At 37.8% G+C, this 139,216-nt stretch overlaps 1 protein-coding gene and 1 long non-coding RNA gene across 2 annotated transcripts; one reads left to right on the top strand and one right to left on the bottom strand.

Moving 5' to 3' along the window:
• Window positions 1-34,724: 34,724 nt before the first annotated feature.
• On the bottom strand, window positions 34,725-36,987 carry LOC121388148. The gene is made up of 2 exons (XR_005959940.1): window positions 36,934-36,987; window positions 34,725-35,649 (listed from the first exon to the last, which is right to left on the bottom strand). It is a non-coding gene; the product is annotated as an uncharacterized LOC121388148 (long non-coding RNA).
• On the top strand, window positions 34,761-137,038 carry LOC121388147. Its single transcript, XM_041519384.1, has 16 exons — window positions 34,761-35,331; window positions 75,298-75,362; window positions 100,318-100,424; window positions 102,626-103,951; window positions 105,068-105,210; window positions 107,069-107,179; window positions 119,489-119,590; window positions 124,189-124,294; window positions 125,150-125,357; window positions 126,288-126,428; window positions 127,056-127,146; window positions 128,165-128,336; window positions 129,696-129,786; window positions 130,417-130,521; window positions 132,693-132,894; window positions 133,391-137,038. Exons 3-16 carry the CDS (start codon window positions 100,334-100,336, stop codon window positions 133,649-133,651), a joined length of 3,150 nt encoding a protein of 1,049 aa, XP_041375318.1. The 5' UTR covers window positions 34,761-35,331; window positions 75,298-75,362; window positions 100,318-100,333; the 3' UTR covers window positions 133,652-137,038.
• The last annotated feature ends 2,178 nt before the right edge of the window (window positions 137,039-139,216 follow it).

Raw genomic sequence — 139,216 nt, 5'->3', positions numbered from 1 at the left:
ATTCTAAGTAGTGCCGTTTGTCGTGTCGCGCACTGTAGGCAAAAACGAAATTGCGTAACTATTGTTATTAGTGATCGTTTGGATGCACAATGCGAGCTACATTTAGTTGTATTTCATAATAATATGTTTATAGTGTATGAAATTATGTTTGTAAATAGTTTCCGTAATTTATTTATGGGATATTAGTATATTACGATCACTAAATGTGTTAATTTAATGTTTGATGTCCACGTTTTGGTCTTGCGGTCTTCGACTTTATTTAATTCCCAAATTCCTGTGCATATAAAAACTATGACACAACGTGACATTAATATTATTGATGTAAATATTTCCATAACATTCCATGGGCTCATAAATAAACCTGGGATAAATTTCTGTTTGATCGACTGTTTTGACATGGCTGCCGGGATTGACCTTGCCCTTCAGTAAAGTTTATTTTTCTCCAAAACTTGTACGATCGATTAGCTATTTTCTTAGTTAAACGTATCCTAATATTGTTTGTACATTATGGCAAATCATTTTATTAATTAAGTGAGGTAATAACTGTAAAACTGATTACTGTAATATTAGTGCTTTTAGGAACTACATCCTTGTACGCTGAGAACCTGTTTACACATACTGGTTGCTAAGGTCTGATATATCGGTACACAATGTTTGTAAACAACAGTATAAAAATGCTGTTTTTATAATATTCCCAAAGGCTTTTTCATTAAAACTATTTTATATTGAAATTAGACCAAAAAAGCAATCGTGTAGTGATAGTCTTGCACATTAGAATTTGTTTGTATTATTAGCTTGAATTCCCAATGTATTTGCAATGCACTTTAGCGTGTCTTTGTGCCTAGTGAATAATGTCGTTTTCACAATAATCCCAAAGGCTTTTTCATTAAAACTATTTTATATTGAAATTAGACCAGAAAAGCAATTGTGTAATAATAGTCACATATTTATGCACATTAGAATTTGTTTGTATAATTAGCTTGAATTCCCAATGTATTTGCTATGCAAAATGAGCGTGTTTTGTGCCTGGTTAATAATGTCGTTTTTATAAATACACTGTATTCTAAAAGCTTTTTCTGTAAAATTGTTTTACACAAATTTTAGACTAAAAAAGCAATTAAGAAATGTTAGTTTTATCTTTATGCACTTTAGAAATTTGCAGAATTAATTATTTCAAGTTGGTAATGCTTTTGCTATGGGCTAAACTGACGTATAAATTTACAAAAGTTGAAGTTTCTTAGGATTTAGAGTGTGCATTTACAAACTGTAAACTGCAAACGGAAGCTGGACCAAAAAGCAATTACTTTATTTATTGAGCAATTGTGTGCATAACGTAATTATTAAATGAAATGATATTTATTTTGTAAAGGTAGATCTCTTCCTAGCGTGACGTAATTTCTGATTGGCTGTTATGACGTCACGTGGTACTTAAGAAAAAGTATAAAAGGCTGACGTCAATGGACGGAGGAGAAATATCCAAACACTCTAAACTAGTTAAATATGCCAGGCTGTCAGATAATCTATCAGTCTATACAGCAGAACTGACAGCCATCTATGAAGTGCTAATCTGGATTAAAAATAAACAATACCCTAAAAGCGTTATCTTAGTCTTAGCTCCATCCAATCACTTCAAACTAATAAATCTACCAGGCCAGATATCCTCGCAGCTATCCATAATAAACTTCAAGAAATAAACCAGCTTAATCTAACAGAAGTATTCGAATGGGTCCCAGCCCATGTAGGTATAATTGGCAATGAAATAGCTGACAATGGAGCCAAAACTGCACTTTCAATCACTAGTACAATTACAGCACTACCTTTAGGAATATCAGAACTAATGTCAAAAGCAAGAAAACACTACATTAATCAATGGCAGGCAAACTGGGACCTATCAACTAATACATGGCACTATAACATCAAGTCACTAGTCAACTATATCCGACCTAAACACCCAAACACTTATGTGGATAAACTAATCACTAAACTACGCATAGGTAAATCTTCACAGCTCAACAGCTGCTCTTTCACCAAACTAAATCCTGACTGTGAATGTGGCACCCGGGAGGATATGAAACACAACAGCCAGAGAAAACTAATGATAGAAACAATAACCGAAGCCAACCACAATAAAACAATTACTCCTAATTTTTTACTTAACCCTGATAAATTCCTCAAAGCCAAAACCTTCACAGCAGTATACCAATTCGTTCAGTCCACCAAACCAAAATTATAAAAGCCATGTGCCACCCGCCGTGCCAGCGTTCGATCGGCGCGAACCACCGATTCGACCGATCGCAGGCAGGATGGGAAGCCATAGCGCACCCACTGGGCTCCTGGCAAGTCATTTAGTCAAAAGCTAAAAAATTAGAAAAAGATCGCAACCACCCGCCTGTACGTCTCCTGGAGGGAAAAGCGACCTTCTGCACTCGACCGACACGCACTCCAATCTGGGAGACCAACGGAGGGAAGGTGGCGATCTATAACTAAGATAAATAATTAGTATACTACTTAACTCGTGACACCTGTGACTCCCTGGAAGGAACATCCACCCTACGCACTCGAACAGACTAGGTATTCCAACCTGGGGAGAGAACGGTGAAACGACAAAAGTACAACCATATACCTAAACAAGTTAGCTGATAAATGCATCTATAAATTAACAATTGCTCAAAACCTCCCGCCTGTACATCTCTTGGATGGAAGAGCGACCTTAAGCACTCGACCAACAAGCACTCCAACCAGAGAGATCAATGGCGGGACGGTAGCGAGTGATTAATAACTACTAGATATGACAATACTTAAATCGTAACACCTGTGACCCCTTGGCGGAACATCCACCCTTTACACTCAACCAGACTATGTATTCCATCCGAGGGGAGAACGGTGAAATGACACAAGTAGAAGCATATACTTAAACTAGATAGCTGGCATAAAATAAAAATATTGATCAACAATTATTCAAAACCACCCGCCTGTACAACTCCGGGAGGGAAGAGCGACCGTAAGCACACGACCGACAAGCACTCCAACCCCGGGGTTCAACGGCGGGACGATAGCGAATAATTAATAACCATTGTTAACCTTACTGTAAATATTTATTCAGGTTCTGAAACTCGTGTGTTGCAATTGGTGTATACCACTCCCAAATGTTTTGGTGGCCCTTAAAAACAAACAAGATAGGACACCACTAATTACCATTTTTTCTTGCAGCATTCTCATTGGTCCAATCCAGCCAATCACAAACAAGGAACCTCACATGTAAATAAACTGCACAATTGTGTCTTTAGCACTTGCACCATGTTCTTTATTACTGATGCATGAAATCCTGGCTGACTAAGGTAAGTCAACTAGGACAACAGAGGAAATAGCAAGCAGGAAAACAAGATAGACCTAAAGACAAACCAAGTAAGCCTAATAAATTATTCTATACTACAAACGATTGCCAACATATAGATATTGTTCATTTCGTCTCAGTCATTTCATTTCTTCATAAAATAATCTAATCAGGGGGCGGGAATCAAAAATCTTATACTATACTTAGCTGTCAACTATACTCCTGTACAATTGCTACTAGATACTATTAACCTCGTTTTTATTCATTGGTAATAAAGTTAAGTATGTCAAGCATTAGGCTTTTTAAACCAATACCTACACTATAAGGGTTTCACCCTTCAAATTAGATAGCTACATTAGTCTAACTCCCCCTCTGTCATTGTATTCAATGCTATACAAAGATGGAGGGGGATGGGTGGTCATGAATGACCATTAACTCACTAGAATAGGGACTTAAGACAATAGGTACAACCTTAACACAAAACTAGGATTCACACACAGACTACACGCTCACTGCATCAGTACACCGGTTGCATTGACTAATTATAACAATGCACCCGCCCCCATTTAATGGCCCAGCACGCACTCTAATAAGGAACCGGACAAAAGAATACCGGTTCCGAGTACACAATTGCATTGCACCCGGGGGAAGCTGAACAAAAGAATATTGGCCTCCCCCACCCAAACCCCCAATACTTGCTGCTGGTAATAACTTGGTACTTGATGATGCCTCGACCAGAAGCGGTCAGGCCCTTTATAAGGGCCCTATGGGCAACCTAGGGAGACACCACAGCATCGTAGAGGTCTAAAATTAACGAGCTACTCTCGATTCACTAATATCAAAACCTATATTAGCTCGGCCATTTACCTTTCGACCGACCGTTCAAAATTGCGCCAAATTCCCTCGATCAAAATTGCGCACCCTTTTCTCTTTGGCATTTAACTGCTCCATTCAAATTCCATAGCACCACCACCACCCCCACCCGCCTGCTACCGATTTGATCGGGCTGCTGGTGCTCCCTTGCACCTGCCAGTGCAGGCGGTCCCTCCTCTCCCCTCCCCCCACCTTTCCTGTCATGGCGTGCGCTACAACAGCTTGTTCTGAATGTGCACGTAAAACCCTATGACATGACATGACATGACGGAGGAGCTTTCCTGTTATGAACGGAAGAGCCGGCCAAGGCCGGCTCTTGCGCCCACGACAGGCGTGCGCTACAACAGCTTGCTCTGAATGTGCACGTAAAACCCTATGACATGACATGACGGAGGAGCCGGCCAAGGCCGGCTCTTGTGCCCACGACAGGCGTGCGCTACAACAGCTTGTTCTGAATGTGCACGTAAAACCCTATCACCTGACCTGACCTGATGTCAACGGTTGTTCTCTCACTCGTTCGCGGTCTGACAAGCAAACATTAAAGACATGTCCCCTTGTCCAACTTTCCAACTTTATTACATTGCAAACATTTAAATTGACACTGAAACAACTGTAACTTATATTTTTAAAGTCAAATTTTATTAACTTACCATCTCTATTTAATTAACTTGTTTTATGGAAGCAATATTTATAAGCAACTGCAAGCTGTTTATATTTATTGGAGATACAGTCTAGATCTGAAAGGAAGAGATCTATCTATCTATATGTTGGAAACTTACCTGTGAACATTAACTTTATTTCCATTTACTCATCACCATTAAATAAATTGATAATTCTAAAAACTGGAACACTTCGTCTTTGTCATCTGTGAATGTTATTTGTATTCTCTGGACTTTGTTAATATCCTTGGGACGCGGCCACAACAATATAGACAAAACTACATATATGTGGTTTTCTGATTTCTGTATTCTACGAGTATTTCCTGCAGGAAACCCCAATGCCACATTAAAATAAAAACTAGTCTACTAACCTTGACCCCTGTCAAATTCCTATAACAAGCAAACAATGCTGTTTACAGGTTGGTGGGGGGGGGGGGGGGTTTCTTCACAATTCTGGACAAAATATTAATTTTAGGTTTTAAAAGATGAAAGAAATAAAAAGTACCTTTTGTCAAATATATCATATCACAAAATTACTGTTGGATATGTTTTATTTATTGCGTACACAGCCAAAACAAGATTGTGTACACGTCCAAAATTTAATTAAACAAGTCGAGCAATGGATAAAAGAATCGGCAGACATTATAGTTAGCTTCTCTTGTACCAGTTTTCTTCTTGGCCACTCAAAGAACAATATCATAATTGACATTATTGCTCTTTTGACAAAGCAATTTATATATAGTTCAAAATTTCTGAAGAAATCACTAGATATTAAAATATTAAAAATTTATATACATTCTTATTATATATTAGAAAAAAAAAGTATTCCAATATAATCAAATATAATGAATTTATTAAAAGATGGAGTGTATACCATAAGTTTGAATAAATATCTCTAGGTCATCCACCACTGACAGTATCTTAAGTATTTATTATCATATATATACATGTATTAAAAAAATGTGAGTGTTTAGTACTGAGTGAGGTTCAATGACGTGTTGGCAAGAGGTTTGTTGTTTTATTTCATAGTATATTAATTTTGATCTGTGTATCTTTGTATAAAAAAATATATATATGTACTGTGTGAAAATGTGACCAAAAATGAAAATAAAATATTCAAATGAAAAAAAAAAAAAAGAGTCCAGAAAGTGACTGTCGTCGACCTTAATCGTGGATTAAAAGCTCATTGGTGAGTAGTGTTCCTATCTCTAGTTTTGGTATTGTGCTCATTAAATTGTAAATATTCGTCACCATTTTTGTCTGTTTTCAGTTCAAATGTCCCACAAAATAGAATTTTAAACATGCATAACAGTTAACTGCTTTAATAGGCAATTCAAAACAAGCACCAACTTTGTTTACATATCGCTAAGGGCATATTCCTGGTAACCATGTGCTATAAATAGTAGCATTGAATATGGCATAGTTACGCAGTTGAGTTGAATACGGAAAAGTATATTTCATTTTTGTATTCAGGACTATTTGTATAGTATGATTAAATGGGTATGTAATAAAAAATAATTTAATACGACTGTAGTTGCATTGAAATATTTTTAAAAATTCTATGCTACTAAAGCTGATGCTTATGAAAATTTATAATTTTATGTTTATGAAACAAATGAGTCAAATGTTTTCTGTAAATCTTTGTAAGTTGTATAACATATGTGTAATCTAAGTCATCAATGGAAACATATGAATGAAAGTGAACTTCTGACCGTGGCAACCAATCAATGGCTGTAGAAGCAATCTGCACACTGTGCAGAGATCGAAAAAATATTACACCATATATTTGAGCCCATATGGGTAATACAAATCTGTCCAGTCCTCCAGGGCTAAACAATTTCTAAATATGCCTAACATCATAACTCATGTGTCAGGATGATTGACGTCATAACCAGTGGTGGATCCAGAAAATCTATTTACATGAGGTGTCATGACATGAGGTGGAATGCCAAGGGTACTTTGGGGGAGGTTTGGAGGGGGATCGTAAAAAAATTTAAATCAATATATACTCTTCAAAAAAAGTAAGGGAACTCTAATAAGAATTTACAATTGCCAAAATTGTGAGGTAGCTGTGGGGAATGGTTATATGATAATAGTGAATTAATTGGACAAACATTGCAACCAGTAGTTTAGTAGTACAGTAGGTTTTATGACCACCAAAGATCTTGAAGGACAATTGGTGTCAGAAGTGAAATTTTGAAAGTTTTTTTATCAGTAAATTGCAAAGTCAAAAATTAAAAATGACTAAAAACAAAACAATAACAACTGTATGATCAACAGAATAAAAACGATTGTCAGAAATAATGTTCCACAATGATTAATGGACCTTCCTGGAAATTGTCAAAATCGAGAATGATACCCCACGCATGTGTATGGGGCAACTGCGTGATGCATGTGCAAACTATGGAATGTGTTTCGGTGTGTTGATAAACAGACCTGAACGTTCTTTACTAGGATGTCTGTGGTCAAAACGTATGTTCGGTCTAATAGTTGATATTAACATTAATATTTCAGGTTCCCCTACTTTTTTTGAAGAGTATATAATAAAATTATAACTGTAACGTAACCATTCAGTCAACAACATGTAAGTGTAACTTGGGACTTGTAGTAATAAATTTGTTTTACGATTTATTTCATCTCAGTTAATATTAACCTATGAATTGTAAATCAACTTATTAGTGGAAAATAATGTTTGTTAATCTGCATTTAATACATTTACAGCAATACATGTATTTTAAATTCCAGTTATTTTACAAGTTAAGATTACCATATGGTATCAAACTATCAATGTTCATTTTATTTTAAGTAGTGGTTCATGTGCACATGTGTTTTATTTGTTAATATTGGTTTTCTGGGTCTTTTTTTTATCCCACTGCCCCCTTTTTTTTCTGTCCTTTGACTTCCATCTCATTTCTTTCTGATCTGGCAACTCCTATCTTTCATCTTCTTTTGCTGTCCACCTCCACATCCCAGTCCTTGTCTCTCTATCAGTGACAGGTGTTTGTCTCTTGTGGCCATCAGTGCCACACATCTGCCATTTCCCATCCACTTTAGCTATGGGCTTAGTCTGACCACTTCGAGGTTTTAAGAGGTATCTGGTTTATAGAGGTTCAGATATTTAAAAAGCGACCATGAAAAACATCCAGTTTTGAGCGAATTCCGGTTTACAGAGGGTCGGGTTTTGAGAGGTTTCACTGCATATAACAATTATAATTTAAAAATTTATATTTATGGTTAAGTTGTTATATTTTTATGTCATGGCATAATGTAGACTATATTTTTCTGTGTACAATTAAATGAGGTTGTACAATAAACAAACCATAGCTTACAAAATTAATAATTTGTTATTGTAATTAATTGGAGAAGAAAAAGAATCAGTCATCGTTGTGAGGTGTATATAAGGCAATTCCAACCCGAGGGACAAAATGATTGTGTAAGGGCCTTAGTAAATCTTTGCCCTCTAAAAAAACCATTTTGTCGCTTGGGTTAATTGGAATTGCTTTATCTATACCTCACACCGGTGATAGATTCTATTATTCCAGCCTGAATCAGTGTAATTAAATGATGGTACAACTGCTGATAGAATTTTAAAAAACCAGAATGTGTAATATACTTAATCTTAATGAACAGCATTAAATATTGTATTTTTAAATGTAGTAATCCTATATTGTTAAATGTAAGAATAAGTATACCAGTGAAATATAAGAATCATTCTAATACAATATTCTAAATTAAAAAAATAAAATTGAAACTACATGTACATGTACATTCAAACCTGTCCTAGCGACCACCTGTAATAAGCTGTCACTTGCCTTAGCCGGACACTTTTTCCCCTCCCAAGCAATTTATGATGTAAATGCACTCGTAATAAGTGGTCACCTGTCTTACACGGCCACCTAACTCGGATCCTAAATTGCTAAAATACCTGTATTAAGCGGCCACAGTAAATGGTTACTATTACATGTATATGAAAGGGATATTTTTACCAACAGCGACAAGGTCGTCGCCAATCTTTACACCTTCAGGAATACTAATACTCATTTAGTCCCGACATCTCTACCATGTATTAATTAAGAAAGAATGACTCTGGAATGCTCTGGATAGGCTAAGCTTGATATTTGTAGATTCACTTACTACAACATTACACCGGCATGAAGGACTAAAGTAATTAAATGATTAAATCAAAAAAATATATATATTGTTGCAGTCTCATTTCTCTACTCCCTTGTGTGACCACTTAAGACAGGTTTGACTGTATTTGCATAATTTAAACCTACTGATTATGACTTCCTGGAAAACAATATAGGTCATACTACAATATATTCCGCTAGAAAGGTGGAAAAGAACATTAGTTTGAAACACACTATAGAATGATGCTTTTGTTATGCAAATAGCCTTAGTTATTTATAGGAGAATGAACCTGTATTCAAAACATACAGAGATTTTTGTAAAATGGAAATAATTCAACTTCGTGCATTTTAGATGATGAATTGTATATAAAACCTGTCGGGGGTTTGGATTTGTTTTCATGCAAATGTAAAGAAAACAAGGATTGAATAGGAATTAAACTTAACATTTGCAAAACACTTAGGGTCTAAACAATTGAACAGGACTATAGTGGTTAATTCAGTACCTAAATCAAAACCTGTGAAACTAAACAGGCGATATTAAAAATAAATATAGAAAATTCTGAACTTTGGTGAAATCGCCTGTTACACATGCATTATTTAGGTGCATTTTAGGGGAGTACATCCAACTAAACCACGACAAGTAATGTATGAATATGTAAATAGGCTCTGGGGAATCACCCAAATTTTCGACAGGTTATGCTCGTTTTACTGCCACAAATGGATTTGATTAGCCAATCAAATTTCTCGTTATATGCAGAGTGAATTAGAATGCAGGTTAACATGGTATTTTGAACATTGTATTACAAATGTTTAACTGTTTAATTATTTATGTTTTAATTAACCCCATGCCATAGAATGTGTCCTCGTTTTTTTTTTTTTTTTGTTGGTGGTGGTGGTTTTTTGAGTTTTTGGTGTGTTTTTTTGCTACCATACATGCTTTAATTCATTTTTAATTGCATTTTATTATTCTTTCCACTTTCTACTGCAGTGCATTGGCCATTGATAATATGTACTGTGGTATCCGCATGGATGCATAGTAAGGCCTAAAACAAATGTGTTTCTGAGAACATGCCAAATAAAATTAGGTAGATAGGTCGGCTTTTAAAAAAAATCCAGAACACTCACCATTTTAGTCTTTTCATCTATATATATGCAGTTGAATCCCATTGGCTCGAACCCCATCGGTGCTCGAGAAGTGTTCAACCTAACCATTCAGTCAACAACGTGTTAGTGTAACTCAAGACTTCATTTTTGGTTCGAGTGTTGCAGTGTATTCAACCCTTCCGAGTTTGACCCAACTAGATTCTACTGTATGTATTAATAATAATGTTAAGTGTTTGACACTTGTGGCTATCGGTGCCACACATCTGCCATTTCCCATCAACTTTAGCTGTGGGTGTAGTAGTTACTTCTGGCATTGTTAAGAGGCACTTGTAACCACCTACTATATACTCCCCTACTTCTGGTGGTCGTTAGTTAGTGCCATGGGTCAGACCAGCTTTATTAGTGGCAGAGGATGAGGATGCCAGGTGGGTGTAGGGAAGTACACAGAGACTGAACCCATGGAGGAAACTGAGATAGGTAGGCAATGAAGTGGACAGCTCAGAAGACAGAGTTAGAGGAAACAGACAAACAGCTAGGATCGAAACAGATTGAAATTGTGGGAGAAATTAGAATGTTTTTTTCTATATTAAGATAATGAGAATGATAGGCAGAGGGTGATAGATAAGAAAGATGAATGGAAGTGTTAGGCAGCTTTAATGGGATTTGAACCACTGTCATCAGCTTGAGTGTCCAGCAGCTTATCCACTAGACCACGGAGCTCATTTTGTTACAAAAATTTAGTCAGTTGTTAATTTTTTTATTTATGATTAATGTTACTTGTATTAGTTGAGATAATTATTTAAATTCCTGTTATTATTTAGAACCTCATATTATCCTTGTTAGCTTGTCAGTGGTATTTTATGTGTATTGTGTTTATTAGCTTAATTCCCAAACAATTGAGGAATGTCGGGCTAAAAGCTCTAGTTGACAAATGGTATGTACAGTACATGCATCTTCAGATTCACCATCAAACAAAGGAACATTGTGATTAGTATCGCATGGCAATTCACTACACCATTTTAAAACATCAAATAGTTGTTGCTACTTTATTTATAACTGGTTAGTAACTGTCGCTAATCAGAATCTTAAAAATAAACTGTTCCATGCAAACGTGTCAATTTCTCCATGAAATAACTAATTATCAGTGGCAGATCCAGAAAATCCATTGGGGGGGTGGGGGGACAGTGACATGAGGTGGAATGCCAAGGGAACTTTGGGGGGAGGGGGATCGTAAAAAAAATTAAAATTAATATATAATAACATATAACTATCGCAAAATTTAAGGGGGGGGGGGGGCTGGGCTCCAGGCCCTCCCCCTAGATCCGCCTCTGATTATGGTACCATGTTTCTATATCTTTGGAGTAAATTCTGAAATGTAAAACAGTGTAACAGTATAGCTTTGCTCTATGTATTAGAATCTCTCTCTGTTAGATTATGCCCCACAGAATTCATGTATCAAGTTTTAGAACCACTTGGTGAAAACTCTAGAAGGTGAACTTTCAAATGTTCATTGTCAAAAATTAATTGTAACTTTTAAAAGTTTAATAATACTATTCATTTGGTAATAGAAGAGAAAATGTATTACATACCAAGTTAAGACACAGGTGTAGTGATTTAAAAGCAGACTTATATCGAGTTGGTCTTAGCACCGGTTCCTCGTGCAGTTGTGGGTGTAATTTTGAAAACAATTATAATTTTTTCTGTGAATGCATTTTATATGAAAGCCAAAGACACACTCTCTGGAATTCATTGCAAAGATTTCAGCCAATAGATTTACAACTAGTTTTAAATGGTAAAAATACTCTAAGTGAAGAAGACAATAAAGAAATATTTTTTCATGTACCGGTACATACATTGTAAGTATATAAATGAAACAAAATGTTTCCCTTAAGTAGTAAATAAAGTATGGATCTTTAAAATTATTACTATTTATTTATTTTATTGCTATTATTATTATTTGTGTAGCCATTATGTAATCATTGCGATGCCTTGTTTGTGTTTTGTGTTTTCTTTTATCAAACCTGCTGTCTAATCATCGAACACACAGAAAACTTTTTTTTCTGTTTCCTTTATTCTTTCTTTTCTCAATAATATTTATTTCTGTTCATATTTAAATTGCAAATATATATTACTGTCATAATATGTACATGTATGTATTTTGGAGAAGGCCTAGTAAGTTGTGTAACTTGTGCCTTATCCATTTGTTCTTTAAAAAGCAATAAAATATGTTTCAATCAATAAAAAAATTGTAATCTTTGAAACATGTATCTATTAATTTGTAGAGACTGCCAAGTGTACCATGTTTCAGAATGATCTAATCAAATTCTAGGAGGAGATCAACTTCAAAGCAAAAGAAGATGAACCAACGGTTGGATGTTGAACAACTTGGTATCAGAAAACCTTTGATGACTGACTTTTCAAGGATGCTGTTGTCTTTAATGGATATGCCTCATTCCAGCCAAAGCACCATCAGTAGTATATCCTGGCTTTGGGATGGTGCATATAAAAGATCTCTTGCTACCAATGGAAAAATGTAGTGGGTTTCCTTTCTAAGACGATATGTCAAAATTACCAAATGTTTGAGATCCAATAGCTGATCTAGCCAGTGCACCATGACTGGTACATCAAAGGCCATGGTATGTGTTATCCTGTCCATGGGATGGTGCATATAACAGATCCCTTGCTACCAATGGAAAAATGTAGTGGCTTTCCTTTCTAAGATGATATGTCAAAATTACCAAATGTTTGAGATCCAATAGCTGATCCAGCCAGTGCACCACGGCTGGTACATCAAAGGCCATGGTATGTGTTATCCTGTCCATGGGATGGTGCATATAAAAGATCTCTTGCTGCTAATCGAAAAGAGTAGCCCATGAAGTGGTGACTGCGGGTTTCCTCCCTCAATATCTGTGTGGTCCTTAACCATATATCCGACGCGTATACGGCATATAACCATAAATAAAATGTGTTGAGTGCATCGTTCAATAAACCATTTCCTTCCTTCCAATAGCCGATGATTAATAAATCAATGTCCTCTAGTGGTGTCGTTAAACAAAACAAACTTTAACTTTAATGGATATGCATGTAAAGTGTGTGTGTGTGTGTGTGTGTGTGTGTGTGTGTGTGTGTGTGTGTGTGTGTGTGTGTGTGTGTGTGTGTGTTTGCTTACTATGATTTTCACACTTTCTGGGGGTATATCTTGGTTGGCTATTCCAATTTCTCTCAGAAATGATGACTAAAACCTGCAGGTTAGGAAAGGACACTAGCATGGATTAAGGAGGGAGTTTCCCTGCTGACGACTGGCAAAAGGTTTATACTGAATTTATGACATTATCATCAAGTAATTCAAATACTAGTATCATGAATACGTTTCTATAAGTTTGTAAGGGGCGGGATATAACCCAGTGGTACAGCGCTCGCTCGCTGTGCGGTCAATCTGGGATCGATCCCCGTCACATAAGGCGACGAATCGAGCGTGTGCTTTTGCCGATCTCTGTTCATAGTGAACACACATGAGTTTTTAAAAGTGCATTTGAGCTTGTATTTAATATTTGTACATGATATTATCATATGGTAACCAAAGACTAACTTTAACGACACCACTAGAGCACATTGATTAATTAATCATCAGCTAATGGATGTCAAACATTTGGTAATTCTGACACGTAGTCTTCATAGGAAACCTGCTACATTTTTCATAATGCAACGAGGGATCTTTTATATGCACTTTCCTACAAACAGGAAAGCACATACCACAGCCTTTGAACAGTTGTAGTGCACTGGTTGGAACAAGAAAAAACCCAATCAGCTGAATGGATCCACCGAGGTGGTTCGATCCTGCAATGCAAGCACCTCAAGCGAGCACTCGACTGAATGAGCTAAATTCCCCCCTCTGCCATTAACAGGTACCACTCTGTTATGACCGGTGTCGTGGTTAGGCCATCGGTCTACAGGCTGGTAGGTACTGGGTTCGGATCCCAGTCAAGGCATGGGATTTTTAATCCAGATACCAACTCCAAACCCTGAATGAGTGCTCCGCAAGGCTCAATGGGTAGGTGTAAACCACTTGCACCGACCAGTGATCCATAACTGGTTCAGCAAAGGCCATGGTTTGTGCTATCCTGCCTGTGGGAAGCGCAAATAAAAGATACCTTGCTGCTAATCGGAAAGAGTAGCCCATGTAGTGGCAACAACAGGTTTCCTCTCAAAATGTGTGTGGTCCTTAACCATATGTCTGATGCCATATAACCGTAAATAAAATGTGTTGAGTGCATCGTTAAATAAAATATTTCTTTCTTTCACTCTTATCTCCATTTTCAGAATATCTGCAGTAATTGATTTGTCCCTCTGAGCTGTCAAAAGAAAGTGATCCTGCTGATCTTGGTGGTGATCCGAGTATTTTCAGGCCTTCTTGATTATCAGGCCTCCACTTTCTTCAGTTAATACCCAAGCGTTGGTGGTGTTGTATTCATAGCTTGGTTGGTACATTGCATAGGCCGCTTAAGTTAACATTGTTGCCTGTGGGATTCTGTTTTCAGTAGTCCAACCTAAAACGTTTTTAAGACTACTAGCTCTGTGTAGAAATTTACGATTTTGAATATGTTAATGGTTTTGTTGTTCAGAGTGGGTGTAAACAAGACTGAAATGGTCTCGGATAGCGTTCACGAACAAACAAATCCACGATAATTCTGTTTTGAAAATTCTGAAGAAGTGCTTGTGATCTTTGTAATGACGTTACTATACCACCACTATGCTGGTGCTTCGTTCAGATTTCGAGTCGGTATTTCAAGCCCGTAGTCAACATTTCTAGTGGGAGGGTTTGACGAAGTATTTGCCGGGGCCTTTTGGATATGAAGTTGTTTGAGGGCGACAAGCGGCCGAACTTTGTATGGGGTTCCAGGGGCATGCCTCCCCGGAAAATTTAAATCTCTGAAAACCTAAAACGCGTTTTCTTGGCATCTGGAAGTTAAAAATTTATATTTTAAAACAACTATTTTCGACTATTTTGTAGATTGTATTTTTCTTATTAATGGTATTTTTTAAAAACCCAAAACAATTAAGATAATGAAATTCTAGCACACAACAGGAGTTAAAGATATTGAACCGAGGTATATGTTAAATATTTTCGACAATTGCTTATTATAACCTTAGTAACAAAAAAGGTACGTGTACCTCAAAACTCTGATCAGTTCCTTTAATAATCAATATATTTTTGAAAAACGAAACACATTACGTTCGTAAAAACTGTATCATCACCAATCACAGCGAACACATGCAGCCCCTGTTAAGAGTACAGGTGTAGTCCTCAAACGTTTTCAGCAAAAGGTATTGCATAAAGTATTGCTTCCCATTTCATTTTTGTCACTGATGCGTCATATCATCAAAATGGCATCTACATGTTGGCCATAAAACATTTTGAAATACTTGGAAATTACTTTCAAGAAAGTAACCGGCCTCAGTGGCATCGTGATCAGGCCATCGGTCTACAGGCTGGTAGGTACTGGGTTCAGATCCCAGTCGAGGCATGGGATTTTTAATCCAGATACCGCCTCCAAACCCTGAGTGAGTGCTCCGCAAGGCTCAATGGGTAGGTGTAAACCACTTGCACCGACCAGTGATCCATAACTGTTTCAACAAAGGCCATGGTTTGTGCTATTCTGCCTGTGGGAAGCGCAAATAAAAGATCCCTTGCTGCTAATCGGAAAGAGTAGCCCATGTAGTGGCGACAGCGGGTTTCCTCTCAAACTCTGTGTGGTCCTTAACCATATGTCTGACGCCATATAACCGTAAATAAAATGTGTTGAGTGCGTCATTTAATAAAACATTTTTTTATTTTTTTCAAGAAAGTAAGCAACATTTTCTAATTGGCCTTAATCCTATATATTTGCAAATTCAAGAACAGCAAAGCCAACCCTCGCCCGCTACCGACTCTCCCACCCAATTCAAACCTTTTCCTGTCCTGTGCCCCGTTCCACGAAGCGATCTTAGCCTTAAGATTACCTTAAGCGCATAGCTACCATATGCACTTAAGTTGATCTTACGGCTAAGATCGCTTCGTGGAACGGGGCCCTGGAAGGAGGAGCCGGCGAATGTCGACACCTGTGCCCATGACATGCGTGTGCTACAACAGCTTGTTCTCAATATGCACGTTAAAACCCATGACCTGACCTGACCTAACAGGATTACTTTCTGTTTTTAACCTTTTATTTCTAACTTTGGTTGATAAATCATTGGAAGGTGAACTGCTGTCATTGCCATATGATTATCGAATGCTACGAAAGAAAAGAAAGAAATGTTTTATTTAACGACGCACTCAACACATTTTAATTACGGTTATATGGCGTCAGACATATGGTTAAGGACCACACAGATATTGAGGAAACCCGCTGTCGCCACTTCATGGGCTACTCTTTCCGATTAGCAGCAAGGGATCTTTTATATGCACCATCCCACAGACAGGATAGCACATACCACGACCTTTGATATACCAGTTGTGGTGCACTGGCTGTGGCGATAAATAGCCCAATGGGCCCACCGACGGGGATCGATCCCAGACCGACCGCGCATCGAGCGAGCGCTGTACCACTGAGCTACGTCTCGCCCCGAATGCTACGAGGTCATCAATATAGCAGAAAGTACAATTAAAATTGTTTACTACATGTAGGTTCCTTTTTCCCCCTTTCTTTTTTGCCAGATTAGTTAGAAATTCTAAATCATGTACATTGCAGCTTTGGTAACGGAGGTGCAAATATTGTTTTATTGGAGAGTTGCACAAGTTACAGTCAATAATTTCTGCAATATTATTTTTTTTAAAGTGGACCTCAGCTTTTGCTGGAGGGTTCGGACGAACCCCCCCCCCCAACCCCCTTAAATACGGGCCTGTATTTAGTGCTCGCCTGGTCTATTTCTCATTCCAACCAGTGCACCATTTTCTGTAGGATGGTGCATATAATAGATACTTTGCTACTAATCTCTAAGAATATATGTCATAACATTACCAAATGTTTGACATCCAATTGCCGATGATTATCATTAACAAATCAACGTGCTGTAGTCCCGCCCCAGGAAAGATAATACCCGCCAGTATTGAATCTTATATTGATGTTACAGCCATACAATTTGTTTTTTTCGCAATTGGCGACTTTGGCGAACGACAGCGCGAGCCCTGCAAAGGCGTACGGGCTCCCATTCTTGTAGAGGGAAGGCTGGTTTTTGTCCCAATTAAACTAAAATGCCCAAATCTGGATAACAACATTTATTCATATTAGCATTAGTGCCAAACAGTTTTATAGAGTTGCAAACGAATGGCTACGCATTTTCTTGATGGATTACAACTAATTTTGAGGGTATAATGATGGAAATATATGTTAAAAAGGTATCAGATTAGCACATTTTGCACGAATATCTGTATTGTTTTAGCCCGAATTTGAAATTTTGCTCCCCATGCCGCCCCGCCCCCCACCCCCCTTCGTACGCTTATGGTTACAGTTATAGGCACATGAGCTTGGTACTGACTTCAAGGCACAAGAAGTACACCTTAAGGAATGATTATTACGCAGTAAAACGCACGCATATCTGTGGAATTGTGTCACACAGGGAATGGGCATTATATAACTTAAGTACACAAATCGATGAAATTTATTTCACTTGCACATCATTTAGAAATACTTTGTTTCATGGATAAAATAGTACTGGCAGGCCAGTAGGAACCGGGGGTGAAGGGAGGGGGCAAAAATGTACGTATGTGTTTTGTTTTGTTTGTTGTTCTGCTCTATATAAATAAAGATAAAAGGCACGGACCAATTTCAGAAGACATCTTAAACCTAGTTTTACATATAAACGTAAATCTGTGACTAAATCACAATTGTTATTATGGTACAACTAATTTCATATAATTTCCAGAGCACATATTTTATTTTATTTCTTGCTTGCTTACAATGTTCCATCTTCCGTAGGGCGAGATGTAGCCCAGTGGTAAAGCGCTCGCTTGATGCGCGGTCGGTTTGGGGTCAATACCTGTCAGTGGGCCCATTGGGCTATTTCTCGCTCCAGCCAGTGCATCACGACTAGTACATCAAAGGCCGTGGTATGTGCTATTCTGTCTATGGGATGGTGCATATAAAGGATCCCTTGCTGCTAATCAAAAAGAGTAGCCCATGAAGTGGCGACAGCGGGTTTCCTCTCTCAATATATGTGTGGTCCTTAGCCATATGTCTGACGCCATATAACCGTAAATAAAATGTGTTGAGTGCGTCGTTAAATAAAACATTTCTTTCAACGTGAAAAACAAAAAGGCCAAACATACGGATAGCTATTTTGAAGTGGAAACAACATTATTTTCTTATTTCTAATATTTCTTATTTTATTCCTCTTCTTCTGCTACTACTACTACTACTACTACTACTACTACTACTACTACTACTACTACTATTACTACGTCTTCTCCTACTACTAATACTTCTACTACTACTACTACTACTACGTCTACTTCTACTACGTCTACTTCTACTAAGTCTACTTCTACTACTACTACGTCTACTTCTACTACTACGTCTACTTCTACTACTACGTCTACGTCTACTTATACTACTACTACTACGTCTACCTCTACTACTAGGCCTACTTCTTATTCGTCATCGTCTTCTTTTTATCTGCGTATAGTGCCTAAACTTAATAAATAGAATCGATTGAATGAATATTTAACGATACACCAGCATGAAAAAGAGATCGGCTGTTGGTTCTCAAACAATGGTTAATAAATGAAAAAAACAAGAAAAAGAAAAAAGTTGATCGATAATGATTTTCAACGTCAATAAGCTAGAACTACTAGCATTCAAGGGACGTAACTCGTATAGGCCTATCATTCTCACAGCACGGTCAACCAATGGGCACAACTTAAAATTGTGCGACACGATCAGGTTTTAAATGCAATCCCCTACCTCACCCTCCAACCTCAGCCACCAAATTGGAATACCGCATGTATTAGATACATCCTTTACACAGTAAATACTTTACAGTTGTCTTACCCCCCCCCCCCCCCCCACGCCGAGTGTTGGAAACACTGGGCCGGAATTCAACGTTTTAACAGCGATGGCTTGAGAGCAGTTGCCCACGCCCCCTGCATACACTTATGAAAGCCAGTTATATATTATAAATTCCTTTAGATCTTCTATCGGTGTGTGTGTTTGTGTGTGTGTGTGTGTGTGTGTGTGTGTGTGTGTGTGTGTGTGTGTGTGCGCGCGCGCGTGATATTCAATATATAGTTATATAGGTTTATGTTTGTATCGAGACTTTATACAATAATTCAAACGCGCAACAGGATGATCTATTTGCAATGCTTAAATATACTAAACATTTATTTTGGGGGACTGTTAAAATTATTAGTGTCTTGCGAAAATTTTAGGCCCACTTTGAAAGACTGTATACCGAAATGACTGTATGTTTAAGTTAAAAAAAAATGTTTAATGACATCACTAGAGTACATTGATTAATCATCGCTATTGGATGTCAAACATTTAATAATTTTGACACATCAGAGGAAACCGGCTACATGTTTTTTCTAATGCGGCAAGGGATCTTTTATATGCACTTTCCCACAGACAGGAAAGCACATACCACGGCCTTTGTCTAGTTGTGGTGCACTGGTTGGAACAAGAAAAAAACCAATCAGCTGAATGGATCCACCGAGGTGGTTCGATCCTGCGACGTAAGCACCTCAAGTGAGCACTCAATCGACTGATCTAAATCCCGTCCCCAAAATCTTCGCGTTTGTTCTGTTGTTCAGTATATTAAAATATATATCACAATATGGTCGTTTGTTTTGTTGTTCAGTATATTAAAATATATATATCAAAATATTCGCGTTTGTTCTGTTCAGTATATTAAAATATACATCAAAATATTCTCGTTTGTTCTGTTGTTCAGTATTAAAATATATATCAAAATATTCGCGTTTGTTCTGTTGTTCAGTATTAAAAAATATATATAAAAAATTCGCGTTTGTTCTGTTGTTCGGTATATTAAAAATATATAGAGAGAGATATAAATATTCGCGTTTGTTCTGTTGTTCAGTATTAAGATATATATAAAAATATTCGCGTTTGTTCTGTTGTTCGGTATATTAAAAATATTAAGAGAGATATAAATATTCGCGTCTGTTCTGTTGTTAAGTATATTAAAATATATATCAAAATATTCGCGTTTGTTCTGTTGTTCAGTATATTAAAATATATATCAAAATATTCGCGTTTGTTCTGCTGTTCAGTATATTAAAATATATATCAAAATATTCGCGTTTGTTTTGTTGTTCAGTATATTAAAATATATATCAAAATATTCGCGTAAACTTGTTCTGTTCAGTATATTAAAAAGATATATTAAAATATTCGCATTTGTTCTGTTGTTCAGTTTATTAAAAATATAACTGTGATTGAAGCTTAATCAAAGCGCAGGGTTGACTGTATCAATATTGTCATATGTAACAAAGATCACGATTACAAAAGTCATCAGTAGTAGATAACTTAAAGTGCTAATATCACAAACGTTGACCCATCTGATACCTTATTAATGAACTGCAACCTAATGTACTGTACATGTCCTTGGAGAGTACTAGTACTTGTACTTTACTCGTAAATAATCACAATGAGGGTGTTGTTTCAGCAATCAGAGGCCAATACCCGGTTACCGCACAAATAAAAAAGTATGTCTCGATTGCTTATTGGTTAAGCCCTTGAACTTATAAAGTCTGTAGGTACTGGGTTCGCATCCCAGTACCGGTTACCAAACAGATCGAGTTTTAAAAGCTTAAAGGGACTATCCTGAGTATGCAACCATTTTAACTTCTTCTTTTTTTTCAAATAATAAATCCTTTTTAACAACTATAGTTACATCTTGAATACAGTTTACGGTATTGTTTAGAATATCAGTTTCTGAATATCGAATGTGTTTCAGGTCGTCCTAATGTTTATAGCAGCTCAAATTTCAGTTTGATTTTTCATGTAAGTATTTTTGTACATACGATTTTTTTTGTTGTTGTTGATAAATACAGTTTGGGGTATTACAAACATTAAGGTGACAAGAACAACAAACATATATTATGTATACGGATACTGACAATTTAAAACAATAAAGTTTATTTAATATGTAATTTTAGTAATTAAAAATGCTATATGTTAATTCTTCTTCGTCGTCGTAGTACGCTCAGACAGGTACCCCAGTGGCTCGAACAAAAGCTGCTGTATTCCGTAGGTTCTCCAAGGGGCCAAAGAGTTTCTCCTTCAGTGGTTCATCTGAAGATATGTTAATTGAAAATGTGTTACAGTGACAGCCAACTCAGGACAGTCTCTTTAATTGGGGAAGGAAGGGAATGCTTTATTTAACGACGCACTCAACACATTTTATTAACAGTTATGTGGCGTCGGACATATGGTTAAGGACCACACAGATATTGAGAGAGGAAGCCCGCTGTCGCCACTTCATGGGCTACTATTTTTCGATTAGCAGCAAATGATCTTTTATATGCACCATCCCACAGACAGGATAGCACATATCACGGCCTTTCATATACCAGTCGTGGTGCACTGGTTGGAACAAGAAATAGCCCAATGGGCCCACCGACGGGGATCAATCCTAGACCGACCGCGCATCAAGCGAACGCTTTACCACTGGGCTACGTCCCGCCCCCGCCCCCTCCCCCCTCCCCCCGCCCCCGCCCCCCCCCCTCCAAATGTAAATGTGTCCCGAGCTCGTAAATGAGCTAATACCTGGTTAGGGACGGGACGTAGCCCAGTGGGACAGCGCTTGCGTGATGCGCGGTCGCTCTAGGATCGATCCCAGTTAGTGGGCCCCAAGTGCACCATGATTGGTATATCAAACGCCGTGGTATGTGCTGTCCTGTCTGTGGGATGATGCATTTAAAAGATCTCTTGCTACCAATGGAAACAATATGGCGTGTTTCCTCTCTAAGAATATATGTCAGAATTACCAAATGTCTGACATCCAATAGCCGATGATTAATACATCAATGTGCTCTAGTAGTGCTGTTGAACAAAACAAACTGTTTTCTACAAACAGAATATCGTGTGTGTGTGTGTGTGCGTGTGCGTGCGTGTGTGTGCGTGTGTGTGCGTGCGTGCGTGCGTGCGTGCGTGCGTATGTGTGTGTGTGTGTGCAGGGGCGTGGCGTAGCCCAGTGATAAAGCGCTCGCCTGATGCGCGATCGGTCTAGGATCGATCCCCGTCGGTGGGCCTATTGGACTATTTCTCGTTCCAGCCAGTGTATGTGTGTGATTCATAAATAGAAACTATAAAAGTGAATAATCGTGAAACAAACAATTTTATATAGAAAGTGAAACACGGGTTGTAAAGTATTCCTGGATTTAATATGATAACCAGAGATAAGATTTCTTAACTATTTTCTTGCTACAAGTCTTGTTACACTTTTTTTGTTCATTTAACCGTTTACTTTTCGCCTGCATCCCGAGTGCTTAAAACCGCACACCCTAGTTCCATCCAGCGAAAATAAATTATAATTTGGTTAATCTACAAACCTGTAACACACTTAGATCACGTTTTTATCAAATGGAGTGAAAAAGCAGGTTTTATATCGATAAATACCATGGGAATCCCCATGTCCCAATTGCTTGAAATAATTTTAAAAGTTTGTATTCTGATGTCACCGGTAGATGTCGCTCGAAGCACAACAATGCCTACGTCACGACAAATTTCACAGACTTGGGGTGCGTTCTTTTCACCTCTCCTGGACATGTTCCAACTGTTCTGTCCTGGTTGTATCCCCTCTCCAGATATCGTAGGACTTAGCAAAATTATTGGTTTTAAGGGTTTGTAACGTTTTGTATTGAGATACTTACTTGTCTGAACTTTATTGTTACTGAAAATGTTCACGAACTGTGAAGAAAAATCTCACAAATGAACAACAACAAATCGGATGTTGATTGCGCGAACCGTGCACGAGAAAACAAACCGAACCAAAATGATAACGGTCACGTGGTATACCAACGTCTGTGACATTGAAATGGAAATATCCCGTCTAAAAATAGATTAGACCTTGTCTGCTCAACGGTTTTTTCTCAAACGTGCGTCCGTTTTGCAGAAATACGAAAAATGCATTTTGTGGTATTACAAACACCAGGATTACCAGGATTACCAGAAAACACTTAAGTTGAATGGAAATGTATATTCTAAATAATAAACGGTAAGTAAAGTGCAATTTTATTTGTGAAAAATGGGTTTAATAGCGAAAAACAACGCCGTAATGGTTAACAACTAGCCGTAACTAGGGTGTGTCCTTTTAACTGTTTTCATGGTTTTAATGATTGCATAAATTCCGGCAATAAATGTACCGTATATGGATGCCGAATTGGGTAATCTCAATTATGTAAGGAAATTATAGTGTTTAACGGGAAATCTGTAATCCCGTGATCCATCTGTATATACACGATTGTAATCACGTATCCTGTCTTAGAATTTCCATGACGTCCTGTCTTGTGCGGGTGATTAAAACAAAACGCCACTAGTTGAAGTTGGATGGCGGGAAAAGTATGCAATGCAGAACAGTGGAACTTTGGGCAAACAACTTTATCAATCAATCAATCAATCAATCAACCACTTGACACGTGCTTATATATGTAAACAACTATGTGTTATCAAAAATAACACATGGTGTTCATAAATTCCGTATAGCACTCCCGCTCATAAATTCCGTATAGCACTCCCGCTCATGCAATAAACAATGTGTTATCAAAAATAACACATGGTGTTCATAAATTCCGTATAGCACTCCCGCTCATGCAATAACATATATATATATTATTGCATGAGCGGGAGTGCTATACGGAATTTATGAACACCATGTGTTATTTTTGATTACACATAGTTGGTTACATATGTACGTGTGTTAACAATTACACTGTGACGTATAGTCAACCTGGCAATCATGTGTCTGTGACGCGTAAGGCAGCTAAAAGTACAAAGGGTTGTAAATATCTTTTAATCAAAAAAAAAAAGCAAAAATTTGCTTAAAACCTGTTTTTTGAGGATATGTAAGAAATGGAATAATACATTCGTGTCTGTTAGATACCATTTATCTCACAACTCGTTGTTTAAAAACGTATCAAACTCGCTTTCGCTCATTAGATACATTTTAAAACAACTCGTTGTGAGATATTCTTTATTTATTCCCCGAGCGAGAGCATGGGGTGTAAAACAATTCTCTAACGAGTTTCATAAATTTCGTATGGAACTCCAGCGAATATTATAATTTATTTATCATCCACAAACTATGATTCTGAACAAACGTTAAATATGATTGTAATCGCTTCGCAATCGGCGTGAACAGCATTACGCCATGTCAATTACAGTGACGTGGAATGAAGTCAGTTTCAGAAACCGCGACTATAGCAAGCTTGCAGATGCACAGGCGACTCGTGACATCAGTAGTGTGCTATAACAATTTTCAAGGTATTGTTATCACCCAGGCAATAAAAATATCGTGTGTGTGTGTGTGTGGGGGGGGGGGGGGGGGGGAGATACGACATTTATGTAACCGTTTACTGGAGATCATATAGGTAATAAATATATTTCTTACACACCCGTTAGATACGTTTTTAAACAACTCGTAAGGTAAACGGTATTTAACGGTCGCTAATGCAGTATTCTCTGTATACATACATGTGTATACGTGTATAATGTATATAAGGTCAAACGTCTCTAATGGATTAGTGTTCGTATGATTAAAGTAATCAAACTAAGCCTTATGGCCACATGAACTTCGACTTCAAATTCAAAATGGCCGTCAAAACCCAAAATGACCGCCATCTTAAATTGATTTGACTTGTAATTTAATGTCTAGTCATGCGTTTTCGATGTCAAGGAAGTCATTTATGAAACTATTAAGGGTAGCCCATTGTGTGGCGACAGCGGGTATTCCCTCGCATTATCCCCTGCGTGTGCTATAACCTCACCGTGGTGCAGGGGTGTAACATTCTCTTTGAGAATGGCCAATACAGCACAAAATTGAAGTTTTGAGTAAAATTCAGTATCCGTAAAATTCTGTGATATTTGTGTTTTTGCACAGTTCTTTACTCTGTTTTTGTTTAAGTCTTGAATTTTTATATTGATGTTGATCATCACTTTATTTGCATTACCATAGTTTGACACCCAATAGCCGATGTATTTTTCGTGCTGGGGTGTCGTTAAACATTCATTCATTCATTCCCTCGCATTATATATATCGTCCTTAACCATATGTTCGACGCCATAAAAGTTTTGAATGTGTAGTTAAATAAAAACCCCAAAACATTTGTTTTACGACTATTGCGGTTGTCAATGAGAACCAGTCTATGTTTGACCCGATGTCGAATAGCTTGTTATGCTGTATGTAAAAAAGAGAAAAAAAGAGACACCACATGGGTTTCCAGTAATTACCTTTGCAATTTCCATCAAAGTTTAAAGGCGCAGACCCTAGTTTCAACTCGTGAAAATGGACACTGAGTTTAGTTAATCTACAAACCTGTAACACTTTTGGATAGAGTTATAACAGAGCGAAAGAAGAGTCTGCAACGTTAAAACCGGAAAAAATATCCTTAAAAAAATAGACTAGAACTCGAATCAATAACCGCTACTTCTCAGACGCAAATTTAAAAAATATGATAAATGCATTTTGTGATAATATTAGAAACAACAGGATGACCAAAAACACTTCGGTTCTACGGAAATGGATTATCTAAACAATAAAATCAAAGTAATGTTTGATTTCAGTGATCATGAACAGCTCTAATAGTGAAACATATGTTGTAGTATTTAAAACTAGGGTCTGTCCCTCTAAGTAACTCGTTCTAACATACCACGAACGACAGACGATACAAAAAGATGTACATTCTTTTTCTAAATATATCAAAAGTACATGTACAATGTATTCAGATTTGCAGATTATAAAAACATTTTATACTGAATATCAAAAAAAAATTGGAATAGCTCATCTAGATTAATCTTCTTTCGTGTGTTTGTTTGTTTTTTTGTACTTTCGTTATATTGGCTAACAAACAACCAAAAATGTTCTCATTTCTAAACCTCAAAGTGGTTTAGTCTTTAACAAATAGCAATTAACTCACAACCCACATCCATAAAGTACGTATACACAAAATATTCTCTTTTTTTTTTTTTTTACATCCCCCGTCCCCATGTACACCTTTTGATCATTACCCCCACCCCCCACCCACCCCACCCCCATGTATGGGCATACATCTATCTTTCACGTTGAAAAGTATATGTGATACAATTAGAAGCTTGGATTGATTACATTTTACACCATTAACTTTGAGAAATTCAAGCGTTTAACAGCGTAAATGTGAAACGCGTTGCTAAATTAAAAAAACATGTTTAATTTAATATGTTAACCATTCAGTGAATCAATGGTTTGTAACACTGCTGCAGTTTTCAAATGAACACACTGGCGTATGTACTCTCCTCTCCCGTACATTCTTCGTATTTAAACACCCCCCCCCCCCCCCCCCCCCCCCCCCCGAGTGTACGTAAATATGGATGGCAACTAGTGTGGTATTCACATAAGGCGATGTTCGTCCTTTGGTCGATGTTATCTGCAGTTACAAATATGACTTGTACACCCCACACACACACACACACACATACACACAAACCCTCAAGGCTGTGAATTCCTCACTAGAGATTGTGTACTACACTCCAGATATTGTTCCAACGGGCCTGACCTGTACTCGATATCTCTGTAAAGTTAAAATCTGTGTATTTGTATTATTTTTGTGCTTATATCCAATTACGGTTCAAGCACGCTTTCCTGGACACACACACACACACACACACACACACACACACACACTTCAGCTATATGGACTGTCTGTCCAAGACAGTGGGTTAGTGGTTAGTGAGAAAGAAGTCGGTGTAGTGGCCTTACACCCACCCACTCGCTCCGGAACCAGGACGCGAACACAGTACCTACCAACCTTAACCCTGACGGTTTAAACCTGCCTCGGTGGCGCAGTGGTTAAGCTATCGGACTACAGGCTGGTAGGTATATGGTTCGCAGCCCAGTACCGGCTCCAACCCAGAGCGAGTTCTTAAGGGCTCAAATGGGTAGGTGTAAGGCCGCTACACCCTCTTCTCACACTAACCACTAACCAACTAACAACTAACCCACTGTCCTGGACAGACAGCCCAGATAGCTGAGGTGTGTGCCCAGGACAGCGTGCTTGAAAATAAGTTGAAATGAATGAAAATGAATGACGGCTTAAACCTTAACCACTACACCACCCAGGCCATTTATGTTCAGAATCTATAAATGAAATCCATAATGAACCAGCTGCGGTGTATTAAATAACAATCCATAATGTTATATATATACACATAATTATCTATTCATGCCCACAGCTGTTACATGTCGACACAGACCGAATAATGATTTAACACTAACAACAGATTTACTAGACTTAATCAACAAAACGTTTTGTCGATGGCGCAATGCTGTTTCCATTAATTTAAAGGCTTTACTGTTGGCGGATCCAAGGGAGGTGGGGGGGGGGGGGCAGGGGAGGACTAGAGAACACTCGAGCTATTCCTAGCCCTTAAGTACAATTTAACGGTTAGTCGAAACTATTTTACACCGCATTTGCTAAACTTGATACGAAGAGAGGAAAGGGAAATGATATTTTTTGACGGGACCTTTGCACTTGCTAAACTACGGCTATTCGGTTTCAAGACTTGGTCGATTATTAAACATAAAGAGAAGAAACCTGCTTCTCCACATAGGCTACTCCTGCCATGAAAGAAGCAAAGGATATTTTATATGCACCACGACCCCAGTCCTGGAGACAATCCTCAAATTCGGGCAAAAACAATAGAGAGATTCGGTCAAATTAGCTGGTTTGAACACTTTCACCATGTATTTTCATAATTCTATCCACGTGCAGTTCAGGTTACACCTATAAAATTCAGATGGCGCCTTGGATGAGCGGCTCTATAGGTAGCAGAGAAGTAAATCATAACACACTGTCCACTATATTAACATAAATTTAAAAAGATAGAAAAAGATAATTTTCCCAGGTGAATCACACATGTAGTGATGATGGCCAGTCCTTGTTTTGTGCAGCAAGTATGTCTGAACTGGGTGATGTCAACCTAAATCTGGAAATAATCTCTTATTTTTGGAGGCACCCCCCATTTTGCCATTTCACGGCTGCTAGGAAGTCTCTCCACCCCGACCATGTATTCATACTCGGTATGTACAAATCACTCATGGAAAGTGAGATCTCATTCAACACAACTGTGCACCATAAATGTAGGTGCAATTCCTGTCAAAGATCCAATTTCTTACCTATTTTCAAACTCATAAATTATTTTATTCAAATAGGGGGTGTATTTTAAAAGCACTATCTTCGTGGGCAACACGACGCTCATTGGTCAATTTACTTCTCTGCAACCTATATACCTACAGTAGCCAGGTTACACATGTGAAATATAGAGGGTCTTACTATAATTTCGTTTACCACGAAATTCGTATTGTTGCCACTTCCGCTACCTGGGACATAATCACTTTAATGTTGTGAAACACATCGGGGACAATGTCTAGAATTTTTATAAAAATACCTAGCCTTTTAATCTAGGGCTACATTGACAATCATTGCAATGTTTAATTGCATCGCCAATGGGGCTACATCCATCCATCCACAGTATAGTTTATCAATAGAAACTGGCCTACAGCATACAGGTGTGCAATGTACATGCAATGGCTTCGCATTACAGAGATGATCTACATAAAATAGCCCTCACAAAGTATACACAAGTGGGATTAACGTATATCATAAGTCAATACTCACCATCTCTGTAGGCCTACTGGAAGTTTTAGGCCTTCACGATAACAATAATTTGAGCTAGATCAAAGTAACATTTTGACACATGTACATGTCTGTAGTTCCTGGCATCCATGATAAAAGTGAACGTAGTATTTGTTGTGTTTTGTTTTGTTTTGTGTGTTATAGCCAATTCTGTAGGGCCCATGTAAAATGAATCATGGTAGGCCTAACTCTGCAAGTTATTGGTACTGTGGTTGGCCAACATGTATGTTTTGGTAGATTATTTAAAACGACTACCCCAAACCATCGGAACCTATAGGCCTATGAACAGACTATAAGAGTTGAAGTGGTGTAAAATTATAAATATATGAATACAAAATGTATTTTGATGTCAAATTAGCCTAACTTCATGTCCCCAAGTCATCTTTATGATTCCTTATAGCAGCTTATTAAAGATCTGATACTAACCCTACCCTAAAAGAGCCGAAAACGAAAATTAGGTATCTATAGTAAAACGCGTCACCAGAGTACAAAACTGGTCAAACAAGACCATGTAATGGTGGTTATGGATGGCATATGAATACATCTAGATGACCTAGGTGGAAATTTGACCATAACATGTATAGATAGAGAATGGTGATAAACTTTACTAGAAAAATGTGAAAACGACGCACATTGTTTACATTATTTCTTAAATTTGGAACAGACACTATATATACATCATACGATGCGTAATCCAAAGATGAACAAAATACCCCAAACCCAATGTCTGTAGGTCATGTGGTTAGAGCTCCACGGTCATTTTTATGAAGTATCATATTTTAGTCCCAAGATGGCCGCCATACGGGCACTAAGCTACACTTCCAAAAAGTCCATCACAGGTTTTTTTTGACCCCTCAGGTACCAGACTAACCAAAAATGACTGTTGGATCTGATCACCTTTTTGGTAGTCAATCTAAAAAATCCAGGGTCTAATTAGTTGTAATCCATGTAAAAGATATTGACGAATCGTTTACAACCCTATATAGCTGTTTGGCAGTAATGCTAAGGGACGGTCCATAAATATCGACGTGCTTCACAATCCGAACAATGTTCGGAAGGGGGGCGGGGGGAGGGGTAAAAGCCATGTTCGGATTGCTTTTCAGGTAAAACATCGGTCCATCGAAGGTCAATGTTTCGTACACATTATATCAATGTTTTTATATTAGGATTGGGGGGGGGGGGGGGGGGGGTCAAACCCAATCCTAACATTGTTAGGATTATGAAAACCATTGACATTTATGGACCGTCCCTAATATGATTAAACGTGGTTACTCGCTTGATGCGCGGTCGGTCTAGGATAGATCCCCGTCGATGGGCCTATTGGGTTATTTCTCGTTTCAGCCAGTGCACCACGACTGGTATATCAAAGGCTGTGGTGTGTGCTATCCTGTTTGTGGGATGGTGCATATAAAATATTCCTTGTTGCTAATCGAAAAGAGAAGCCCGTGAAGTGGCGACAGCGGGTTTCCTCTTAGTGGTCATTAACCATATATCCGACGCCATATAACCGTAAATAAAATGTGTTGAGTGCGTCGTTAAATAAAACATTTCCTGTCCTGTAAACGTGGTTAGCCCGAGTAGCCCTAAATGGTATATCGTAACAATAATAATCCATCTGTATCACTGATCGCTTCGCTATAGCCCATAAAATAAAGATAAATTTAAATAATAATAATAATAATAATAAGAAGAAGAAGAAGAAGAAGAAGAAGAAGAAGAAGAAGAAGAAGAAGAAGAAGAAGAAAGTAAAGTAAAGTTTGTTTTATTTATCAATGTGCTCTAGTGGCGACTACAGCACATTGATATTTTTATCTTATCATCGGCTATTGGACGTCAGACATCATTCTGACAGTTTTTAAGAGGAAACCCGCTGTCGCCACATATGCTACTCTTTTACGACAGGCAGCAAGGGATCTTTTACTTGCGCTTCCCCCAGGCAGGATAGCACACACCATGGCCTTTGTTGAACCAGTTATGGATCACTGGTCGGTGCAAGTGGTTTACACCTACCTATTGAGCCTTGCGGAGCACTCACTCAGGGTCGATAAACATCTAGTATTCTATTCTATTCTGACGGTAAGGGGACGGACATCTGGACAGTTATCAATACTCTCTAAGAGTTGTAATCCAAATTGTGGCAAAATCCATCCATCCAGCCCGTCCCCCTACATAATTGGGACCCCGTATGCCTAAGACGACCTCTGATATAACAATCGTGGATCCCAATTGGATTGGAGAGAGGGGGTAATCGTGTTGTCGTGGTGATGGATCCTGCGACTCTAAGCGTACGTCACGCGGGGGGGGGGGGGGGGGGGGGGCAACTACCCACCTAGTGTTGGAGGAAAACCTCAAATTCGGGCAAAAATTACAGTTATTCGGGCAAAATGTGCTAACCTAAGACCTTTTGACAATGTATTTCCATCATTCTACTCTCAAAATTAGTTGTAATCCATGTAAAAATGCGTAGCGATTCGTTTGCAACCCTATATGGCTGTTTGGTAGTAATGCTAATATGTATAAATGTTGTGCATATTCAAGCATTTTCGTTTAATTCGGCCAAAAGCCAACCTACCCCCCCCCCCCCCCCCCCCTGCCTATACATAAGACGGTCGTTGTAGCACTTGGCTACTTTTCCACCCATGTTGCAAGACAAAAAGTAAAAATAATAAAAAAATAAGTCCGTGGAAACCGGACAAAGTAATGGTGTCACTACCATGATTTTCACAAACGACATGTAACAATGCAATGCTAGAAAGTCGTCATTCCACACCTGCTGGTTACAATAAATCTGTGGGATATTAGGGCAAGGTGTAAGGAAAACGCGCTGTTCAGTTGTTCTGGTATATAAGGTATGAACGATAGAAGGTACGCCGACCAGACCAGTGACCACCTATGTGTTTTAAGTCGGAGTTCGCATGCGGAGACACGGAAACAACCGAACTATAGCGTGCTGTGCCGGACAGGTCGCTGAACTAGTTAGCACCCGACAGTCAAGTAGCATTGATGACTGACTCAAGTATTCACATTTTTGTAATTCAAAAGAAATGTTAGGCTTGAATTCGTAAGTGGAAGTTTTATTAAGGCATAAATTCTGAAAGTGCAATAAGGATTATTTTGTGACGCCTTTGTTGACAAATCAGCGGGGTTTTTTTTTTGTGATTCAGGATTATGGCGACAAGTTTGTGAATTTAACATAGATCTGCGTTATATATAAGTACTGCCAATCCAAGAACTTGAGGTAGGTTCATGTAGCCTAAAGATTAACCTAGATTAGCACGATGGGTCATTACTAATCCATTTGTCACAGTGATTTTATTGTTCTGGTTTATATGAATATATTTACATACATGTGTATATATATATATATATATATATATGTATATTCCAAAAAGTGGACCTAAAATACAATTTCAATATGTAAAAAAATAAATACCCACGTAAGTGCATTTATGTTCAAAAGGTGCAAAAGCAGTGTTATTAAAGCAATGAGAGTGAGTGAGTGAGTGAGTGAGTGAGTGAGTGAGAGAGGTCATAGCATGTATCAGAATCATCATTTGCTTACACGTAATAGAGAACAATGACAGTAAAATAACCATCATTATGTTCTTAAATTTGACTAAAAAATAAACGTCCTTGCACGTTCACCCATTCCCACTCGTATATTCTTAGCAAGTAATATTTCAGCCTCTATAGATGAAATAATTACAATTTGGATTTCACATTATTCATTTAGAGAGGTAGCTAGTCGTTTCTATGTTTTAGCTGTCATCGTGCTATTAATGTAACTATTCTTTCTGACATTTCTGGATTAATAACGTTTACTTTTTAGTATCAGCATCGAAATTACAAGAAGTGATTTATAACGCATTGGTACTAGTAATGTACCCATGATTGATTGTAATCGAAAATTTATCGGTTGAGATTTTGTGATGTGATGATTATGCATTTATTCCTATTTTATTTTCATATACTTACCATTTGTAACACCCAATAGCCGATGTGTATTTTTGTGCTGAGGTGTCGTTAAACATTCATTCATTCATTCATTCATTCATTCATTCATTCATTCATTCATTCATTATTCCTATTTAAAGGGTCGGTCCTGAGTTTACTATTGTAGATGTCTGTGACAAATAAACTTTTGTGACGACTAAAATTATATACTAAATACAGATTATTGTTTAGAACATCAGTGTGTGTACATTAAATGTGTTTCTGATCGTCCTAAAGTCCAACACATTACCAACACGACTTAGTATGCATAGAGCTGCCAAGTGTTCTTTACCCGCGTGCATGCTGGAGGTTTGTAATAATTCGCTGGACTTCGGGAAGTAATGTTGTTTTGTATATTAGCGTGAAAATGCACAGGGCTGAGCTATAGGTAGCACTATACCAATTAATTTCTGGCTGGGTCGAAGTTCGAGGTGCACCTTTTGATAGAGAAGTTAACACCACAAGTCCTGTGATTGGTTATAAATGTGAGTGTGTTGGTTGTCAAATTAGTTTCATCTGGGCTAAAAATGTATACAATTTTAATTCATCTAGTACCACTGTGTCAAGTAGCCTTGTGCTTGGAACATGTATGGGGTACATGTAAAAAAAAGTACTAAAATTTTGTGCGAAACTAGGGGTGTTGTAAAAACATCTGGTTATACCGAAAATGAGCCATGAAAGGTACCATTTTCTGCAGTTAATACTTTAGGTAGGGGTTGTAGTACTGATATTTATGGGTCATAGTTTGGTTGATATATTGCATATAGTGTTTTTAAACACAAACGTTAACATGGTCGCCTATGGGATTTGAATTGGTATAGTCCAACCTATATGCGAGTGCGGGAGAAAGAGTTCGACAGGGCCCACAGGAGCGTAGCGTAGTCTGTACCTGGTGTGTGTGTGTGTGTGTGTGTGTGTGTGTGTGTGTGTGTGTGGGGAATATGAACACAGCGGACCCTAATAGCCAAATATTGCACTGTTTCATTCTCGGCGGGAGATCGTCCGAACCCCCCGAACCCACGTCCAGCCTACGCCCCAGATCCGGGTACAACATATTTTAAAGTATGTTAAGCCATAGTAGCAATACTATTCTGTGATGGTTCCATAAATGTGTGACGGTTTATTGCAAAAGCAGTTACCAGAGACCAATTTCACAAAACATCGTAAGTTTACGTCTGCGATTAGCAGTTATACTGGGAATATATTTACAAGTGTTCGGCATCTACTTCACGAAGAAAATTACATCATTACGGAAAATGGAGCATTTTAAGGACGAAACAAAATGAAATATGTGTACTTCTAACTATATTTGTTGTACTATAACAGTAATAAGAATTGTGGTTTAGTCGTAGATTTACGTTTACGTGCAAAACTAGACTTACGATGTTTAGTGAAATTGAGCCCTGGCCTGTAGGAACGATATCTGGAATGGGAACACAACCTCCATGGGGAGATGGGGGGGGGGGGGGGGGGGGGCAGGGGGGCAATATATTTTTACAGGTCTTTATTTATCGAGTTGGACAAAAGAAAAGTACATTTTTGTTCTCCACCCCAGTTAACTATAATTGGCTGTATCTGACAGAAGCCGATATAGGTGGGGTGTTCGATCCCCCACTTTCAAACAAGATGCCCTTTTTATTATTATTATTATTATTAAAAATTTTTTTAGCACAACTATATAATTTGATCCACCACTGCACACAATTATTCATCATGATCGTAGCGAACGAACAACACAGCGCCTGAGATATAAATAGTTATTTACTAAATTAGTAAAAATAAGCATTTTCTTTATTATTGTGAACTGCATGCAGGGCCGTAGCTAGGATTTGTTGCTGAAGACAAACTCAAAGTTGTCCTTTTTATAATTTGGAAGCCCACCATTTAAAAAAAATCCTGGATCCGCCTCTGATCTGTTAGTGTCGAACCAATTCGTTCATCTTTTAATTGTCCGAAGAGCGCGATCCGCATTTTGCCTTTTGAACCAACTGGAGAATGCTCCGGTTCGAATGCTCTGTGTATTGGGAAGTTCCGGTCATTAAATGCGGATTGCACTGGGAAGTAGGTGCTTGTTTACCAAACCAAACAAAACCATTATGGGAATAACATGACTGTAGTCGTAAACGCAGTGGATATATCCAGATTGCAAACTCCATAGACGTATTTTATCATTTACGAGACGAGACTATCGAAGCTTTTCGGCCTCCCGATACTTCCTCCATTGCTGAGAAATTCCCACTTGCTTTGTGGTTGTGAATCGGCGACAGGATAGAACGTCTATATCATCCGAATAATTATCGACCTTGGCAGTCTTGAAATAGATTTCTCTGCTACACTTGGAAGCAAGAGATAAAGGTGAGTGGGTCAGTTCTATTGTGTTGTTTTTGTGTTGTCCACCCTGTGCGTGTTTTGCTGTAGTGATTCTTTCTTTTTTTCTTTCTTGCTCTCGTGTTATTTTCGGATCAGCTGTCGGTTGTGACTACCTTGTCCGGTGGCAGTGGTTGTTGGGATCATGACAGGAAAATGGCGCCATGACCTTGTGAACTTTACGAATAAACTGTTCGTAGTCGCGTTATGTTTATATATGATAACAGACAGACTCGTAAAAACCGGGGGTGGGGTGGTGCGAGGGCCTGTGCCCTCACAGTTGAGAATGAAAATGTACGTGGTTTTCTGTAAAAAAAATAAATTAAAATTCACATTTTATTGGAAACACTTAGGCCTACTGAGTTACTTGATATCGTTGATACGTATTACATTAATTGTTATTGCACATATAATTAATACAATGCAAATTAACAATTAACTAAAAGGGTTCTTCGGCAGCCATGACAGATAATACGAGAATCACGAGAATGTGAGATATTCATACATGAAAATATACTACAATAATTTTTGTTTTGTAATATATTTGACGAAATGTATTTTTTATTTCTTTTATCTTTTAAAACTTAAACTTAATATTTTGTCTTAAATTATGAAAATTAAAAACATACCGACATTTAAACTGTGTTGTCTGCTCTCGGAACTTTTTTGACAGTGGTCAAGGTAAGTAGACCAGATTTTATTTTAATGTGGCGAAGCATTGTAATAATTAGCTAATTTAGTATTTGAATGACATCACAATTCCAATGACGTCACTTTTTAACGTGCCCATATACCACTAGGGTTTCGAACACGCCCATCCCGAGTCCGACTCCGATAAGATCGGTGGCCTGACTCGGGATGGAGGGTGTGTGTGTTGAAAATAGCAATTAGTAAAAAAGTTAATAGAATAAATAAAAAGGTTACAAGCCAAAAATAAAAAAGAATTGACTGCTCGGCCGAATATTTATATAATTTGGAGCATTTTAGAAGGACAGTCCAAAATTAAATAAAAGAAAGAAGAGAGGATCGGTCTATTTAATAATATGAAAAAAAAGAAGTAATTTCGACATAAAATTTTGAACGCAGATCTAAAAGTTTAAAGTCCGATCGTTAAGGCCGTTTGGGTGCACAGCTTAAAGGGACGAAATGGGTTGCATCCCGTCAAGAAAACCCCTAGATTGACAGTCGATAGACGTTGAAGGTGTAGTGCTGTGCTGAAATACAGATCTTGAGAAGCCGGATCCGTCTGAACGAGAGAGTATCAGACTAGGATATAGTCCAGTCGTCATGGGTTGGTATAGTGATGCGGACGGGCCCGACTCCGGAGGATACGAGATGGTATCACTATAAAGCAAGGTAAAGTCTAGAAAAAGAGTAGTAGGGGCCGACCCCGCTTCCTATTTCTTCTTAGAGTGGGGCGGTCAATCTTCCAGTGCTGCTAGGACAGGCTCGGACATGTAGAGACTAAACGCGAACAACCGTGGCGTTCTGCAGAATGGCCGTCATACGAGTCACGAAAAAAAACAAGTCGACAGTCAGACGGAGAAATGACGTGGAGGCAAGGAATATCGCTAAAAAAAAGAATCCAACCTGGTGGTGCAAGCTGTCGAAACGAGAGGCGTTCCAGCGTTCAATCAGTTCCAATGGCCGCATACGTCCCAGTAAAAATAATTAAATTATGGGTACGGTCCACAATTCTGAGAAAAATAACGGCTATATGGAGAGCAGAGGTGTGACGTGTTATTTTGAGTCACGTGACGGGCATTTCCCGAATAACCGCAGTGCCAAAACGATTTAGCCTACCAAGCTCGTGCAACGAGAACGCTTGACCGTCCTCTGCGACGTAGGGTAAATAGAAGAAAAATTAATAAAAACATGTACTGAATGATATTAAGCTTATACATTAATTTATTTTAGTAACAGAAGCATGTTAAACGTCGACAATCCCGACTAGTTAGGCTTTTGCATCTATAGGTAAATTTATCGTTATTCATATAACGAAAAAATCTAAACATCTGGATCACAAAGACCGTCATTTTTCACCATGTCAGATTCATTATTATACAAAATATGCCACAACAGCTGACTTGAGATAGGAATTGTTACATTTTTAAAGAATACTCTGAACTAGACGGTGTTTATATACGATGTGACTATATATACGAAGGCCGTATCAATAGCCTCCACTAACGAGGGCTGGCTATATTCACAGAAAAAATGTATATAGGCGATAAATAAGTACATGTATTTGATTGATCCATATTACCGGAACAGGAGGAATACATACTAAGTACTGTACGAACAGTGCATTTTCTGAACAGGGGAGGGGGTGGGGGAGTATATGAATTTAGTGGACCCTTTTGTGTACGTTTTCCATAGATATATGAATAACGTCATATTGTCCCTACAGTACTAACAAAAAGTTAATTATAATAAATAAATAATAATAATAACAATGATGATGACGATGATGATGAATAAATAATGATGATGATAATGATGATGATGAATAAATAAATAAATAAATAAATAAAAATAACAATTACAAATTATCAGCGGCTGAGGTAAATTAACTAAAAGAGAAACTAACTACGGACAGTACACAAACTAACAACAGGGCTTGAACTTAATAATTTTTCACTGATTGCAATTTTGAGGCTGCTTACGTAAATTTTGTAAAAAAAGTTAATTTTACCGTAAATAAATATGACTAAAAGGTTATTTTGCTGTATTTAGTCACATTTCAAATGCTCAAAATTGCAAGGGCCAATAAAACTCAAAATAGTAAAGCTTAGACCACTCCTGGGTCCCTCTCTAAATTTATGTAACGTTTCTTAACAACAACTACTACTACTACTATTATTATTATTAGCCTACTACTACCTTTTTGGGGTGGAGGGGCGGTGTTTTATCTGGAGGAGTTTTGGCTATAAAAAACAATGCAAGATTAACGTGCGTACACACAGGCACAAACTGCAGGCTGAACTTGTCCCTGCACGTAGAACTGGATTCAACTGGGTTAAGTAATAATTGGCCAACCTTTGGACGACAATACATGCAACATTCCCCTGTTTTTTACGCTATACATTAAAACCGAAATACCACTTTGCGAACCAGTCAAAATAATTTGCACACGCACCTAATAATAATAATAATAAATGGTGAGTTCATGTTCCGACTGTTTATTATTTTATTTCAGCGTATTCGCGGTTATTTTCGTCATGTAATAATATATTTTCTATTATTTGCCATGTATATAGCCGGCCCTCATTTGCCAAGTCTCTATACATGGCGATCGTTTATATAAAACCGACAAATACATTATACGGTTGTCGTATATATAGCCTCATCACTACGAGTCTGTTTTTCCGTATTTTTATGAGTTTTTACAAGAAGTCTTCCAAATTTTAAAAATGAAGCGTGTCGTGGAATTCCCTCGATCGTAGTTCAATTAAAATGTTTGGGATCATACAGTAACTAGGTTTGGTATTCCAAATGAATGTAATTTTCATTTATAATGCATATTTATTTAGAGAAACAAGGCCTACTAAATCCGTGATTGAGCTCCTTTAAGAACGCTGGTAAATTTTCAATGCAAAACATTGTTGATTTTTCACTTTATAACTGATTGCAATTTATTTTGTTTCACATATCCGATATCGTAGCTGAAAAATGTAAAATAGTATTTCCGTAAATGTCGTATTCATGGTTTTATCGTTAGGTGAACGCTGTTTGGGACGTCGATGATATCAGTTAACGTGAAAAATCAACAATGTGAACGTAAAACAAATCCATTCTAGGCTAGTAAACAAAAGTGAAGCACCCTCCAGTAAACGGGAAAGAGTGTGACGTTTCTAACTGCGTTCAGGCGCATGCGTTTGCAAAAAGTATCGTACCGCGCATGTGCGGTTCGTCTTTTTTCATTTTTAAGGCCACTACATAAACAAATATGTTTCTTAACTATGCACAGTTGACGAAAACGTTTATTTTCTTTCTTTTAAGTAAAAAATCATTTTGTCAAGCGTTCTGTGCTGGTCCGCGTTTTACCAACACCCATCGCTAAAACATGATGTCAGTACTGATAGGCATTACGTTCATACCAGTGAATAGTTGGTAAAATATCATTTCTTTAATGATTGAATTCTTAATTAACACAATTTGAACACTCAAAATTATTTACAATTGTTATGAATGAATTACGAATACTATTCACAACAGTAGTCTAGAGGTACAGAAATGTAGCATACCTTTTGCAGATCGAATAGCCTATAATAGGCCTAATTTAAAACAAATTCTAACAATAGGGGCTTAAAAATAATACAAATTAAATTATTTGACCTTGTTGATCTGGGACATGTGAGGTCATGTGACACGCACCGAATGATAATTCATCTTTCTCCATTTTAAGTCAATCTCTACGAGTCGTGTAGACCCGATATCGGTAATGTTAAGGAATAAACAAAAACGACTTGGTAAAATTAATGGTTTTAGGGGGGTGTAAAGTTTTGTATTTAGATACTTACTTGTCTGACCTTTGTTGTCAAAGAAAATGTTCCTGAACATTGAAGAAAAACCCATTTACAGGTTACCACAAAATATAACCTGGTAACGGTACGACTAACGAAATCTGGAAGTAAATTTATCTAGTGGACACTGCTTAAATGCGGAATGACTATTATTGCTTGCAATTGCACGTTGATGCATACACATACACATTCTAAAAATATCGGGCGAGACTATTTATGCAATAGGCGAACTTGTTGGTCTATTTCAACATTGAAAAAACAGGGGGGAAAGTGCAGTAATAAACTTTGGATTGTATTCTAGTATAAACAGATTTTATGGCTATACCATCACGGGTTTTTTTCGTCTTGAATTATTTTTTATATAAAATTTTATATTGCAATTAGTAATTCACCCGAATTATTTCGTATACGCTCGGCATTATCCCGAATGTTTTCAAATTCTTTTCAAATCACTGGCATGATTTTGCAAATAAGATTTTGATTGGTCGAATGAAAGGTCAACTGGACATGAGCTCCAACGGGCTGCTATTAGATCCACATGTAATAGTAGAGCTAATTTTAATTAGATTGACCAGCAGCAAGTATTTGGGATTGGGGATGGGGAGGCCGGTATTCTTCTGTCCAACTTCTCCTAGGTGCATTGCAATTGTGTACTCGGAGCCGGTTTTCTTTTACCCGGCTCCGTATTAGAGTACGTGCTGGGCCATTAACTGGGGGCGGGTGCATTTTTATTACTAGTCAATGCACCCTATGTACTGTTGCGGTTGTACATGCTGTCTGTTTGTAAACCCTAGGTTGTTCCTAATGTCCTAAGTCCCTATTCTAATGTAAATCAACGGCTAATAGCCTATCCAAGACCACCCCACCCCCCGTCCTTGGATTATAATGAAATACAAAAGGGGGGGGGGGAGAGTTATACTAGCCTAGCTACTAGGTATCTAATTTGAAGGGTATTCCCTTATAGTGTAAGTATTGGTTAAAAAGCCTAGTGCTTAGCATATCTTATTGGTAGCAAAAACAAATATCTATTAAAGAGACATTCCTGAGTTTGCTGCATTGTAAGATGTTTCCGACTAATAAAATATTTCTACGATTAAACTTACATATTAAATATATTTTTTTTCTTTAAAATATCAGTGTCTATATATTCAATGTATTTCTGGTCGTCTTAATATTTGTAAGAAGCCCGAACAGGATTTTGTCTTCAAATAATTTCGTACGTACGAAAAAACCATATTTTAGGAAATAAAATGAAATTTAACCTAGTACAACCATTAGAACGATCAGAAACACGTTTAATAGACAGCCACTAATATTTTATGCAGTTGATATGAAATTACAATCGTAATTTTATATAGTGATATGAAATTACAATCGTTTAAAAAGTCTCTGTTAGTCGATAACATCTTTAAAATTGCAGCAAACTCAGGAATGTCCCTTTAAGGACTAAGGTAGACTCCTAATAGTGAGAAAGATTTATTTAAGTAGGCCTAACTGTATACATGACTAATGGGATTTGCCCGCTCCCACCTGAGATCCCCCTGACTATAGTTTCCGAATTATCTGATATGAAAATTAATATCTAATCAATTGGACTTACTTAAATTCTATCTGGTTTTCCTGTTTCTTATCTGTATCTTCTCTTGGTAACCTAAATAACTCACCGTATTTTGCTGTAATAGAGTTTGTATTTGCTAGTACATTTGCTAGAAATCAAGTCGTGAAGGTTATTTACAGTAATGCGGTGTCCAACTAAGAGGATTTAACCACCGCAAATTACCTTTGTCCAAAGTACAAGAACAACTCCAAGTGACTATCCTATTCCGAGTCCAGTTTGAGAGTGATGACACTGGCGTAGCCAGGACTTTATATAGGGGTGGGTGGGTGGGGGGGGGGGGGGGGGAACCCACATTATGTATATATGTATGCATGATTTATAAACTTTAATAGAGTTACGACCGTGGTGACGCAATGTCATAATGACGTGGAGTCTCAGTATTAGTTCCCTAGGTAGGCTAGGTAACCTTTTTGAAATGCATTTTGAGCTACTATAGTGTTTTCCCTAGCTTGTTTTAGCATGGTGCAGCACCATGCCTCAATAGTCTAGCACCATCTTGCCTTAATCAGCACCATGCTGCCCTGAAATTAAACAAGCCTTTTTCACTAATTAATTCTAAATTTGCCTTTATAAAACACCTAAAAAGGTATTATTAATTAATAAAATATGCCTTTTATATCTTTTATGAAAAACAAGTGCCCTGAAAATGATGGAAATGCTTCAAAAGAGTTTGGTCTACCATGCCTTGCCAAATTTCTCGGGAAATCACTATACTATAAACACTAGGCTGCAAGTTTTGGAAGCTTATCTTCGCTCTAGAACATCGTAAAACCGTCGAAGACTATGGTGTCACTATGAAACTTGCCATAGCCTACGACGGTTTTAAGATATCGTAGCGCTAAGATGACTTCGAAAATATGTGCCGAGGACAACCAGAAACACACTGGATTTGCCAGAATTGATAATCTATAGTCCGTCCGACAGGGAACGCCTTTTTCATGCTATGGAATTTACTACAATTTTTTTTTTCTGAGCCGATTGTTTTCTAAATGTTAGTCATGGGGGCAGGACGTAGCCCAGTGGTACAGCGCTCGCTTGATGCGCGGTCGGTCTAGGATCGATCCCCGTTGATGGGCCCATTGGGCTATTTCTCGTTACAGCCAGTGCACCACGACTGGTATATCAAAGGCCGTGGTATGTGTTATCCTGTCTGTGGGATGGTGCATCTAAAAGATTCTTTGCTGCTAATCGAAAAGAGTAGACTATGAAGTGGCGACCGCGGGTTTCCTCTCAATATATGTATGGTCCTTAAACATATGTCCGACGCCATATAACCGTAAATAAAATGTGTTGAGTGCGTCGTTAAATAAAACATTAAAATAAAAAATAAAAAATATTGTGGGTCAAATAATCGACTAGAGGTAGCGCTGAACAAGTCTTCATGATAGCTATGTTAACAGATTCTATCGTCCGCGAAACTTTTCAACGGCCAAAACAGAATTGCTTACATGCATGGCTGGAAAATAATCAAATACCATCAGTCAAGAACCGGCCGTTAACAGCCTTATCCGAAACCCCGTTAGCACTACTGTGCTGAAGTAATGAAAAATACCGATGGCTGTCAAAAATTTGAATGTCTAGTGCTCTAGCGCGAGTCTCGTATTTTGACTTTCCATTTGAAAGCCACAGTCCAACAGACTGGATGGAGCTTTGTTGCTGTCAGTCAAATTTCAACTAGCTGCCATGGACTGACTGTGGTCTTTCCACCAGTGTCACGGCGGGTTTTAGTCAGGGCTGTGCCACAAGTTGACTGCTTCCATCTCAAATGCAATAGGGCGAGGATCGACTATGTTAGGACTGTTGCAGGGAGAATGAGGCTTGTCCTATAGCTGAGGCGCTAGAGGTTCATGGAATCAACTACTTTTCTGCCAAATACCCATTCGACTCTGCATTTTGCAGAGATACGGTCTTGATAATGGATGACGGCTTTGTTGTTCAGATTTACACGTGTTTTCCATTCATTTGTAACCACGGTTTTCCCAGTTGGTATATCAAATGCAGTCTTGCAATGAAAGGTTTTATTCATATTGCAATTACTACCGAACAGTTCGTTTATTGCTTTAAGCTACAAGCTTATCAGCACAGCTGCTATATAGGGTTGCATTTTTACATGGATTTTAACTAATTTTGAGAATAGAATGACGGAAATGCATGATAAAAAGGTCTCAGGTTAACACATTTTGTCCGAATATCTTTATCGTTTTCGCCCGAATTTGAGCTTTTGCTCCAGCCCTTTGGGGGGGGGGGGGGGGGGGCAGTTAGCCTCGCCCCCTGTCCCGTACGCTTATGTACAGGTATACATGTACAGGGTTCCAGCTGGAAAATTTTCATTAATAGCCAAAGTTGTAGCCAAATGTTTACTTTTATAGCCACGATATAAATTTTATAGCCAAAAGAGCGGATTGAAAATTTTAATATTTATATTTGTGTAATTTATTCTCAAATTCATGTGGTGTATTTGTCCTAGTGAGCAATACATTTGTGATTCTTTTCAGGTTTTCTTGAACTGCTTTTTAAATGGCCCATTCAGATTGTTAACAAACTATAATTATGAAATAAAAACAACCCGAAGTAAAAGTGTATATGTTTAAATTTTATTTGTGTCAGAAGTCTGTGGTCGGGATGTTTTAATATCTTCGTACGATCAACAAGCCTATCGCCGATAGTATCGCTATCGGTGGTCGAAATGTCAACCAGGTACATGCCGTCATAATTATCTTTAGTTTCATCCTCAGTAGTGGAGGCGCAAGTTTCAGTTGATTCGTTGATGTCGGTGTCAGCCATGTGGACTTCCCGAACGGGTAGAAGCATATCTGTTATTTGTACCTGAGATTTCAAATCGCGATCCCGTTTATACTTGGTTGGTCGCGGCATTGTGTTGTAATCACTGGCGGTCCCGCAATGCTTAGCGTCACCACGTGATAACTGTGATTAAATATCGCATTTGAACGAGCGTTTGATTTACTAGAACAATGTTTTAAAATTAAACCTAAACAATGATACAAAATGCAAATTATCTTGGTAGATAAAACATAAGAATATAATTCGGTGTGAAACTTAAATAAAAAATTGTGGACCCGCATATCTGGCGTTTTAATAGGTTATACCGAGCTTACGCAAACTGAAATAAATATATTCATACGAATGAAGTACTCGATCGAACAGAGCCCTGTATGTAGATTTTATTCGTGAGGAATCGTTAACGATTTGATTGGTTCACGATTCACTGCATCCACATTTTATTTTATTAAGGGCAAGGGTTTCGCGCGTATATTTTCTTTGGAATGGCGGCGACATTAAATATATATATATATATATATTAGGAAAATAAGATAATCCGAATTTCGGGAAACATTGGTTGAAAAAAAAAAAATCGCCATTTTATATCGCCTGATTGACCAGATTATAGCCAAATTTGTGGCGAACGGCAGCTGGAACCCTGCATGTACGTCATGTATGTTGGTAATGTATTATGGTTATGATAATTTGTTAAATACTAGTACACTATATATTACGTTTATGGTCTCTGGCGGACCATAATTATAATACAGATGTAAAACTACAAGAGCTTACTTATATACCTAATTTGTCTGGCCACAAGGTCCAATTTCCGGTGTGTAATCTCAGCGTTTAAATGCCAGCCACGACTAAACAACACCCAAAAGCTAAACACACACACACACACACACACACACACACACACCACCACCACCACCAACCCCCCAAAAAACCCAAACCAACCCCCCAAAAAATCGCCCACCCCACCCCCCAGAACCACACAAAAATACTACTAAATCCTGTTTGATCGTTTGTCTGGCAGATGTGTGTGGATAAGAGTGTGCCTAATGCCAGTTAATAACCACGTCGATCAAGTGGAACCGGAAGTATCGCCGATCCTGTGGAAGTTACCAGACTGATATTCTGCTAATCGCCATCACTTGTCGTCGTGTATTTGTTACGATCACTCGGACAGTAACACTGCAAATCCAATAAGTCTGGCTAGGGTGTCAAACCAATAAAGTCTGCCCATTTTACCATTACTTGTTGCGTTATTGGCCTCATCACTGGCCGCAAGCCATCCAGCACCTCTCGCTGTCTCAGTTGGTTTCGTGGAGAAAAAGTGATTCGTCGAATAATAATGGGATCATCATGAACATACAATTTCTGATCTTATGGGCTTCTTCATTGCCCCAGAATTCTCAAAGCGTCTTCTTTTTGTCTCGGATTTTTGTGAGCTTTTTGCAATTAACGTGTCTCGTTCTGTGTAAATTTGTTCTTATTGACGACTCGCGGTCTCACGACGTCTTGGTACTGTGGATTGATTGGTCCACTTAACGACGTGAGGTACGTGTCACACATGCAACACGGAACATAATTAAGAAAATACGGCGAGGACGGTGCCGCCAGGAAGATGACTGAATTTCAAGATTTGGTGTTTAATGAAATTGTTACGGAAATAGCGTTACGTGTACTTTTGATGTTTACAGACACAGAAATGTTTCAGCAATAGTGAAGGGCGAGCCGCCTTTCCAGCAGTTTTCCCGTCCCCAGTTGAAAGACAAATTATAATATATACCATCTGTCCCCCAGGCATCTACCGACGCCTATTCAGGGTTTCTGCCAGAGGGTAAAATTTAATTTAACTTGCGTATCCTAAAATCTTGGAAATTAATGAATATATATATTTTTATTATTTTTACAAAGATGATATTAACAGAACTACTTGTCATAATTTAACAAAGCACATGAAATGTAGTGTCCAATTTGAGAACATTTCAAACCCATAACCGCCTAATAGGGACACTTATGGTCTGTTTTATATTTATTACGTACGCTCAAATGATTTTTTTGCATAAAGCCTGCTATTGTGGCATGCCATCTCTTTGTCGGGTGAATTTATGTTAACTTAATAAGAGTAAATAAGGTCAAAATATGAGGAAAATAATTTGGTTTAACCAACATTTACTGACCGTCAATTAAACGGTATTAGAAATACCATTAGACAGCCCCCTCCCCCAGTCCCCCAACATATTAGTCTCCCTACATTTTACAAATACAGTTATTTTTATAAGCTCGGGGGGAGAGAGAGAGAGAGAGAGAAAAGAGAGAGAGAAAAGAGAGAGAGAGAGAGAGAGGAGAGAGAGAGAAGAGAGAGAGGAGAGAGAGCAAGCAAGCAAGCAGGGGAGAGAGGGAGAGAGGGAGATGAGAGAGAGATGAGACAGACAGACAGACAGACAGACAAGACAGACTTATGGAGCTGATTAGATATTCCTACATTTAAGTTTAACGTAGGCGAAAACAACAACGCCGGTTGTCATGAATCCTTTGTTATTAATAATACAGTTCTGGAATGATTTGAATATGCAGATATTGTCTTGGTGACTAATTAAGATTAAATTTTCATGTGTATGGGATAATAACAAAATATGTTTAGCGTATTCAATAGGATGCCTACGACACACACAGTGTGGACTAATGCTAAAGTCAGACTATCTACTGTAACGACGGAGTTGGCCAACTCACTCTACAGTTGCGTTGTAACACCCCCCTCCCAATTTTATAAAGTTTAAAAGGGTGCTGGTGAGGTCACCTAAGGTAAAAGAAATGACATGTCAAGCGGTGTAATCGTGTTATTAATTGTGAATAATAAAAACAAATGTGATGGTAATGCAATATTGACACCATTGCATTGATGTAAAAATAAACACTACAAGTACAGTGCTAAAAGATACAAATAAAGCCTGACTGCTTATATTAAATTTTATTTTCTTATGGCAAAAAAAGAAGTTTAGTACTAAAAGATACAAATATAGCCAACTGTATATATATATATATATTTATTTTCTTATAACCAAAAAAGAGTGTTTTGTTTAACAACACCAATAGAGCACATTGATTCATAAATCATCGGCTATTGGATGTCAAACATTTGGTAATTTTGACATGCACGTATAGTCTTATAGAGAAAACCCGCCACATTTTTGCCATTAGTAGTAAGGGATCTTTTTATATACACCATCCCACAGACAGGATAGCACATACCACTGCCTTTGATATACCAGACGTGGTGTCACTCTCAACTTAGACGGGTGCGCTCAGATTGGCAACTAATCGGTTTTAGGATTTGTATACGACGAGAATAGTTGTAAAAGCGCCTAAACTAGAAACTGGACAGTCGTAGTAGTAGTAGTGATATCGTCGAGTTTGCCAACTTCATCGTTACAGTTGGTAGTCTGAGTCTAACATAACATTTACATATCGTGCAGATTTACTACCATTTAAAGCGAGATAGAAATTACAGTGCATGAAACACTTTCACTTGGTTTTCTTTGTCTGTAATTACGCCCTTAAATTGTTTTGGTATTGATAGGACGTGTATATCCTCCCAACAATTTAGGGTACAAAATGAGTTTCAGTTTTACATCAGGGGCCCTATTTTCGAAGCCATCTTAGCGCTACGAAATCGTAAAACCGTCGTAGGTTGTGACGTCACTACAGAGCACGCCATAGTGACGTCATAGCTTACGATGATTTCACGATTTCGTAGGCTAAGATAGCTTCGAAAATGGGGCCCCAGGGCCCCACCCCAAACATGCGTATACATAGGCCTACTTACGTACATACGTACGTACACGTATAATAAAATATATATTATGCAAGATACATGGCTCACAACAGGAAGTAAAATATAGCCTGCTAATATTAATATATATATATATGTGTGTCAAACCTGTCTTAAGCGGTCACACAAGGGAGTAGATAAAAGTGGCCGCTTAAGACAGGTGGCCGCTGAGTACAGGTTGCCACATATAGTCTTTAAAACATTTCTTGTTGTTTCTTGTTTTACCATCTGTACTGCTAATCAACGGATGTGTACTTCACAGTTGACTATAAATCAACTTTTGACAGGTCTCCTTCAGAAATAATGCAAATGGAATGTATTAAATTAACCGGTCTCCAGAAGTTTGTTTTCTTTTTCCATTTAATTATTTAATTCCTACTTCATGCGGTGTATTGTCATAGTAAGTGGCCTCTTAATACAGGTATTTTGACGTTTTGGGATCCGATTTAGGTGGCCGCTGGCCGCGTTAAACAGATGACCGCTTATTACAGGTGCATTTACTTTATAAATCGTTTGGGAGGGAAAAAAGTGGCCAAGGCAGGTGACCGCTGAATCCAAGTGGTCGCAAAGACAGGTTTGACTGTGTGTGTGTGTGTATATATATATATACATACATACATATACATACATACATACATACATACATACATACATACATACATACATACATACATACATACATACATACATACATACATACATACATACATACATACATATATATATATATATATATATATATATACATATACACACACACACACACACACACATACACACACAGACAGAACAGTGTGTAAGTGAGGGTTTGGAATATCGTGTGTGGAAAATGTGGTTCTCTAAGCAGTGGCGTAGGAAGGTGCCAAAAAGTGGGGCACACTTTTATATTTACACACTTTTACACTATTATAAAGCAAATATAAAGCAAAATATTTGAAAAGTGGGGGATAGGGGAGGCACATGCCCACTCGCACCCCAGCTTCCTACGCCAGTGTCTAGATTTACTTTAACATTTTGAAATTAAAATGTAAGCAGACTCTGGAATCATATAAATCGTAACTTCCTTCCAGACCATTGTCACGGACAGACGTCTGACATTTGAATGCGGATTCACAAGGCAGTTGGAATCGATGCGAGATCTATGTATTGCGTTCGCTCTGGTCGATCTCGCGTTCATATAATATTAAAAGGTATGTTGTGACAGGGGTTTGATACTTAATTAAGATGTACAAGTCCTACAAGACTTTATGACGTGCAACCAAACAGTAACGGTGTGCACAACACTGTAAGAATGGGCCATTGTTGTCTCCGTGGTGCTAAATAATATACGAGACACTGGATTACTGGAACCAGATAACAATGAATTACTTACTCATAAATTGACGACGTCACATGAACGCCAATGTTGCCGAATACCTTTTTAAAAAATATATTTTCCTGTGGTAATTATGAAGAATTTTTAAGTTTCTGGCAGAATTAAAAAAAAGAAGTAAGATTAAAAAATAATAGAATAAAAGAAGGAAACCCCCCCCCCCCAAAAAAAAACCCTCACAAAAAAACCCCAAACCCCCCAAAAAACAAACCCCAAAACAACGAAAGAAAAAACTCCGAACCAAACGAAACCAAAACCCTTCACAACCAAAAAAAAAAACCAATCCAAAAAAACAAACAAAAACAAAACACCCCAAAAAAAAAAAACCCACCCCAAAAAAACAAAAACAAAAACAAAACAAAAACAATAAGAAAACCAGTAAATTTGGAAAATTATCTGGTTTAGACTATTTGTTGCACATTTGTTGAAATTTTCTGTGCACTTGACTGTTCCATCCTATTTCTTCTTGTGACATGGCGTGGAAATTATGATTATTATAGGCCTATGAAAATTGTGAGAATCCTCTCTCACGCAAGTTTTAACTTTGCGTTGCCCATTTTTCGTTTGCACATTACAGTTAGGACATCATTTACATTTACTAGTTTTGTTTTTGCGTAACCCAAAAATGGTTTATTCACGTAGGCAGACAACCCTAGTGGTCACGTGCTCCCCTTATGCGCGATCGGTCGAGGGTCGATCCCCGTTGGTGGGCCCATTGGGCTATTTCTCGTTTCAGCCAGTGCACCACGACACGTATACCAAAGGCCATGATACGTGTTATCCTGTCTGTGGGATGGTACATATAAAAGATGCCGTGCTGCTAATGGAAAAATATAGCGGGTTTCCTCCAAGACTTGAAATTACAAAATGCTTGACATCCAATCACCGATGATTAATAAATCAATGTGCTCCAGTGGTGTCTTTAAACAAAATAATCGTTTACTTTTAACTCTACTGTCACATACACGGCGAGTAATTTACAAACGAGCTAGACACTGACGTCCAAAAGAAAGTTTACAAGGCTTAAAATTGTATTATAGAAAACCAACAAACGGCATGGTGGGATATTTAAATATCACGAAAGAAAGAAATGTTTTATTTAACGACGCACTCAACACATTTTATTTACGGTTATATGGCGTCAGACATATGGTTAAGGACCACACAGATTTTGAGAGGAAACCCGCTGTCGTCACTTTATGGGCTACTCTTTCCGATTACCAGAAAGGGATCTTTTATTTGCGCTTCCCACAGGCAGGATAGCACAAACCTTGGCCTTTGTTGAACCAGTTATGGATCACTGGTCGATGCAAGTGGTTTTCACCTACCTATTGAGCCTTGCGGAGCACTCACTCGGTGTTTGGAGTCGGTATCTGGATTAAAAATCCCATGCCTCGACTGGGATCTGAACCCAGTACCTACCAGCCTGTAGACCGATGGCCTAACCACGACGCCACCGAGGCCGGTAAATATCACTAAGTTCAACGTCTAAATGTCACGATGCACTTCGTGATACATGCAAAGTGTTTGTAAGGTACTTTTAAATGTGTTATTTTTCAAATTTTATGTATGTCATTTCATTCATTTCAACTTATTTTCGTGCTTGTATCCAATTAAGGTTCAAACACGCTGTCCTGGGCACACACCTCAGCTATCTGGGCTGTCTGTCCAGGAAAGTGGATTAGTTGGTTAGTGATTAGTGAGAGAAGAGGGTGTAGTGGCCTTACACCTACCCACTGAGCCCCTAAGAACACGCTCTGGGTTGGAGCCGGTACCGGGCTACGAACCCTGTACCTACCAGCCTGTAGTCCGATGGCTTAACCACTGCGCCACCGAGGCCGGTTTATGTACGTCAGTATAGTATAAACGATTCAACATTGAGATAATTATTTTCAGCCAGTCACTTGCCCTACGTGTACTCACTCGTTTTTTAGCTCACACAATTGAAAGCTAGGCAACATAAATTAAATCGCTACAGCATTATAATTTAAATGCCAGTGAAACAAGGAAGTACTGAACGAAGTATTGTTTCCGATGACATTAGCATGTATTAGCATGTGGTAACCACATAGTAACCAGATTGTAGCCTGTGATGACTGAAAAACATGCTGCGTTACATTAGTGATAATAATATGACGTATCTTTGGGATGGCAGGTAAGAGAGATTTTTACTAGGCATTAGGTTGATTGTACAGACTTAGGCAATTCCGACTGGTTTCCCCACCCCCGGGTTTTTATAATCTCTCTCTCTCTCTCCTCTCTCTCTCTCTCTCTCTCTCTCTCTCTCCGCTTGTCTGCCTGTCGTTCTCCCTCCCTCTGCCCTCTCTGACATTTAAACCGAGTACCAGACGTTTCGCCCCAAAACCACTTGGCCCCCAGTCAGTTCGCCCCCAGTAAAACCGGACCGCTAACTGGTAATGCGTTGGGGGCGAACTGACTGGTGCGAAATGCTTGGGGGCGAAACATCAGGCATTCCATTGAACCCTAGAGCAACGTGATCAACTCATAATCGCATATAAACAGGAAAATAAATCATAATTAATGAATACGTGGACATTACAGGTGAATTGGTCGAACAATCTGATTACCTTATTCGCAAAGACATACTACAGGACCTCAGCACCGCGTGGCTGGAGGTGCTGGGTGCGATCAATATAATAAGTCTACGGCGCAAATCTGTTTAGCACACACAAGACTTTACGGATGAGAGGCCTGTGACAAAACAACACACGTATACGATAGCGACTAGTTTTTATCGATTTCAGTCTTGATCTCTAGATGGCACACGGTCGCATTTCGTCAGAAAGTATTGACGAGGAACATGTCATCAGTCGTAGCTGTCACAAATTCCATCTAGCAATCACCAGAATTCCACAGGTGAGTTTATTTATTTTTTTAGCACTTTATAGTACAGGTACATGAATGACCTGAATTGCGAAAACCTGATCAGCCTTCACACTTCATCCCTGTCATGGATAGAACTCTGGCGAAATCCGAGGTTGTGCCCACAACAGGCGTGCTTGAACATTTCTCTGATGGGAGCGTGCCAGAAATTACCCACACCCACATACTTCATCTGTAGGAGTGACAGTAGTACGACGGATACATCGTCCCGGGGAATCACAAACGTTCTGTAGACGTAACACCTGGCGGCGATCATTAAAGATGTTTCTTGTGGAAAGATACGATTTTCAGTATTGGCACAATAATGGATTTCAAGTTGAGATTTCTTGCCTTCCCAGCGTCTTCAGTGCGTCGTGTTGCTAGTTGATCTTGTTGGATTCCTTCTCTGCCGCCGAGTAACTGTAACTTCATTTGTCGAATATGACAATAGTGACTTGGGATTAACTTTTATTGAGATCACTTTGACTTAGTTTGTCGAATATGATCATTACTTTTTCATAAAATCACTTATGAATATGATTATTATTTAGAATTACTTGTTCTTGAAATCACTTCCACTTGATTTGTCGAATGTGATGATTACTTGGAAACACTTTTTTTTCTTTCTTTACTTAATTTGTCAAATATGATCATTACTTCGAATTAGTTTTCATGAGGACATTATCTACAAGTTCCTGTGTAAAACAGTCTGGAAGGTGCGATTTTGTCGATTATGATCATTACTTTGAATGACTTTTTCCTAAGATCGTTATCTACAAGTTCCAATAGACAACAATGATTAGTCGCCAACAAGCCTTGATGGAGTGTGACATTGCCAGCTTCACCCTAAAGTAAATGCTTAATTTGATGGGATGGAAATTGATGGAGTGTCATATTGCCAGCTTCACCCTAAAGTAAATGTTTAATTTGATGAGAGGGAAGGTAATACCTCTGTACCGACTTTTCTCATTGACAACTGTCGTAGTTAAAGTTTGTATTGTTTAACGACAGTACTGGAGCATATTATGTCAAATATTAAATCTTAATTAATACGTATATCAGTGCCCCCCCCCCCCCATCTCCCTAGTCGATGTGTGTGTGTGTGTGTGTGTGTGTGTGTGTGTGTGTGTGTGTGTGTGTGTGTGTGTGTGTGTGTGTGTGTGTCCTGGACAACAGGATTGAATCCTAAAATCAAGTGAAAATGTAGCAGATACTGATCGTGGATGATGATTTACGTGTTCCTGGTATGAAGCATTACTAAGGACGTTTGGTTCTTCTACAGATAGTAATAATGTTTGAACTTTGCGTCATTATTGAATGTTGAAGGGGACAGACACCATACAGTGTGAAAGACACACTAGTAATACCAAGACATGCTAACCTGCCCAGACGGACCAAACGTCTACTTTCATTTCAACTTATTTTCGTGCTTATATCCAATTAAGGTTCAAGCACGCTGTCCTGAGCACACACTTCAGCTATCTGGGCCGTCTGTTCAGGACAGTGGGTTGGTTGTTAGTTGGTTAGTAGTTAGTGCGAGAGAAGAGGGTGTAGTGGCCTTACACCTACCCATTGAGCCCTTAAGAACTCGCTCTAGGTTGGAGCCGGTACGGGCTGCAAACCCTGTACCTACCAGCCTGCAGTCCGATGGCTTAACCACTGCGCCACCTATGTAGAAATGAGTTTATCATGGCCTCAGATTACAGTTATCTTCCCATTTGGTTGTCCAAAATCAGGAAATTTGACCGCGCAAGTAGTCTGCTGTTTGACTGTGATTATTTCATGGCAGACAGCTATGAAGTGGCAACTATTTGACTGAAGTGACAGGGGAGATCATGTAGTTTGTAAACATGTGTAACTTGTTGACATTGAAGACTTGTTTGTGGTAATTCCAGCCCATGCAAAAGTAGTGCTTTTTGTGTAAAATGGGAGTACTCCGGCCTGGTTTAGAGGGTGTGTTTGTTTAAACCAATATGCTGGGAGAAAGAGCTGGACAACAGGGGTTGTCCTTTTCAGGGTATGTGTCCCCCAGGCAGGCAAACGTACATACAAAAATCCACGGGCCTGTTGATATTAATAAAAATGTTATAGCCACTAAGGCTATATAGAAATATACTCTTAAAAAAAAGTAACGCAAAAATGAAATTTTCCTAATAAATATGGATGTGTGGAAACATTGTGTTCCGAATGCTAAGTATGTTGTGTAATGGAGCGTACCAAATGCATTTTCACCAGCAAAGTTGTTCGGAATTTGATGACCTTGAAGACAGGTGTGAAAAAGTTAACAATCGCAAAACCGCACCTGTGGTCAATTCAGCGATTTGAACGGTCGGCATGGTGTGCACGTGCAAGAGGCACAAGAAGCCCTATAAAAGTGCAGGGTTCAGAACTTAGCTGTACTCAGTTTAAAACTGTCAGCGTAGCTTTCACAATGCCAAGACTGAATGAAGCACAGAGGAACAACGCTTTCGGACAATTGGAAGCAGGCGAATCCCAATCAGAGGTTGCGAGGCTTTTCAATGTGTACCCTAGCACCATTTCAAGATTATGGATCCGCTTCCAGGTGCATGGATCAACACGTGACCTTCGCAGATCCGGTAGACCACGTGTCACCACTCCTGCCCAGGATCGCTACATCCGGTTGCGCCACCTACGCCAAAGGACGACCACGGCTACCTCCACTCAATCTGCAATACCAGGACTGCGTAGAATCTCTGACCAGACTGTCCGGAACCGTCTACGAGAGGCAGGATTGCGACCCAGACGTCCTGTTAGACGCGTGATTTTAACCCAGCAGCTTTGACAGCTTCGACTACAATGGTGTCAAGCACACAGGGTATGGGCTCAAAGACGATGGAGACACGTGTGGTTCAGCGATGAATCGCGATTCATGCTCCGCAGACAGGATGGAAGGGCACGTGTCTACCGCCGAAGAGGTGAACGTTTTGCACGCAATTGCATACAGGAAGTGGACAGATTTGGTGGAGGAAGTGTGATGATGTGGGCAGCCATCTCTTACAACGCCAGGACAGACTTGGTGCACATCAGGGGGAACTTGACAGCACAGCGCTATGTGGACGAGATCTTGCGCCCGTACGTCGTCCCCAACATGGCCAACGGCAACATTGTTTTCCAGTAGGACAATGCCCGTCCTCATACAGCGCGCATCATCACAGCCTTCCTAGCAAACAACAACATCAATGTTCTTCCATGGCCCTCCAAATCCCCAGATTTAAACCCAATCGAGCATTTGTGGGATGAACTGGATAGATGTTTGCGACGACGACAACCCCAACCTCAGACACTACAACAGCTGGCTGCCGCTTTGGAGGCCGAGTGGGCTACAATTCCGCAGGATGTCATCCGTCATCTGATTGCTTCGATGGGCAGGAGGTGCCAGGCAGTACTTGACTCTCATGGGGGTCACACTCGTTACTGACTGTACATGACGTCAAACGGGACCATGGGAACTTGGATGGCTGTTACAACAGCCTCTGTCAATGTTGTTTATCTGTGTCAAATTGCAAGTTTCTGCCATGTTTCTTTCATGTATTAAACGATTTAGAAACATACAATGAAAATCTGGCTTTGCGTTACTTTTTTTGAAGAGTATATATAGCGAAATTAATTGTGGTCTGAGGCCTCATAGCTGAAGGCAACCATTGTCTGGAGCAGTGTTTCTCAACCATGACGGTGCTAGAGACTGTCTGGCAGCCTCCTTTGGCTAAACCGATTAGTCTGTCTTGTGTTCTGCTAGATTTGTTCATACAATGGAGTGGCGAGAGTAGTGCTACCTGTTCGTGGACCGATTGTTCAGAAATACTGGTGTACAAATGGAGCGAAACATTTCATTTTCTGTTTCACCCTTGGAACATCGATAAATAAAATAAAAAGGAGAAAGAAAAGTTGGAAGGGAAATTATTGCACCATTAAAAACAACATTATGTCTCTGTCTCTGCATGTTTATTAGTCACTCTGTCTCTCTGATTGTTTGTCCCTCCCTCTCTGATGGTTTGTCCCTCTATATCTTGCTGTGATTGTTTTCCGTCTCTGTCGCTCTCTATCTCTCTCTGTGTCTGTGTCTGTGTCTGTGTCTATGTCTCACTGAGACACTCTCTATCTGTATATATGTCATTATGTCTCTGTCTGTCTGTCTCCCACTCTCTTTGTGTCTGTCTGTCTGTCTGTCTGTCTGTCTGTCTCTCTCTCTCTCTCTCTCTCTCTCTCTCTCTCTCTCTGTGTGTGTGTGTGTGTTTGTGAGAGAGATAGAGAGTGAGTGAGTGTGTGTGTGTTTGACACACACACACACACACACACACACACACACACACACACACACACACACACTCGGCGAGGTTTCGAGGTCTAGCATTGTTTAAATTACACTTGTCACAATCTTCCTGTTTACTAAAACCATTTCAACGCAGCTGCGTTTTTCGGCGTGTTTCGGTTCGTGTCTGCTTCCTTTTCGTTTGAAACCATCTATCACTTGTCTTTTTGATGTAGCGGAGTTGAGCAATGCCATCATTTAGGCCGGGTTCCTTGTGTCAAATACACTTCCTTTGTTGTAGTGGCATCGCTTCTAGTAACCGATGATCTGAGCATGTCCCAAAGTCTTGAATGTGAACGTGTAGGACCAGACCGGCCTCGGTGATGTTGTGGTTAAGCCATCGGGACATAAGGCTGGCAGATACTGAGTTCGCAGCCCGGTACTGGCTCCCACCCAGAGTGAGTTTTTAAATACTCAAAGGGTAGATGTACTAAATGTATGGCCGATTTGTTTTCTTTTCAAAATCACATGTTTTAAACATTATCATACTAGTAATTGTGACACGGTCTGATTTGTTAAATCCAGTAAAGCATGTCTTCCACGTAGGCGTGTCATTTTAAAAAGTTATTTACCGGCGTCGTGGCAGGCCATCGGTCTACAGGCTGGTAGGTACTGGGTTCGGATCCCAGTCGAGGCATGGGATTTTTAATCCAGATATCCACTCCAAACCCTGAGTGAGTGCTCCGCAAGGCTCAATGGGTAGGTGTAAACTACTTGCACCGACCAGTGATCCATAACTGGTTCAACAAAGGCCATGGTTTGTGCTATCCTGCCTGTGGGAAGCGCAAATAAAAGATCCCTTGCTGCCAATCGGAAGAGTAGCCCATGTAGTGGCGACAGCGGGTTTCCTCTCGAAATCTGTGTGGTCCTTAACCATATGTCTGACGCCATATAACCGTAAATAAAATGTGTTGAGTGCGTCGTTAAATAAAACACTTCTTTCTTTTTTTTAAAGTTATTACTGTTATTATTTAAATCTTGGTATAATATATTTCTACTAATATATATATATATATATATATATATATATATATATATATATATATATATATATATATAAAATGTTTACCTGCCAAACCACTGTTATAACAGTTAAAGTTTGCTGTGTTTAATGACACCACAAAAGCACATTGACTTACTAATCATCGGCCATTGGATGTCAGACATTTGGTAATTTGACATATAGCCTTAGAGAGGAAACCCGCTACATTTTTTTTTTCAGTTAGTAACAAGGGATCTTTTATATGCACCACCCCACAGACAGGATATCACATACCACGACCTTTGAAACTCCAGTCGTGGTGCACTGGCTGGGACGAGAAATAGCCCAATGGGATCGATCCCAAACGGACCGCGCATCAAGCGGACACTTTACCAGTTTACCACTAACCTTTTGTGACACCCAATAGCCGATGTGTATTTTTGTGCTGGGTTGTCGTTAAAGGGACATTCCTGAATTTGCTGCATTGTAAGATTTTCCCGACTAATACAATATTTCTATGATTAAATTTACATATTAAATATATTTTCTTGTTTAGAATATTAGTGTCTGTATATTCAATGTGTGTATGGTCGTTTAATATTTGTAAGAAGCCCAAACTGGATTAAAAAAAAACATTTTAGGAAATAAAATGAAATTTAACCTAGTACAAATATTAGAACGATCAGAAACACGTTTAATATACAACCACTAATATTTTATGCAGAAAAATATATTTGATATGCAATTACAATCGCTAAAATGTCTCTGTTAATCGATAACATGTTAAAAATTGAGGTAAACTAAGGAATGTCCCTTTAAGTATTCATTCATTCTTTACCAGGGGCGGGACGCAGCCCAGTGGTAAAGCGCTCGCTTGATGTGCGGTCGGTTTGGGATCGATCCCCGTCGGTGGGCCCATTGGGCTACTTCTCATTCCAGCCAGTACTCCCACAACTGGTGTAACAAAGGCCGTGGTATGTGCTATCCTCTATGGGATGGTGCATATAAAAGACCTCTTGCTGCTAATCAAAAAGAGTAGCCCATGAAGTGGTGACAGTGGGTTTCCTCTCTCAATATATGTGTGGTCCTTAACCATATGTCTGACGCCATATATGTGTAAATAAAATGTGTTGAGTGCTTCGTTATATAAACCATTTCCTTCCTTCCTTCATTCTTTACCACTGAGCTACGTAGACTCACGGTATAACTGTGTGGTGAGTTATACAGCAAATCATTGGATTTTAGTTACAAGGCTGGTTGAAGAAACTGATATTGCCAGCCCGAGAAACCGATATTGGTGAAACCGAGATTGCTAATGACGCAACTGTTAGAGGTTGCGTTACCAGAGCTTGACGTTTGAGGGGGGGAGGTCTATCTGGGAATCGTCGGCTGGAACCACTTCACAACACGATTGACAGGTGGCGAATACGGCATGTAGTAATGGTTGCTGCAGAAATGATTACTGGGGAAGGGAAGATAATGGATATATTTTATTTTACTGCTTGCCGCGTTAGTCGAATAAGCTTTTCTGATGCTAGCCTGAGGATAGTGGATTAGACACTGAAATGAGGATAAACATGTTGTGAAAGGCATGTCTTGGATCATTTTAACATAGTGTCGGTAAAAGAACAGAACTATTTATGAGATAAACTGTATTCATTCCAACTTAGTTTCGTGCTTATATCCAATTAAGGTTCAAGCACGCTGTCCTGGGCACACACCTCAACTATATGGGCTGTCTGTCCAGGACAGTGGGTTAGTTGTTAGTGGTTAGTTGTTAGTGAGAGAGAAGAGGGTGTAGCGGTCTTACACCTACCCACTGAGTCGTTAAAACTCTCTCTGGCTGCGAACACTGTACATACTTACCAGCGTTATATCCGATGGCTTAACCACGACGCCACCGAGGCCGGTACCTCCCCCCCCCCCTGTATTCAATGCAGTGCATATAAACCCATAATCCTCTAAAGCATAACCCAGTTGAATTTGAACACAATTTAATATGCGCAGACGTTCATTCTGCATCGGTTCACACGAGGACAGTGTCGCGAACTCATCAAAAGGTAGTTGCCTTGGATGTTTTATATTCTGTCTGCAAATAGTAATCTCATTAACAACTAACCTTATTTCTCTAAAAATTGATAATAACTTTGCTATTAACTGAACCATGACTGAGTGAAATCCATGTCAACCCTCTCGGCAATTTTAGTTTTTGAATTATGGACCATTGCCATAATTCAATTATTTTTACAAAATATCGTTAATAAATGGAGTATGATGGTTATGAAGATGGTTGAATAAAGTACATTTAGGGACAAATCAAATTATTTTTGTTCAGGTAATACTTTGTTAGATCATTAAATAGGTCAGTGGTCTGTGACAATATGCCTTTAATATAAGAACAATAGCAAAAATAAGAACAGCAGCAACTAAAAATGTTATCTACATAAACGACCCAGTCTCAGGGTATATATTCATAATATTCATCCCCATTTCACCGTTAAAATCTTCTGGTTTTGGGGACTCAATCGGTAGAGCGCTTACCTGAGATGCGATGGGTTCCAGGGTCTATTTTTCTCTGTGGACTCCGGACTTACCCGTTCCAACCAGTGCCATTTAAAGTTTCATTGCTATTGACATGTAGGTTACTAGGTTTCACATGTGTTAGGTTTTTGCGTTTAACCAGCGTACTCGTTCTGTCAGGGGACGGAATTTAGCTGAAACAGTAGAGTTTTCGTCTGGGGTGCTTCGGTCATAGGATCGAATCCGCTCAGTGGACCCATTCTCTGATTGGGATTTTTCCCAGGGTTCCCAACCAGTGCCCCACGCCTGGTATATTAAAGGTTGTCGTATGTTTGCGGGGAAGTCTTTTAAAATGCCACTTGCTGCTAATGAAACAAAGTAGCAGGTTTCCTCTGAACACTATGGATGAATTATTAATGAGTGTCTTCTAGTGGTTTCGTTAGAACTGTTTCTTTCTGCCACACTTGTCAAGCAGTATTCTTTACATACAACCGAACAATAGTATCAAAAACCTGTTAATTAAATTTAAATGATGCACCATTCATTATAACTATATTCTGTGACTAATAGTAAACAATAGAAGTAATGTCTTAAAGAAAGAAAGAAATGTTTTATTTAACGACGCACTCAACACATTTTATTTACGGTTATATGGCGTCAGACATATGGTTAAGGACCACACAGATTTTGAGAGGAAACCCGCTGTCGCCATTACATGGGCTACTCTTCCGATTAGCAGCAAGGGATCTTTTATTTGCGCTTCCCACAGGCAGGATAGCACAAACCATGACCTTTGTAACCAGTTATGGATCACTGGTCGGTGCAAGTGGTTTACACCTACCCATTGAGCCTTGCGGAGCACTCACTGAGGGTTTGGAGTCGGTATTTGGATTAAAAATCCCATGCCTCGACTGGGATCCGAACCCAGTACCTACCAGCCTGTAGACCGATGGCCTGCCACGACGCCACCGAGGCCGGTATTAATGTCTTATAGAAGTCTCGTACCACGCTTGCGTTGTTTTTCCATTGACAAAAGTATGCAATACATGATATATAACCACTTTTGAAGCCCTACCTCTCACATCGTCAAAGATCCATATCGCGTCATGCTACGTCGCCTTATAGTAGTAGTAGTAGTAGTAGTAGTAGTAGTAGTACAAGTCAGTTAGACCTACCATTTCATTTCAACTTATTATGGTGCTTATATTCAATTAAAGTTCAAGCACGCTGTTCTGGGCACACACCTCAGCTATCTGAGCTGTCTGTCCAGAAAGTGGGTTAGTTGTTAGTGGTTAGTGAGAGAGAAGAGGATGTTGTGGCCTTACACCTACCCGTTTAGTCATTAAAACTCACTCTTGGTGGGAGCCGGTACCGGGCTGCGAACCCTGTACCTACCAGCCTGTAGTCCGATGGCTTAACCACTGCGTCACCGAGGCCGGTTTTAGACCTACCGCATACATCTACAAGCGGTATGCATGGTTATTTGCACAGTTTATTTTTAATTATTGTGTTCCAAACCAAATTATTGGGGCTTAAATTCGCGTAATTCGTAGAGTTTATTATAATGCTCGCAGCTGGAGTACATTTGCGACACTAGTAGTACATAACACACTAGAATTGTAAGTGGAGCAAGCCGCTTAGTGCCAGTGACATTGTGTTGAGTTGGCGTGTTGCAGTCGTTGGCCTGGGGCAGAGTTCAGCCAGACCGAGCAGAGAAACGTCCGCTAAACTGGTTTATGCGCTTCACGGTAAATCAAATGGCCACGTCGGGAAGCAATCAAATAATTCGCGAACGTTAGCGAAACGTATGCTGGCTGATTTGTAGCCATGTACTGTTATATTTCAACCGTCAAACTGGTATTTTCTCAGACCTATTAATGTCATTAAATATTTGAAAACTTTTCAATTACAACGGTGTCGATATTATTTATAAACTGTTTTTGATTATTGTTAATTTTTCGACGTTATAGAATTTAGCTTTATCTTCTGGCATTTATGTTAAACTTGTATCTATTTAAGAAAAAAATTGTTTAGTTTAACGACATCACTTGAGCACATTGATTTATTAATCATCGGCTATTGGATATCAAACATTTGGTAATTTTGACATAGTCCTAGAGAGGAAACCCACTACATTTTTCCGTTAGTAGCAAGGGATCATGCATGTGCACCATCCCACAGACAGGATAGCACATACCGCGGACTTTAATACACCAATCGTGGTGCACTGGCTGGGACGAGAAATAGCCCAATGGGCCCACCGATGGGGTATCGAACCTAGACCAACCACGCATCAAGCGAGCGCTTTACCACTCGGCTACGCCCCGCATGTATTTAAAAATGCACATTATAGACTTCAAACTCTTGAATATGTTAATGGTTCAGACAGCCGTGGTTTGCTAAACGTTTGAAACTATTTTGACTGGTCCCCAAAGTGATCATTCGGTTTAATGTATAGCGTAAAAACAGTTTAGCAACTTTTGCCCAAAAAACTAAAAAAAAAAAAAAAAACACCTCCAGCTGGCTCAGTGTGGATGTTGTCGGCGTGTTACGAACATTGGCCCGCCTCGCCCCGCCGACAGCAAGAGGGAAGTTCGTCAACAGTTTAAAACCGTATAATCTTCCACAGGTTACCAAGTCAACTCGAAGATGTCTTAAGCCAAAACACAAAAGTAGTATGATTGTTTTAAGAAGGATTATATTGGCTAAGGCCGCTCCTTTAAGAATATAGTTTGCCATAACCACGCCGACTAATGAAAGCGGCTCATTGTTTTTTTGTTTTTTTACACACACGGTTTCTTTTCTGAAGGATTATTCAATTAGTAGGTTTTTATTTATTTTTTAAAGAAGAAAATCGATTGGCCTTAATCGTATCATTTTGGACTTTGTTTTGGCAGGACAGATCGTAACTTGATCCGCGGTCGGTCTGGGATCGATCCCCGTCGGTGGATCCATTGAGCTATTTCTCGTTCCAGCCAGTGCACCACGACTGGTATATTAAAGACCGTGGTATGTACTACCCTGTCTGTGGGATGGTGCATATAAAAGATCCTTTTCTGCTAATCGAAAAGAGTAGCCCATGAAGTGGCAACAGTGGGTTTCCTCTCTCAGTCTATGTGGTCCTTAACCATATGTCTGACGCCATATAACCGTAAATAAAATGTGTTGAGTGCGTCGTTAAATAAAACATGTCTTTCTTTCTTTCCACTGCATGCGTTTATACACACGTGAACTTTAATTATAATGTTTGCTAGTAAATTTATTTTTTAGATGGTTATTTATTTAGTAACCTTCGCACTTGATATCCTTTCACTCATTTGAGAGTGTAAATTTTCTACGTCTTGAACTTCGTGTACCGGTATCGAAATGGCTTAGAGGCTAATTATTTTTCACACCTTCCACGTCCGACTCGGGACGCTACACTGAAACATTTAAGAGGTTATTATCGAAATAAGATCACGTCTAGGCTTTTTACGTGTGTGAATCTCTCCAAGTGGTCCCAATCGGCCTCCTCTTTGGAGCGTTGGGTTACCGTAACGATCCTGACAGTCGTAGCGACTTCCATCATGTGTTTAATAGAAATCTGTGCTCGTGTCTTGTACAGTTTAAAAGTTCAACCGGACGCTAATGCTAGGCTAAGACTACCAGCTGTCACGACAAAGTTGGCGAACCCGATGGTTGCATTGTAGCAATTTTCCCAACTTCCCACTACGATGGGCGCGCTCAGATTAACAACTAATGAGTTGTATACAACAAGAATCGAGTTGTAAGAGCGCTCAGACTAGCAACTGGACAGTGGCCAACTCTGTCGTGACAGTTGGTAGTCTGAGAATAGCATAAAGAAGAGAGGAGTGAAGTAAAGTCAAACTCGCCAGAACTCTTTCATTCCTCAACTTTTATTGATGTTTATTATATAATTTTTCCGATTCACAAAATTATAGACTTCATTGTCTGAATGGTCCATTCAATCCAGGTTGAGTTTCTTTTAGCTACATAAACAACCTCACATATCGGGATCGGGTCATGCATCAGCGGAAAATACATTGAAAAAAGCCACAACAAAATCTGCTTAGTTAGAACATAGGGGTGTTTCGACCCACCACCTGCGCACACGCCTGTGCAAACTTTGATGTTGCTCTTTTTCATGGACATATTTTGACAGTCGACTAGCCACCAAGCTAATGTAGACAGTCATGCTCCCGCATTGAAAAAAAAGGGAAGAAAATCTACTTGGAGCAGAGGGAGTTTCATCCCTCTACTCCCCCCTTTTTGCACACGCGCCTGTGCAAACTGTGGTTATTTGATGTTGCGCTTTTTGAAGGACACATTTTGACAGTCGACTAGCCACCAAGCTAATGTCGACGGTCAATAAGCCGCTTGGCGGGGCGGCCATTACCGATTTCGTTTTTGATTGCAGATCGTGTCTTATCCACATTTAACAGCTGTTACAGTTGTTTAATAAAATGAATGTAATCAGCGTGTGGGTTCTGAAAGACTTCGACAAATTAGTGCATTGTGTTGATTGTTATTACATCACATTGCAGTCATACGTTAGGACAGAAGAAAAAAAACATACCCCCCCCCCCCCCCCCCGCAAACAAAACGAAACAAAACAAAACAACAACACCATTAAGTCCTAGCGTTGATTCATAATTTACGATATGGGTTTTGCACAAGACTACATGAAGGTCAAAACGTAGTTTGCAGCTGAATTATGACTGAAGTTTTATTTTTGTTTTTCTATTGTAGACAGTAGTGTAAAAACAGTTGCCACAATGCTAATTCCAAAATTAATCATTTCATTTCAACTTATTTTCGTGCTTATATCCAATTAAGGTTCAAGCACGCTGCCATAGGCACACACCTCAGCTATCTGGGCTGTCTGTCCGGGACAGTGGGTTAGTTGTTAGTTGGTTAGTGAGTGCTTAACATGTTTGGTATACATTATGAAGGTATCCCAATCTAATTAAAATTAGCTCCACTATTACATGTGGATCTAACACCAGCCAGTTGGAGCTCATGTCCACCAATCAAAACCTTACTTGCAGAATCCTGCCAGTGATTTAAAAATAATTTGAAAACATTCCGAATTATCCTGAGGGTATACGATATGTTTCGTGTGAATTACGAATGCCTTAAAACATGTTTTATTTTATAAAATAAATAATTTGTAATGTAAAACTGAAGACTGATAACCCACCCCGTACGTATTGGTATGGTTCACTGTACTGCGGCCACTAAAATAGACTCGCCCGATATTTTTAGAATTTGTATGCTCCCAAATAACGTTATAAAAGGCGAAGTGTGAATTATTATTTACAGACGAAGTGTTACCTGGACATTGGGGACTACGCAGTGTTGTTAGTTTTAAATCACTGGCAGGATTCTGCAAGTAAGGTTTTGATTGGTGGACATGAGCTCCAAATGGCTGGTGTTAGATCCACATGTAATAGTGGAGCTAATTTTAATTAGATTGGAAGGTATCCGTATTTCTCGGGCAAACTAAAAAATAAATATCATTAACGGTGCACACACATTTTCAACCCCTGGGCTTCCCCCACGTTTGCTTGATGCGCGGTCGGTCTGGGATCAATCCCGTCGGTGGGCCCATTGGAGCACTATTTCTCGCTTCAGCCAGAGCACCACGACTGGTATATCAAAATCCGTGGTATGTGTTATCCTGTCTATGGGATGGTACATATAAAAGATCCCTTGCTGCTAATCGAAAAAACTAACCCATTAAGTGATGACAGCGGGTTTCTTCTCTCAATATATATATGGTCCTTAACCATATGTCCGACGCCATATAACCGTAAATAAAATGTGTTGAGTGCGTCGTCGAATGAACAAAAATCTAAAACACCCCCCCCCCCCCCCGTTCAAGTTTGACTAAAGGTAGCACCGGCCCTGTCTGAAGTTAAAATGTGTTGCATGTTCAAAGGTTTAATCTGACTGACGCCGGCTTTTTTTCTTTCTTTTTTATCACATGACCAAACCCAGCAAGCCAGGATAATTGTTCCAACAACCGAAAGGTCGAGTCATTCGACATTTTAAAAGTTTCCGTTAGTTGGACACCACGTTTATGTTAACCGATAATGTTATCACCTTAGCAATAATTCAATTTCAAGTTTTTTTCCCCCTCGACATACGAATCTGACTTTCTGCAAATCTTTTGAAGTGACCCTTTGTAGTGTTTGTTCTTCGAAGCCCGTACGTGATTTCTCCTTGCTTCCGTAAATATTTCCCTTGCTTACAACGAAATTCCTTTATAGAGTAGTGGACACTGGACAGTACAGCATTGTCTGAATAGTTTATCACGGACATTGACTAATTGCAGGACTCTTTACTGAGAGTCACAAATCATTTGTCGTGAAATATTTTTTGAAGGCGTGATACCGGCCTCGGTGGCGCAGTGGTTAAGCCATCAGACTACAGGCTGGTAAGTGCAGCCCGGTACCGGCTCCAACCCAGAGAGAGTTATTAAGGGCTGAGTGGGTAGGTGTAAGGTCACTACACCCTCTTCTCTCTCACTAACCACTTACCAACTAACAACTGACCTATTCTCCTGGACAGACATCCCAGATAGCTGAGGTGTGTGCCCAGGACAGCGTGCTTGAACCATAATTGGATATAGGCACGAAAATAAGTTGAAATGGCTGAATGAAGGTGTGATGATTTCCGTATAATTTTTCACTCAAGCAAAACACGCGTATGCAAGCAGGCACGCGAGCGACAGAATTTCACTCCCAACAAAACATTTATAAAACAAACGACCACCAAAAAACCCCCAAACACCCCCCCCCCCAAAAAAAAAAAAAAAAAAACACAACAAAAAACAAACAACAACAACAACAACAAAAAAACCCACGCAAAAGAGGAGATGTATTTCTTTATTTATCATCGGCTATTGGATTTCAGACATTTGGTAATTCTAACAGGTAGTCCTCGGAGGAAACCCGCCACATTCTCCCATTGCTTGTATCAACAGGGGATCTTTTATATGTATGTATGTTTTAATTTAACAGTGGTGTACTGTATCAGTCAATGGACTGAAGAAAAAAACAAAAACAAAAAAAACAAAAACAAATCCCAAATATGATTTACTCAAGCTAATTTCCCCAATCCCATCAGACGCGGGCCATTGGCAAAAAATCCCTGATACGATGGTGTGCTTCGTTTGTCTGGGCGAAGCTGAAAACAACGATCTACTGTGCTGGTGTACGTGTACCGTACATACTGTTTCACAGAGACCCCAAGTTCCAGTTTCCAACTTGAATACTGATACAACTGCTAAGGTGTCGTTCAGCAAAGTATTACTTTCATTTGTGTAAAATTTTTAATGTCTCCGCTCACAGTTCGTCAGTCTTGTCCAGAAAAGATCGGCACCTCTTAAAAACGGATTTATGCAGAACCACGTCAGACGTTTCAGTTAATTTGATCCCCGTAGTGTGTTCTGATTGGATGGACATCGGGCAAATTTAACGCCCGAGTGGTTAACGGCGTGTTGCCAATTAACCAAAGACCGACCATGTTGGTATGATGGTCAAGTTATACGGTTTAAAGAGTTGCGTGTGTAATTCAATAAAACCATTACAACTACGCTCTATCACCATACCCTCTCTGTCATCTCATCCCTCTATCTCTTCCACCCTTCCCATTTCTCATGAAGTACATTCCTCACTCCCCATCTCTCTCCCTTCCTAACCCCCTCCTTAGCCCACATCTCTCTCTCTCTCTCTCTCTCTCTCTCTCTCTCTCTCTCTCTCTCTCTCTCTAAGTGCGTATGCACAGTCACGTTGTGTGTGTGTGTGTGTGTGTGTGTGTGTGTGTTTAACTATATATACGTGTGTGCGTGAGCACGCGTTGTCTCCGTTTTCTCTGACCCATTATGTTACTATTATTATAGTATTAAACTATATTAATTAATTAAAAATTATTTTAATAATGAGCAACACTTCAAACCCTTTTAATCTTTCTCATTCTCATTCTGTTCGTAGACTCCCTTTAACTGATTTGCCGACTGCAGATCCAAGTCATTTGTGTCAATACAATAAGACCTCACTAATTGGATACTTCAAAATAAAACCCAGATTAAAAAAAAAATATCGGATCCCAAGGCCACAATCGACTAATCTTATATTGGATGGTCAAGGATGTGGGAATGTACACGCTTTGTGGAACACTATTTGCCGGGCAGCAAACGTCGTGAGTTCAGGAAGATGAAGGGTTCCCCCGAGGCAAACATTTGTGTTGACACTGTAAAGACTGCCGCCAAATGAAGCCAGTGTCGTCTGCCTCGGAGTCTTGCAAATGTCGAGACGCTGTTAGTTATTCGTGAACGATCCCGTACATCATCTAGACCAGTTGTCGTGGCTGAGTCAACGTCATCAGAGACATATCTAGGAGGAGGAGGGGACAGATATTTTGCGACAGATATAATTTTATTATATATTAATTTTCATTTTTTTTACGATCCCCATCCAAACCTCCCCCAAATTTCCTTTGGCATTCCGGGTCATGTCATTGGGACCCCCCTAAATGGGTTTTCTGGATCCGCCACTGGGCATGGAGTTAATGGCGTTGTGACTGAGGGTGCTGAATCGACGTCTTTGTTGTCGGGAGGCCATATGTGACGCATATTTCTTGCCTTCTTGTTCCTCCAGGACGATATCTAGCCCAGTCGGAAGAGCGTCCGCCCGAGGTTCTTTGGTCGTAGGATCGAATGTCTTCGGTGGAGACATTCTCTTGTGGTGGTGGTGGTTTGTTTTCTGTCCCAGCCAGTACACCATGACTGGCAGATCAAAGGCCGTGGTATGTGCTGTTGTATCTGTGAGAAAGTGCATATAAAAAATCCCTTGGTACTGATGGAAATATGTAGGTGTTTTTTTCTGAAGATTACGTATCACAATTAGCAGGTGTTTTCCATTCAAAGAAAGAAAGAAATGATTTATTTAACGACGCACTCAACACATTTTATTTACGGTTATATGGCGTCAGACATATGGTTAAGGACCACACATATTTTGAAAGGAAACCCGCTGTCGCCACTACATGGGCTACTCTTCCGATTAGCAGCAAGGGATCTTTTATTTGTGCTTCCCACAGGCAGGATAGCACAAACCATGGCCTTTGTTGAACCAGTTATGGATCACTGGTCGGTGCAAGTGGTTTACACCTACCCATTGAGCCTTGCTGAGCACTCATTCAGGGTTTGGAGTCTGTATCTGGATTAAAAATCCCGTGCCCCGACTGGGATACGAACCCAGTACCTACCAACCTGTAGACCGATGGCCTACCACGACGCCACCGAGGCCGGTTTTTCCATTCAATAGCCGATGGTTAACAAATAAATGTGCTATAGGGGTGTCTTCTAAAAAAAAAAAAAAAAAAAAACAAAAAAAAGAGAATAAGTTAAAGATTAACCCTTCATGTTCCAAAGAAATCTCTTCTATTTACCTTATTCGCTCTCTCTCATCCTATTTTTTCTCGTTCCAACCAGTGCACCACAACTGGTCAAAGGCGGTGGTATGTTTTTTCTGTCTGTGGTAAAGTGCATATAAAAGATCCCTTTCTGCATTAGGAAAAATGTAGCGGGTTTCCTCTGATGACTACGTGTCAGAATTACCAAATGTTTGACATCCAGTAGCTGATGATTCATTAACCAGTGCTCTAGTGGTGTCGTTAAACAAAACAAACTATATCTCCCATCCTAACTCTTGTTCACTACAGTAGGACTATATGTCTCCTTTTGTCTCGGTATCTCTAATTGGCTGCCTTGTTGCCAGCATGCATGCCTATTCTGTCCCCCCCCCCCCCTCTCTCTCTCTCTCTCTCTCTCTCTCTCTCCTCTCTCTCTCTCTCTCTCTCTCTCTCTCTCTCTCTCAATCTGCGCTCAATTCCTACTCCCCGATCTATCTCCATCCTTCCAGTTTTTTGTTTTTGTAATACATGCAAGGGCCTTGAATTAATTATGTATCTTCCCGCATACAAGATAGAACATGATATACCCCTTTGATATATCAATTTTACAAAACTGCGTGGAACAGAAAATCTTTTGATTGTAAGAGTAGGGAGAGAGCCGCTCTAGCAGTAAGGTAAGTAGCGATTATTGACATCTAGATTCGCCAAATACTTACAAAAAAACAGTGTAAGAAATTCCACCATTTGCACTGCAACAGGGATGCGTTCGACCAGACCGAGCGAAAAAACGTCCGCTAGACCGGTTTATGCGCTTCACGTTAAACCAAATGGCCACGTTTGGAACCAATCGAATAGATCATGAACGTTAGCGAAACGTTCGCTGGCTGAACATTGGCCAGATGTACGTCTGGGTCCTTTTCTCACATTCGTGTTTATCGGCTGAAGCACATGCATGCGTTATCACAAATACCCATATATACGTACATCTGCGAAATCGTCCAGATAAACAGTTATACCCTTTTACCCCCTTTTTATATAAACTTAGGATTGGTTACACAGGCCATAACAAATTAATTGTGGGATTAGCATTTCTTGGAAGGGTGGAGGGGATGTAGCCCAGTGGTAAAGCGTTCGCTTAATGCGCGGTCTGTCTAGGATCGATCCCCGTCGGTGGACCCATTGGGCTATTTCTCATTCCAGCCAGTGCTCTACAACTGGTGTAACAAAGGCCGTTGTATGTACTATTCTGTCTGTGGGATGGTGCACATAAAAGATCCCTTGCTGCTAATCAAAAAGAGTAGCCCATGACAGCGGGTTTTCTTTCTCAATATCCGTGTGGTCCTTAACCATAGGTGTACCGGCCTCGGTGGCGTCGTGGTTATGCCATCGGTCTACAGGCTGGTAGGTACTGGGTTCGGATCCCAGTCGAGGCATGACATTTTTAATCCAGATACCGACTCCAAACCCTGAGTGAGTGCTCCGCAAGACTCAATGGGTAGGTGTAAACCACTTGCACCGACCAGTGATCCATAACTGGTTCAACAAAGGCCATGGTTTGTGCTATCCTGCCTATGGGCACAAATAAAAGATCCCTTGCTGCTAATCGGAAAGAGTAGCCCATGTAGTGGCGACAGTGGGTTTCCTCTCAAAATCTGTGTGGTCCTTAACCATATGTCTGATGCCATATAACCGTAAATAAAATGTGTTGAGTGCATCGTTAAATAAAACATTTCTTTCTTTCTTTCTTTAACCATATGTGTTGAGTGCGTCGTTAAATAAAACATTTCCTTCCTTCTTGGAAGGGGGTAATTTAAAAAAAAATTAAAAAAATTGTAGCATATGAGATGGGTAGTAGGGCTTGCGTTGTCGGTAGCCATTGGCTATTTATTTATTTATTTTTAAAATGGCTAATAAAATTTGAAAATGACTAACATTTTGGCGGATAGTCAATAGGCGCTGTCAGTAACCCCCTCCATAGAGTAGATAATTTAGTATATCTAGCAAGGATAACCATTTAAAGGCAGATCTTTCTGATATGTTTTTTTAATGGGTGTGGTTAGAACGGTATTACACTTATGGTTATAAAATAACAGAAAGACTTCGCTATCTTGATGTTGAAGGGACCGAACCAGATACATGTAAATAGTAGTGGTTCAAAATTACGCCATTTCTCAAGCTCGAGATACCATGGACTAGCAAAATAACAGAATTCAAGATAACGAAATTTGACTATCTTTTCTCTCCCCTGTCTGTCTGTCTGTCTCTCCCTCCCTCTCCCTCTATCTGTGTCTCTGTGTGTTGTGTCTGTGTATTTGTATACCCGGTAATCGAGTCTAATCGGGTGTATGAAAATCGAATAATGACTTTGCGACAATGAACCTAGCACAGGTTTTAACGAACCTCCCAGTTGTCCCGTGGCGCAAGTCGGCTTTATCCCACGCTACTGGCGTCTGTGATTAATTGGACGTTAAGTTCCTGCCCACTGACCAATGTCACCAGCCTGAAGCCCCGTCTGTCCACGCATTGGCCACGTCTGACTGACCTTGCATTATGTTGATTCATGTACTCTTGTTTCTGTGATCCAAATGACTCCTATGGCAAACAACACACGTCAGATAGGCCCTACAGTAAGTAAAACAAACATTGTTTCTTCTTGTCTTTATAATGGTCTTGTGTTGTATACGTTGGTGAATGAAACCCCCATCTTGTAATTTGTTGTACAAAGATTTTTTTTTTTTTTTAAAGAAGAAAAATAGTCAGTGTTGAAAAGTAAGGAAGGAAGGAAGGAAGGAAGGAATGTTTTATTTATTTGACACACTCTACAGAGTTTAATTACGATTATATGCCGTCGGACATATGGTTAAGGACCACACAGATGATGGTGAGAGGAAACCCGCTGCCGTCTCGCAATGGGCTACTCGTGAAATGCAGCATCCAACAGACACGATAGTACATAACACGGCCTTTGTTACACCAGTTGTGGGCCATTAGCTGGAATGAGAAATAGCCCAATCCTGGACCGACCCGCGCACCAGACGAGCGCTTTAACACTGGGCTACGTCTAGCTCCTCAATGGCGGATCCAAGATTATATAAATGGTTAGTGTTTAATGGAGTAGGGGTAGCGCGAGGTGTATTCGGTATATATATTTCTTACACCCGTTGGTGAGAACACCGTGTGTTATTTTTGATAACATATAGTTGTCTAAACACGTACGTGTGTTAAAAATGTCAAGACATACGACTGGCTGCTCCTAGGTGATGACCAAGTCACCAATGCCATACGTCCAATAAAAAACAGTACGGTGGAAATCGTTTACACTGTGACGTATAGTTAATGTGGCAATCATGACATCACTGAGGGCGGTCACAAACTATAACATTAACCCAAACCCTAATTTATATCGTAATGTTGATGACACTGGTATTTATGAGAGAACAGTGGCGAATTGAAAACTCTGCGATGTGATTGCATCATGTTTAATTGCACTAGCTCATTTTCATTCATTGCAACTTATTTTCGTGCTTACATCTAATTAAGGTTCAAGCACGCTGTCCTGGACACATACCTTTGCTATCTGGGCTGGTTGCCCAGGTGCAGTGGGTTAGTTGTTTAGTGAGAGAGAAGAGGGTGTAGTGGCCTTACACCTATCCATTGAGCCCTTGAGAACTCGCTATGGGTTGGAGCTAGTACCGGGCTGCGAACCTTGTAACTACCAGCCTGTAGTCCGATGGCTTAACCACTGCACCACCGAGGCCGGTTGCTCCAGCTCAACGTGTGCAACCTGGTGGTGTTTATGCAATACCACCGTGTATAACACAGCTGTTTTGATTATCTGCAATTCATTGTAATTCGATAATCTTCGGTTATACGACGAGGCCGGTACAATGACAGAATGCGCTTATTCTCCCACTTATCTACATTTGTAAGTCCGAGGCCGCATTGTTCCAGTTGGTTGTGGTGACTACAAAACGATTACGTTCCTCGTGTGCTGACACCGCTACATTTCAACATTTGGGTTCTGTTTGTAGTCGGGCTTCCATTGTGATTACGAACATTTACCGAATTAGTATGTTCTCAGTGATGGCTGGTGTGGCGATCCTGTTTAGCAAATTTTAAAGTTTTTTTTGTACAAAATGTCATCTATGTCTGTATAGTTACAAGATAGTTCGTGTTTCTTTTAAAATAATTTTATGTTGTTTTTGTTTTATGGTAGTTTTTTGTTTGTTTGTTTGTTTTTGTGTGTTGTGTTGGTTTGTGTTGTGTGTGAGAGAGAGAGAGAGAGAGAGAGAGAGAGAGAGAGAGAGAGAGGAGAGGGAGGGGGGGGGGAGAAGAGAGAGAGATTTGGTGGTGGTTGTTGTAACATTCTATTTCATAGATCCAATAAATTAACCCATCCACCTACGAATATTATAAATAGCTGTACTAAGTCTGACTCGCCAACTCTCATTAAACAGCCAAGACTTGTAGAATAAAACCCTCTCCAACAAAAACAAAACCCCAACCCCCCCAAAAAAAAACCCCAAAACAAAACAAACAAAAACAAAATAAAAAACAAAACAAAACCACATTTTACAAAACAAAACAAGCACAACCACCAATAACAATATACAAATGAACATACTCGATATCTTTAATAATAATAATAATCAGCTAAGCCTACTGCTATGCGGTTAAGTTGACCCTCGGGTATTATATTGATATTTGTCAGGCCCGTATGAACGATATCGGAATGATGGGAGAGGGGATTGGGGGCGCAAAAAAACACATACTTTCGTCCTCGAGTGTGTGTGTGGTGGGGGGGGGGGGGCAGACCCCTCCGGTTTTTCTATGTTTCGTTTGTGTTTTTGGTGTGTGTGTGTGTGTGGGGGGGGGGGGGGGGTGAGTAAGGAACAAAATCTAGTTTAGTGAGTAGAGCGCTCGCCTGAGGTAGTTATGTAGGAGGATCGAATCCCCTCGATAGAACAATTCTCTGATTGTTTTTTCCCTGTCCCAACCAGTACCCTACGACAGATATATCAAAGGTCGTAGTATGTGCTGTCCTCTCTCTCTCTCTCTCTCTCTCTCTCTCTCTCTCTCTCTCTCTCTCTCTCTCTCTCTCTCTCTCTCTCTCTCTCGCTCTCTCTCTCTTTGTGTGTGTGTGAGCGAGTACATATTTAAAGATCTTTTGTTGCTATATGCTCAAGTGATGCCGTTAAGAAAAACCAAAACGTCTTTTAAAAATAATTATCTTCCCTCTCCACTCTCGGTACTGCCCTGCACATAACAATGAGCCGGTTTGTACGCGACAACTTGACAGCGTGGCGAGTGAGTGATTTACTACCGCTTACTATGCGGCGATGATCGAATACAGGATGTAATGGTCAACTAACGATGGCCCACTTGTTTTAATTTCCACTCAATCCTTTTACATCGACATCTGGTTCTTACAGACTTACAGCAAGTGTACAGCATTTTGACCACGGGTGCTGGCGGGCTACGGGTATCGATCGGTCCGCCTACATAATGTACGGTCGCGCAACAGTCTATTTAGACACTGTGTGATAGCGTCATTTTAAAGTCCCCGGTAATAACTTAGCTGTGTTAGGTCTTCGGGCACACTAATGCCCTGTGATCACCACAAAATGCCCCAGCTCCCGTGAGAGGCTTATTATAATGACGACTGCTTTTGTTTTCCTTAGGTCATTGCTTCGCCGTTTCCCATGACAGCGTATTCGAAAGGTGTTTGGCAACAGTACACTGAATGGTAAGCATTGTGGGTTTTTTCCCCTATTCAATCGTAGTGCACGTAAAACTGTTGTTTGATATGTTAAATATATTACTGGCATTAATATTCAACAGGTACGGGAAACGTACGTTATGCTTTTGATAAGATCATTACTACATTTATTACGCAGTGTGTTATCGGAACTTATCCTCCATATAATAGGTCGCTGCAACCTACGCAGCATTACGTGTATCGGTATGTCAAAGGCCGTGATTATCATAATATGTGTGGCAAAGTGCATATAGGCTGTATACAGTGAAACCTCTAAAAAAAAACCCCATACCCTCTGTAAACCGGAATTCCCTCAAAGCCGGACATTTTTCGCGGTCCCTTTTTATATACATGTATATACAGAAGAGAACCTCTCTAAACCGGATACCTCAAATAACCGGACTTTTTAATTGATCAAGGGAGTAGTTTTATTGTTCCACTAATATACTGAACAAAATTAATTAAGGCCCAATATATAAACCATTTGATCAGTTTTTTGGTTTATGTTTTGTGATCACATTTTGATCACAGACGACTTGTGAACATTGTTTGATAAGAAGTTTGACCAGTGAATCGCGAGTGATGCACAAACAGAGATATATTTGGTACAATATTATTGTAAAGAAATGCCATAAATACTGTCTCGTAATTAATGGAGTTGAGTGTATAAATGTCAAGTTATCTCAGTCTGGGTTTGGATAATGCATGTCAGGACTCCAGATAATCTATTATACAAATTAAAATACAGATAATATAATTAGTAACATATTTAGGGAAAAGTGCAATATTATTTTAAATATTCTTTGTCTTTCTGTTTTCAATATATATATTTTTTAACCACAGGCTACATGAATGGGGGTGGGGTAGGGTTGGGGTGAGCTGTGTCCCCCACTCAAAGATAAAAGTATGTTTTGGTCCTAATCCCTATAGATAATTAAAAAAAATATACATGTATGTCTTGAGATTATCTCCCCCCCCCATTAGAGATTGTGTCCCTCACTCTAGATGTCATTAATTTCATCCGGGCATGGACCAACATGATATAATTGTCAAGGGGTAGTTGTGATTATACCAGAATGGAATTAGTGGAGGTTGGCGTTGGGGAGTGTGTGTGTGGGGGGGGGGGGGGGGAGTTCAAAGGGCAGTTCTTTGTAAAAGATAACATTTTAAGGGGAAGTTGTAAGAAAGAATATAACTGTAAGAGATAATATGATAATTAGTTTGGGTTGGGGGTACAAGGGGTATATTTGTAAGATATAATATACAAGTGTATACTATAGCAGGGGCGTAGCATGATCTAGACCTTGGTGGGGGGGAGGGGAGGGGCTGATTCAAATATTACTAGTAACAATTGACGCTGGTAAAACTGCATACCTTTGGTTGTTACAGTATCTTGTCTTCACAGTAGGTTCACCCCTATATTAAACAGATCTTTAATCTATACAGTTTGATGGTAATTTGTTAAGAAGCTTTAGTCACTAATCCTAAAATGTTTTGTAACATGTTTAAAACTTAAAAGCATGTTTTTATATGAGCTTTGGCATTATTTCGTAAATGCATATAGTTCTATGCCAATTTGGCAAACATATACACAATGACATCATGTAGTTTAAAAAGTTTGCATTTATGCGTCTGAATTTTTGTTGTTAAATTTGTAATAAACTTTTATTTTAATGGAGTTCGTTACAGATACATGTACATGTATTTTTAGATCTGTGAATGAATAAAATACAAAGCTATAGCAATATTCAGAACAGAATATACAGCACTTGGTTTACAGTGCTTCTATATATCAGACTTTGTCTTTTAAGATCGCTGGTACAGCACACATAATTTCAATCTGGCGAGTGTGAAAAATAATGCACGTTGCAATTAAAATAATTTTGTATATTGATTGCCACAATTTACCTTGTGTAGCTGATAGAAAGACCAGTTTAATAATACTAGAAAAATAACAAATGTGATAAGGATGGTAACATCCATGCAAGCTTTTTAATATATGACTGGTATTTATCTTTGCTATATAAATTGGAAAACACTGGTTTAACAAACATCTTCGAAGACGCACCAATCCGATCCTTTGCCTATTTAATTTATTATTAATTAGAAACAGTATACTTTTACGTCTGATAAGATTACGTCTGATAAGGCTAACTCATTTATACTGTTCATATAGTTATGAAAAAAATTGAAATGAATTAAATAGTGGCTTCTGTAGCATACACAAATGAACTCGTTATGGAAATCAGTGAGGTCTGTAAATTTGTCTCGAGTAGTTCATAACTGTGAGATCCCGACAATGGCAAGCGTGTAATGTTCTACTTGCTTTAAAAAAATAAATTTAGACAAAGTCAGTTTAAAAGCAGATGGAATAATAAAAAAGAAAAGAAATGACAATAGGTCTGTAAGAATCTTTATTATGGCATCCCACATTTGGAATAAAATCCTTTGTATAATGACAGATTTTGTTGGAGTTTGTATATTTTTTTTACAAACAACACTGGGACCGTTCTAGATCAATAACATACCGCTGATGACATAGATGTCAGAGCCGTTCATCACTGGTAGTGGTAGGTCAAATGACATGTTACAAAATGTTGAGGGAGGGACAGTGGTTACATAAGTGTTGAATTAAAAATGCCACGTGAATGTCAGTGTCCCAACCAACACTATCAATTGAACAAATTTTGGCCTACGTTTAACAAGTTATTTAAAAAAATAAAATAATATGAGGGATCTAATTCAGTCGGTAGTACACACCTAAAATGCTTGGGTCGTAGTTCTAATGAACCACCTCAAAACCAGTGGGTTTTTCCCATCCTAATTATCCTAATCATGTTCATTGTACATAATAATGAAATTCAAGAAAACTTGATTCCTACATATGTTTAGCTGCAGTTCATCAAACCATCTAACACTGAAATGGTATCTATAATTGTGTGCATCAAATTATCTGAATAGTACATATTGTAATTAAAAAATCGAATTGTCTTCATCAGAGTATGTCATAATTATATTTCTATAGGACTGCTTCTGAAATTTTTTAATAACTCCATTCCTGAAAGGAAATAGAAGTCTGACTACATGTACATTAATGAACCAAACAACACAAAATTAGAAGAAAACATTATTGGTTTATTGATTCATTTTTGAAACATATGTCTCTACATTTGCATGTACCAATTACTTCATAAATTATAATGCTTGATTTTCACTCACCGTAACATTTTGATGAGTGTGATTTTTCACTTGCCTAAGCATTTTGAGGTGTGCAATTTTTCACTTGCTATGGTTTTTCAAAAGCCCAAGACTGTATATATATACATGTTCATGTATTTGTATGGATATGTATGGATATGAAAGGAAGAAAGAAATATTTTATTTAATGATGCACTAAAAACATTTTACAATGATAGATACATGTATGTACATACAAACTTATTTTACACAAAAATTGATTTTGAGATGCTACAATCAATTACAATGTGAACTCAAGTGCATTGGTTATAGAGATATTCATATTCTAAGCAAGAAAATGTAAGTAAATTGTATTTGTATGGATATGTATGGATATGAAAGGAAGAAAGAAATATTTAATTTAATGATGCACTAAAAACATTTTATTTATGGTTATATGGTGTCAGACATATGGTTAAGGACCACACATATATTGAGAGAGGAAGCCCACTGTTGCCACTTCATGGGCTACTCTTTTCGATAGCAGCAAGGGATCTTTTATATGCACCATCCCATAGACAGGACAGTACATACCACAGCTTTTGATATACCAGTCGTGGTGCACTGGCTGGAATGAGAAATGGCCCAGACAGACCGCGCATTGAGCGAGCGCTATACAGTTGGGCTACGTCCCACCCCCTTGTATGGATATTGTATTGAACCCTAACTGGTAGCTTAACTACTACACGTGCATCACCACAGTTAGTAATAGAAGGAGTTTTCAGCACTAGCAAGACTTCCACTTGCCCCCACCCCCCAATATACACATCTGCTTTTTCATGTTTTTTAAAACCCTGTTTTATCATAACATGTTTTAAATTAACATACAAAGCATTATATGGACCTTTGTCCGAATTATTAAAAATTTCATTTGGCCATTAAAAACAATGATAGATACATACAAACTTATTTTACACAAAAAATTATTTTAAGATGCTACAATCAATTACAATGTGAACTCAAGTGCATTGGTTATAGAGATATTCATATTCTAAGCAAGAAAATGTAAGTAAATTGTAATTTTAGTTAATAGTGTAAAAATATAATATATGCTGAATATCTTTTAAAATGGCTACAAACTCAGGATAATCCCTTTAAGGCTGTGTATATCTGGCCTCGGTGGTGTTGTGGTAGGCCATCGGTCTACAAGTTTGTAGGTACTGGGTTCAGATCCCAGTCGAGGCATGGGATTTTTAATCCAGATACCGACTCCAAACCCTGAGTGAGTACTCAGCAAGGCTCAATGGGTAGGTGTAAACCACTTGCACCGACCAGTGATCCATAACTGGTTCAACAAAGGCCATGGTTTGTGTTATCCTGCCTGTGGGAAGTGCAAATAAAAGATCCCTTGCTGCTAATCGGAATGAGTAGCCCATGTAGTGGCGACAGCGGGTTTCCTCTCAAAATCTGTGTGGTCCTTAACCATATGTCTGATGCCATATAACCATAAATAAAATGTGTTGAGTGTGTTATTAAATAAAACATTTCTTTCTTTCTTTCTTTCTATATATTGCCATAATTTCTTACACACCCCTTGGTGAGAACACTATGCTTTATGTTTTGATAACAGTTGTTTACACATGTACAATTTCAAGACATACGACTGGCTGCTCCTAAGTGATGATCAGGTCACCAATGCCATACATCCAATAAAAAACTATGTGATGTAAATAGATTACACTGTGACATTTAGTTAACCAGACAACCATGGGTCTGTGACGCATAAGTTGGCTACAAGTGCAACGGCTGTAAATAATTTTTAGTAAAAAAATCTGTAAAAATTTGCTTAAAACCTGGTTTTTGAGGATATGTAACAAATAGAATAATATATTAATTTCCGATAGATACTATTTATCTCACAACTCGTTTAAAAACGTATCAAAACTTGCTTTTGCTCGTTAGATACATTTTAAAACCACTCGTCGTGAGATAAATGGTATCTAATGGCCACTTGTGTGTTAGTCTCCATTTATGACTGTTTTCACAACTCAAAATGAAGGAAGTAAGTCATCACAATTCGACATACTATTAATACTAAGTAACATGATTATTTCTCACTATTTGTGTGCATTAAACACATGTGCCTGCAAAACTGATCTTCTCAATTAGCCGGTTTTATGAAACGTCAAATTCTATTTGCAGCTAGTTGTTAAACATCGAGGGAGCAAGACTCACTTTACTATTCCCTTCTCATCACTTCCGTGTATGGACTGCCAGAATAAGTCTTTGCCTGAACACTGAAATAATTTGTTAATGGATATTTCTGCTCTAGAGAGAGCTTACAGACCTGCCAGGTGGCTATTTTAGGGCCTTTCAAAGGGATGATATTGTCCACTGGGGAAAAATGAGATGGGCTTTTCAGTCACCCTCAGACCCCCACCCACCAATTTTCTGCTTGAGATAGTCATCATAATCAATTGATTTGAATGTGTTTATTGTGTCAGCAGGGGGCATTTGTGTAACTTGTTTAAGCTGATCTAGCTGTGTGAGTTTTTGTGTGATTGTCAGGAGCAGGATGGAGATCAGTGGTTTGTAAAACTTAGCAACCTCTGCAATTAAGAAAATGTACATGGTAGATATTTTTCCGTGGAAAAATAGTGTCCACAGTATTTTCCATGGCAATTTTTCCGTTAACATGTTTGCAACTCTTGATTGTAAGTAAATTTGAACGATTAGTGTTATTTGTTTTGTTTGCCAATATGCTGTAAAATTTATTAATACCATGCAGTGGCGGTATTCGTTGATTAAAAGTGACATAACAGTTAACATGCAAATGACATGTGCATATTCAAGAACAATGGGGTTGCAAAGGGATGGCAATTTATCATATATTGCATTGTCAGTCCGCAGTGACATGCCAGTTCTATCTTTATATTTTAATTATATTACATCAGTGTCAGAATATATTTAATGTGATATGAATTAAAATAATTTTCTTTAATAACGGCATAATTTCTGTTAAAAAATCTGTCACCAAGACCAAACGCCCCCCTTTGAAGCCCAAGTAAATTGGTAAAGTTTGTTTAGTTTTTTTGGATTAGGCCACTCGCCACCAGAAAAGGGTAGCATATTTGCCAATATAAATGACGGAGAAATTTTTATTAAACTATTGGAAGGATCTCTCTCTATATATGTATTTCTACAGATATCTCATCATCAGGCTGACCATAACACTTCAAGTAACTTGTAGCAGTGTATGTTAAACATTTTACTGAAAATAAAACACCCGTAATGCACCACAGCCATGTTTCAGCGATGTATAAGCTGTCACCCCCATTCCTGCAATCCAGTGGTCCCTGCAATGTACATGCTATGAATGGTCAACAGAGTTCAATGAGCTAATTGATACTCGCTTAATGCTGGTATTTTGCATGTATTTATGGTCATGCCTGATGACGCTGAGATTCAGATACTTAGTAATAACGGTGCAGTTACTGTTTTAATAGTCACCTTGAATCTGTTTTCAGTGCACAAAGTATATTTTATTTTTAACAATAAAGAAAAAATCCATCTTGGAAAAAAAAAAATCCAGTATAGTCCACGGCAAAAAAAAAATGCTGCAGAGAATGAACAACTCTGTGGCAATCTCCACGGCATTGCTGATTGCTGCAAGCAATTGCAGGCCTTGCTTAGTGGTCATGGGACATTGGTTGGAATGGGAAAAACACCACCAAATGGCCTGCCAAAGGGGTTTGATCCTATGATCTAAGCAATTTAAGCATGGTCTCTACCAACTGAGTTGCATCTTAGCTCCCAAACTGTAGTTAGAAGGTACACACATGACCTGTTTAAATACAGGTACATACATGTACATGTACATACAAAAGATTGTTCACTTTAGTCTGTCCCACATTGAACGCCTTTTTTCATACCATGAAATTTACTACAAGTTATTTATTTCTGAGGCGATTGTTTTGTAACTTGTTACACAAAAATAGTTGTCAGTCCTTGAAATTCGCGGTGGCAATCGGCAATGCTGTTGCAAAAGCTATCGCAAAATTGATTTGTGACAGCATTTCATTGCCGTCGCAAATCTGGGAGTGGTGAAAAGTCTGTAGGCATTTTTCTCTAAACTCTGTCCAATTACAGATCCCAGAAAAAAGCATTTATAATCTAGTGTGGCCCAATTTTTTATCAATTAATATAAATCAGTTTATTCCAGTATAGAAGTGTACTAAAGTAAAGTTGAGATGTCATCTTTTAGCATATTACTGCAGTGGATCATAGATAAATAATTTTGACAGCATTAATCTTTTCTTTAAAATTGCCACCATAGTGCTGTTGCAAAATTGATTTACAATGGCATTTAACTGCCGTAGCATACTGGTCTGAATTTCAAGGGCTGAGTTTTTGTTTTTTGTTATTTCTAAAACACTTTTATTTTTCTTCTCATGTCAAACCAAACTGAAATTATTAACAAAAAACACTTTTGTAGAAGGATGGAGCAGATTATAAATCAGTAGATGTACTGTACAATATTGTCATTCTTTTTTTGTCACTTTTAATTGAAACCTTTATGTAGCCTACTCGAAAATATTTCCCAAAAGAAACACAACAAGGTTGGGAAGGGTTCGAGGGTTTATTCTCTCTATCACACCATACGCATGGTTCTGTAAAAATAATTACAAACGATAAATACACTGATAATAACAATAATTAACAACCTTGACTTAATCATAAAAATAAATTACAAATGTCATTACATAGCAATATATATATATATACTCATTTAAACCATTATCACACAATTATGCCAAGTTACTGGCATAATACTTTCCTTCAAAAATATACATATACGTTTTGGCGACATTAGTGCCAAAAACAATCATCAAAATAATTACATGCATTTAAGATAATTAAATGCGGTTATACCATTTTTTTTACAAAAAGCAGTAAAGACTTGGCAATATTATTGCCAACGTCACTCGATTACAAAACAAACAACTTCCCCATTTCAAATGCTGTCAATATAAAACAATAACGTTCGGGTTTGTATGACAAACGTTAAAATAAAGACCATTACAGAATACAAACCGGAACAATCGATTTAAAAAAAAAAAAAAAAAAAAAAAATATACATAAAATACTCGGTTACAGCGCAGGTGAAACAAGTCACGTACGTTGGTCAAGACGCACGTGAAACACCTTCGCTGCAAGAATTGCATGCAATACAGAAATAGATAATACTACTACATGTACCTGGGCTTCATCCTGTAAGTGCCAAAAGGAAGTCTGAAGATAACGAAAGGCTCAGGAAAAGGAAAAGGCAACGGCAAGTCGTAAGTATGTAACGTGTTGTGTCACTGTCTACACTCAGCGCTGCACGGACCTGACTCACGATCATGTCACACCAAATACACATAACCATTGGATAGAATCAACCAATGGCTCGTCCCTAGCCAGTATGGCGAGAAACAACCATAAAAGGCTTTGTCTAATGTACCAATATGATATTCTCAATGCAGATTGAGAATATCCTATAATGAAATAAGTAGAATCCTAAAATAAATATTAATAGTAATAAATAAAATGTTATTTATATACAAACGGCCAAATATTTAGTCCCCGTTACATTTACATACTGCAACTGTATCCAAGCCTTCTTGATAGTATGGTGGTTAATTGGCCAATAGCCAATTGTGACTAGACAAATGATGATTTCCTTGGTTGCTATACAATCAGTTATTTGGCAGTTGTATTGTGTGGCATCACCTTTAGAGAAAACCTGCTACACTTTTTCCATTAGCAGCAAAAAACTTTTATATTGACTTCCCACAGACAGGACAGCACATACCACAGGCTTTGATATACTAAGCATGGGGCATTGGAATTTTTTTGGCCTGATTTACATATATATATATATGCATGCTTTCCTTTAAGTCAATGTGTATGTTTATACTTGCAACTCTACCTATATATTATTTACCTGTGTTTTTTTAATGATTTGTCTTATATTTCATTAAATTATAACATGTCTACCCGCATGTATCTGTGAATTTTACCTGCATGTTTTTATTGAATTATAACATGTCTACCTGTACAGTTTACTTGCGAATTTTACCTGTATGTTTTTAATGAATTATAACATGTCTACCTGTACAGTTTACCTGTGAATTTTACCTGCATGTTTTTATTGAATTATAACATATCTACCTGTACAGTTTACCTGTGAATTTTACCTGCATGTTTTTTTTTATTGAATTATAACATGTCTGCCTGTACAGTTGACCTGTGAATTTTACCTGCTTGTGTCTGACAAAGATGAATCTCGCCATTAACTTGAATGTCACATCAGTCACCCTTTAGTTGCCACTTCCTCGTGGGTAATTAACTGTCGGTTCGATGTCTGTAGGACACGATGATTACATGCATGAATACCTGTACACGTGGACACGTGCAGCTCGACATGGCTTATTAATATCTGTCAGCTTTTTATGGGTGAGAATACATTACAACATACATGTAGTTGGATTGCCATATGTGTGTTAGACCATTGTTGGATTGCCATACGTGTGTGTTAGACCATTGTTGGATTACTATATGTAAGACCATTGTTGGATTGCCATATGTGTGTTAGCTCGTTGTTGGATTGCCATATGTAAGACTATTGTTGGATTGCCATATGTAAGACCATTGTTGGATTGCCATATGTAAGACCATTGTTGGATTGCCATATGTGTGTTAGCCCATTGTTGGATTGCCATACATAAGACCATTGTTGGATTGTCTTACTCAAGACCATTGTTGGATTGTCTTACTCAAGACCATTGTTGGATTGTCATATGTAAGACCATTGTTGGATTACCACATGTATGATCTTTGTTGAATTGCTATATATGTTGGACATTGTCGGATTACCATAAGTTAGACCATTGTTGGATTACCATTGTTGGATTGTCATAAGTTAGACCATTGACAATTTGTTGGATTACCATAAGTTAGACCATTGTTGGATTACCATATGTTGGACCATTGTTGGATTACCATACATATTACAGACCATTGTTGGATTGTCATAAGTTAAACCATTGTTGGATTACCATACGTTGGACCATTGTTGGATTGCCATACATATTAAAGACCATTGTTGGATTGTCATAAGTTAGACCATTGTTGGATTACCATAAGTTAGACCATTGTTGGATTACCATACGTTGGACCATTGTTGGATTGCCATACATATTAAAGACCATTGTTGGATTGCCATAAGTTAGACCATTGTTGGATTGTTAAATGACATGTAAAGTACTTGTCATATTGTATTGAAAATGTAATTACATCATTGTTGGATTGCCATACATTACATATTAAGACCATTGTTGGATTGTCATACATCAGACCATTGTTGGATTGTCATACATCAGACCATTGTTGGATTGTCATACATCACACCATTGTTGGATTGTCATACATCACACCATTGTTGGATTGCCATTCCTTAGACCATTGTTGAATTGTCATACATCAGACCATTGTTGGATTGCCTTTCGTTAGACCATTAGACTACATGTAAAGGTACTCGTTAATATTGTAGTGAAAGTGTGATTAGTAATACAGATTTTTTGTTTTGAATGCACAATGCATGTTGACAAAAAGGTTGTACAGCAGGTATACGTGTATGTAAAATGCACATTAAAGTGCAGAAAATAAGCAATTAGTTTCAGAAATCAGGCAGATAAAACATTACTGACAGCTGCAGTGGTAGTTTAAGGTACCCAGGGTTTTAGATTGCATCAAAATTGAGGCAATAAATGTTGTGACCCAAATAATCATGCTCATATTAACTACAAACATGCTGATCTCAAAATATTTCACCTCAGAATCACTGAAATGTTAAATTTAATTATATTAAAATAACTTGAAATGCATTTCTGAATATTGACAACTCTCCAGCAGCTGTTAATGACAGTACTGAACTAAAACGACCTCCTTGCACTCAGAAAAGTTATGTGAAAAGACAAAAGTCCCCATTGTGCCCAAGTTAGTGAGATCTAAATACCAGTTGTGGTGCACTGGTTGGGATGAAAAAAAAAAAAAAAAAATCGGAGAATTAGTCCACTGAGGTGATTTGATCCTATGACATCTATCTCAGGTAACCGGCCTCAGTGGCATAGTGGTTAGGCCATCGGTTTACAGGCTGGTAGGTACTGGGTTCAGATCCCAGTCGAGGCATGGGATTTTTAATCCAGATACCGACTCCAAACCCTGAGTGAGTGCTCCGCAAGGCTCAATGGGTAGGTGTAAACCACTTGCACCAACCAGTGATCCATAACTGGTTCAACAAAGGCCATGGTTTGTGCTGTGGGAAGAGCAAATAAAAGATCCCTTGCTGCTAATCGGAAAGAGTAGCCTATGTAGTGGCGACAGCGGGTTTCCTCTCAAAATCTGTGTGGTCCTTAACCATATGTCTGATGCCATATAACCGTAAATAAAATGTGTTGAGTGCGTCGTTAAATAAAACATTTCTTTCTTTCTATCTCAGGTGAGCACTTTACTGACTGAGCTAGATCCTGCCCTTAGTTTAAGTAACTGGGTAAAAGCAAGATGTTTATTTTTTTCCTTTTGTTGTTTTAATTTTAATTTTTTGTATTATTACTAATTTTTAGAAATTACTCATACATGTATGCATGAATCAGGAATTACGTCAGAAATGTAACAAATAATATAATTTTTAATTTTGCATATTTTGTTTTAAAATGCATAATCAAATTCAGAACATACCAATTCCCATATTTTTATATTTACCAGTAGGTGGAATTTACTGTAATTATAAAAGTTCATTCATCAAATTTTAACTAAAATTTATATTTGATGACTGATGGCTTAAATCCCATTGTATGTACATTTATACGGCATTACAGAAACAATTGTTAAATATATACAAAGCCTGCAATTCAATATAATTTCCATGGCAAAAAAACATGCCATTGAAGAAAAAAATGTGCTGTGGAGAATTAAAAACTACACAGCGATCTCCACAGCATTGCCGATTGGATCTCCACAGCATTGCTGATTGCTGTGTTCAGTTGCAGGGGTTGTATATAGCTGCTTCACTTCTTATCTGTTGTATCATATTTCTGGTCTCTTGCTTAGAATATCCTTTTTTGTATGTTGGGTGTGGTGCATTTTTATAAGCTGAGCACTGTTGTCCACGACCTATGCCCCAGGAGGGACAATGGTCATAAGTAATGTGGTGTTCTATAATGACTCGAGACTGAATGTGGCTGTTTAATGCTTGTTAGAATTTGAATGAATGAATGAATGAATGAATGAATGAATGTTTAATGACATCCCAGCACGATAAATACAGTGGCTATTGGGTGTCAAACTGATTCAACTTGAATACTACTGAAGGTTTTTAAGTATCTTTTGTGTTTTGGTTGTCCTAATGTTTACGGCGGATCAAGACTTGATAAGAATTTGGTGCTTGCTAAACTAGAGTAATATGGAGCGATTCTAAGTACTGTTTGTATCATTTTCATTTCAACTTATTTTTGTGCTTATATCCAATTAAGGTTCAAGCACACTGTCCTGGGCACACACCTCAGCTATCTGGGCTGTCTGTCCAGGACAGTGGGTTAGTTGTTAGTGGTTAGTGAGAGAGAAGAGGGTGAAGTGGTTTTACACCTACCCATTGTAGCCATTGTACCTACCAGCCTTATGTCTGATGGCTTAACCACATCACCTAGGCAGAACTTTAATACTACTGAAGGTTTTTAAGTATCTTATGTGTTTTGATTGTCCAAATATTTACAGAGCATCAAGGCTTGATATGACAATTTGGTGCTTGCTAGAACTTGAATAATATGGAGGGATTCTATACTGTTTGTATCCTAGTTGTCTTAATGTCAGAAACACAAGACTTGAGGTACCGTAATTAACCATGTTGGTGCTTGCTAGAACTTGAATAATATGGAGGGATTCTATACTGTTTGTATCCTAGTTGTCTTAATGTCAGAAACACAAGACTTGAGGTACCGTAATTAACCATGTTGGTGCTTGCTAGAACTTGAATAATATGGAGGGATTCTATACTGTTTGTATCCTAGTTGTCTTAATGTCAGAAACACAAGACTTGAGGTACCGTAATTAACCATGTTGGTGCTTGCTAGAACTTGAATAATATGGAGGGATTCTATACTGTTTGTATCCTAGTTGTCTTAATGTCAGAAACACAGACTTGAGGTACCGTAATTAACCATGTTGGTGCATGCTAGAACTAGAATAATATGGAGGGATTCTATAGTTTGTATCCTAGTTGTCTTGATGTCAAAAACACAAGACTTAGGTACTGTTTGTATCCTAGTTGTCTTAATTTCTACAGAAACTCAAGATTTGGAAGTAATCATGTATGGTGCTTAACTAGAACTAGAATAATACGTAAGGTTTCTAAATACTTTTTGTATTTTTGTTGGCTTAATGTCTACAGAGGGTGATGGGACCATTTTATTTGTTGCTTGGAGCTATGAACTTGAATAATACTGAGGTATTCAAAATACCTTTTGTACTTTTGTTGGCTTACTGTCTACTGTAACTCAATACTTCTATGACTTTTGGAATCATACTGAGGGTTTCAAAATACTTTTTATATTTTGGTTGTCTTAATATATCCACAAAAATTCTAGACTTGGTATGACCATTTGGTGCTTGTTAGAACTTGAACACGGTAATACTGAGGAATTCTAAGTACCTTTATGTATCATGGTTGTCAAACTTAATGTCTACAGAAACTCAAAGCTTGATGTAACCATATTTGATGGCTGTGACAACTTTAATAATACTGAGGGATTTTAAGTACCTTTTTTATTTTGGTTATCTTACTGTGTAAAGTAACTTATTCATTTCACTTGAACTTATTTTCGTGCTTGTATCCAATTAAGGATCAAGCACGCAGTCCTAGGCACACACCTCAGATATCTGGGCTTTCTGTCCAGGATAGTGGGTTAGTTGTTAGTGGTTAGTGAGAGAGAGAAGAGGGTATAGCGGTCTTACACCTATACATTAAGTCGTTAAAACTCACTCTGGGTGGGAGCCAGTACCAGGCTGCGAACCTTGTACGTACCAGCCTTACATGTATGTCCGATGGCTTAACCACGACACACAGTAACTCAAGACTTGTTGTGAGTGTTTGGTGCTTACTACAACTTGAATAATACTAAGGGTTTCAAAATACATTTTTGTATTTTGGTTGTCCTAATGTCTATGGAGGCTCAAGACTTGATCTGTGACCATTTTCAGTGGTTAAGCCATCGGACTGCATGCTGGTAGATACAGGCTTCACAGCCCGGTACCGGCTCCAACCCAGAGCGAGTTATTAAGTTCTCAATGGATAGGTGTAAAGCCACTACACCCTCTTCTCTCTCACTAACCACTAACCAACTAACAACTATAACCCACTGTCCTGGACAGATAGCCCAGATAGCTGAGGTGTGAGTGCCCAGGACAGTGTGCTTAAACCTTAATTGGATATAAGCACGAAAATAAGTTGAAATGAAATGAAGTGTGACCATTTAGTGTGACAATTTAGTGCTTTCTAGAACTCGAACAATGCTGAGGGAATCTTAATTAATTACCTCTTTGTATCTAGGGGGTGAGACATAGCCCACTGGTAAAACACTCGCTTGATGCGTGGTCGGTTTGGGATCGATCCCCGTCGGTGGGCCCATTGGGCTATTTCTTGCTCCAGCCACTGCACCACGACTGGTACACCAAAAGCCGTGGTACATGTATGTGTTATCCTGTCTATGGGATGGTGCATATAAAAGATCCCTTGCTGCCAATCGAAAAGAGTAGCCTATGAAGTGTCGACAGCGGGTTTCCTTCCTCAATATCTGTGTGGTCCTTAACCATATGTCCGATGCCATATAACTGTAAGTAACATGTGTTGAGTGCGTCGTTAAATAAACCATTTCCTTTTGTTGTATCTAGGTTGTGTTAATCAGTTAATGTCTATAGAAGCACAATTAAGACTTGATGTGACTGCATTTGGTGCTTGCTGGAACTTGAACAATACAGAGGACTTCTAAGTACGTGTACCTTTTAGCAATACGGTTGACCTCAAGTGAGTGCCATTGAAATCTGAATTCTTTGGAAGGATCTTCCTTGTGATGAATTGATCCAACAGCTAGCAAATAGGTGGTCCCATGTCCTGCTCATTGAGCCGTCCGACCACGTTTATCGATTGATTGGAAAACAGTGTCACGAGTGTCTAAACATTGTAGCTTAGTTTAAGCCGTAATTCAGCACTGCAGGAGGCTGGTGGCTTTATGCAAGTTAAAGCTGATAAATTCGCACATTAGTTGCTCTTCCCGAGAATGCCGCTGGTATTGATCTTTGACATGTTCGGTTTTCCCACTCCATCAGTCAGGACTTAATCAAACGTATCGTGGGGTAATTTGATTGACCTTCATTGTGCCATATTTGATGGGACACCAACTTCCATGGAAAATGTTTAAAAAAAAAAAAAAAAAAAATTCTCTAATCAACTCTTAACATGCCAAAACGTAAAAGTTTGTTTACATCTATGTAATTCTTTTCTTTTTGTATAATTAAAAAAAGAAAAAAAGAAAAAAAGAAAGTTTTTATCAAACAAACATTTTAAAAGGATGACTCTGAATGTCAGTTTCAATCCTTGAATAATCACTTAATTTTGTTATATTTTATTTGGCTAATTAAAATTTAATTTTAGCCAAAGATGATTTGAAAAAAAAAAAAATCATATTTATCAAATTACTACTAATTTTTGGTATCAAACTTAAATCTTGTATATTTGAATTAATTCTCTTTTTTTATAAAATAAAAAATAATTAAAGGTCACTTTTAATAATAAAACCTTATTTGCTTGCTGTACATAACTTGACATTTAACTATCAGATATGATTTATAATATTCAACGATTCATTTTTCAAATTCATTTTACTTCTTTTTTTTTCATCAAGAAAATTAATTCATAATATATTTTGTTTTGTGTTTTAAATATCAGTAACAAAATATTCTTACTAGTGATATTTTTAAATGTTATTAATTGTGATGAAGTGAATTTTTTGTGATATTTTATCTGTTATTCTGTCTATACACGACCCCCGAAAATGTGTCATTTAAGCAATAGTTTTTTAACCTTTTTAATGTGACACGATTCGTACATGAACACCATCAGACCAACAAGAATAAAACTAAGGTGTTAATTGACTTCTTGACATTAGTTGCTCCAGCCAGTGCACCACAACTGGTATATCAAAGGCCGTGGTATGTGCTATCCTGTCTATGGGATGGTGCATATAGAAGATCCCTTACTGCTAATCGAAAAGAGTAGCCCATGAAGTGGCGGCAGTGGGTTTCCTCCCTCAATATAAATATGTCTGATGCCACACAACCATAATTAAAATGTGTTGAGTACGTCGTTAAATAAAAACATTTCCTTCCTTCTTGACATTAGAGAGTGAGGGTGACACATACACCTGTAGCCCAGTGGTACAGCGCTCGCCTGATGCACGGTCAGTTTAGGATCGATCCCCATCGGTGGACCCATTAGGCTATTTCTCATTCCAGCCAGTACACCATGACTGGTATATCAAAGGCTGTGGTATGTGCTATCCTGTCTGTGAGATGGTGCATGTAAAAGATCTCTTGCTACTAATGGCAAAAATGTAGCAGGTTTCTTCTCTAAGACTATATGTCCAAATTACCAAATGTTCGACATTCAATAGCTGGTGATTAAAAAATCAAATCTGCTCGAGTGATGTTGTTAAACAAAATTAATTTTAACTTTGTAGCGTGAGTTAGAGAAATGTTTTTACTATCACAATATACATGGTTCAGATCATAAAGTAAACGTAAACATGCTCATATTCCATGAATTCAGTGCATTGACCTTAAATAATTTACCTGTACGTGAAATCTTAATACATTCTTAATTAATTTCTGACCATAACTCAATGAAACATGTCCCTATGTTGGTTTGCTATGCCACATAAATTGTCCCAAATGGCTCAGATATATGTATTTAAGAAGCCACAATAATTTTTGAGCGGTTTATAAACATTAATTAACAGAGTAGTGAAAAGGTATAGGAAGTGGGTGATCTTCAAATAATGGGTGTACGTATGTATTGGAACAAATTCAGCTGGCAACTGAATGCAGGTTTTTACATGTATATACAGTACGTACGGTGTAGCATCATAAAATTTACAGTAAGTTGTTTTGTTTTGTCAATCATTTCCAGGTACATGTGCAGGGGGTGGGTGGGCTTCGAGGGTCAGTAGCCATCCTGCTCAAACAAATGTCTTAAAACCCCCCCCAAAAAGTATTTTCTGGGGCAGCATATGCCGTGCTCCCCCCCCCTCTAGAAACTTAGCTTGTCAAAGTCCAGACCCACCTCCCCCATGCCTGATTTAAATTTGGCTTGACGTAAAAAAAAAAAAGAAGATCAGAAATAGAAAATGAAAACTGTTTTGGAAATGGCAAAAATGTTGTATTTTTGATGTTCAGTTTGTAAAAACATTGGACAAAATATACATAAAACAGCAATACACTGTTTACTTACCTCGGCTAGAACTATATATCTGCTCCTGGTGTTTGAAATAATTACTTCACAATTGTTTTATTTCTTCCTTCAACAAAATAGATTACCAACTATAAGGAAGGAAGAAATGTTTTATTTAACGACACACACAACACATTTTATTTACGGTTATATGGCGTCAGACATATGGTTAAGGACCACACAGATATTGAGAGAGGAAACGCGCTGTCGCCACTTCATGGGCTACCCTTTTTGATTAGCAGCAAGGGATCTTTTATATTCACTATCCCACAGACAGGATAGTACATACCACAGCCTTTGTTACAACAGATGTGGAGCACTGTACCACTGAGCTATGTCCCGCCCCACCAACAATAAGAGACAGCTGTCTCTAAAGTAAGAAAATAATAATGAAATATAGTTTAATGGGTCAAACTAATCAAGAAAATTTAATTTCCGACTCCCATGAGCACATTACACTCTCCACTATGGATGTATTACTGTTTAATTTTTTAAACTGATCAATGTTTTTACAAATTGCAACTAAAAATATTACATACCATTGACGTCCCAAACTGCGTTCACCTAACGACAAAAACACGAATACAATATTTACGGAAATACTATTCTACATTTTTCAGCTACAATACGTGAAACAAAATAAATTGCAATCAAGTAACGTAAAAAATCAACAATGTGGACGTAAAACAAATCCATTCTAATAAATAAAAGTGAAACACCCTTCTTTAAACAGGAAAGGGTTCGACGTTTCTAACTGCGTTCAGATGCATGCGTTTGCCAAAAATATCATACTGCACATGTGCGGTTCGTCATTTTCAATTCTTAAGGCAACTACATGAAAAAATATATGTGTCTTAATTATGTACAGTTAATTTGTTTGTTTTGTTTAAAGGAAAAATTCAATTTACCGTATCAAGCGTTCTGGTCCGGTCCGCGTTTTATCAACACACATTGCTCACACTTGATGTCAATACTGATAGGCATTACGTTTATGCCTGCGAATAGTTTGTAAAATATAATTTTTTTAATGAATTAATTCTAAATTAACACAATTTATATACTCAAAATTATTTACAACTGTTATGAATGGATTATGAATACTATTCACTACAATAGAGGCACAAAAATGTGGCATATCTTTTGCAGATCGAATATAATAATTGAAAACAAATTCTAACAGGGGTCTTAAAAAAAGGTCATGTGACACGCACCGAAAGTTAATTCATCTTTCTCCATTTTAAGTCAATTTCTACGAGTCATGTGGACCCGATATTGGTAATTTTAAGGAATAAATAAAAACTACTTAGTAAAATTAATGGTTTTAGGGGTTTGTAAAGTTTTGCATTTAGATACTTACTTTTCTCAACTTTATTGTTTATAAAAATGTTCCTGAACTGTGAAAAAACCCCTCATAAATGAACGACATGCCGATGACAACAAATCGGATGTTGATTGCGCGAACCGTGCACGAGAAAACAAAGTGAACGGAATTTGAAGCATAATGCAGTTAGGGACGTTGACGATACATGTATTCATGTTGGTATTTCCTCTTTTTTTATGTAAAGCCAAACTGGACATTTAAAACTTTGGCTAGTCCAAGGTATACTTGCCTCTGATTAAACAAAGTTTGGCATGTGTTAAAATTAAAATTTCTTTTGTTTAACAACACTACTAGAGTGCATTGATATATTAATCATCGGCTTTTCAACCCCTGCAATTAAGAAAATGTCCATGTCAAAAAAGCCTGCCATTAAAAAACCCTGAATATAGTCCAAGGTGAAAAAAGTGCTGTGGAGAATTTAAAACTCCATGGTTATCTCCACAGGACTTCCGATTGCTAGCTGTGGGAAATTGCAGGGGTTGGTATTGGATGTCAGACATGATTGTACATGCATGCGTATGTAGCAGAATCAGTGTAGCAGCAATTACATAAAGAAACTATACCACCATTTGTCATTTTGTTACTTGTTCTAGGATCGATCCCTGTCGGTGGACCCATTGGGCTATTTCTCGTTCCAGCCAGTGCTCCACAACTGGTGTACCAAAGGCTGTGGTATGTACTATCCTGTCTGTGGGATGGTGCATATAAAAGATCCCTTGCTGCTAATCAAAAAGAGTAGCCCATGAAGTGGCGACAGCGGGTTTCCTCTCTCAATATGTGTCGTCCTTAACCATGTCTGATGCCATATAACCGTAAATAAAATGTGTTGAGTGCGTCGTTAAATAATATTTCTTTGCTTGCTTGCTTGCTTGCTTGCTTGCTTGCTTGCTTGCTTGCTTGCTTCGTTACTTCTTGTAGCAGCTTAATATAGTCCGCTTTAGGAAATACACATGTAGCTCCTCAATAAAAAGAACCTACAAAATTCTATGGTTTTTGAAATCATTCTTCGATAATTACACATAGTTGACCTGTGTAGTATTTAAATAACCCATTGGTTTGAAGTTACTTGTTATATTATATGTGGTACTAACTGATAACAACTGTGCAAGTGGTATTATAGTGCCATTTGTATAACAGCAACATCAGGTGATGCACAGGTATGAGGGTTGCTACTGTAACTGAAATTTGTTGTGGTTGATCTGTTGATTTTTCACATGGTACATGTACTCATCAGTTGAGAGTACTCCCTGAAATAAGTAGTCATATTCTGACCATCTCGATAGTGTATTTTGTTACAGAATATATTCTCACATAGACATTGTATTGAACTGCATGGTGGAGTAATTAAGGGTGGTGTGGATCCTTAAACATCTGTGAACATATTTGCTGTAAACCAAATAACAGCTCACACTAGAATGAACAGAATTAATTCCAAAAGGACAAAAAAGGGAGAGAGAGAAAAAAATCTAGTTATATTTTATTTATGAATGAAGAATGCAAATTGAATTAAAGTATACCATGGAACTGACGTTCATTTTAATTAACAGTATATACTCCTCTCTGTGGGAAAGTGCATATAACAAGATCCCAGCTTTCCCTTGGTGATGATATATCAAAATTATCAATTGGACACCTAACAGTCAATGATTAATTAAACCGTATGCTCTGATGATGTTGTTAACAACAACCCCCCAAACCCCCCCCCAAAAAAACCCTATTTAATGTTAGCATTACAAACAGTTACACACTCCCCCAACCCCCCAATTTTTACAAAATAAAACCCCCCCAAAACATACACCACTGAAAAGCAAATGAAAGAAAGCAAAAAAAGCAATTTAAAGCCTGCCCATGGCAATTTTGTGTGAAACGGCCCACTGACAGCAATTTAAAGCCTACCCATGGCAATTGAAAAAAAAAGGAGACTTTTTGCAGCAAATTAATGACTGAAAAGTTATTTTGCTGTATGTAGACATACCTGTATTTTAAATGTACTAATTTAATATTATATACTGGCAGCTAATGTATGCCAAATGTAAACATTTTGCCTACGGCAATTTATATCTGAACGACTGCATTTGCCGGTTATTGATTAGCAACTAAAAATTTTAAATTGTGTAGCGTTATCTGAAACTTGCACTATGATCTCTTGAAACTTGCACTACGCAACAGTATGAAAAGATCTCGGTTCACTATGAATTGTGATGCGATACTGAACAAATGTTCCCTGACTGTATGTACACGCAGCCTTGTTTTGACCTAACTGCCATGGGTTATAGATGTTGGTTTTGTTTTCTCCACAACTTCCTCATTTGTCCATGGTGTAGAATTGAAAGAAAGAAATGTTTTATTTAATGACGCATTCAACACATTTTATTTACGGATATATGGCGTCACACATATGGTTAGGACCACACAGATTTTGAGAGGAAACCCGCTGTCGCCACTACATGGGCTACTCTTTCCGATTAGCAGCAAGGGATCTTTTATTTGCGCTTCCCACAGGCAGGATAGCACAAACCATGGCCTTTGTTGAACCAGTTATGGAGCACTGGTCGGTGCAAGTGGTTTACACCTACCCATTGAGCCTTGCGGAGCACTCACTCAGGGTTTGGAGTCTTTATCTGGATTAAAAATCCCATGCCTCAACTGGGATCCGAACCCAGTACCTACCAGCCTGTAGACCGATGGCCTAACCACGACGCCACCGAGGCCGGTTGGTGTAGAATTGCTCCACTGATACAGATATATTGCCCTGAGAGGACAGTCTTCATTCAGTAGTAAAGTGAATTGATTGACTACACCTGAATGTAGACAGTTTCTGGAGGTCATATTTCTCAAAGTCCTTGGTGACCTCATATTGGAGTTCACCCTTAACCCTCCAGGGAACATGAAATTGCATTAATTTACTCTAAATATAAACTTTAAAAAAGTGCAACCTAATAACATATTTAATTTTATATATAGCTTAAATAGTTTTGACTGATATTCTAAAATACTGCCCACGCCGACCCCCCCCCCCCCCCCCCCCATTGTAAAATATTCAAACTATATTGTCCCTTTAATTTAAATATCTTAACATATGTTATAATAATGCATACCGATGGATGATCGGACAACGGCGACCATACAGTGCCAGCAAGATGTTTGTCAGTCATCGAGTAAAAAGCTTTGATTGCTTTACTTCGCTCAACAGCATATTCGCTGAAAAGCAGAATCGAAACAACCTCAAACGACCTACTTGCCCAAGTGTGGTGTACAAATGTGTAAGTCAAATTGTAAATCGCTGGCACAAGCTACTGTATATTATGTAATCAGTTTTGTGTGTGATGTTTAAATATGTTCTATGGATCACTGATCTGAAATAAAAATCTATTATTATTAAATAGCCCTCTGTCCCATGCCCAGAGACTGTTCTTGCCAGAGTGGGTGAGAGATTGATGTGCCTGAACCTTCATCAGATATATATTTTATACATACAATGATACATACTGGAGTGAGATTTTATAAGAAAAATGTTTAACAATTTAAACATGTCAACCAATTTCTAGTGGTTTTATTAAAGAAACCTTTTAAAACGGTTGATGCCTTCACTTTTACAACCCTCTACCCATCATGTATGGAACAGCCCTGGTATAAACACATGTACATGAACAGATTACATGTGTATACATGTAGCACTAACAAGGTGATCATTATGTTTCAAAATAGGAGTCTGTTTATCCAGAGTTGGCAATCTATAGCCTCAGCAAGCTCCTGTGCCCCACGGACATGCTGTAACTTGTCTGTAATCAAGTGAGTGCATTTTGTCGAGCAGCGGGACAGGATTTTGCTCAATTGGTTGAATGCTCGCTTCAGGTGTTTGCGTAGCAGGATCGAACCACCTTGGTAGATCCATTTAGCAGATTGTTGTTTTTTTCTCTCATTCCTACCAATGCACCACAACTGGTCAAAGGCCATGGTATGTGTTGTCCTGTCTGTGGGAAAGTGCATATAAAAAATCTCTTGCTGCATTAGGAAAAATGTAGCAGGTTTCCTCTGATGACTACGTGTCAGAATTACATGTAGCTATAATCCGTCCCATCATCCTACAAAAATGGTTTGGTAAATATTTTCAGTTTGGTTTGACGTAAGAAGAAAAGTAGAAGTGTTGTAGAAATAACAATGTAAAGAAATGCTATTTTTGTCTGGAATTTACAATCGGCTCAGAAATAAATAACTTGTAGTAAATTCCATAGCATGAAAAAGGTTTTCCGTGTGGGATGGACTATACATAAAGCTTAGGACTCGAGTTCCCAGAAACATTGTTTTTCAGCCTCATATAAAGTTTGTTGTAATTGATCAGAAATTTGGGCTAGTGCTTTATTTACACGTAGGTGGGCTAGTGGAATTTACAAACCCACTACCCCTGTGGCTAGTGACTTGTAGTAAATTCCATAGTATGAAAACAAGGCGTTTCGTATGGGATGGACTATACAATATGCAAAGCGCATACTTACTACTGATATTAAAATAAGTCAAGATCAGTCGCTCAGGTTACCAGCATGTTTTTCCACAATTTTAAAAATATAGCAACACCACAACCTAAATTTTGACCAATTGTGTAGTCTAAATATAAAATACATATTGATATATCAGTGCCCTGAGAACAGTGATATGAATAAAATATTGGCTTTATTGAAAGGGGGAGTGGGGTGTAGCCTGGGCTGTGGTAAAGTGCTTACCTGATGCACTGTCGGTCTAGGCTTGTTCACCGTCAGTGGGTCCATTGGGCTGTTCTCATTTCAACCAGTGCATGCATCACGACTGGTATATCAAAGGCCATTGAACATTAGAAAAATGAGTATTGATGGTCTACAGGTCTTACCCAGTCCACTGCCAAATTAACCAGTTTTTATACAAAGTGGCTCAAACATTTACCTTAAATTTGGCTAATGAAATATTTAAATTAACCATATTTGAATAATTTTCAAGGAAATACTCTATATGTCAGGAAATTAACTAAATCACAGTGTGAGCCCTGGGTCTGTTCTAAATGGTTAAATAAATAAAATATAAATGGTTAAATAAATAAAAATATAAATGGTTAAATAAATAAAATATAAATGGTTAAATAAATAAAATAAAATATAAATGGTTAAATAAATAAAATATAAATGGTTAAATAAATAAAATATAAATGGTTAAATAAATAAAAATATAAATGGTTAAATAAATAAAAATATAAATGGTTAAATAAATAAAATATACCTGCAGCTTTATTGTAGTCCTGTTTAGGAAATAGAACTTCTTTAAAAACTTACTAAAAATGCAGATCTTTCCTTGATGATCACAAGTATAGGTTGACCTCAACAGGCATTGAAATAAATTGGGAATGGCCATTCAGGTTGTCAAGAAAGTTGTGAATGGTACTTAATTAATTCTCCAGAAATGCTTTGTGTGGGTGGCTGTTTGTACAACAGAACAATGAAGCAATGCTGTTGCTTTATGGTGGGTTACTGAATATTTTTTGTGATCAGCATACATAGTTACTGATTTAAAAAAATAAAAAAATCAGGTCGTAAGTAATTGTATACTTACTTAAAATGGCAATCACATGTTTCTCTCGCTATTGTAACACAAGGCCTGATGCCACAATAACCAGTAAAATAACACTGGTTGCTGTTTTGTTCTCATTTGACAAGCTTTATACAGTAGAATTATTAATGGCCAATATAACTCATCATGTTTCTTATTGCTGAGTGTCAATCGGTGTAATTAATTGATTTTTTTTTCTTTCATTTCAGTACCTGATGCTATGTCATGGACGTCTCTTTACACACAATTCTTATTTCACTTCTGATTGGATTATCGGTGTCGGTCAATCTTAATCCATTGGATAAGTTGCAGCAAGGTCAGTTTTACCATGATTAGTAATGTGGTAATTAGTTACCTATGGTGTTTTTTCATATATGTATATGTATAGGTTCATGTACATAAATCAATCCTACATATCTGAGGTGGGATGGGATTTAGCTCTAGTCGGTTGAGTCCTCACCTGAGGTGGTTGCATCGCAGGATCGAACCACCTCGGGGGATCCATTCAACTGATTGGGTTTTTTCTCATTCCAGCCAATGCACCACAACTGGTCAAAGGCCATGGTACCTGTATGTGCTTTCTGTCTGGCATTATATATAAAAGATCCCTTGCTGCTAATGGAAAAATGTAGCTGCTTTCCTTTGATGACTACGAGTCAAAATTACCAAAAGTTTGACATCCAGTAGCCGATGATTAATAAATCAATGTGCTCTAGTTGTGTCATTAAACAAATCGGACCTTTTTTGCACATCTGAGGTGTGCAGTTGTGCTTATGCTTGGGTGCACCATAATTCTGTTTCTGAAGTATTGTTTAAAATCGTCCACCTAAAAATATAGTAACGACTGGTTGTTTGAACAAAACTGCTTTAACCCCATGCAGCCAGCCTCAAAGTTTGAATATCATTGTGCTGATTCATTGATTGTTCACTGTGTGCTATTTAAAACATCTTTGTGTCACTGTGTGCAAGCTTTACTCAAGATTGTTTTCTATGGAATGCAAATCACTCGTCTGGAGCTCATATGAGCTTTGAAACAAATGATTACTTTGGGTCAATACTAAATCTGCCATTGAAATGAGGGTGTTCATTGTCTTTCAAAGTAGAAGGCTGTTTGAGAAAAATAAGTGGCTAACATCTACTGGGTTGGATTGGATTGGATAACATATTAACTTGCTTATATCCAATTAAGGTTCAAGCACGTCTCTCCCAGACACAATCTCTGACTTCGCCAGTGACTGGGTCCAGAACAGAAGTGGGGGGAATGGGGTAGAGTTCGAAATGGAAAGTATTTTGAAAATAACAATTACTAAAAAAGTTAATAGAATTTTTTAAAAATAAAATAAAAAGTGAACAAGCCAAAAATATAAATAATTTAAAAAAGAAAGAAGTAATGTTGACAACATTTTTAACAAAGGTCTAAGAGTTTAAAGTCTGATCTATATGTCCAAATGAGTGGCCTCGTTAAGGCCATTGGGGTGCACAGCTTGTAGGGACGAGATGGGTTGCATCCCGTCAGGAAAACCCCTAGATTGACAGTCATTAGACATTGTAGGTGTAGTGCTGTGCTGAAATACAGATAAGGCTGTTTGAGAAAAATAAGTGGCCATCATCTACTGGGCATATATAGTAAGATGTATGTATAATAAGTAGGTAGCTAAAATCACAACTGGACCTAGCCTTGGTGATGTAGTGGTTAATCCATCGGACATACATGTAAGACTGGTGGGCACTGTGTTCATATCCCGGTACCGGCTCCGACCCAGAGCGAGTTTTAACTACTCAATGGATAGGTGTAAAGCCACTATATACACCGACTTCTTTCTCACTAACAACTAACCAGTTAAACCACTAACCCTCTGTCCTAGACAAACAGAACCCAGATAGCTGAGGTGTGTGTGCCCAGGACAGCATGTTTGAACCTTAATTGGATATAAGCACGGAAATAAGTTGGTCACAGATCTGCCTACTGACAAACATTTTGGAAATGGTCTAGTGTAGCTATGCATACATGTACAAGTGCAAATGTGAACTCCTCTACATTTATAAACAGACTTCTCTTTCTGGATCATTGTTTATGCATATTGATACAGTTGTACTAAATTTAAGAAGTGTATTTACTTTTTATATAGTGTGCATTGGGCTGACCAATATCAGGCTCACACTGCAACACATTTTGGTTTAGTCAATTTTCAGATGTGTAGAATATTTAAAGAAATATGGCTATTTTAAGGTATATTTTATTAACCAAAGGTTAAATGTTGTAGCAGCCTTGTGTAGCTAATTTGACAATGTACAGGATGAGGCCTGCAATATGATTGCTGTTGTCATGATGGCTAAAACAAGTTTTTTTCTTTCTCTCACTTTGTTTCAATATGAAAATAATATCAACAGCTTCAGTTTGTTTAAACTTGATTTTAAAAAGCAATTAGGTTACTGTATACAGATAGATTGTACTAGTGATAGTGTTGTACAGGATAACAGATCTGAAAGTGAGAGATTTTGTGGGTTTTTTGACAGCTGATGACCAGAATTCTCAGAAAGAGATTTATTACAAATACAAAAGCCAGTATGACCACAAGGTAGCACTACAACAACAACTCCAGTTGCAGCTACAGAATCAACAAAAGGTGAAGGTTCAACAACACCAGCAGCTACAGAAAGTTTATCAACAGCAGCAGCAGCAGCAGCAACAGCAGGAGCAGCAACAACAAGATGGATCATCACAACACAAGCGTCATCAAGAACAACTAGAGCTGGTGAAACAGCAGGGAACACAAAACAGTCCTAGACAATTTTATGATGGTCGTGGACAAAGAGTTAATCATGGACTTGATGGCTCGGACAACAGTTATTGGACTACAGTAGCGGCACCGGTTCGAAACCAAGAGTCTGTCTTCAGTGACGGCGATGGAAGGCAGCGCCATCATGGCATTCCACAGAGGATACCTGTCGACAGCAATAAGCAGGAGCAGGCTGTTCATCATGGAGGAAAGGGTAGCATTCTTTATGTTAAAAGTCTGCAAAATGCAGGTTACAATGGAATGGATAAGAATGCTGGCGATGAAAGTGTAGATCGCCCCAATGTAGGGGTGAGACAGTTTGATTCACAGCAGAATGGTCTTCCCACTATGAGACGTGGCGATATTCCGGGGGATCAAGACTCGCACGTTCTGCCTGCCGTAGCCGTGGGCGGTGGTTACAATGCCAACAACCAAGATTTCAGTGACCGTGATAACACCCCAGAGTCGAATATCCATCGTTTTCCGGCTGATAAGCCTGCATCTTATGACAGGCCTGGTGTCATTAGGACGGTCAACGATCCAGTGGATGCCAACCAGAACCAGAACAATGGTGACCAACAGCAGGACAACTACCCAAACTTCAACAATTTCCCACAGCATCCCCAAAGGGAGCTCGGTGGCTTCAAGCTTAGCTGGGATTGGTCCGATTTCTCGGTGACCTTTGACGACTACGGTGCAGCAGAGCTGAAGGTGAGACGGGCGCCCCATGCCACGACAGGAGAACCGTGGCCGATGCCTCAGTATTACATCAAAAAGAAAAAAAAGGTTTCCAAAATCGACAAAGACGCATTCCATTTTAAGATCATTGCCGAGACGTGTGATATCATAGAGGAAGGTATCCGGCGGTATCGCAAAACCATTCTTGAAGATGCCGTTGAGGATATGTACGATAACCTCCAGAATGCTGAAGGAACAACCATAGACAACCCAGCGTCCAAGTATGAGCAGGATGTGTATAGAAAGGCGCCAGTGATTACAAGCGTTGATGTTAAAATACACAAGCCCTGCTCCAAGTATCCATCAGTGGAGTCTGATGAATCATGTAAGTTGTACATTAATAGCTTGAATGATCCAGTTACATAATAATGTGCTTACGTTTAAGCCTATTGTTTTACACTGTTTTCACTCATGTAGTAGGCTTTCTGCCAGATAATAATTTGAGAATATGTAATGAAAACAAAACGGATCATAAGTGTCTCATCTACATGTACATGTGTAAGTGGTTATGAGTTTGAAATATTTTCAAACTGGATTCTGTCTTTCATGTACTTTGACCAATGTTAAGGTTACACACCACCATTAATTACTCCATGCAGTTCAATACAATTTCTGTCAGAATATATTCGGTGAAAAATACAACGCTATCGAGAGGGTCATGCGATTACTAATTTTAGGGAGTGCTCTCAACTGCCATGTACCGTGTAAAAAAAATCAACATAGGTTGACCACAATTTTTTTCAATTAATGGCCCCTATGCCTGCCAGTTCTTTGTGTTGCTGTTATACAAGTGGCACCATACCACTTATACAGTTAGTACTACATATAACAAGTTACTTCAAACCAATGAGTTATTTAAATACTACAGAGGTCAATCTATGTGTAATCATCAAAGAAAGATTTCAAAAAGCATATCAGAATTTTGTAGTATTTTTTTTTATGAGGAACTATTTCCTAACCACACTATATTAAGCTGCTACAGCAAGTAATGACACAACAAATGATGGTGTGTTGTCGTAAATAGCAGTTACTCTTACTGTAATCTCTCTAAAAATTCTAAAAATGTCTCAATTAATTTCCAAGATTTAAGAGTACATAATTGTACCCATTATACCCTATGACAGAAACTTTGTTTAGATATTTCTTTTCTGACAATGATAACATGAATCTGTTGCAATTAAGCCTGTACTTTATATTTTTGTCTACATGCGCATGTAGTCTTGACAAAGTTGAAAGGTGCTATATATATACATGAAGATGTTACTTTTCCAATAATAGTGGTATGGCAATAGGATCATGTTTTGTGTATTGTTAATTTCTAACTTGATGAAACTTTGGTCATGCAATATAGTTACAACTGCTGTTGTTGATCTCATTGAATGTTAAACAAAATTAAATTAATTTTAAAATTAAAATTTATTTTGTTGAATATATCCTCCAGATGACATTAAGGTGAAGAAGGGTCGGGCTTCAATCATGGCCAATGAGGTGTGGGGTGCACTGCGGGGCCTGGAGACGTTTAGTCAGCTCGTATGGAAGGGTCTGGATGGCGAAGATCCCGACGACAGAGGAAAGAATGCCAATGTGAGTATACTGATGAAATATGATGAAAATCTATAGATTCCTATCAATTACCCCCCCCCCCCCCCCAACAACACAAACAAGTGTGTAGCACAGCATTCAGTATTCAAGCAACATTTATTTGTAAATAGAATTTCCATGTCTAGATAATAAATTTATATATTAATTTGTTTTATGGCACCAGATTCCGAATTAATTAGCCTTTTACATTTAAATAAAATCCATTAAAAACTGGGATTTTCTTGGATTGCCTTTATGTAATTTAAGTCGCAGGATTCCAAATTGATTTCAAAAGAATTTGAAAAAAGGAGGTCTCTGATAGCATCCACTATCATGTTTCTGTTATAGCGTCCACTATCATGTTTCTGTTATAGCGTTCACTCTATCATGTTTCTGTGATAGCATCCACTGTCATGTTTCTGTGATAGCATCCACTATCGTGTTTCTGTGATAGCATCCACTATCGTGTTTCTGTGATAGCATCCACTATCGTGTTTCTGTGATAGCATCCACTATCGTGTTTCTGTGATAGCATCCACTCTATAATGTTTCTGTGATAGCATCCACTATTGTGTTTCTGTGATAGCATCCACTCTATAATGTTTCTGTGATAGCATCCACTATCGTGTTTCTGTGATGGCATCCACTCTATAATGTTTCTGTGATAGCATCCACTCTATAATGTTTCTGTGATAGCATCCACTCTATCATGTTTGAAAACCCCAGGAGACGAATTAATTGATCCTCTGGATTTGTTCAGGAGATATTTTTAAACTTACGAATACTGATAAAGTAATTTTCCAGAGGGTGATTTTTGTGTCCCCTCCCCCACCCACTTCCGTTTAAGTTGCAGGTGTGATGAGATGTGAGAGGAATCACCCCCCCCACCCCACCCCTATGACAGGGAACATTTTGTTCAGTATCGCGTCATGATTCTCTATGCATGTTTCAGAGATCTCTACACAATTTTAATACATTAAACAATAGTAGCTATTCAATTTTGAAGTGATTAGAAATATCGCTAATTAAGATTTTGAAAACAAAATGTTTTGCATAAAGACCAATCACGATCTTAACTTGGGTGAATTTTTATTCGAGGTGCCCTTAATTAGTCATTTATAATTTTTCTTCATCTTCCTTTTACCTTTTTTTATAAAGGGCTGTCCATTTTTATTCCATTATTATTAGTTCACAGTTTAACCAAATGACTATGAATGCATTCATTTAAAAAAAAACATAGTTTCTTTACTAAATAAACATGTTTCAAGGTATATATTGTCAGAAATTTGGGCTATTGGTTTAGCTTAGTGGGCTAGTGAATATCACAAATCTTTAAATCTTTTGATACATTTTCTTTAGGATGTCTTGTTGTACTGTACCATGTAAAATTATTGTAACTAATTTAAATGTAGCCTGCTATAGATGCATGTATTCATAGGGTTCGTTATCCTGCAACCACTGTTTCTGTTGACAGAATATGATGATGTCACTCGTTACAAAATAGCTCATTTGACCTCTAGGTCATCGTACAATGTGGCTGAAGTAACAGAAATAATATCTTTTCCCCTTAATTTTTATGGTCTGCAGGATAAAGATAATAACTAGTTAATGACGTCGGATATCTGCTTTATCCTGTTCAGGCCAAATGAGAAATTCTGATCGGCAGAGCCTTGCAGAATATCCCATTCTTACCTTCACAGGATAAAGCAGATATCTGACGTCATTAACTAGTTATTATCTATCTATCAAACCTGACTTCAGCTTGTTGTGCCTGTATTTAAGATTTTATTTTTTGTATATACATGCATAATGAAGTGAATTGAATGTCTTTGTAATTGTGATTCTTCCTGATCATTTCCAGCTGTACGTGCGGGAGTGTGTGATCAGCGATTACCCACGATTCCCCCACAGAGGAATCCTCATTGATTCGTCACGACACTTTATCTTCAAAGAGGTCATTTTTGATGTCCTGGTATGTATAATAATCCAATGTTTTTCAGCTTGTTATGGGGAATGGGGAATCCTCACTTTCTGGGACAGAATGTAGCTTGTAGGTATAGAGTGCTCGGCTGAGGTTGTTTGTTTTGTTTAACAACACTGCTAGAGTACATTGATTTTTAATCATTGGCTAAATTAGATGTCAAACATTTGGTAATTCAGAATTAACAAATGTTTGACATCTAACAGCCGATGATTAAAAAACCACTGTGCTATAGTTATGTTATTAAACAAAACAAACTGTAACTTCATTGAGACCGATCCTGCTGTTGATTATACCAAGTTCTCTTGAGTGTACATACAAATTAAGTCTTAAAGAAGGGATCATATCGATATCATACTGAGCGTCAGATTGGAGTTGCTGAAGCAGTTGACATAGTCAGTAGATCAAAGAACTTGACAATCGCCTTGTTGTGTTCACTCAATCATAACAAAATGGCCGTGTTTGTCTCCAATCAATATGGAAAGCCTTCGAACGTGACTCAGGTTTGCGAGAGTCGAATAACCCGATGAGTGATTTAGGATAATTTTTGCAGATTAAGTCACTGGACAATAAGCAGATGCAATACTCCATTAAAACGGTGCCAGTACCAGTGGCATGTGGCAGGCAGTTGAACAGCTGCGCAGATCAATAAGACATTTAGTTTACAGCACTGGGAGCAAATAAACAGCATTTTCATGGAGTCAAAATTGCTGTTATGGGTCGGCGCTGCCATCTTTTCTTTTTTGTTGTTGATTAAGCAGTTCGTCCGAGGTGTTTAGTATTAATTTTTGCCATTTTGTTTCATCTTATGAAGCTGTTATTTGTGTTAACATGAGACCTTAAATACTGTAAAAAAACCCCCAAAACAAGACGTTTTAATAATTAATATGTATATATTGTGGGTATTGCATATTGTTTCAAAGGAATGTGCCGAGTTTATTTCACATTTATTCATGATGTGCAACCTGTTATTTGCCATATTGTCAAATATGAATTAAAATTGAATTTGGCAATAGTCTTATTCAATTTACTGTACTAGCACAACAACTATGCTATATCTCTGATGGCGGAGATAAGGCCAACATGGGTTGTGCTCAGGGAGGCTGTGGTGGCCTCTGCCACTGCGGTTCCTTCCCATATAACATAGTTGTTGTGCTAGTACTAGGTAAGCATGAATAATAATGAAAATTAGAAACATATTCCCAAAAGCTAATTTGAAAATCAAATAAATACAATTCTATACATTTTGTTATATTTTCTTTGGCTAACTGAAGCTTGAATGCAGATACAGTTTCTGATCAAATTTGCCAAATTAATAAAACAGGTCCTGTGAGAATTTAATTCATATTAATTTTTAGAACAAGTGATATTTATAATCACTATTGTATACAGATTCAGAAAAAAATATGGTTCCATTTAAAAAAAGAAAGAAAAAAAAAAGAATATCAAAGTAATTTTGAGGTCACCAAAGATCACCACTACAAATTTGTTCAGGGCGCAGTTGCTAATTATATTTTTGGGTCCAGCTTAATTAAACCCAGAGCACTACAGATCTGTGTTATAGGCAGACATTTGGTGACTGAATACGTGCACGTCTGCTCCGGAATGGCGGAATGGTCTAGATGTCTAGAACAGATGGGCAGATTCTTACACGAACACAGCCGATGACAGACACACTCAATAGCAGCTGATGAAGCACTCTTTATACTGTCCATTCAGTCCGCCATTCTGAAAGGCCACCATTAATACTTGTTATCTTGCCAAAGTGAAAGAGGCTTATAGACAAAAATAATATTTTTGCAAGTGTTACACGTTTTCAGGCATTATACATGTACATGCATATAAAATGCCAGTTTAGATCCAGGAGTGGGTGCTGGTGATGGGGGGAGGGGGGTATGCATCCATTGGTGGATCCATGGAGAGGGAGAGGGAGAGGTGGAGGGGATCCATCTCCTTCCAAAATATATTCAAATGCTGGGGTTTTTTTTTGTCTTTTAAAAAAAAAATTCATTGGGTTGTCCTTTTCACAAATTGCCTTTTTTTCTTAGCCCCCCACCCCAAACAGTATTTCCTGGTTCTGCTCCTGCCTCCCTTGGTGTTTTGTTGTGCCTCTGAAAATCTAGTATTTAACAGATGAATTGCAATGAATGTATTTAGTTTTATTGGGTGATGTCTAATATCCTAGTTGCCTGGTGTTTTAGATTGATTGATTTCAACTTATTTTCATGCTTATGTCCAATTAAGGTTCAAGCACACTGTCCTGGGCACACACCTCGGCTATCTGGGCTGCCTGTCCAGGACAGTGGGTTAATTGTTAGTTTGTTAGTGGTTAGTGAGAGAGAAGAGGGTGTAGTGGCCTTACACCTACCCATTGAGCCCTTAAGAACTCGCTCTGGGTTGGAGCCGGTACCGGGCTGCGAACCCTGTACCTACCAGCCTGTAGTCCGATGGCTTAGCCACTGTGCCACCGAGGCCGGTGGTGTTTTAGGGGGAAGACTGCCATACATTTACATTTACATGTGTATATGTAATGCATGTTGGTATACTTTTGGATACTGTAGGTGCCCTTTTTAAATGGTGTCCCATCCCATTCATGAATATACCGTACATGTGGCTGTCCTTTGTACTCATTCCTTAGAAAATCCTTCATATTTTTCCCTTAGTTTTTTTTAACACCTTACAATAAGCTAGTGCTGGGCTTCATAACCTTTTTTAATTTCACGCTGCACAGTTTAAAAGATTGCTCAAATGCTTGTGGCACACCAAAATAAATTGTGTAATGTCAGTCTGTAGTATTATTTCATTGGAAGGAAGAGTTCAAAGCACATATATGGGGGTGGATGGTGGTTTTGTAGCTCAGTGGTAGCACAATCACCTGAAGTTTGACGAGACGCAGGATCAATTCTCTGCAGTGGAATCTTATGGCTTTTTCCCCATGAGCCACACCAGTTCATTTTATAGTACATGTACATGTGTAGGTTTTAATTCCATGGTATATAAAAGTTTGTTTTGTTTAATGACACCACTAGTGCACATTGATTTTTAATCATTGGCTACTGGATGTCAAACATTTGGTAACTATTGACAAGAAGGAAGGCAGGAAGGAAATATTTTATTTAACGGCGCACTCAACACATTTTATTTACAGTTATATGGTGTCAGACATATGGTTAAGGACCACACAGATATATAGAGAGGAAACCCACTGTTGCCACTTCATGGGCTACTCTTTTCGATTAGCAAGGGATCTTTGATATACACTATTCCATAGACAGGATAGCACATACCACAGCTTTTGATATACCATTTGTGGTTTACTGGCTGGGATGAAAAATATCCCAATAGATCTAGAGTGCTTTACCACTGGTTTATGTACTCTTCATATGAGAAAGATGAATGGACGTGTCTATATATTTGACTCACTTCTGTTGTATGCAATTTCAACAGAAATGACCACTAATTTTGTGAATGTCTTTTAACAACACGGGCTGAAGTTGATTGATCGTGACATTTAAGTCTGGTGACATTTCGGTGTATTTACTGATGTTATTGAATAGGAGCCAGAACACAAATGACCTGCTATTAACATACTATTTCCATCTGTAAACATGTTATCATAGAGTGTAAAAACAGATCTAAGGGTGGGTGTGTGTGTGTGTGTGTGTGTGTGTGTGTGTGTGTGTGTGTGTGTGTGTGTGTGTGTGTGTGTGTGTGTGTGTGTGTGTGTGTGCGTGCGTGCGTGTGTGTGTGTGTGTGTGTGTGTGTGTGCGTGCGTGCGTGCGTGCGTGCATGTGTGTGCATGTGTGTGCATGTGTGTGCATGTGTGTGTGTGTGCGTATGTGTGTGTTGGTATTAATGACATAGTGGTTCAAGGTTTTATGTAGCGATCTTAGTACTAAAACCGTAAGTTTCCTCTGACTCTGAGCTGTCCACACCATCACCTACCTGTCTCAACTTCTGTGTACTTCCCTGCACACTAATGACCACTGGTAGTAGGGAAGTATAGTAGGTAGTTACAAGTGCCTTTTAACAATGCCAGAAGTAACTACTGAACACTCTCTGAAGTGGTCAGACTAAGCCCACAGCTAAAGTGTGTGGCATAGATAGCCACAAGAGACAAACACCTGTCGTGGTTGGAGAGACAAGGACTGGGACGTGGAGGTGGACAACAAAAGAAATTGAAAGATAGTTGCAAAGTCAGGAAGAAATGAGATGAAAATCAAAGGCGAGAAAGGAAAGGAGCAGTGAGATAAAATTAAAAAAAATTTAAAATTAAAATTAAAAAAATATTTTTAAAATTGCCTTAAGTCCATCACTAAGATCATTTAGTACAACAGGGTCCTAGACAAAATAGCCTTCCATTGACCTATAAGCTGTAATAGGTTCAGTAGGGTTCCATTTTAGAACTCCTGATTTCCACCATTTCCTCTCTCCCCTAATCCTAGATCCATCCTTGTATAGCAAGGTTTGCTCTCTGATACTACTTGTTTAAATTATGGAATTTTAAACAAGGTTTTATGTCATATCAAGTTTACATAGATACCACACTTGTTGAAATTATGGAATTTTAAACAAGGTTTTATGTCATATCAAGTTTACATAGATACCACTTGTTGAAATTATGGAATTTTAAACAAGGTTTTATGTCATATCAAGTTTACATAGATACCACTTCTTGAAATTATGGAATTTTAAACAAGGTTTTATGTCATATCAAGTTTACATAGATACCACACTTGTTGAAATTATGGAATTTTAAACAAGGTTTTATGTCATATCAAGTTTACATAGATACCACACTTGTTGAAATTATGGAATTTTAAACAAGGTTTTATGTCATATCAAGTTTACATAGATACCACTTATTGCAATTATGGAATTTTAAACAAGGTTTTATGTCATATCAAGTTTACATAGATACCACTTGTTGAAATTATGGAATTTTAAACAAGGTTTTATGTCATATCAAGTTTACATAGATACCACACTTGTTGAAATTATGGAATTTTAAACAAGGTTTTATGTCATGTCAAGTTTACATAGATACCACTTGTTGAAATTATGGAATTTTAAACAAGGTTTTATGTCATATCAAGTTTACATACATGTAGATACCACTTGTTGCAATTATGGAATTTTAAACAAGCTTTTATGTCATATCAAGTTTACATAGATACCACTTCTTGAAATTATGGAATTTTAAACAAGGTTTTATGTCATATCAAGTTTACATAGATACCACTTGTTGCAATTATGGAATTTTAAACAAGGTTTTATGTCATATCAAGTTTACATAGATACCACTTCTTGAAATTACGGAATTTTAAACAAGGTTTTATGTCATATCAAGTTTACATAGATACCACTTGTTGCAATTATGGAATTTTAAACAAGGTTTCATGTCATATCAAGTTTACATAGATACCACTTCTTGCAATTATGGAATTTTAAACAAGGTTTTATGTCATATCAAGTTTACATAGATACCACTTGTTGAAATTATGGAATTTTAAACAAGGTTTTATGTCATATCAAGTTTACATAGATACCACACTTGTTGAAATTATGGAATTTTAAACAAGGTTTTATGTCATATCAAGTTTACATAGATACCACTTATTGCAATTATGGAATTTTAAACAAGGTTTTATGTCATATCAAGTTTACATAGATACCACTTGTTGAAATTATGGAATTTTAAACAAGGTTTTATGTCATATCAAGTTTACATAGATACCACACTTGTTGAAATTATGGAATTTTAAACAAGGTTTTATGTCATGTCAAGTTTACATAGATACCACTTGTTGAAATTATGGAATTTTAAACAAGGTTTTATGTCATATCAAGTTTACATACATGTAGATACCACTTGTTGCAATTATGGAATTTTAAACAAGCTTTTATGTCATATCAAGTTTACATAGATACCACTTCTTGAAATTATGGAATTTTAAACAAGGTTTTATGTCATATCAAGTTTACATAGATACCACTTGTTGCAATTATGGAATTTTAAACAAGGTTTTATGTCATATCAAGTTTACATAGATACCACTTCTTGAAATTACGGAATTTTAAACAAGGTTTTATGTCATATCAAGTTTACATAGATACCACTTGTTGCAATTATGGAATTTTAAACAAGGTTTCATGTCATATCAAGTTTACATAGATACCACTTCTTGCAATTATGGAATTTTAAACAAGGTTTTATGTCATATCAAGTTTACATAGATACCACACTTGTTGAAATTATGGAATTTTAAACAAGGTTTTATGTCATATCAAGTTTACATAGATACCACACTTGTTGAAATTATGGAATTTTAAACAAGGTTTTATGTCATATCAAGTTTACATAGATACCACTTGTGAAAATTATGGAATTCTGAAAAGAGGCTTTTATTTCATATCAAGTTTACGTCACAAGTGAAATGATTTTCTATAGTGACAAAAGTATTTCATGATCGAGGCGTGTAAACCTGAAACACAGTAGGACCAGTCGTTTAATATCCTATTTATGACCGAAGAATGGTATTTGTAAATAATCTGGCCCAGTGAAATGATTTAAAGAATGACAGTTTGCAGAACTACATGTAGTGTCTCTGGTAGTTTAATATCCTATTCATGACCCAAGAATTGGCAATTGTAAATAACCTGACCCAATGAAATGGACTTTTACAAAGACAGTTTGCAGAAATGGTTTGTCTGAAAAGCTCTTTAATACTGTGTGGTTGGTTGTTACACAGTGTGAGATATATATTTAAACTGATGTCTGAGACCCTCTGCTGAACAGATTTATTTAGACAATACTAATTTACAACTTCCCCGTCCACCAGCATTCATTATGTATAATGGTAGCTAAAGAAAGTTTCCTTGTAGTGCAATAAACTGGCTGAAAATACTCTTTTTAATACTCCTACACATTCGCCCACAATATATTAATTAAGTGCAACACAGGTTCAAAGACATGTCTTCCAAAACATAGACAAATGGACTGGGTTTTTTTCTAAGCACGTTTCTCCTATGTATTACAGTATATAGATTATTAGTAGTAGTACAGGTGCAGAGGAAGGGGTACAACTTAAAAAATGCACCCCCCCCCAAGGGTTTCTGCCAGAGGGTACGAATGGTACAGTTCTGTACCCTACAATGTAGGAAATAAATGGATACTTATAAAAATAATTTTTACAAGTAGTATAAAAGAAAACTGCTATTTAAAATGTGTTAAAATACTTGAAATGCAGTGTCCAGTTTGAAAAGTTAATTTTTCTGTTTAACGACACCACAAGAGCACATTGATTAATTAAAATCATTGGCTATTGGATGTCAAACATTTGGTAATGCTGACACGTAAATATCAGAGGAAACCCACTACATGTTTTTTCTAATGCAGCAAGAGATCTTTTATATGCACTTTCTCACAGACAGGAAAGAACATGCCACAACCTTTGACCAGTTGTGGTGCACTGGTTGTAACAAGACCAGCTTCGGTGGCGTTGTGGTTAGGCCATCGGTCTACAGGCTGGTAGGTTCTGGGTTCGGATCCCAGTCGAGGCATGAGATTTTTAATCCAGATACTGACTCCAAACCCTGAGTGAGTGCTCCGCAAGGCTCAATGGGTAGGTGTAAACCACTTGCACCGACCAGTGATTCATAACTGGTTCAACAAAGGCCATGGTTTGTGCTATCCTGCCTATGGGAAGCGCAAATAAAAGATCCCTTGCTGCTAATCGGAAAGAGTAGTCCATGTAGTGGCGACAGCAGGTTTCCTCTCAAAATCTGTGTGGTCCTTAACCATATGTCTGACACCATATAACCGTAAATAAAATGTGTTGAGTGCGTCGTTAAATAAAACATTTCTTTCTTTTTTTGGTTGTAACGAGAGAATAACCAATCAGATGAATGGATCCATCAAGGTGGTTCGATCCTGTGACAGAAGCACGAGAATAACGAATCAGTTGAATGGATCCACCGAGGTGGTTCGATCCTGCGACACAAGCACCTAAATCCCGCCATAGTTTCAAATGATTTCAAGTCCATAATCACCTAGTAGGGGCACTTAATTATGATCTATTTTGTTATTATTATGTACCCTCAAGTTATTTCCCTAGGTCCCAGCACCTGAACACATCCAGTCAATTCATTATTGCAGTTAAAGACTACGATAATGATGATGATGATAATAGCATTGTTGAAAAGTTAAGTTTGAGTTACAGCTAATAATGTATGCATGATACTATGATTGATCCTGTGATTATACAAAGAAATAATCATTCTCCCATCCCTAGCCATGCAAGACAGACCCTTCCATGACGTCAGCCCATGCGGAATAAAAGTGTCTTGCATGGGCTATGACGTCATCGAATTTAACATGGGGAGTAATACGGCGTTGGTAATATAAGACATCATATCAATGCAAGTTGTTTAGTTTTAGATCGATATTTTGTTATTAAAACCTTCATTATCTTGTTAATTTGTAGTGTTAAAATATATTTAACACATGAAACAGACGCGGCAAGTATGATAGTGTACTTTATTTATGATAAAACGGCAAAATAAAGAGGTTACTTTTTCAGCCATCTTTGTTTGTTTGTGTAAAATAATGTTTTATTTATCAAATGGATGGGAGAAAAAGACTCCCATCATATGCAGTCATGTGGGATAGAAAAAGTACACCCTCAGTGGTGGAAATTACGACCCCATATAATGGAGTCTATTAGTATGAGGACTATTATCCAAGAGACAAACTAATAGAACATCATTCTGAAAAGAGTTGACAAATATTTTATATCCTGCTACATGTATGCACACAAATAGAACATAATCCGTTATGCAATCTCCATTATGCTTTTTTTTGCTATTGTTTTTCAAAAAATGTTTTTTAAAGTTTTAAAATATCAAAATTATTAACAGAACATTTTGTTCAGAATCGTGTCGTGATTCACTACGCTAGTTTCAGAGATCTACACAATTTTAAAACATTAAATATTAGTTACTAATCAATTTTTAAATGACTAGAAATAATGCTATAATCAATATTTTGAGAACAAAATTTTCCCAGCAACATACATGTATTCAGGCTGAGGAAAAATCACTGTATACAACCTGTTACACCAGTTCTGTTATATATATTTTGCATTAATAATAAATAAACAGTTTAATTATTAAAATGTACTGGTAAATGCTCCATATGTTTATATATACACATGTATATCAATATAACCTGTTCCACAAACTCAGTAATGCTTATTTCACGTTTAGAAAATTGACAAAAAAAAAAAAAAGATAAAACAAAAAAATTGAAACTTGTAGAAGCTTGACAGGTCACACAAATCTGCTAAATATATTTGTCTGTCATGGCATGAAATCTCCATTTATGTTGACTGTCGAGCCCGTAGCTGTTTGCCTTGAGAAAATACTGGAATTAAGAAAAAAATGTTTGGCAGTTGAAGGCGGTAATCCTTAAGCCAGAAGTGCATGTACTTGATATTTCTCGTTGGGAGTCGCCTGTTTACTAAAAGGCTGATGTTTGACATGAAGTGATCACGGCAGTCCATTTAGTAGCCTTGATCAAGCAGCGTACATACACGCGTACTGTATGTCAGTGGCATGTTTAAAGATGGCATTTACATATATATTCAAGGTATAATACTCTGCTGCTTTTCCCAGCTGGCCTGCCAATTTTGTTTTAATCGGCGTATGTTTATGTGAATGCCTGTGTCAATTTATTTTGTGGAGATGTTTTTTAGAAAGAAGAATGTTAGGCTGCTGGTGACAAATGCTGGTCACTGTTGTCTCACGACGGTGTGGTCTTTTTTTTTTTTTTTCTTTCTTTTCTTTCTTTCTTTCTTTCTTTCTTTCTTTTTGTTCTTTCTTTCTTTTTTTTTGATGGTGTGATCTTGTTTTATCAGTCTCTGCTTTTTTATATATTATAGATTGATACATGTATATGTATATATTAATAAATAAAAATTCTGTTTCTTGTCTAGATGTAAAATATGTATTATTATTCAAGGTGTTGGCAGTTAATCTGTTGTATATACCAAACAAGTCTCATGTTGTCAAATCCATTTGGATTATACTGCAGTTATAAGTATCAAGGGAATGCCATGTTTTTTAATGGATTTGATTTTACTTGGGGAAAGTAACAATTTGCCGCTAATAAATAAGGTGATTATTATTTGGACATGAAAATAAATTTTCAAAGTGTATTCATGTGATTTTCATTTATGGAAATATTACAGGAATCAAATATATAATTAAAATATTTAAAAAATAATAATATTAAAAAAAAACCTGACATCATTTCATTCAAAATGATAAATAAAGTTATGCTGTTCTGTCTTAGAATGTGCATATAACAGATTATGATAGAATTGATAAAAGTAATCCACAAGGAACAATATTATAGGCAAACTGTCAAAATGTTAGTCAGTTAAAAGTGATGAATTGAACTGTTACTTGTTCTAGCTGAATTGAAAAATTGCAGACTTTTTTGCAGTGCAACATTAAGATTATTGATTAAGCAGTGTTCTTATGATGCGATTAGTCACACCGACTTGTCACATGCGATTTGTCATAGCGACTCGAATCGCGTGTGTGGGAAGACGTTACATCATCAGGTTTGATGACGTCAAACAAAGCTTGTCAGTTTAAAAATATTTTGCGAGAAATGTAAGTGCCTACAGATTTCCACTGAAATAAAGGAAACATGAATGTAACAAAACAATTATTCACCACATCTGGACAACAATAGGTATTATGGATCCATGAAATGCGGACATTTTGACATGTTTATAAGCAAGTGAAAAAACATGGAAGTGACAACACTAAACGGTTGTACTTTAATGTGATTTGATTGGCTGAGAGCTTACGATTTGTCATGAGAAATAGAACATGTTCTAATCAGTACGATTCAGACACAATTTGTTGTATAAGACTAAAGTTGTTCCGATTTAGGTGTTCTCATGGTACGATTCCATTGCATGCAACAAGTCGGTACGACTAATCACATCATGAGAACACCCCTTTAGGTTATATGCGGATATAATTAACACAATGAAACAATCGGGTAATTAGGTAAAAGTCATGTGAACTAACTTGTCGTTTTGTAAGATTTTAAAATATTGTCCTCATTTGACACCTAAGCCATGTGGTGGTGTTAAAAAGTCCTTTTTCAAATGGTATCTCTGTATAAGACAGTGTAATAGGTAATTTCAAACAACACTGTGATCCGATTACAAAATCAATGCAAAAACATGGGTTCTTACAGTATACATACATTTGTATATCTGTCCAAAAAACAATTTATACACTTTTTATTGGTGCAGTTATATATCTATATATTCGACAAATATGTAGTAATTAAGTCTGTTACTGATTATCATAATGATGTTGCGTAATACCCGGTACAAGGAACATTTTGTTTTCAAAATCTTGGATTAGCGATATTTGCAGCCAATTGAAAATTGATTAGCAACTACTGTTTAATGTACGTGTTAACATTTTGTAGCAATCTCTGAAACTTGCGTATCCAATCCAACACAATACTGAACAAAATGTTTCCAGCATTACCTTTGATTTACTGGTACTGCTTGTATTTTAAACAAATTTCATCCACCATCCTCCAAATTGTTTTTTTAACAGAACTCCATGTAGCCATTATAATGAATCCCCTCGATACTATGATCAGTGATCAAATGACATATCATTACAATAAATCACTAACATATATCAAATCCAGATTTCCCATGTGTACATTGTATAAAATGATAATTTGTTACCCGATTGTTGTTTATTTTTATTTTTTAGTCCCCTACCAATCAAACCGGAGAGGACTATAGGTTTCATCTCCATCGTGTCTGTCCGTCTGTCCGTCTGTCCATCTATTCATCCCACATACATATATATATATATATATTTTTCCAAATGCTTTTTTCGCAATGCCTTGAGATATTGTGCTAAAAGTTTGCATATACCTAATATCATATACAGTTAAAGACCAAGTTTGACTTTCATGGCGATTTGCCCAATTTTAACAGAGTTATGGCCCTTGAACTTTGGAGATACTTAGGCGATGTTTTCTAGGCTATTGTTTTACAATGCCAGTTGTGGTACAATGTCTGGAGCAAAAAATAGCCCAATGGGCCCACCGACGGGGATCGATCCCAAACCGACCACGCATCAAGCGAGCACTTGACCACTGGGTTACATCCTGCCCCTCCAGTAACCAATGATTAATTAATCAGTGTGCTCTAGTGTTGTCAGTAAAATATTTCTCTCTTTGTCTTGCAGGATGCCATGGAACAGAACAAGATGAATGTCATGCACTGGCATATAGTGGACGATCAGTCATTTCCCTACCAGAGTGAAGTGTTCCCCGAACTCAGCAAGAAGGTAAGTCTGTTGATAAGATTTGGACCAGGTCCCATCCTTGTTCCACATTGGGCATGGTTTAAATACAGGTAGTGTGGTCAAATATATACTGTTGGAAAGAAATAAGGAAACACATGGAAATGTAGACCCAATTTAATATATTACAAGATAGTAATGTCATACAAAATTGTGATATGAGACTTTAATGTCAGTATTATTAAACAGTCAGTCAGTCAGCCAGTAAGTTAATTAACACAGTCAGCTTCTGACATTATGGACTGAGGGTTTTGATGGCAGTCACTATTTACTGTTGCTGTTTGTGTGATCCCTTAGCTCTTTCCGTCAGTATATTAAACAAAAAGGTGATAGGAAGGGGCTGCATGTTTTTAGAGGTGTTAAAATAATGTAACAGTTTCGATACATAATTTGTTAATTTGTAGTCATTCTTTGTTTGCATGGGGTGTCTTTAAACATTCATTCATTCATTCATTCATTCATTTACATATAAAAAGATTATTGCAGTTGCATTTTCAACAACAGGAAATCTTGATTGACGGGTGGATATTCAAACACACAAACCCTGAGGCTCAGATTCTTGTTAGTAGTTCAACCATGTTTCTTCATTCAAGTAAAAATTTATCACTTAAGAGGTTTTTTTTGGTGAATGCAAAATAATGTTGTGCACACTTTCATGAATTAAAAACAAAATCTAGGTGGTCTTGTTTTCACTTGAATCACAGACCATGACTGAATTGTGAATGAGAAAGTGGGCCTTGTTCACTGAAGGGGAGTGCTATATCATATGGCATTCGTCTTCTTCTTAACTTATTTTTGTGCTTATATCCAATTACATTTCAAGCACACTGTCCTGGGCACACATCTCAGCTATCTGGGCTGTCTGTCCAGGACAATGGGTTAGTTGTTAGTGGTTAATGACAGTAAAGAGGGTATATTGGTCTTACATCTATCCATTGAGTCAGTTAAAACTTGCTCTGAGTAGGAGCCTGTACCGGGTTGCGAAAGCAGTACCTACCAGCCTTATGTCCGATGGCTTAACCACGACGCCACCGAGGCCGGTATATGGCATTCATAATGTATGTGGTGGGATGCATCTCAGCAGAAGAGCACTGGCCTCAGGTGCAATGAGATTGATTATTCTAGACTGTGATTTTCCTGTAGCTCAACCATTTTTTTCACAGCTGGTACCTCAAAGGTCATGGCATGTATTATCCTACCTATGGGAAATTGTATACAAGACCCTCTACTTATCCAGTAGGAGTAACATATGTGGTAGCAGCAGGCATCCTCTCTTTCTGTTGACCTAGTGTCTAAAAACAAACCCTATAGACCTACAATGTAGTCTAGTTAAAATACAGCTGGACCCAAAACAATACAATTTTGTTTCTTCACAATTCATTTTATGGTTATGTCCTAAAATCTATTACATGTACTAGACTAATATGTTAGAGACCAAATAGCCATAGTTTAAAATGTGCTGAGGTGTTGTTGTTGTTACTGGTGTAACAAAGGCCTTGGTATGTACTATCCTGTCTGGGATGGTGCACATAAAAGATACCTTGCTGCTAATTGAAAAGAGTAGCCCATGAAGTGGCGACAGCGAGTTTCCTCTCTCAATATCTGTGTGGTCCTTAACCATATGTCTGACGTCATATAATCGTAATTAAAATGTGTCGAGTGTATCATTAAATAAAACATTTCCTTTCCTTTCATTACACATGAAAAGATTCCTTTCCTTTTCTTTCCAAAATGAGAACTTGAGAACTGAAGATGATTGAGACCAGCGTGGATGACACAGTTTTTCTTTTCCTGTTCTGTCTGTCACTGACTTGCTCATTCACTAAGGTGACAGTCCAGAGAAAGCTGCTTCTTGTTGTCAGTGACTTGAGATGACCTGTGACGGAGATAAAACAAAAATAACTAAACCTCACATGATGTTTCATGCATCAACATGACAGATGCATGTAAACATCTCAAAAATAAAAAATGGATATTGCAAACAAAAATGTCAGTAAAAAAAAGAAGAAAGAAATGTTTTATTTAACGACGCACTCAACACATTTTATTTACGGTTATATGGCGTCAGACATATGGTTAAGGACCACACAGATTTTGAGAGGAAACCCGCTGTTGCCACATAGGCTACTCTTTTACGACAGGCAAGGGATCTTTTATTTGCGCTTCCCACAGGCAGGATAGCACAAACCATGGCCTTTGTTGAACCAGTTATAGATCACTTGTCGGTGCAAGTGGTTTACACCTACCCATTGAGCCTTGCGGAGCACTCACTCAGGGTTTGGAGTCGGTATCTGGATTAAAAACCCCATGCCTCGACTGGGATCTGAACCCAGTACCTACCAGCCTGTAGACCGATGGCTAACCACGACGCCACCAAGGCCGGTTAAAAAAAATGTCAGTGAAGACATCATTTGACTAAAAGGAGAGGAAAAGAATATGGGCCATGTTTATGAAGTATGTTTTTCTTAAATGCAGGTGTTTTAAGATTTGTAAGTGAAAAACAGGCTTTGTAAATTCAGCCCTATTGGTTAAACAACATCTCAGCACATTTTAAAACTAAAGATATTTGGTGTCTAGCAAATAGTTATTTCAACAGTTGATCTAAATAATGGTAGGAAAATAAAACCCTTTGCTGCCACATACAGTGTAGGCTTCTGTTTTTGAATACAGGTAGCTAAAGATCTTTCATATGCACTTTCCAATAGACAGGACAGCATATACCACAGTCTTTGATGTTCCAGGTGTTGGGCTCCTGATTAAGATGGGGAGGGTGGGTGGGGGGGGGGGGGGGACTATTTTGTCCACTCAGTCTGAAGACAGCTGATCCTACAACCTTGTAACAATTTGATAAGTGAAAAAGCCAGATTATTATTCCATATTCAGTGGTTGCAAAACAAGGCGTCACTCGTCACATGCGACGTTTACTACCCTCATTTCCGACATCTATTTTCGCCACAGTTGCTCAGACTCCAGTTCATATTTTCTTGGTTCTTGTCTGAATGTATAGCTCGGCTTCTATGGGTTAATTTCTTCAGGAAAACTTTGAGTTTCCTACGAATACAGCGTCCATTACTGCTCATTGCCTTTGTTTTTAAAATATATTAATTTTTGTTTTGATTCATGAGCACAGTGCTAGACCCATTGATTTTCAGCGATTGCAGAAAACGGACAGAATTCGCGGAATTCCCATTGTGAAACGGAATTTACATTTGGAAACGGAATTACGATTTTCCGAAAAGTTAAAAAAATTAATACTATTTTACTATTGCCACACGTTGTAAAACTAACGATTTACCCGTGCGCAGTACTATTGGCAAAGGCTAGACTGGATTATGGTCACATTGGGAACCAATCAAATACTTCGCGAACGTTAGCGAAACGTTTGCTGGGTGAACTTGGGGCTGGTTCACTGCTTAGTCTGTTATGCCTGCGCAGATGGGACAAGGTTTTTTTCCCATACGCTTCGAAAACCAGTCAAAATATGTTGCAAACTTTTAACAAAAAAAACCGGCTGGTTGAACGTTGCAATGTTACTTTATTTCTACTGTGTCATGTGCGTACTTCAATTTGCAGACGTTAGACTGTCACAGATGATAAAATAAATGTTTACGTTTTGTCAATCCTAAGCCCCGTTGAATAAAGCAATGCACTTAATTGTTGGAGAATCATGCTTTATGTAGTTATTATAACTGTAGCCTTTGGTCCTGATGTGATTTTTCGCTACTAATATGTAGGCTTACTTTGATTTAATGACAAATAGCGATGCATGTCGACGCCAGTCAATTTTTGGACCCTTTAATTTGTCATAACTTGTGTTAGTTCAATCGTTAATTACATGTTGTAGTCTGAAACGGAAATGAAACGGAATTTACAAAAACATGAAATGGAAAATAGCTTTTTTTTAAACGAAAAACCACTGAGTCATACTTGTTCTATTCTTGGGCAACAATTTCACCAACTATATGCATTACAAGTGGGCTACATTGCACACTTCTGTGGTAACAGACTCTGGCCCATAGAGCACCTCTCACCCCCCCCCCCCCCCCCCCCACGCGTGCCCCCATTGCTGAGTGTCTAGCTCTCGATAAACCCCCAACTCCTACTCTGTCAATTCCAATGCCTACTAGTACTTCGTTTTGCAACCGTTGATATTGAGGTTATGTAAAATGAACCTTGGGTTGCATTTAGTGAAAAATAAGGGGCGGGATTTAGCTCAGTTGGTTGTGTGCTCGCTTGAGGTGCTAGCGTAGCATCACAACTGGTCAAAGGCCGTGGTATGTGTTTTCCTGTCTGTAGGAAAGTGCATATAAAAGATCCCTTGCTGCATTAGAAAAAAATGTAGCCAGTTTCCTCTGTTGATTATGTGTCAGAATTATATTGCCAAATGTTTGACGTCCAATAGCCGATGATTAATTAATCAATGTGCTCCAGGTGGTGTCGTTAAACAAAACAAACTTTTTGTCTGTGAAAAATAAATCAAAACCTGTTGCTTGGATTGTGCTAATTACATGGCTATATTAGATGGCTATATATTGTAATAGTAAAAGAGAAATGAACGTTTACGACTGTATTTTGAATTGCAGGGAGCATTTCATCCATCGTTTGTTTACACCCAGGAAGATCTGAGAGAAATCATTGACTATGCTAGATTCCGTGGTATTAGGGTTATGCCCGAGTTTGATACTCCAGGTACATGTATTATAATTTCTGTCTGTCTCTCTTTCTGTCATTGTCTGTCTGTCTGTCTCTCTTTCTGTCATTGTCTGTCTGTCTCTCTTTCTGTCATTGTCTGTCTGTCTCTCTTTCTGTCATTGTCTGTCTGTCTCTCTTTCTGTCATTGTGTGTCTGTCTCTCTTTCTGTCATTGTCTGTCTGTCTCTCTTTCTGTCATTGTCTGTCTGTCTCTCTTTCTGTCATTGTGTGTCTGTCTGCCTTTCTATCAATTTCTGTCTGTCTCTTTTCCTGTCAGTGCCTGTCTGCCTTTCTGTCTGTCTGTTTCTCTTTCTGTCTGTCTACCTGTCTGTCTGTCGGTCTTTCGGTCAATGTTTGTCTACCTGTTTGGAATTTATGTATTTTACTATTTTCTTCCTTTTTCCAAATTGTATGAAAGCCTAAATGTACATATATTCAACTTTATAAAGTAACATTTATTAAAAAGTTTATTTATTGATGTTGACTCAGTCTGTGATGAGTTTTCCTCATACTAAATGTTTCAAATTAGTTTTTTAAAACAATAATTTCTTGTGCCATCTTTCTTGAGACGTACTATTATAACATGGAGTTAATTATGTGTATTTTTTTTCAGTATTGATGGAGATGGAGATAATTGCTAATTTTCGTACATATTCTTTGTGGTGTAATTCACATTTTCTTCTTCATTTTATACATATTCATTTAGATACAGTTAATTATTTTCAGGTCATACATATTCAGGGTACTGGATTTTTCTTCAGTTAAACCATATTCATGAACATATATGTAGTTAATTGTTTTCAGGTTATACATATTCATGTCCAGGAATTAATTATGTAAATGTGTTTTTCAGGTCATACATATTCATGGGGTCTGAGTCGACCCGAGTTGCTGACGCAGTGCTACCAGGGTTCACAGATAGTGAAGGGCTACCTCGGCCCCATCGACCCGACCAAGAACTCGACATACCGCTTTCTGAAAACCCTGTTCTCTGAAGTTCTCAATGTCTTTAAAGATCAATACATACATCTGGGTGGTGACGAAGTACCTCTTTCATGCTGGTATGGTTTCATATGAACTTGGACTTATTAAAGGGACTGTCCTCAGTTTGTTGCCATTGTTAAGAGGGGCGGAATGTAGCCCAGTGGTAAAGCGCTCGCTTGATGCATGGTCGGTCTAGGATCGATCCTCGTCGGTGACCCATTGGGCTATTTCTCGTTCCAGCCAGTGCTCCACAACTGGTGTAACAAAGGCTGTGGTATGTACTATCCTGTCTGTTGGATGGTGCATATAAAAGATCCCTTGCTGCTAATCAAAATGAGTAGCCCATGAAGTGGTGACCGCAGGTTTCCTCTCTCAATATCTGTGTGGTCCTTAACCATATGTCTGACGCCATATAACCGTAAATAAAATTTGTTGAGTGCATCGTTAAATAAAACATTTCCTTCCTTCCTTCCATTTGAAGTGGCAACAGTGGGTTTCCTCTCTCAATATGTGTGGTCCTCAACTATATGTCCGATGCCATATAAACGTAAATAAAATGTGTTGAGTGTGTCGTTAAATAAAACAATTTATTTCCTTCCTTTTTATCTTGAAGTACTTGTTCAAACCAGTCCACCATGACTGGTATATCAAAGGTGGTGGTATGTGCTATCCTGTCTGGGATGGTGCATATAAAAGATCCCTTGCTTCTACTGGAAAAATGTAGCGTGTTTCCTCTCTGAGACTATATGTCAAAATTACCAAATGTTTGACATCCGATAGCTAATGATTAATAAATCAATGTGCTCTAGTGGTGTCGTTAAACAAAACAAACTTCTTCTTCTTATCTTGAAGTACATGATTCAGTGATGTTTGGAAAAGAAACACACATTATGAAATGAAAGTCATCTATTGCATGTAATATTGTATTGTAGAAAATATATTTGTTTGAATAAATGTTGTTTTTAAACTAGACGTTTACTAAAAGTTGATATATTTCGTACTTTCAGGTCTTCAAACCCTGATGTTGTTAATTTTGGTTTAAACCTCCAGAAGAAGGAGTCTGGGTTGGGGGCGACCTCTAATGATCAGTCCTACTACAACAGTTTACAGTTAGACATTCGTAAAGTGTACGAGTATTACGTAAACAGGTGAGTCTTAAAGTGACTGACACTAGTTTTTAAACACTTAGGCATATTTTTCATTATTTTTCATTATTAGAGCTGTTTTTGATAACTGAAATCATACTTTACTTAGATTTTATTGTTTAGATTATTCATTTCAGTACATCCGAAGTGTTTTTTGTCATTCTGGTTTTTTTAATATCATGAAATGCATTTTTCATATTTTAAAAAACCCACTTTCTACTAAGAAGTAACTTATTTTGTAAATATGAATATCCTGCCCCCACCCCACCCACCCCAATGTTAGTGTTTTTAAGCTCTATCTCACTCTCTAGGTGACATATCCAATTATTGCTATTATTTAGTAAAATTGTATTAACTCAAAGTAAAGTAGGGCTAGTGAATTTTTAATTGTGGCTAGTAAATTTTTAAAATCACTGATCCCATGGCTAGTGGATTTTATAAAAATTGTAGAAGCCCTAAAAGATGATTCAGATGGGTCTTGATGTGGTCATTTGGTTGAAGCACAGAAAACTACGTCTTCTTTTTGTATCTGACTAAACTTGACTCATTTGTCTAATTGCTGTTGGTTAAACAATGCACGGGAGTGTTATTAAGCCATACATGTAACTGCTCTCCTTTGACTGTTTTCAGACTGATAAAAGACATCCATGACATTGGGAAGACGAAGAAAGATGGCATCAAGTTCATTATGTGGCAAGAAGTGATGAACAATGATCTCCAGGTGAAAAGTTTGTTTAAAGTTTGTTTTGTTTAACGACACCACTGGAGCACATTGATTTATTAATCATTGTCTACTGGATGTCAAACATTTGGTTGACACAGTCATAGAGAGAAAACATTTTCCCATTAGTAGCAAGGGATCGTTTATATGCACCATCCCACACAGGATAGCACATACCACGGCCTTTGCTATACCAGTGATGGTGCACTGGCTGGAATGAGAAATAGCCCAATGGGCCCACTGATGGGGATCGATCTGATACTGACAGTGCATCAAGCGAGCAATTTACCATTGGGCTACATTCTGCCTATTTTAAAGTGAAGTCCACAGTTGATTGAATTCATCTCATACTTTCTAGAAAAAGGACACTTGATATTTTCGTGCTCGTCTTTCATCAGTTAGCTTTAAAGAGAATTTATTTTTCAGATTTGTCAAACTGCTGTAAATGTTTAAAAAATAGTTTTTACTTGCTGAATGACATGTATGTGTCCATAGTTTCTGTTATTACAATCCCCCACCCTTCAATTCTTCCTATCTTTCAACTAAATGTTTTATCTTTTTAGTTTTTCACTTTCTGAATGACACATTTGTCCAGAGTTACTGTTATTACAATCCCCCCTCCCTGTCTCCACCCTTCAATACTTCCTCTCTCACATAAATTGTTTTTTTAATTTTACTTGCTGAATGACATGTGTCCAGAGTTAGTTATTACAATTCCTCCCCCAACCTTCATTTTTTACCCCTATCTTTCAAATAAATGTTTAAAATATTTAAGTTTTTCACATGCTGAATGATGTCCAGAGTTACCGTTATTAAAATTGACCCCACACGCCCCACCTTAAATTTTTTTCTTTCTTTCAAATGTTTTAATTTTTTTAGTTTTTTCATTTGCTGAATAACATATGTCCAGAGTTACTTTTATTAAAATTGCTCCCACCCCAAACCTTCCATTTCTTCCTAGCTTCATTTCTTCCTCTATTTTATGTAAATATTTTCATTTTTTATTTTCCTTATTCAGCTGCCGAATGACACAATAATTGAAGTGTGGATGGGTGAGATGGCAGACGTGAGTCGAGCTATCGGGATGGGCTACAAGGTGATATACTCCACCTGTTGGTATCTCGACCGCATCGAGTACGGCACCAAGTGGACCAAGTACTACCAGTGCGATCCAGCCGATAACACGTTTGGTAAGAGGAAGAAGTTTGTTTAGTTTAACGACACCACTAGAGCACAGTGATTAGTTAATCATTGGCTATTGGATGTCAAAGATAGGGTAATTCTTACTCGTGGTCATCAGAGGAAACCCGCTACATTTTTTCTAATGCAGCAAAGGATCTTTTATATGCACCATCCTACAGACAAGATAAGCACATACCACAGCCTTTGATATACCAGTTGTGGTGCACTCGTTGGAACGAGAAAAAACCCAATCAGTTGAATGGATCCACCAAGGTGGTTCGAATCCTGCGACACAAACACCTCAGATGAGCACTCAACCCACTGAGCTAAAATCACGCTCCTGGTAAGAGGAAATCCATTTTGTTTATTGATTTATATTTTTAATGGTACTTTTGTGGATTTTTTGAAAAACCAAATCAAAGTGCAGATAATTATAACATCAAAGAAATAAAGGGAGACAGAGGGAGAAAGAGAGAGAGAGACTGAGAGACAAGACAGAGCGAGGGAGACTGAGAGACAGACAGAGCGATAGACTGAGAGAAAGACAGAGCGAGGGAGACTGAGACAGAGACAGAGGGATGTGTGTAGGGGAAAGAGAGAGTGGGCAGAGAAAGTGTCTGATGGGGAAACGAATAGGAAGAAAAATTAATAGATGGATTAACTGACAGACGAACAGAATAGAGTTTATATCCTCATATTAACAATTAATTATTGACCAGGGTTTAAGTTGTGGCTTGTCAAATTCAAATTAAATTTGGCAAATATATTTCATAACAAATTTACACATAAAGTAATTTGAGAATAGAAATTTTAATGAAGTTGGTTTTTTGTTGCCCTTTCTTTAAATAAGACAAATAAAACTTGACTACACAATTTAAAAATATATTAGCCAAATGACCAACAGAATATTTTGTCTGTCTGTCCATCTGTCCATCCATCCATCTGTCCCACATATAGTTTTCCGGGTGTGTTTTTTTTACAATGCCTTGAGATATTGAGCTGAAATTTTGTGCATAGCTTTATCATGTACTGTTAAAGAGATCAGGTTTGACTTTCAATGTGATTTACCCATTTTTGACAGTTACGGCCCCTTAAACGTAAGAGATTAAAAAATTAGTTTTCCTGGCTTTTTCTTTACAATGCCTCAAGATATTAAGCTGAAATATTGTGTATAGCTTTATCGTGTTCTGTGACGTATCAAGTTTGTATCAAGATTTACCCACTATCAAGATTTACCGACTATCAAGATTTACCCCTTTTTCACAGATATATGGCCATTGAATTTAGGAGATATGACAATTATTTGGGCCCTGTAGGGGACATGAGTTGTTTTAGCAGTACTCTGAGGATGTTTGTTTTAATTGCAGGCTACACGATTGATGAGAAGATGGTGCTGGGAGGTGAGGCTTGTCTGTGGTCTGAATATGTCGACAACGAAAACCTCATGACAACTCTGTGGTGGGTTAATAACTTAACACTGCTTTAAAATGGTTATAGAATAACCCTATGTGCCATTTTAAAATGGTTTCATCTATTTTAAAACTGTTCATGATTCGAACTATATGTAACTTAAGTGTTACAGACCTTTGTTCACTTGACTCACTTGAATGAATAAATGAATCAGTTAATGAAACATTGAATGAATGATTAATAAACTAATTAATGAAAGAATGAATAAAGGAATGAGTAAGTGAATGAATGAAAAAATTGACGAACGATGATTCACTGCGTAACAAGTTGGCAAACAGTTTGCCTTTTAAAAAAATGGCGTCACGTGTAATGTGAGTTTCATTAATAGTAACCAAAAAATAAAAACTGACATATTGGATTCCTTTTATTTTCATAATTTGTATAACCAATTGGCTCAGAAGTACTCTGTGCATGGTCCATTTTCAAACTTTTCTCATGGAGACTTAAATGCCCCCCCAAACCCCCAAGTGAAAATCCTTCTCTCAGTCCACATTAACATTGCTATGGTTGAGTAAAATCAGGGTCTTTTTGGTAGGGTGCACAATCATGTCTGATATATACAAGAATGTTTGACATAATCAGTATACTACATGTACATGTACCTTGTTTATTTTACAGGCCACGAGCATCGGCCACAGCTGAGCGACTCTGGAGTGCTAAAGACATCCGTGACCTGGATACTGCGGGGAGTCGACTTCAGGAACATCGGTGTAGAATGTTGAGGTAAAATAAAATAAAATAAAAATATAAATTGAAGTTGTAGAGACTATAGTCTCAACCCATGAAAAAATGGATACTATAAGCTTAATTAATCTAGAAATTTATGACACAGTTGGATATTAAGTGAAAATAGAATGAAAAAACAGTTAAAAAGGGGAAATACACTTAACCTTTAGACTACTGGATTAATTTTTGACAAAAACCACGTTGAGTGGGTACAAGTTTATAATTTTTACTGACATATTCACTTAAATGTTTTATAGATACATAAAATAAAGTTCATATATGAATCGGTAAGTATTATTTTTGTGGGTTTTTGTAATTTTTATGATATTTTAGATCAGTTAATGACAATTTAATTAGGCAAGAAATCGAAAAAGTTGCATTTACTTAGGGCATTTGTGACCAGCTGTCCAATATTTATATCCATTATTCCCGATAACTGGTTTTCTCACCAGATTTCTTTTGACAAAACGAACTACGATTCATATTGCAATATTTGGTGATTTTCATTGTCGGTAAAACGATCAAATTTATTATCAAATCAGTTGTCACAATCAGCTATCGATCCCTGAAAATGACTGCGACGTGCCGCCAGTTGTCAAGTGAAAATACTTGCCAAAAACCACTTTTTGAACTCAAAATTCCAAGCTATTTTCCACAGAAAAACAACAAACAAAAGCTAGCATACTGTAGAATAAACTGTTTCCTGTTAAGATAAGTTTCCGTGAGTGCCGTGTGCAAAACGGCAGGAAATATGAATTGGTGAATGCACTGTATACAGTGTACAGTATTTCGACTGGCATGACTTCAGGCGAGATATCTCGCCTACAGTAATCAGAAGATTAAAAGGACAGACCCTAGTTTTTAAACACTATGGCATATTTTTTACTATTAGAGCCGTTTATGATCATTGAAGTCAAACATTACTTATATTTTATTGTTTAGACTATCCATTTCCGTACAACCGAAATGTTTCTGGTCATCCGAGTGTTTCTAATACCACAAAATGCATTTTTCATAGTAGCGTTTTAGTCTTATTTTTAAGGGTATTTCAACGTCACAGACTCTTGTTTCACTCTGTTGTATCCAAATTTGTTACAGGTTTGTAAATTAACCAAACTTAAGTGTCCATTTTTATGGGTTGAAACTAGGGTATAGGTGAAAAATATGCCTTAGTGTTTAAAAACTAGGGTCTGTCCTTTTAAAAATAAATGAAAGCTTGTATTCACAAGCGTTTCATCCCAGACAATATTAAAACTGCATTTCATGGTGTAAGAAACACCAAAATGACCAGAAACTCTTTGGATGTACAGAAATGGATATTGTAGAATTTTTTTTAAAAGAAATTTCTGACTTCAGTTGTCAAAAATTGCTCTAACTGGGGGAAAATGTGCCTTAGTGTTTAAAAGATAGGGTCTGTCAATTTAATATATCATAATGTTTCTAGAAATTATGATACGGGCTTAGTATGTAGGGATGTACTGTACCCCATCTAAAATGGACATACATGGAACCAAGTAAGAGGTAGCTGGTTTATGGACGTTATGTTCTGTACTAATATTTAAAAAGGTACCATGACAAACGTCCAATTTTGAGGGAATTCTAGTTTACAGAGGTTACGGTTTTTAAGGGATTTTACTATATTTGACGGTGGAGCATGACGGTGACAGATCTGTGTTGTACAAACGTGTAGTGCCCATTACACACATTACACATGTGCATAATGCAAAAAAATCTGGGAATTGGTCGAGGCTGTCTTTAATTGTTCTATAAAATATCCTCTTAAAATTGACTCGAAAAAAGATTTTAAAAAATGCCTCAGAAAAGGCTCAGAATGCATCTACAGGCATCCTGAGTTTCAAAATATTTCACGGGGGGAAGGCCCCCAAATCTCCCCACTTAGGCACGCCTTCCACTTGCGTAATACTAAACATTTTATGGCTACGCCCCTGGTGTAGTGGATAAGCCATCAAGATTTGAGACTGACGAATTATATTTAGTGTCTTCCCTAGAAATTTTGCAATCAATGTAGACTAAATACTTTTAGGGCATTTTTCACAATTTTCAAGATACTTTTTATTCATTAAAGACGAAACATTACTTGAAAAAAAGAAGAAAGTCATGTGTATGTATAATTATGTAAAGAAAGACTTTCTACTTGTTTTATTTAGTCGAGGTTTGAGCGTGTCTCAGATCAGCGGACCTGATTACTGTCTAAGACGTGGATTTGGTCGTCGTGGCAACCAGAAGGAGCACAACAACACGTGTACGAGTGGGCGGTGCGTGAAGTCACGTGATAACAACTTTGTAGAAGTTGAAGACATCAGGCTGCGTATGACTCGAAGAGGTCGACATAACTCTGATTGTCAGAAGGTAGGTTTCTAAGGAAACAAAACAAAGAAAAAAACTCAACCAAATCTGGTGCAAAATTGTAATAATGGGAAAACAGCAATTTTGCACCAGATTTGGTTGAGTTTTTTTCTTTGTTTTAAGTCCTCTTACCAGTCCAGTTGAAGGGAACTATACATGTAGGTTTTGTCTCCATCCTTCTGTCCTTCTGTCCTTCTGTCCGTCTGTCTGTCTGTCTGTCTGTCCTACATAGAGTTTTTCGAACTGTTTTTTCTCACAGTGCCGTAAGATATTGAACTGAACTTTTTGTGTATAGCTTTATCATGTACTGTTACAAATCAAGTTTGACTTTCATGACGATTTACCCAAGTTTTGACAGAGTTATGGCCCTTGAACTTCGAAGATACAATATTTTGTTGGGCATGGTAGGGGACATGTTATTCTTTATCAGTACTCTCAGAATGCTTGTCCTACTGGTCTTATACCGAGTTTTAATTCCTATACTGTTTCTCTGTTTCAGACCAACATTGGAACCCCAAGCATTTTCATCCTAGGATCTCTAGCAGTCATGTTGTTTGCCCTCATGATTGGATACCAAAAGACTGGTGGTAGACTGCCTAGTTACAAATTATGCAAAAATAGGACCATTTTGCTTTTGTTCGCGAGTGTGTTGTTTATTTATTTTATGTGTTACACAAGTTTTTGGATGAATATGTTCGAACTTTCTGGATCATTCCACAAAACACATCATAGCAATATTGCGGAAATAGAGGAAAGGTGATAGTGAAAATGGTTTATTCATCTGGATGCAAAGATTTTGTGTTGTTTGGAAGAATATATTATCTGATGTATTAGGTTTTTACAGAAGGTGATGCAAAGATCATGAGTAGTTTACAAGAATATATTATCAGATGTGCAAATTTTATGAAAGGTGATACAAACTTTGCAAAATAGGATTCAAGAATACCAGTTTGTTATCCAGGATTGTATACCAGTATACAGTGACGGATCTGCAAGATTTCTAGAGATGGCTAACTGAAAATCATGAATTGTATACAAGAATGTCTTATCTTTTGGAGATCTGCAGTGATCTCCCTTGATGAGACTGTCGGTGATATTTTCTATACAGTCAGTTATCATTTCCAACAGTTTTATTCATTAAATTAATAGCCAGATTTATATGTAAGGGTTGTTCAACAAATTATTAAATAGGAACTGGGTAAGAGGCAATTATTTTTAAACCCACTAAAAATGTACACACAGATACCGACATCCCATTGCCAATAATAACCCAACGAAACCCCCCCCCCCCACTATTTGAAGTAAAGTTTACTGAAAATCCACCGTGCTTTAATATGCATTTATCAGATCCACCAGCCATCACAAAAATAGTTGCCTCCACCACCCCCATCCTAAGTTCCACCCCTTTTAATTATTAATTAATAGTTATTACGGTTCAGGCACGTGTGTCTTGGGCATGGTCTCAGACCTCTTCAGTAACCGTGACTGAGACAGATGTATTATCAGGAATAGCCCTAAAATAACAAGTATGTCACAAGCTTCTTCTATAATATGGATATATAATTTGCATAATAATTAAGGATTTTTTAGAAACAATTTATTTATATATTTTGCACTATAATTTATTTAGGAATCATCCCAAATTATGAATATTTAGTTTTGGCTAAGGATGTTGTAATATAGGTTATAAATACTGTGATTTTTAAAATTAAAAAAAACATTTTGTTTATTACAGTAAATTGTTTTATTCCCCACCTCAGTATTTTACTTTAAATTTGTTTTAACAATGTATTATGTTCTACTTATTTTGTTTTAGTTGTAATAAAAGCCTTACATTTTATACATGGTAAACACAGATTTTAAATCAGGACAAAATCACTACAACAGCAAACCCAATTTAATGATAGAGTGACCGGAGGATAAAGGTGGTTGTTATAAACAAAGTTTGGCTGTACTTTTAAATTTTGATCATCACCAAAACTAAGCAGGTGTCGACACGCATAGTTTAAAGTAACATTTTGAGAGAAGGAAGAAAGTAAATGTTTTATTTAACGATGCACTCAACATATTTATCTCTTAGAAAAAAAAAAATTCTTACAATCAGCCTTCAATTAAGGGATAATATTACGTATACCTCTGTTGACCACTCTAGTGTCGATTTAATGTTATGTACCAAAGTATAGTTTTGTATGTGTTAGTAATTTAAAAAACAAACAAACAAAAAAGAAAAAACAAAAACCATGAGCTGCCTGCATTTTGGATATTGCGAAAATTTACTGCAACGAATAATACCTGTTTTACAGTATATACAAAGCTAACATGTATTCCACCTCCATCGATCTACCTTTCCATTATAAACAGTAGAAGAGCTGATTTAACATGTCCCAGATTGCATCTAAAGTTAGCAATCCCCCATCGCCACCTCAGCCAGCACCACCTCAGCTACTTAAAGTGACTCAAGTCTTTTCATTATCAGTATTAATCATTATTGATCCACCAGATAAAAAATTTTCAATAAGTCTGAACAGTACAAAATAACCAATGAACACTTTGCATCTGTAATTTTATTTCAGCTTTCAGTGTTAGTATAACATATACATTCAGGGGTGCATAAATTAAAAATATTTAACCAACCCACCAAACTAGAACCAACTGAAATTTACTAGCCTGCCAGAATTTCTACTAATCTGCCAGTCTGTAGAACAATATATTATTATTAACAATATTATAATGTACAGTGTCTTCACTTCAAATGAAATATATAGATATATTGACAAAACATTAAGAACACTTGTTAAGTGGTAAGTGATAACATTAATCGAAAAGACAGATAGACCGTCGAACTGGTAGTTGCATTTTTAACTCGTCCGTTAGAATTTTAACTTGCATTTGGCGACTTTCTGCAGCCCTGAGACATGTACATGTATATAGTGTTATATTGCTATAAACCTAGTTTTATTAATTATTTGATATTATGATGCATAACATAATAGTCACCATAAATTAAACTGGTCAATTTAAATTTCTGTATGTAATATAATGCAACAACAAAGTATTGCCAGACATTAAATTAAACAAAGTAATGTGCCAACTTTAAAAGGAGCTTTAAAAATCGAATCATAAACTGAGTATTATTTAGCAAAATAAGTGAAATGTATTTGGGTTGTATGCAACATAATTGAATTTTAAAAAATGCTTCCTTGGTATTTGTAATATAACTTCTATACAAGTATCTATATATATGTATTTGTAATATGGCGTTGGTCATTCTACTTAACTGATAAAATAAATTTTGTTTTAGTAGGAGTATAGTATGAATATTTTATCTTTAGAAACCCTTTTAGTTTTAGCAAGAGAGCATAAGTCCAAAACATTTGTTTCCCCAACTCCTGGATGTCAGTATTAATCCACCAACCGGTCTATAAGGACCACACACAAAAACCTGCGAAATATGGACTTTAACATTCATCTGTTTACCATAATTTCAAAGTTAAAATAAAATGCATTTGCATGTACATTGTCTAAATGTTTCTAATATAATATAAAGTGTCCTTTGTAGGCAGGTGGTTTATATACACGGTGCCCATTGTAGTATGTTCTTCTGTAGTTAGTCAATGAAACTGTTTAACCATTTTCTATGTAGGAAAAGACAGATATATAAAAATATTTTATAGTACATATACATGTGTATTTGTAACAGCATTTATTATTTAGTTTTAGTAAGTCAGGTGTGTGTGCAGGGGGTGGATTTCGGGGGTCGTACCCCCTCCCCTGCTCAAGCTAATTTTCTTTTGTTTCAATACATTTTCTGGGGGAGCCAAATTCTAGACTAACCCTCCCCACTGCTAAAGTTCCTGCACACACACCTTTAAGGGTATCTTTATTTCAGGCAGTAGTACACATAGCTGGTGTCTTAACAAATTTGCTTTGCTTTATTTCTTTCTGTCTTGTCCAAAGTTATACTTCTGAATTTTACAAAACTATCAAAGATACGGGGTGGATTTACCAATCCTATTTTGGACTTCAGGACTTCTAGATTATGGTAGCCCCACTCCCATGGCTAGTGATATTCAATGTTGGGCTAGTAAATAACTACTATTGCCATGCCCGATGGCTAGTGGATTTTTTTGGGGTCAAATGTTGCAGTTACGTCTGTTTTGTAAATATGTGTATCCTGCCCACAATGTTAGTGTTTTAAGCTCTATCTCCCTCTTTAGGTGACATATCTGATTATTACTATTATTTAGTAAAATTGTATTAACTTAAAGTAAAGTAGGGCTAGTGAATTTTTAATCGTGGCTAGTAACTTTTTTAAATCACTGATCCCATGCACGTATTTACAATGCTTAAACATCTGCGTTTAAGAAATTCAGCCAAAGTCTTTATTGCCAAAGTCTTTATTACCAAAGTGATTATAACCTAACCAGTCACATGTCCTCAGCAATTTAAAAAAACCCAGAGTCCGTCCATTTGTTACTCTGTATGCATGTTTGATTCTGTGTAGCTCCCATCTGAAATGGTATTTCTACATTCATTTGTTTCACTTTGATTTATATAAACCAGCTTCGGTGGCATCGTGGTTAAGCCATCGGAAATAAGGCTGGTAGGTACAGGGTTCGCAGCCCGGTACCGGCTCCCTCCAAGAATGAGTTTTAACGACTCATTGGGTAGGTGTAAGGCCACTACACCTTCTTCTCTCTCATTAACAATTAACCCACTGTCCTGGACAGACAGCCCAGATACCTGAGTTGTGTGCCCAGGACAATGTGCTTGAACCTTAATGGGATACAAGCATGAAAATAAGTTGAAATGAGATGAAATTTTGATTTATTTTTGTCCTTATTTGGGTTCTAAGATTTCAAATTTTATGGGAAACACCTTTTTGGTTCCTTGCCCTGTGATCATTAGAACCCATCAGAAACCTTTATATCAAGATATAATGATGAAACACTAACTTGGACATAATGTCTTGGTTTGTAGCACTGACACGGATAGAGTATCTTTGTTTGTAGCACTGGCCTGGACATAATGTCTTGGTTTCTAGCACTGACTTGGATAGAGTATCTTTGTTTGTAGCACTGGCCTGGACATAATGTCTTGGTTTCTAGCACTTACTTGGATAGAGTATCTTTGTTTGTAGCACTGGCCTGGACATAATGTCTTGGTTTGTAGCACTGACATGGATAGAGTATCTTTGTAGCACTGGCCTGGACATAATGTCTTGGTTTGTAGCACTGACATGGATAGAGTATCTTTGTTTGTAGCACTGGCCTGGACATAATGTCTTGGTTTCTAGCACTGATTTGGATAGAGTATCTTTGTTTGTAGCACTGGCCTGGACATAATGTCTTGGTTTGTAGCACTGACTTGGATAGAGTATCTTTGTTTGTAGCACTGGCCTGGACATAATGTCTTGGTTTGTAGCACTGATTTGGATAGAGTATCTTTGTTTGTAGCACTGGCCTGGACATAATGTCTTGGTTTGTAGCACTGACTTGGATAGAGTATCTTTGTTTGTAGCACTGGCCTGGACATAATGTGTTGGTTTGTAGCACTGACTTGGATAGAGTATCTTTGTTTGTAGCACTGGCCTGGACATAATGTCTTGGTTTCTAGCACTGACTTGGATATAATGTCTTTGTAGCGTTGACTTTCCTATACTGTCTTGGTCAACATTTTCAATACGATACCTTGACTATCATAAACATTTTTTAGTAATAATAATATAAAAAAAGTTTCACAACAGCTTATGCTGATTATAAAATTGTTAATCTTGAATAAGAAGAAGTTTGTTTTGTTTAACGACAACACTTAATCATGAATAAGAAAGTCAGTTCTGTATGGCTTTTTCAATCCTCTTTCTTTATGTCCTGTCTCTTTCATTTTTGTTTTCAGTTGTGCAATTTGTCACATGTTTAATCCCTACCAATCAATCCAGTGGGTTATTTCCCATTCCAACCATTAGTTTATAGGTCACAGGATGCTTTCTGTTTATAGAAAAAATGGCGAAAAACACCACCTTATGAAAGAACCGTTGCTGCTAATGAAACAAACGTAACCAGCATGGTAAAAGTAGTAAACGTTATTATGGCTTGAAGCTGCAGTCTCTTATAACATTCCAAATGGAAAGAAAGTACAACTAGAACTTTATTGCTACCGTTTACCTCCCAATCACATAACATACATATATGTACAGTTATTAAAAGATATTTGAATGTATTTGCAGTCAAGTGTACATGTCAACTGCTTTGAAAAAAAAGACTGCTGAAATTTTAAAAATACATTGTTATACAAAGCATTAATGACAAATTAAGAGAGACTGCAT

This window comes from Gigantopelta aegis, chromosome 14 (genome assembly GCF_016097555.1).
Source record: "Gigantopelta aegis isolate Gae_Host chromosome 14, Gae_host_genome, whole genome shotgun sequence".
In the NCBI taxonomy this organism is placed as follows: Eukaryota; Metazoa; Mollusca; class Gastropoda; order Neomphalida; family Peltospiridae; genus Gigantopelta; species Gigantopelta aegis.
Note: the sequence above shows the minus strand (reverse complement) of the source record. Positions and strands in the feature narration are given on the sequence as shown.

Coding starts and splice junctions, on each gene's coding strand:
- LOC121388147 (XM_041519384.1), top strand. CDS start 100,334: ATGGACGTCTCTTTACACACAATTCTTATTTCACTTCTGATTGGATTA. Junction 107,180..119,488: donor AGGTCATTTTTGATGTCCTG/GTATGTATAATA, acceptor TTTGTCTTGCAG/GATGCCATGGAACAGAACAA. Junction 130,522..132,692: donor CATCGGTGTAGAATGTTGAG/GTAAAATAAAAT, acceptor TGTTTTATTTAG/TCGAGGTTTGAGCGTGTCTC.